Source organism: Doryrhamphus excisus, chromosome 3 (genome assembly GCF_030265055.1).
Source record: "Doryrhamphus excisus isolate RoL2022-K1 chromosome 3, RoL_Dexc_1.0, whole genome shotgun sequence".
NCBI lineage: Eukaryota > Metazoa > Chordata > Actinopteri > Syngnathiformes > Syngnathidae > Doryrhamphus > Doryrhamphus excisus.
In genome coordinates, this window is record NC_080468.1 from 27201941 (window position 1) to 27340645 (window position 138705).

Sequence of the window (138705 nt, forward strand, 5' to 3'; positions counted from 1 at the left end):
ACACACCAATGGAATTCAGTGTATTACAAACACATATCACCAATAACAGGGGAGTCCGAATTGGTTCGTAAATAGGAGACTTGATTGACAACTGGATATGTGTGTGAACTGAAGAAAAGCAAAAAGGTTCAGAAAGGGGAGACAGAGCGTTCAACAATTGGCCAGTCCAAGCCGCTCAACTAGTGCAACCATAATAATGGTATCCTTGATGGTATCCTTGATGGTACGTATCCTTGATAACATGCAGGTTTTATGACTATTTCTAGTTCTTGTATGACTGTATTTTATGTTCATGTGTTCCGTGTACATTCATTCATTTTCTACCGCTTTTCCTCACGAGGGTCGCAGCAGTCTTCGGGCGAGAGGCGGGATACGCCCTGGACTGGTTGCCAGCCAATCACAGGGCACATATAGACAAACAACCATTCACACTCACATTCATACCTATGGACAATTTGGAGTCATGCATGTTTTTGGAATGTGGGGAGAACATGCAACCTCCACACAGAGATGGCAGAGGGTGGAATTGAACTCTGGTCTCCTAGCTGTGAGGTCTGCGCGCTAACCACTTGACCACCGTGCAGCCCCTTCCGTGTACATTCATTCATTCATTCATTCATTTTCTACCGCTTTTCCTCACAAGGGTCGCGGGGGGTGCTGGAGCCTATCCCAGCTGTCTTTGGGCAAGAGGCGGGGTACACCCTGGACTGGTCCCTTCCGTGTACAGTGTGTCTTAATTTAGATATACTTTACTTCCACCATTCCACTAAAATGGGCTTCCAGTGTGCCAGAGGAGGCATGTCTGTGTGTAGAAAGAAAACAGAAAGAAGGGCATCTAATGAGAGTGGAACTGTTGATAGTAATAACACTAGCAGTATTGTCATTTATATAGTTTACATGGAGTGTGTTCTTTAAAAAAATATAACAGTATGTAATGTAGGTTTGGTTGCAAAATGTAGAATATGAAAATACAGTTGTAAGTAAGAATGTTTTGTTTCCCTGGGTATGTGTGTGGGGAATATATGATCTAAATCAGGGGTCTCAAACTCAATTTGCTTGTGGGCCACTGGAGCTAGGGTCTGGGTGAGACTGGGCCGCATCAGGTTTTCCCAAAAAAAAACCAAAAAACGCATTTATCAAAAACAAAAAAATTTAAAAAACTTCGCTTTGGTTCCAATTTTCTACAAGAAAAGCGCTGATAAAACATTCCACTGTTCTCAAATATCTTGCTTTTTATTTTTCTACACAAAATAAGATGAAAAATAAATAAACAAATCAAGAATAAAGAAAATCAATCAATCAGTAATAAATAAATATAATAATAATAATAAAACGGCAAATAATAAAAACTTAAGAAACCACATATAGTTGGTGGGTAGACAAATTATTTTTTTCAGATTAAAATGAACAAAGCATTATTAGAGCCCTGTAGACATGACAAAACACGACTATAGTCACATTTATACTCTTTTTATTTACAACATATTGCGCAACTGCAGGGTCTTGAGACACATGCTAACTCGCAAACTAGAGAGCTCGCGACCTAAACGGTAGCCTTCAAGTTATTACCTTTAAACTTAAATAGCCAAAAACTTACCACTTCCACACGGATAGGGAGGATAACTATTAACAGTTATTTAACCTTTAACATGAACATTAATCAAACGTAATAATTTTTTCTGGGTACATGATACCATACAGCATCCATATCAAACTTGCGCGGGCCGCACTAACATTAAACTTTCATATCAAGGCGGGGGCCACAAACTAGTGTCCGGCGGGCTACATTTGGCCCGCGGGCCGCGTGTTTGAGACCCCTGATCTAAATAGATAAATTAAGAATTTAATTCCTTCCCAGAAAGCCTCCTGAAGGAGTTTTATGTTGACGTGTAAAAAAAAAGACATTCTAATGCAGTCTATAATGACACTTCACTAGTTTATGACACTTCACTGGCCACACAGAGGATATGAATAAAAACACACCCCCTTTTTCTTCTTCAAGCCCACAGAAAACATGCTGGGAGGAGAAGAGAAGAAGGAGAAGGATACACGAAGAAGAAGAAGAGAGAGAGGGAGGAAGCTGAGAAAGTTGTGGAGTCAATGAAGGGGTCGAGCAGATGGGACATGGGAGGAAGGAAGGAAAGGATCTCTCCTTAGGGCTCAAGTGCGCGATTAAAGGACACTGCGCAAATAAACAACGCGGGTCAAGCCCCCTACCCCCGCAATAAAACTTGGAACTTCCATGCGCGCCGCCGCCGTGTGGCGTGGACGAGCCGGAGCAGCCGAGTGTCGTCCTTCAGCGACTGGGTCCTTCTCGTCAATGTTTCTCCAAACTATCTCCGAGTAACTTGTGCTGGAAGACTTGTCAACACCCACGCCGCCACTGCCACCACTATACCGCCACCTCTGAGGCTTCTTCCCGGAAGAGAGCAGCAGCCGGTGGGTCACAGGCGGAGGAGGAAGCGAAGACCGAAGCGGTAGTTCTTCCCGAGGAGAGCCGCACGCCTTAACCGGGGTCGAGGCGTCGGCACCCGGGTAGAGTCTCCCGCGATGGCCGGGGCCAAACCGGGAGTCCACGCGTTGCAGCTCAAACCTTTGTCCGTCCATGAGGCGCTCAAAAAGGGGGGGAAGTTCATCAAATGGGACGAGGTGAGCTTTATCTTTGTTTGTGTGTGTGTGTACTGCATACATGAGTTGTTTGGAAGTACATACTGTACAATCAGATCCTCCATTGGTTGTCATGGGGTGATGGTGACACCGCAGGTCACTTCAAGGCTTGACCCCCCACCCATGACAGGTTCGTGTTTAAAGTGCAGGTGTGCTCCAAGCTCCACTATTTGCAACTGTGTATGTTCTAATCAGTTCCACTCCTAGAAAGTTCCCCTACAGTCGCCAGCAGGCAGGCAGGCAAGCAGAGCTTGAATGTGTGTGTTGTCTTCCATTCTCGTCAAGCCGGTTCTACTCGGGCTCATGTTCCCTCCACAAGTTCACCCACCACCCACTGCTTCTTCTTCTTCTTCTTCTTCTGCTTTTACCAACAACTGATGTGTAAGCTCTGACCGCAACGTCAATGAGGTCATGCACTGATTTGATTGACAGGCATTAATCAAAATATGTTTGGGGTGTGTTGTATCAAAGCGAGAACTGGTTCTTCACACTCTGGCAGAAAACATACACATTGAGCATTGTTATCTTCCTATAGGTCTCCTTTTGGATACAACCCAGCTCAGCATTGTTGTGTGGCAACGCTGGCATGTGCTTACTTGTGTGTATGTGTGCATGTGTGTGTGTGTGTGTGTGTAGAGGTCATTCTGCAGGGAGACTTCTACGTGGACGTCTAAAGTGTGTATGAGGCTGTCAATGATTAACTGGGCTGCTGATCAAACTACAAGCCCTAACCGTCTTTGGTTTGCAACAGGAATGCATGCAAGGTGTATGTGTGTGTAAACCTAGACAACACATTATACGTATAAAGACATTACAACATGCTAAAATGTTTATTTTCACTCTTATTGATTCAGAAGTGCTACATAGGATGGGGGTTGTTATGGTGATCAGCAAAGTTCATTGTAATCAGGACCTTTGACTGTTTTCCATTTACGATTTCCACAGGAAGTGCGCCGTGTGAAGCCGGTTTGGGACTTTTTTAAATGTTGTGTTGTCAAAAACAAACACACAATCCTTCCTTATTTACAGACGTCATATGATGCTTGTTTGCATCCGCTCGCAGCACAAACGGCCCTCTCCGAATGTGTGAAGGCATGTTGTGCGTCCGCGGACATGGAGTTCATTCATCAGCCTGTCGAAGCACACGCAGCGACAATGAGCCAACGTGGCCTCAGAAGAAACCTCTTGTCACGCAAGCCGACAACTGCCATGTCTTTTTGATTTCCTCCCTCTTGCACACACTTAACGCTCTCTGTCCACTCCTCCATGGGAATTCCCAGCATAAGCTGGCTATTAAGCGTGCAAAGATACACAAAAACACACACGTTCTTCCTCTCCTGTCCCTTTTTGTTCACACACCAAATCAACCTGGCGAGGTCAATCGTGGCGAGTCAATCCACTTCCCCCTCGGTGAAAAACATTCAAGCGAATTTTGGGGCTGAGATGGCTGCCATTGACGTGCCATTGCGACATCAGAATTTGAAGTGGTTCATGCCTCGCTAAGATATTAACATGAAACCTCTGGGGGCTTCTTGATGGACATCTTTATACCCTGGGAACGTAGGAATTTTCCAAAATAACTCTAAAGAAATTATCATGGCCTCAATGATGAACGACATGTTTTAAGACAAAGCTGTTGTTTTCTTACTAAATAGTCCACTTTCTTGCAGTCCTCTATTATCAGGCACTGAACATTTAATAATAACGGATGACAGCTTGAAGACGCAGAAGTGTGTTAAGTGGGATTCAATGTTAATGCACAGACTATTTTTTTTTGCAGAAACCTGTTTATGGCTTTTTAAATCAGTTTTTAACATTACTAGAGCCCTGTAGACATGAAATAACACCCCTATAGTCACTTTTACATAACATTGTGCAGGTAATGGGATCACTGCAGGACATAAGACGGCTACTGCTAGCATAGAAAGCTAGCAAGCTAGCTAATGAGCTAACTAGTTATTTGTTTGTTTCTTTCAGCTTTTTCCTGATTATGGAGCCGCCACAGTGAATCTTTTGATGTATGTGCCCTTCCTGATGAATACCAATGATGCTTACTAGTGGAGATTCGAACCTGGGGCATTTGCTCCAGAAAGCTAACCACTACGCCACAGCGGCTCAGCAAGCTAACTAGTTAGCCTATCCAATTTAAGACCTAAAAGAAGTGTTTCAAACGCAGTGGAGAAATAGGACAAAGAAGCCAAAAATGTACCATTTCCACACAGAATGAGAGGGGAACCTTTTTTCATTTGATCTCAGCATTGGCATGTCCGTCTTAGCCATGACATGTCGGCTTGGCTCACCACGCGGTGTGAAAGGTCATGGCGATATATTGGAATTGCATGGGTGACTACATTTTCCTTAATCACAAACACAGACATTCGTTTGTTGAAGATTTAGTAGCAGTGTATGCTAGGCTGGCATCCCATTAGAAAAGTTAGCCAGGCTACATCCGTCTCTCAATTACTGGGCAAACTTGACCATTCATGTATTGCATCAATAAATATTAGGATTTGTGCATTTAATTAACAGACATTTTTTTCACTAACCCAATAAGCAACACTATGCTGATAAGATAAATATAAAAGGGGAAAAACTGTGATTCCAAAAAAATAAAAATGGAATTAGTAGAAATAATAAAATGGATTTAATAGGGCCCTAAGGTGATGTAATCTTAACATCATGTCTCATAACATTACTGATGCCAAGTGACCAGAATACTACATATAACTTGTCTTTCAATATTTTGACACTTCTTGCTTCCACTAGAAGTTCATTTAAAGTGCAGTCCTTCTTTGGCTCCAAACCAAAAATGATAAAAACAGTACCACCGGCCAGCACATTTTACCAATGGCGGTTTAAAAGAACAGATTGAACAAATAAATGTCTGTATTTACCGCAATTCAGAAATTGTCCCGTGGGCCAAATAAGATGATCGATGTTCATGGCCGGTCTGGTAGTCACGTAAATGTTTGCTGCGTGTGCATATACACAAAAGCATCCCCAGAGATGTGTGTGATTTGTGTGACATGGGGAAGAGCAGGAAGAGTGTGGCTTCATAATGATGGGAGCACATTTGAAAGTTACCTAACCAATACACAGATTTAAACATGTAATTTCTATTTTTTTTTAATTGTCTTATTGATGCCATTTTCTAGAGTTTTGCTGAATATACAGTTGACAGTAAAAAATGCAGCATATTCCTTAAGGATCCCAGCAAAGTAAGGACACTCAAATATAAAGTTCCCAACGGCACTTGTTTACAAGAAAATCCCATTTTGACCCTCCTTCCCTCCAATCGTCTCATCACACCGTCATTCCTTCATGCTTCTTTTCTCTCCATTCTTTCATACCTCATATTTTCTCCTCTCTTCCTCCTCGCTTTTTCCGCGTCGTACGTGCCTCCTTGTTGTTGCGATGTGGTTCAAATCTGTCTGCGTCACAACAGGAGCTGTGTTTCTAAATGGCTGTGGGCAGTGGTGTCCAATGTCTGGCCTGAGGGCCATTTGCGGCCCACAGCTGGTTTCTATTTAAACATTTATTTGTGGCTTTTCCACAAATGGGATCTAGGATATTGTCAGTTCAACTGTTATCATAATAATACAAATAATACAAATAAGACATATTAGCTTTTTTATTTGAGCTATTTAACTAGTTAGTATGTCCTGGACTGCTTTGGGTTAATTTTTGTTAATTTTTCAAAAGTTTAGACACAGCTGGCTTCGGGAATTGTACTGTTGGGCACCTCAAATGACACACACACACACACAATGTGGTTGGGAGGAGTAGGAATCAAATCAAATAACTTCCTGCTCCAGCTTGTTGTAAAGTTCCAAGCAAAACATCTTCTGTCTCTCTTGGTCTCTCTCTCTCTCTTTCCCTCCCACAGTTTGGTGCCGCCGCCTCCGCTACTGCTCCACCCTCTTTAGCTCGGTCGCAATTCAATTGAGATGAATTCCATCTTGGATTCAGTTAAAATTCCTCCCGAGCGTCCAATTAAGCCAACACCATGCAACTTGGCTGTCTTTCTCCACGCTACACGCAGCCTCCATTTGGCAACATAGTGAGCGCCACGCTTTTTAGGTTTAGTTTAACTCAACTTTATTGTAAAACAGCCAGAAATTGCACCTCCTCATCTTCTACAGAACATTTTTGCTGTTGTCTTCAGTGTAGCTTCATATTTTGGTGAGAATGTGAGGACTCACTCTGTTGCATGTCTGTCTGCATGTTGGAACTTGTCATTTTATAACCTCTCTTCATCCACGTTGTTAACCTTTGCTTCCGCCAGTGTGCACAAATTACCCTTTTCTTTCTCTGCACGGTGTTTTATGAGCCCATGGCGCTGATTAAGTCCTTAATTTACCACTGCTCTACCGAGAAAGATGGCAGATCGGGAGCACAACTGAGTCACTCGTACCCGAGAGCTCGGGATGTTCTGACATCGTGCTGACAAACACGCCTGACGTCCTCACAGAAGGGTGAGAAACAGGGCAGAGATTGCTTGAAGGATGGAGAGAGAGAGGTGGAAGGTCAATCACAGCCACATGCAAAGTGTGTGAAGACATCTGAACGTCTATGTGCTAAAGTCTAAAGCGGCGACGGCCAAATGTTTTCCGCCGCATACATCACGATTCAAGGAGGCGGTGTCCACTTATCGTTCACAAAATAAATAATGAACCAGCAAAAAAAAAAAGTTAGTCAAAGACCATTTGAAGGTATATTAATAACACTCAGGGGCTCCGTGTTGCACATTCTGTTCACAACATGGACTGGAACACAAATTGTGTTGAGGAAGTCGTCTAGGAAGAGAGGATAAGTGGTGCTCATTAGCAGAAGGATGCCTGAAGCACCAGAGAGGGGTTCAACTCGTGTGTGTGTGTGTGTGTGTGACATTACGGTCAGGTAATGAGTGTGTGTGTCAGAAGGTCAGGGCAGGAGAAGTGGTCCCGGCCATCAATTAGGGAGTTGAAAAAGTCGTTGGGGGGGGAAAGAAACGGCTGATTGACACAGAGGGAGGCAACCTCCAAAGGTGCTTAATTAAGGAGTGGGTCCAATTTTAGACCCACGACCCACACACGGGACTGAAAGTAAACATTTCAGCTGTGGCCAACACGCCTCCACTTTTCTTAAAGGAAAATTGTACCCTTCATCACATTCCTTATGTGAAACATGAACAGATATTTCTTTCTCTCTTCTGTGCGCTCTCGAGAAAGAGAAAACATGTTAGCATGAGGAGCTAACAATTCATGAAACAAACTCTAACCCTCTAACAAACCTCAAACAACATTTTATGTGTCTATATAGATGATTTGATCATGCCTTAACAGGTACATTCATGATAAAGCTTTGGTACTCCAGCAAACCACAGTGAGAGCCATTATCCACAAATGGCGAAAACATGGCCATTCCTGGTGAACCTTCCCAGGAGTGGCCAGCCAATCAAAATGACCCCAAGAGCACAGAAATAACTCATCCAAAAGGTCACATAAGACCCCACAACATCCAAAGAACTGCAGGTTCTGCCCCGTTCTGCCCCTAACTGCATCAGTTAAGTCAGTCTTCATGACTCCATCATAAGGAAGACACTGGGCAAAAACGGCTCCAAGACCAAAGCCACTGCTGAACAAAAAGAACATTAAGGCTCGTCTCAATTTTGCCAGAAAAAATCTTGATGAACACCAAGACCTTTGGGAAAATACTGACAAGACAAAAGTTATATATGACGTAAAAGTAACGACAAATTTCAGAAAAAGAACATCATACCAACAGTAAAATATGGTGGTGGTAGTGTGATGGTCTGGGGCTGTTTTGCTGCTTCAGGACCTTGAAGACTTTCTGTGATCAATGGAACCATGAATTCTGTTGTCTACCAAAAAGGAGAATGCCCGGCCCATCAAACGTGGGTTCTGCAGCAGGACAATGATCCAAAACACACTAGCAAGTCCACCTCTGAATGACTGAAGAAAAACCAAATGAAGACTTTGGAGTTGCTGTCCTGACCAGAATCCTATTGAGATACTGTGGCATGACCTTAAAAGGGTGCTTCATGCTGGAAAAGTCTCCAATGTGGCTGAATGACAACAATTCTGCAAAGATGAGTGGGCCAAAACTTCTCCACAGCGCTGTAAGAGACTCATTGCAAGTTATCGCTTGATTGCAGTTGCTGCTAGTTACTTGGTTTAGGGGGCAGTCACTTTTTCACACAGGAACATGTAGGTTTGGATTGCATTTTAAAATGCATTTTAAACTATCATTTAAAATGCATTTTGTGACTAATATTTACATTTGTTTGATGATTTCGAACAAGTGCAAAACTCCAAAGAAAATGCACTTTTTCTTTAAGGTTGAGTGGCCTTTCATTCAATTAAGTCAAACAGAAGTAGTTAGAGGTCACATGTCCCGATAGAGCAAATTCCCCTGGGTGAATGTTTGACTGTGTTTGCGTGTTCTGTCCATCCCTGTGGAATTCCCGCCCATAGTCGGCCGACACGCTTTCTAATGGAAATTACAATGTGGATTCAGAGTTTCAGTTGTAAGTAAACACGGGTCACATGTTTGTTTTATAGCGTCCAGTAGATGTTCCATGTTAAGTTATATCATCGTATCATTGGTTGCTATACAATGTTGGCATTAGAAGTGGCATCAGCAGCACAACACCTTATTGGTGTCTTAATAATAATACCCCCTTTTCTCTTTCTACTGTCTTCATTGACATCTCTCCGTCTTCTAAATCTCCTCCTCTTCTGCTGTTCTCTGTCAGCTGAGCGTGGAGCCTAAACTCAAGGTATGTTTTAAATGAAATAAGGTGTGTCGGTGTTATGTGCACAGAATGGGCCACAGTAAGTGGTGTCGTTTTTGTGTGCAAAAAAATAGTTTCCCAGCTGCTGGTACTGCTGTGATTAGCTCTTCCACTGTGTTTTTGTATGCTAAGATGTGCTAAACGGAAGGCACTCATGGCAAATTTAGTATACAAGCAATGTTATATACAGTAGACCCCTGCTTATTCGTGGTTCGCCATTCCCAACCCTGCAACTCATATAGGACAATGGACAACTTCATGGTAGTAACACCTTTCTTTTGCACTGCACTACCTGAGCTGTGGCTGATCACATGAGGTGTTCGAGTATATTATGTAAATCTCAGTGTTAGGCGCTAATGTAGTCACGCTGTTTTTCATTTTTATTAACGTATGCCCTGCTGTAATCTGCATAGCCCTGTATTGCTACACCACTCTGTGTATATTAGATGTGTTTTTCACCATTTATTGGGGATCTTGGAATGTAACCCCAGGAATAACGGGGATCTACTGCATAAATGTCTTATGGTCACCAAATTGCTTCCTGGGATTTTTGAGTTGTTATTTAATGTTGGGAAATATTTTGTGTGTTTGTCTTCATTGGTCTGGAATGGTTTTGGTTATCTGCTGGGCTGAACGATGATGTCAGTCATCCGTCAGTAAATAAACAGCATTAGGATATCTGGATACTTTGTCTGCTGGGTATCCAGTGTGATTGCCGGCTGTTATGGAGCCTGTGTGTGTGTGTGACGCCACAAAATGATCATACTAATGACATGTTAATGCAAGATTATCTTCTGTCATGGTGAGATCATTGAGAAAAATGATGCATGATGTATCGATTTGAATACCAATGTGCATTTGGTATTATTTCCAATGAATTTACATTACATTACATTTCCAATGTAAATGGTAGCCTAATTATGTTTAGTAAGCAACTTAAGTGCTGCTTTTGTCCCCCAACACAGTATCCTATGGCACAGCATCATAAATAAATGGTCATATTTTATTGTCCATAATCTTCAGTGGTGGTTGGTCATTATTTGTGTTTTATTTCTGTCACCATCCAGGAGCCCAACAGCGGGTCCCCCACCCTGGTAACCCTGAAAGTGGACCCAGATGGATTCTTTCTGTACTGGACAGGAGGCGCCAACCTGGTGAGAAACACACACACACTTACATGATCGAATGACCACAATAGGGTTTTAACGCACACACACACATATGTTGCACATCACGGCTTTCTTCCATGTTGTGTCCCTCGTTCCTCATCCTTTTTAGTCCATCATGGCGCTTGGACCTTCCTGCCCACCACTGCTTAAAGCCATTACTGCGGCCATATTAGATTGTACGTTGGGGGCATTTAGCGGATGTAATTAGCTGGTGGCAACAGGGGAGGAGATAGCAGGATGTGGGTTGGGGGGAAATGGAGAGTGTAGTCAGGAATATCAAATTCTCACTCATCATCCAGAACTATGGCTTAACCCTCCATGGCCATGATTTCCAACTGATAAGACATTTCAATTAACTACATCAGTCCCTGCTTTTCCTTCTTCATACACACCAAACCTCCAGTCATTTCTGGACGACTAATTATTCCTAAGGTATGTTCATCCAACAGAACCAGAACTTTAACTTTGTGTGTGTGTGCGTGTGTGTGTTGAGATAATAGGCCATCCATGGCCCGAGGTGCAGCCATGACACTATTTAGCAAAGATAACGTATTTCAATCTTTCTCTCTTCATGCTGGCTTTCTGTAGTTTGACAAAGATGGAGGTGAGGGCATGATGTGTCAGGCTTCTGTATCAGGACATGCAAATGTCTCTTTATTCCCTGGAAGTCCAAACTTCCCTGTGCTTCCCTGGAAATGCCAGGCATGCCGCAATATTTGTTTTGCCATCACTTCCTGCTTGTTGTCATTACAAATGGCACTACAGCCACTCGTCGCATGCCTTAAGGGTGGTGGGGGTTGTTTCGGGGGTCCAAAGTACAGCCCAGCAAGGCCGCGGCTAATTATTTTATTGGCCCTTGGCATATTTTGATGACAAGGCAAAGCCAGACCATAACTCTAGTTTCTTGGTGGTGAGTACCTTTACATTTGGGTTGACACCCGTGACAAATTTTAAGATGTCAATGTTTTCAGTTGTTCCTCTACGTAGCTTTGCTTGTTTCTTTCGGCTTTTTCTTGATTATGGAGTTGCCACAGCGGATCTTTTTGATCCGCATAGTGATTTTTGGCTTGAGCCTTTTAAATTCCGGATGCCCTCCCTCACGAATGCAGAGGATGCTTACTGGTCGAGATTCAGACTTGAGGCGTCTGCTCCAAAGTCCAGAACACTAACCTCCATCCTATATGTAGCTTAACATGTATTAGGGCTGGGCGATATATCGATATTTTTAGAATATCGATGTTTACCTTAAGCACGATATCAAAACCAACCAGTGTATCTCCCTTATCTGTGCATGCAGGAGGAGGGAGGGGGGCATGCCCATATAAGGAAGTCACAGTGAGCTGGTGTTGGGGAAAAAAAACTTTCTAAAACTTCCCAAAAGAAAATCCCAAACTTCTTTCAGGTCTCACTTCCAAATTTGCAAACCTTTTTTTTATTCATTCATTCATTCATTTTCTACCGCTTATCCTCACGAGGGTCACGGAGGTGCTGGAACCTATCCCAGCTTTCTTCGGGCGAGAGGCGGGGTACACCCTGGACTGGTGGCCAGCCAATCACAGGGCACATATAAACAAACAACCATTCACACTCACATTCATACCTATGGACAAGTCGCTAATTAACCTAGCATGTTTTTGGAATGTGGGAGGAAACCGGAGTACCCCGAGAAAGCCCACGCATGCATGGGGAGAACGTGCAAGCTCCACACAGAGATGGTCAAGGGTGGAATCGAACCCGGGTCTCCTAGCTGTGTGGCCTGCGTGATAACCATTTGGTCGCCATGCAGCCATGTGCAAACCCCATTATCTGAAACTTTGGCATCATTTAACACGAGAATACTGCTGGATATTTTAAAAATATCAGTATATCGCCCAGCCCTAGGTACCAAATGTACCAAGGTGGTACCCAGCATCCTTTCATTCTGCTTTACGTAAATTATCCAGTACAATTATTCCCGCCTTGATGCTTTTCTTTCAGACTGTTATTTCAGCTACATTCAAGCCTTTAATTTGGCTTTGTGGCCCCCCAGGAGAATTTTGAGGGCAGAGCGGAGTGGCAGGAAAGGGGACACAGCAACACACATATCCAGCTATTATTAATGAGAGCAGCCTTACACAGATGACAAGGGTATTTGGATGGGAACCCATTTCTCGGAATAGCGGGACCCAAAATATTTGATCTCCAGTGTCCTATCTAGTCCTTATGAATGTCACAGATGATAGCGGGTTTTGTTTCGCCAGTCAATTATTATTACTTCCTCATTGAGGTGTGGGAGGAAGTAATATGCGTTAAATCCATTTCCAGGTTGTGATGCCACAGTCTGGCGTGGGATTTTGCAGATGCCTTTTATGGTTTTGAACGCTCCATGAAAGCCTTTCAAGTTATTCTGAAGGGGATTATTCTAACAGTTATCTTGGGATGATTTGAACATTGCCTTGTCCATCCGTCATCATTCACATCGTTGAAATGTGCAGTCTGGATTATCTCTTTCCTCTCCTCCGTCTGCTTTATGTCTTCTTTTTTTAATTCCTCCATATTTTCCTCCCCAACCTTTCCCCCCCCCTTCTGTCCGTCTTTGCCTGTGGTGATAAGACGCGGCCGACACACATGCGCACAGTGGTTTGGCAGTGAAAAAGAAGAGAGGCACACCCCGCCTGCACTGTTTTTTTTTCCTTCTTTCCTTTTTCACTTGGAACTGCAGCCTCACTGCTGGTTTATACTCGACTTAGCCCGGTTGCTTTGCACAGGCTTTGAATTTAGTCAAAATATTTAAAAGTAGCGACAGCTGGATTCACTTACATCACATACAGGATGGGGCTGAGCGTTGCCTTCACGTGCTGCACACTATTCTTTATTTTATGTATCACCTCAGAGAGATTTCCTGCCTCTTTGCTAATGTATGCAGTTAGGCTGTCCCAGCAATAGAACTTTGTTTAACTGCTGAAATGTGGAGTGAATGACTACGGTTGAAAGTTAGTCAAGCTCCAACAGCATACATTGGCACCCTCAGGCTAATGCGTGTCTCCTCTGTCCCGTGTGCTAATGCCCCCCCACCCCCACCCCCACCCCTTATACTGGAGTGTACATTATAGCTGGTGTGTCTTTTATGGTCTTTGCTGCCTCCTTTTGCTGCATTTAAATTTGCATAAATTCAACTCGGATCTGTGACAGCTGGACAGCTGGAATCTGTCTCGCACATAAACACATGCACTCATACACACACACACACACAGAGAGAGAGAAAGGGAAAAGTTGTTCCTCTAGCATAAACTGCAGGATGACATTTCCTCCCTCTTTGCCCTGCGTCCTCCTTTTTTTTCTTCTGACATTTTTATTACTTTTATTTCCCTCTATCGTCTTCCGTACTCCCATATTTACACCCCCCCCCCTCCCCGGCCCCACTACCATTTCTTGCAACAACACTCTTCTTAATCTCGCTCATTTTCTCTACGCCATGGGAAAATGGGCAGGATGTTGCACAGACGGGGTCAATGATGGGGGTGGCTATCCTTCCCAGATTCCCTCATTCTTCACCCCCCTCCTTCCTACAAGCTGTAATGGACATGTCAATATCACCTGAGTCCCCCCCAGGGATGTAATTGCCTCACCACAGACCGCCAATTCAACCCCTAATTGGGTCTTGACACACCAACGCTAAACAAACAATAGAAAGTGTTAGCCAACTTACCCAACTTGATGAGTACAGTACAACAGGGCTGCAGCTATTGAATATTTTAGTATTCAACTGAAAATTCCTTCGATTAATCGAGTAATTGGACTAAACATAATCTTTTTGGTTGTTTTGTGTTGAAGAGTCATAAGGACAAGCGGACAAGCTGGACCGAATCACCAATGCCAAGGGGTCCTTTGTTTGGGAATGCCACTCCTCTTAGTGGTACAATACGGGCAAACAGAGTTGTTTGTGTAATATTCTGATTTGTTTAAGTATGCCGTACAGGAGGCCGTAGTATTTGGTGTCATCCAAGATGGCCGAATAAACAAGCAGGTTTGAGTTGGGTGTCGTCTAGCTAAAACTCAACTCTGAACCCCTGATGTTGATTTGGTAATATGAGTGTAAAGGTGACTATATGGTTGTTATTTAATGCCCAGAGGGGTCTAATAATGTTAAAACCCATATTTAGAAGGCCATAAACATGTTTCCTATGCGCTACCTATAAAAATAAGTTCCTTTTTAATAAGAAAGAATCCTATTTCACGCAAATTCACTTGGCGAGGCATGAGGGATTGCTGTATTCAGTGCAATACATTACATACATTACAGCAAAGCATAAAATACAGTGGTTTGTTACATACGATAGTGTACAATAATCTAAATATGGGGCAACAATTTGGCAAAATTTTTATACGAAAATCAAGGTTGTATTGTATTCATTCATTCATTCATTCATTTTCTACCGCTTATCCTCACGAGGGTCACGGGGTGCTGGAGCCTATCCCACTCAGCTGTCTTTGGGCGAGAGGCAGGGTACACCCTGGACTGGTGGCCAGCCAATCACAGGCCACATATAGACAAACAACCATTCACACTCACATTCATACCTATGGACAATTTTGAGTCGCCAATTAACCTAGCATGTTTTTGGAATGTGGGAGGAAACTGGCGTACCCGGAGAAAACCCACGCATGCACGGGGAGAACATGCAAACTCCACACAGAGATGGCCGAGGGTGGAATTTAACCCGCATCTCCTAGCTGTGAGGTTGTATTGTATTTAAGGATTTAAAGATAGAGTACAGTTTTGTGCGTTTAGAGTGTGTGTATTCACCCCGGAATACACAGAAACTGAAAATTACAACAATAAAAGCACAACTCGTGCAGTCCGTGACCCAAAGTGTGTGGCTATGTTTGTAGCATTTTAGCGAGCGTGTATTTAACATAAGCCAGCTGGATCGTTTGTTGGCAGGTACAAGTAGCGATCTAATAGAGATTACCTCCCTGGCTCAAGTCAGACAGCCACAGGGAATTAACTTGGAACAAGGGCTTTGCATAACACACACTTTTGCTGGAGGTACTTTCTGCACACACACACACTCACTCACACACACACGCACACACACACACGGCGTGAGTGGTTTGGTAGGGGGAAGTTGAGTGTGTCATTTGATAATGTGACAGCTTCCTCCCCTCTTTCGCTTGGTCACTTGCACTATTCCATGTTGACATTATCTGTGGGTGCACATGGACTCAGTTCCAATGAAGAACTGAGGAAGTGCTCCGCTTCAAATCTATGGCCTACAATAGTTACTGAATGAATGAAGCTACCCTTTTACTACACGTAGCATCAACGGCACAAGTACGTTGCAAAAATATCCCTGTACATATGAAAAGTTTGTGTTATGATCGTTGAGTGATGCCATAATGAAATCATGAGTTCACTTTTACCTACAAGGTAGCACAATATTTCAAAACCTCAGAAAAATGAATTGCAAATCATGGCCAATCCCGAATGTGAAGCACATTCTGTTCATTAATTATCATTTAATGAAGCTATTCAGTTGTTAGTACCATGGTTCAAAGGGTTTATGGTAGAGAAGAATCATCCATCCATCCATCCATCCATGCATCCATCCGTCCATCCATCCATCCATGCATGCATCCATCCATGCATCCTTCGATGTGTCCATACATCCATGCGTTCATGCATCCATCCATGTATCCATCCGTCCATGCATCTATCCGTCCATCCATCCATGCGTCCATCCATGCATCAATCCATCCATGCATGCACGCATCCATCCATCCATCCATGCATTCATCGATCCGTCTATGCATCCATCCATGCATCCATCTGTCCGTCCATTGGTCCAGCCATGCATCCATACATCCATCCATCCAGCCATACGTCAATGCATCCATCTGTCCATCCATCAATGCATCCATCCATCCATCCTTCCATCCATGCATCCATCCATCCGTCCTTCCATCCATGGATCCATCCATCTGTCCATGCATCCATCAATCCGTCCATGCGTCCATGCATCCATCTGTCCATCTATCCATGCATCCATCCATCCATCCATCCATCTGTCCATGCATCCATTGATACGTCCATGATCCATCTGTCCATCCATCCATGCATCTGTCCATCCATCCATGCACCCGTCCATCCATAATGCATCCATCCATTTCTTGGTGCTCATTTCATGCCAATTACGACAACGCCCACTTTTAGTGTTGGTGCCAGTGTTATTAGCAGTTAATAATTTCAGCCTCAGGGCTAAGCCATGCTTATTTTTCAGCCTTTGATACACAGCTCAACAATCCGTTTTGAAGTTGAACGTCGTTTCACAGCCTAAGTTTGTATTTTTAATGTTTTGTCTTGTCTGTGTGTGTGTGTGCGTGTGTGCAAGCGAGCATGTGTGTGTATGTCAGGCCTTGAGGCAGCTGCATAAACGTGAGTTAGCGCCACAAGTGTGTCTCCACATGTTTGTGTTTGGCAGAATTGTTCACGAGCGCTGTAACTGGTTTTGATATGTGTGAGCTCGTCTGTGTATGCTTCATTCCTGCCTGGATTTATTTGCATTTAATTGGACTGCTTTATTTATATATTTACTACAGAACCTTGGTTAGCATCATTCATCTGTCCCAGAAGGTCTGATTAAACCTAAGCTCACCGAATCCATTTTTCACATTAGAAATACTTTGCCTTCTCAAAAGCCAAAAACCTTAACACAAAACACATTTTCGCTGCCGATATTTTCTTACTTGATTAATCTGAAGCCTTCTGTTTCGATTACTCGGGTAACTAGTTAGGCCCGAGACCAGGGCCTTTACTGAAAATCAAAGGATATGATTGTGCTTCCACAGCCTGTCTTTGGGAACGTCTTCAATGAAGATAAAAGTAACCTTAAATGTTCATTTTAATTTGTCATTTCTGTCCATTTAAAATGGTTTTATGACTATAACCATAAAAAACATTGACGCGGGACTCAGCTTCTGGCCATCGTGACAAGCTAATTGGATGCTAACAAGGACATTGGACTCTGTTGGACACATGTAGTTTATTAACAAAACAACAAGAGGCGTGACATATTGTGCGCTAACCAGAAAATGTACGCAAACTGAGGCAAAATTATGGCATAAATTTCCAAAAAGCACTCTAACCAAGGTTCCGCTCCACTGTGTGTGTGTGTGTGTGTGTGCACGCGCGTGTACATATCATGATCATCCAAGATAGACATGTTTGGTGTGGTGCTCTTTAAAAAAATCCGCCCATGCAGACAAGTCACAGGAAAGGAGAGGCGCTCCTTTGATTGTTTTCTTGGCCTTTTATATTCCTCGCTCATGTTGGTTAATGTGAGGATCGTGAATAGAGGACAGTAGCAGGGAGGGGAAGTGTAAAAGTCAGTCAAAGAAATGCAGGAAGGACATGACAAAGTTGTCTGACAGCCTAATCAAAGAGCCGTGACTCCTAATGTCTAGTACAGTGGGGCAAAAAAGTATTTAGTCAGCCACCAATTGTGCAAGTTCTCCCACTTAAAAAGATGAGAGAGGCCTGTAATTTTCATCATAGGTACGCTTCAACTATGAGAGACAAAATGAGAAAAAAAAATCCAGATAATCACATTGTTTGATTTTTAAAGAATTTATTTGCAAATCATGGTGGAAAATAAGTATTTGGTCACCTACAAACAAGCAAGATTTGTGGCTCTCACAGACCTGTAAGTTCTTCTTTAAGAAGCTCCTCTGTCCTCCACTCGTTACCTGTATTGATGGCACCTGTTTGAACTGGTTATCAGTATAAAAGACACCTGTCCACAACCTCAGACAGTCACACTCCAAACTCCACTATGGCCAAGACCAAAGAGCTGTCAAAGGACATCAGAAACAAAATTGTAGACCTGCACCAGGCTGGGAAGACTGAATCTGCAATAGTTAAGCAGCTTGGTGTGAAGAAATCAACTGTGGGAGCAATTGTGAGAAAATGGAAGACCTACAAGACCACCGATAATCTCCCTCGATCTGGGGCTCCACGCAAGATCTCACCCCGTGGGGTCAAAATGATAACAAGAACGGTGAGCAAAAATCCCAGAACCACACGGGGGGACCTAGTGAAAGACCTGCAGAGAGCTGGGACCATATTAACGAAGGCTACCATAAGTAACACACTCCGCCGCCAGGGACTCAAATCCTGCAGTGCCAGACGTGTCCCCCTGCTGAAGCCAGTACATGTCCAAGCCCGTCTGAAGTTTGCTAGAGAGCATTTGGATGATCCAGAAGAGGATTGGGAGAATGTAATATGGTCAGATGAAACCAAAATAGAACTTTTTGGTATCAACTCAACTCGTCGTGTTTGGAGGAGAAAGAATGCTGAGTTGCATCCAAACAACACCACACCTACTGTGAAGCATGGGGGTGGAAACATCATGCTCTGGGGCTGTTTTTCTGCAAAGGGACCAGGACAACTGATCCGTGTAAATGGGAGAATGAATGGGGCCATGTATCGTGAGATTCTGAATGAAAACCTTCTTCCATCAGCAAGGGCACTGAAGATGAAACGTGGCTGGGTCTTTCAGCATGACAACGATCCCAAACACACCGCCCGGGCAACGAAGGAGTGGCTTCATAAGAAGCATTTCAAGGTCCTGGAGTGGCCTAGCCAGTCTCCAGATCTCAACCCCATAGAAAATCTTTGGAGGGAGTTGAAAATCCGTGTTGCCCAGCGACAGCCCCTAAACATCACTGCTCTAGAGGCGATCTGCATGGAGGAATGGGCCAAAATACCTACAACAGTGTGTGAAAATCTTGTGAAGAGTTACAGAAAACGTTTGATCTCTGTCATTGCCAACAAAGGGTATATCACAAAGTATTGAGATGAACTTTTGTTTTTGACCAAATACTTATTTTCCACCATGATTTGCAAATAAATTCTTTAAAAATCAAACAATATGATTATCTGGATTTTTTTTTCTCATTTTGTCTCTCATAGTTGAAGCGTACCTATGATGAAAATTACAGGCCTCTCTCATCTTTTTAAGTGGGAGAACTTGCACAATTGGTGGCTGACTAAATACTTTTTTGCCCCACTGTAGCTAAATATAGATTGACCTTACTGGCTCTTTTGACCTTAGGATTGCAATCGCCAAGGGATGCCAGTCGAGGATAATTGGACAGAGGCTGTTATTTTAGTCACTACGTGTAATAACTTTTTTTTGGGGTTATGTTTGTTTGGCACCATGGGTGAGGTACTTGTCAAGCATGTGAAAAACTACTTAAAAAATCAAAAGGTAGTCTCATATTGACTGGCTCTGACTACTTTCAAGTCACTCTGGTACACTGTTTTGTCAAAGATTTCACTGCGTCAGCACAGAGCAATGGCTTCCAGGAAATGTTTGAGGGAAGAGGTAAGCATCAGGCAGAAGTGGTTGGAGTTTCAGATTCCATGTGAAGAGAAAAATATGGGACTGTTATGTGAGCATGTGCGAAGCTGGATAATTCGGCAAACTGTTACTGAAGTCCGAAGCGCGAGCTGTAAGTAACAATTTAATTTCAGTGTCCTAACTGTGTTTATTTTTTGAAAGTAAATGGTTGTTTATGTAGCATTATAGAGTGTGCATACAGGAAGTGGCGTACAAATTACATTTGCACCAATAGCCTTTTCCACCACTAAACATGGGTAGTCCCAAAACAAACCTATGTTACCTACTGACCTACATCAAGTAGCTTTCCAAAGGGTTTATTCAATTGTTATCAACTCAATACCGACAATATTAGAAAGTGGAGTTCGGCAGTAGCCCAGAAGTCCTCGGGAGCGCTTGGGAGTGTGACCAATCACAGTGGAGTGGGTGTGCCTGGAAACGGGCTGTGGGTGGAATGAGTTAAACAGACCATTCTGGAAATCCAAGGTTTTTCAAGGGTTATTGTGTGGAGCTGCTCTAGCCACAGCCAAGACTGTTAGCCACATGGCTATGTTAGCTGTTGTTTGATGTGAGCTGCTGTGTGCCTCCAAAATGTCTTAGCAGTTAGGTTTCACACAGTGGGCATGATTGTTTTTGGTTTAAGGAAATGTGGGAGGACGACCATGGCCGTTAGTTAGGGTAAGACATCAGCTACATCAGTAGGTTCTCTACAGCCACAGCTATCACTCCCAAGTTGTTGTTTTTTTAGCTCAACAATGAAAATGTGACCATGGTGCTTAAAAAGTGTTTCCACATGATCTCAGAAGGAGTGTACACATGTGACATACTTTTGGGTGCGCTGTGGGGAATGTCTGAACAACAAAACTTCACTTCAACTTCCTGAGGTGTGCAGAAGCAGCTAATTGCTAATTTTAGCGCTTTATCACCAGATAACTTGTGGAAAACTGTCTACCATTTGGCGTTATGAGTCCTAAGTGATAAACAGCGGGGGATGTGTTGGGGATTAACACTGACAGATGAGTGGAGCACTACAGCTGCGATGACTAGCCGCGTATTACACTTACACACACACACACACACCATTTGAGCAGAAGGCCGGAATATGTCAGGAATGTACTCACAGACACGGCCTACTGCCGCAGCAAGGACGCGCGGCGTCGCGTCGATATGCTGCTTATGACTTTGCACACTGACACATTAGTGCTCTTTGATTCAGTCTTGAAGATACACCCCCCACCCCCCACAGACACACACACACACACCATCTTGCTCAACAAGTCAGGATGTTTCACAAGTTTCAACCTGCATGCATGGTGATTTATAGACTTTGCCGCTAGTGTGTGTCAGTTTGAAGGACTGGTGACAAAATGTTAACTGTCACACACACACACACACACACACACACGGGCGGCAGACGAAGTTGTAATCTCAGTTCTTGCGGTCTCCAAGGAGTCACCATGGCGATGGCAGAATGAAACCACGGCCGGTGGGAGAGGAGGAAGTTGCTCGTGTATGCATGTGTGTGCGTGTGTCCTACAGACCCAGAAGCGCTTTATTCCCCCTGGGACCAAAATGATTCTCCACTGGCCAATGAGAGCCGAATCCAATTTGTCGATTCCTTTTCACCGTTTTTTTAATGTATTTTTACATGTGGCCAATCACGGGGGAGCAGCAAGGACAATAAAGAAGGCTTCAACAAAACCAGATAAATAACAGGAAGCGAGATACATGTCTTTTTTTTCACCAGTGTTCCTTAAATGGAGTAAGAAAAACACAAAGTGGATGCAGGTAAAGTCAGAACCGTACGGGATTGAGAGCAGCGCTAAACAAATATTTACAGTACGCCCTCCTGCATGTTTATGACTGACTTTATGGTCGTACTCCCCCCGAACATCTTCCTCCGTCACTGCTTCTTGTCCTCTTCTGGACCACACTAGATTATGACCGGCATCAGCTGTCACCTGGTGTTAACAATGGTGTTGTACATGGGACACCACAAGAGTGTGTTCACGTGTCTTGTATTTAATGTCTCGGGAAGTCATGATTTATTAGGAAGGTGAGCAGACAAATCCAGTATTCCATTTTGGTTCTTTCAGCAGCTTCTTGCTAGGGATGATCTGATAAGGGTTTATGCTGCCAATTGCAATTCATGAGTGATTTGGATTATTTATGTTCATGAAACAACCACACACAAATAGTGTTTTGAGGACAAGACATAATTTGTATAATGACAACAAAAAGTTATGACATACTCCATGAATGTGATATCCATGGGACAAAAATGAGCTCTCAACTAACCGACAGTCAATAAATTGATTAATGGAACCATAAATAAAAACATAGTCGGCCTCGATCAATTGACGTGCATGTGGGTTTCTTTTCCTCTCGCTTGACAACACAGGCTGGATGACAAGAGGCTTCACTCTGCAGCTTTCTGGGTGCATGGGTTCTCGATTGGAATGAATTGAGAGTGAACCCTCTTCTCTACCAGGTGGAGGCGGGACTGCTAGTGAGTTCCTACCAAGGAGGTTATACAACAGGAGAGCTGGCTCGGCATCCGCTTCTCTATTATGCCCTGGGCGGGTTTTCTGAATCTAGAAAATTTGCATTGAAAACATGCCCTGGGCACACCGCTCAGCCATTAATTGCTCCAATTAGACAGTAGATGCCAGATGCTAGTATACAGTAGATGCCAGATATCAATGATGTATGGCGTCTACGGCTGAGTTACAGACACTATCAACACTGTCTTGAGTAATTTACCCTCACACTAAGTGACCTTTTCCTTGGCCCTCCCTTGACCCCTGTGACTCTTGCTCCCCAGTTAAACAGCCTCTCTGTTCCTGCTCCTGACCCCTTCACCGTTGTGGCCCTGCCCATTTAAAGATACCATGTGCAAAGTCACAACCTCAAAGTATTATTTACCTTGTGGTATTACAGTCTCATTTTTTATAGTTATTATTCAGCTACTTGCTTTAATAGGACTTTCTTCATATGGTAGCACCGGTGCCAGGAAGCGTACCTACCAACATTGCTGCAACATTCTGGCAAATGTAGCTCATGTCCCCTGCTGTAAAATAAATCTCTCCCTTTCCAAGGAGGTGGAGATCCTGGACATCAGCACTATCAGGGACACCAGAAGGGGAAAGTACGCCAAGCAACCAAAGGTACATTGAGAAAGAGTGTGTGTGTGTGTGTGTGTGTGTGTGTGTGAAGAAGCTGTCACCTCCTGCTGCTGATGACTCGATGTCACCAAAACGTGTATGAGTGCGCCATGTGCGCATTTCTTCCCTCAGCTGATGTTGCAAACGGTGACACGGTGCTAATGAGCCGACCGACAGATGGACGTGCTGAAAGGAAGTGACACAAGCGTGATGGAGTCATAGCCCGACAATGATCGATGTTGAGCATATAAACTAGAGAAAGGCGCCAACAGCTAACCGTTTTCATAAAGTGGAGAAAACAAATGTAGTGGCTGAACATGTTATTCATATTTAGTGGAAGGCAAAAGTATGTGTTTTGTGTCAGGACCCCAAGTTACGAGAGCTGCTTGGCTTCGGCAAGGGCGACAACGTAGAAGGGAAGCTGGTCACCATCGTCCATGGCAACGACCTGGTCAACATCTCCTTCCTCAACTTCCAGGCCATGCAGGAAGACATTGCCAAGGTATCCATGGCGACCCCTCCCCAGTGCCCATCATTTATCTGTCAGTCCTTCCTCTCCACCCTTCCTTGCTCCATCCTCCTAGCCTCAACTGTCATAACATTAGGAACACACATGTGATGTCCAACACAAGATAAAGTGGCCTGACTTTCCCTTGTTTTCAGATTTGGACAGATGAGTTGTTCACCTTGGCCACAAATATACTTTCCCAGAATGCATCTCGCAACACCTTCCTCTTCAAAGCGTAAGAGCTTCTACGTCATCTTTCCATTCTGGTTGTGTCCCAGTTTGTTTACAAGCTTTTCTATCTTTCTCAGGTACACTAAATTAAAGCTGCAGGTCAACCAAGAGGGAAAAATCCCTGTGAAGAAGTGAGAGATGCACACCGACACGTCATTAAAGTTGAATCTGAAATATCAGGCTGATGTTGAATTGTCATCTGATGCAGTATCCTGAAGATGTTTTCAGACAAGAAGCGAGTGGACACCACTCTGGAGCAGTGTGGCGTCGTCAATAACAAGGTAATTATGTACAACTGGTATACTCACGCTAGGTCATTTGTACCGCTGGATGTACTTCAAGTATACTGTGGTACAGTAAATAGGGTAGTCATACAGGACTTGCTGTCAACAATTACATACTATAATGTCAAAAAAGATCATTTGCAGTTTTTCGCCTTATGGTGGACAAAGTGAATCTACTGATGGATCTCCATATGCTCATACGTGTTTGACTTTTGACATCTGTGCTCACCATTATGCAACACAGGTACAGCACAATGAAAAATATGCTGGCAAGGTTTATGGTTTTGCCAGAAGAGTGACTGATTCATTTCTAGCCTTGTTTGGAGTCATTCTGATGAGGGCTTTTGTAGCATGTAGCTGGCATGGATTAAATGACACTTTGTATTCTGCTGTGTTATATCTCTGACATTGTGTAATATTTTTAATATTATTACATTATTTGGAGTTGTTTGGTGTTATGATTTTGTGGAAGGACACAATTAATTTTTGCAAATGCTGTGAGTTTGACTTTTGGATCATTTTGGGTCTTTGTATTTTACTTCTATGTAGTATGAATTGTCTTGGTTGTCATTATGGAGCAATCACATATCACAGCAATCAGACAAGACTCCACTATGTGGCAAAATCATGCTTTGCTTGAAAGTAAGTACACCCTAAGACACATAGCAGTAGTCAAAAAGCATGAAGTAGTAAATGGCTTACAAAACAGCAATTGATGATTTATTAAAAGACATAACCTGATCATTTTTTTAAATAAAAAAAAGCTGTTATATCATGAAATAGTCTTGCAGGCATTTGCATTTTAGGATACTGCACTTGTGGTTTGTTGGCTCACACTGTGTTTCTTTTGTCCCGATTAAACACCCTTATCTTCCCCCAAGATCGATATGAAGTCACAAGACTTGAAGCACAAGAGGCCTGCTTGTACAAACGCCAGTGTCAGCACTTCTGTGTGCGTGGTTGAGCTCTTGCACCTCCTGCTGGTTGCATAGAACAGAGTCAGCCTTTGTTTCGCAGCAGCACTAAGAAGGTTTTATGGAGTTTATGTGTTCAGATTGAATACTTGGACCGTTTCTTCCCGCTCTGCAGTCAGAGGGCGTCAAGCCAGATGATTTCACATGGGAGGCCTTCCAGAAGTTTCTCGATAGTCTCTGTCTGCGTTCCGAGATCCAAAGTATCTTTGAGGAGAGGTAAGCAACACACAGTTGGCCCTCAGGCAGTAACCTTCACAGCTCTCCTGAACCCTGCTTTTCTCTCCTGCTTCAGCGGCTCCAAGGGGAAGCCCTTCATTTCCCTGGACCAGCTGACCGACTTTCTCAACCGCCGGCAGCGCGACTCCCGTCTGAACGAGGTGCTCTACCCACCGCTCAAAAGAGAGCAAGTGCGGCAGATCATGGAGAAGTATGAGACCAACATCAGCCAGCTGGAGAGAGGTCAGTTTGAGGGGTGGGCCGTGCCCATTTAAAGATCTTCAGGAACATCTGTGCCTCGCCTGCAGACCAGATCAGTTTGCTGGCCTTCACGAGGTATCTGGGAGGAGAGGAGAACAGCATTGTTCCTCCAGAGAGGCTGGACGTCATCGATGACATGAATCAACCACTGTCACACTACTTTATCAACTCCTCGCACAATACGTACCTCACAGGTAGACCGCCATATGTTCTGTATCATCAGAGCTTTCTGTTTGGAGCTGTCGTCACTCCACCTCGTCTCTTCTTTTCCAGTGGGTCAGCTGACCGGTCTGTCCTCCGTGGAGATGTACAGGCAGGTGCTGCTCACCGGCTGCCGCTGTGTGGAACTGGACTGTTGGAAGGGTCGACCCCAGGACGAGGAACCCTACATCACCCACGGCTTCACCATGACCACTGAAATACCTTTCAAGGTGCATCCATAATCCTTATGTGAGACATGAACATGTCTTTTCTGGGGGTTTTAATGACTATAAAACAGATAAAAAGAGACTGCAGGTAATGGGATACACAATGCAGCTGACAAAGTCTATTAACTCATCTGCTACCAAAGACGTATTTCTTTTTTTCAAACTGACCGCTTTTATACATCATGTACTTTTTTTTTAGCGAGACGTGATAATGCAAAGGTACAAATTGTGTTTAGTGCAGTTTTATGCTGAAAAAAAAAACATCCACAAGGTGGCATCACATTCACATTTACCTCTCCACGCCCAAGAAGCTCTAAATGACTGCTCCCAAGCACACGAGATGTAGCGAGACCAGAACGCGTCCACAAATTAGCCACATGAAAATGAAAAAGTCACGGAAATGACGGTATTTATTTATTTTAGATTGTTAACCGCTGGCAGAAAGATTTGCATACAGTGTACAAAAGTTTATTGTCATTGTAGTCAAGACAAACACACAGTAGAAAATATATGAAAACAGAAGACTCAAAATTAAATACAGTATTGTATTAAAATAATATTTACTCTAACATAATGATTAATTTCTATGTATTTTAATGTGTTTTAAAATAAAATCAAATCACATTGAGTTTGCAATTTCAATTAAATGTTTTTTGACTAAGGCGACCGAGTGGTTAACACACAGGCCTCACAGCTAGGAGACCCAAGTTCAATTCCACCCTCTGTGTGGAGTTTGCATGTTCTCCATGTTCTATGAATGTGAGTGTGAATGGTTGTTTGTCCATATGTGCCCTGTGATTGGCTGGCGACCAGTCCAGGGTGTACCCCGCCTCTCGCTCGAAGACAGCTGGGATAGGCTCCAGCACCTCCGCGACCGAATGAATGAAAGTTTTATGACTATTGCCCTGTGTTTTAGGTATTTTCATGTACATTTCATGAAGGAAAGGTGCATTAAAACTTTAATAATAATCCTTTCTGAATGTTCCTAAATAGGCTTTATTACTCACAAACATTTAGAATTTAAAACCAGTATCATAAATGTTAGTGTGAGAGGTCTCACTCGCATACATTTTGTATTTGCTGAACATTTGTGGGTCAGTGTAAGAGCTAATATGCTAATAATGAAAAAATAGTAATACAAAAATATGCTTGCTGACTGTATTATTGTTAACTATAGGCCCATAGTTCCAAAATTGGTATCCTGTTACTTAAAATTTGATGTAATTATCGTTGTAGTTGTGAGTTAACTATGACCAAAATGCAATTAATCGATTGACAACCCTAAAAATAATGGATGAAAATGATGGTTGGTTAAAAATCCTGCTGTATGTATGTATGTACTATGTATGAGTGTATGTACGTATGCAATGTATGTCGCCGACTGGCTTCCTGACGTAAGCGGTTGCTCCTGCTGTACTGCAGGAAGTGATTGAAGCCATAGCAGAGAGCGCTTTCAAGACCTCACCCTACCCAGTTATCCTGTCCTTTGAAAACCACGTAGATTCGTAAGTTGCACTTCTTGCAGTGATATAGTTAACTTGCCCCCTTGGGGTATTAAATCTGTTCTTTATTGTCGTTTGTCAGGGCCAAGCAGCAAGCCAAGATGGCGGAGTACTGTAGGACCATATTTGGAGATGCCTTGCTCATTGATCCACTGGAGAAATGTCCCGTAAGAACGACCCGCTGTCTGTGATGTTGTGTATTATGTGTTAACCTGTGTTGTATCTTCATACTCTTTGTATGCGTGACAAAGGTGCGGCCAATGAGTAGAGTACCTTTGTGTCTTATCCTTCACGACAGCTGTACCCAGGCCAGGCGCTGCCGTCGCCGCAGGACATGCTGGGGAAGATTCTGATCAAAAACAAGAAGAAGCACTACCACCACCGGGCCTCCAGCGGCAGCAGCATACGGCGCCGCGAGCTGGAGGAGCAGTCTTCACCCAACGCTGGTATGCAAAGACAAGGCTTGATTTTTTTTTTTTAGTGCTGAGCATCCATAGCTGATTGTGTGGACTGGTAAGAGAAGACATACTCAGACCTTATTGGGTGGTTTGTGTGTGTAGACTGCCCTCTGTTGGACAGCGATGGAGGCCAAATCCTCTCCAATGCTGAGGAGAAGCTCGCTGAGAGGATCATTAAAGACTCAGATCCTCGCAAGTCCATTGGTAGAGCCAATCAGATATCACCATATTAAAGTGTGGGGCATAGTACGTGTCATATCAGGCCTTTATCTCCATCCTTGCAGGAGGTGAAGGGGAGAGCGAGGAGGATGAAGAAGACGAACCAGTGACAGAGCTGAAGAAGCCCAACTCGGATGAGGTAGGAGGACTCATCTGAGTTTTGGATTGACGGGTTGATCACATGTTTTTCTGCGTTAGGGTACAGCCAGCAGCGAAGTCAACGCCACAGAGGAGATGTCCACGCTCGTCAACTACATCGAGCCTGTCAAATTCAAAAGCTTTGAGCTCGCCACCAGTACGTGAGATGGAGATACTCAGCATTATTTTATTTTGTAAAAATGTATTTTTCTTGTACACCAGAGAGGAAGAAGTTCTTTGAGATGTCATCGTTTGTGGAAACCAAAGGCATGGACACTTTAAAGACCTCCCCCATAGAGTTTGTGGAGTATCCTTGGAAGCTTGCCTTTAAATTCAGGTGACTCTAATCGGACATTACATCTAAAGCTGGGGTGTCCAAAGTGTGGCCCTGGGGCCATTTTCGGCTTGCATCTCGTTTTTTATCGGCTCCAACCTTCCCCCATCATGAGTCCTTCATGAGTCCATATTGGCCGACATTGGACGGGTTTTACTGCACTTTATGTGCGTCCCTCAGGCCCCGATCTACAGGAAGTGTCTTTCCTTTTCAGCTTCCACTGATAAAACGTCCTACAAGATTTTGTAGCATTTCTGTAGCATTTGGTGTGTAAATATACTGCACATATTTGTGTTGTTTTGGGCGTTCAAAGCTTAACAGCACTGCTCCAGGTACAACAAGAACCAACTGAGCCGAATCTACCCGAAAGGAACGAGGGTGGACAGCTCCAACTACATGCCACAGCTCTTCTGGAATGTCGGCTGCCAGATGGTGGCGCTGAACTTCCAGACCCTTGGTGAGTCCGTGACTGGAGAGGAATGTTAACAAACATGGCCTTCACAAACTCGGTCTTCATTCCTCTGTTGGCTCCCTCGTAGATCTGCCCATGCAGCTCAACATGGGCGTGTTTGAGTACAACGGCCACAGCGGCTACATGCTAAAGCCCGAGTTCATGAGGAGGACGGACAAACACTTTGACCCTTTCACTGAGAATATAGTGGATGGAATAGTTGCCAACACAGTCAAGGTTAAGGTAAGGATGAAAGTGGCATGCGGATTCATTCAAGTTAAACATGATGGTCTGACACCCACCAGGTGATCTCAGGACAGTTCTTGAGCGATAAAAAGGTTGGCGTGTACGTGGAAGTGGACATATTTGGACTTCCTACAGATACAAAACGTAAATACAAGACCAAAACCTCCAACGGGAACTCGCTGGATCCCATTTGGGACGATGACGCCTTTGTCTTTAATAAGGTGCCCTGATCTCCTTCCTATGCCGTTCTTAAGTAGTGCTGCCTCCTCAAATTGGAGATCTCTATCCTCAGGTGGTACTCCCGACGCTGGCCTCTTTGAGGATTGCCGTGTTTGAGGAGAATGGCAAGTTCATCGGCCACCGCATCCTCCCCGTGTCGGCCATTAGACCAGGTTGGTGTTTGCAACCTGAGAACACGCTTGCGTTAAAGTTGAGGATTCCGTCATTTGTGATGATTTTTTTTTTGTATTTTTAGGTTACCACTACATCAACCTCAAGAATGAGCTGAACCAACCTCTACTGCTGCCCTCTCTGCTGGTCTACACGGAGGCTCAGGATTACATCCCTAATGAACACCAAGGTGAAAAAGGCCCCTCAACACGGCCTAAAGATCTTATGGGCTGGTGTTCACCTGGCTTCATTGTCTGTGTTTCAACAGAGTATGCTGAGGCCCTGACCAACCCCATCAAACATGTCAGCCAGCTGGACAAGAGGGAGACACAACTGGCTGTGCTGCTTGAGGAGAACTATGAGGTGCTGACTCATTCATTTCTTACCAAGTCAAAGGGCTTACATATACGTCTCTTGCCTCCTCTCAGCATCTCCCCAACCAGCCCAAAGATGGTGAAGCCAAGGGAGAGTGTGAGGTCATCCAAGGGCGTCATACGTCCCCTTTCCTCCCCCCTTGCCGACCGGACGAATGCCCCGACATCATCAACCTGCCTTCACCAGGTAGACCCTAAATGACTAACTATATTTTACTGTTTTACGTTTTTAGAATATAGTATGTTTTTTTTTTATTTTAAACATCAGAAAAAATGGAAAAAAGAAATCTGAAATATTGATACTATTAGCACTAATAATAATAATATGCTTTGTCACCAGTGACATAAAGCTATCATGCCGGCTGTAAAGTAGACTAAACTTGATATTTGAATCAATGCTCACCACATTTTGTCCTCGCCTATCTGTGTCAATGTGTGTCTCTAAAAAGTGCTACTGTGCACTTTATCCACTTCTTACATCTCCACTGTACCTCTGCACTTGTCCAACATAATAGATGTCATACAACAACATATATCAACGTATAACAACCTATAACATATAACATATGTCAACAAATAACAACGTATGTCAACATATAACAAAGTAAATCAACATATAACAATGTATAATAACGTATATCAACATATAACAACGTATGTCAACGTATAACAACGTATGTCAACGTATAACAACGTATGTCAACGTATAACAACGTATGTCAACATATAACAACATATGTCAACGTATAACAACGTATGTCAACGTATAACAACGTATGTCAACATATAACAACATATAACAACATATAACAACGTATGTCAACATATAACAACGTATGTCAACGTATGTCAACATATAACAACGTATGTCAACATATAACAACGTATGTCAACATATAACAACGTATGTCAACATATAACAACGTATATCAACGTATATCAACGCATAACAACGTATATCAACGCATAACAACGTATATCAACGCATAACAACGCATAACAACGTATATCAACGTACATATATCAAAGTATAACAACGTATATCAACATATAGCAACGTATATCAACGTACATATATCAACGTATAACAACACATAACAACATATATCAACATATAACAACGTAACTAGCGTGGGTCACTATAATGTCCATGAGGCAGGAGGTTTTTTTTTTCTTCACGACATGAACTATGACTAGCCGCACAGTGTACTAGTGGTTAGCATGTTGGCTGTACAGTTTCAGGGTTCAAACCTCTGATTGGACATCTCTTTGTTGCGTTTGCATGTCAAAATATGCTCATTAGGTTCATTTTTCAATTTTTTTGTAACACCATCAATGTGATCCAGACTTCCTTATATTGCCTGCACTCAGTAAATACAGGCCTATGTAACTGGAAGTCCTCGGGAGCGCTTGGGCGTGTGACCAGTCACAGCGGATTGGCGTATTGAAATTAAAAAGACTGTTTGGGTCGGATGCAGGAAGTCCATGGAAACACTGCAGAAAAAGGTGCAGAATCTGGAAGATCTAGAAAGCTTTCTGTGTCGGTTAGCGTGTTAGCTACTGGATAGCAGTCCACAACTCAATACAAAGGGCCAAAAATGAGCATAATATGTCCCCGTTAACATAAACTATTGAGTTATTCAGATAACTATAGCCTAAACAACATAACACAACTACCTTACTTACCAGCTTAATTGGAATACAGGAGTACGGGTGTGATAGGAGTAGTAGCTACTGGCGCAGGTACAATACATTTCTCATGGGCTCCTGCTTTTTTGTGTGTTATTTTTCCATCATTCATTTCACGCATCTGCTTCTTCCTCATTTCTTTGTGCATGTGTGCGTGCAGCGCAAAACCAAAAGGAAGACCTCATCGCCGTAGTCCTGGCAGGTAACATCATCATCAACACATTACATTTGTGCACCTGTGTCCCCTTCAGTTGGACGTTGTAGTCATTGTCGTCATTCTTCTTCTTCTCTTTGCTAAATGCACTGTATGTCCCCAACTCTTCATGTACGTCTTCATGTTTATCTCTCTCTTGCTCTCTCAGACGTGCAGGTGCAGCCCATAGAGGAGCTGAGGCAGCAAAAAAGCTACCTGAAACTCATTAAGAAACAAAGCAAAGAGCTGAAAGAGTTACAGAAGAAGCACCTGAAGAAGGTACGCTCATGTTATTCCTGCAGAAACTCTCTTTAGCAATACTGTATGTTGATTATTCATTCATTTTTTACCGCTTATCCACACGAGGGAGGCTATCCCAGCTGTCTTATAGGCGAGAGGCGGGGTACACCCTGGACCGGTGGCCAGCCAATCACAGGGCACATATAGACAAACAACCATTCACACTCACATTCATACCTATGGACAATTTGGAGTCGACAATTAACCTAGCATGTTTTTGGCATGCACGGGAGAACATGAAAACTCCACACAGAGATGGCCGAGGGTGGAATTGAACTCGGGTCTCCCAGCTGTGAGGCCTGCGTGCTAACTACTCATCCACCATGTAGTCTATGTTGAGTATTGTGAATGTAACTTGCAGTTGTCGTGTGTGTGTGTGTCTGTGTTAGGTGTGGAATCTCAGTAAGGAGCAGAAGACTCGGAGTACTCAGATGGAGTCTGACCTTCAAAGAAGGCGCAGTCAGATGGAGAAACACCTCAAGCGGAGTATCAAAAAGAAGTAAGGGTTAGGTATTGTGTGTACGCAGCCCACCAAGAGCAGTAGATTATTCCTTGTTTGTCCTTTCAGCGAGCCTCCAGAGCCGGTGCAGCAAGAACTGACCGCTTTGGATCAGGAGCTTGAGAAAAAGACGTTGCAGCTGAGGGAATGGCAGATGCAAGAACTTCTGAAGCTCCGGCAGCAGCTGTACGTGCTGGAGAGGGAGAAGCAGCAAATACATCTGCAGGAGGTGAGCGGGACAACCCCCACGTGTATATTTTGTGGTTAGCCCCGTCACTCACACACTTCTGATGTTCATGTGTGCAGTCCTTCCAGAGGTTGAAGGAGACGGCCCATGAATGCCAAGCAACTCAGCTCAAGAAGCTCAAGGAGATATGCGAGAGGTGTGCACTCCTTCAGGGAGGGGGGGGGGGGGGATTTGTCGCACCATTCATTCGTTGATTATTCTACCTGCAGGGAGAAGAAGGAGCTCCAGAAGATCCTGGACAGGAAGCGGCAGAATAGCATCAGCGAGGCCAAGAGCCGAGACAAAGACAAGGCTGAGACGTAATAGCAATCTTTTTTTTTTTAATTGATCTCTTTATTGTTATGTTTTTCATCTTCTATTTCCTTGTATGTGCAGAGAACTCAATGACATCAACAGGAAACACATTCAGGACTCTGTCAGCTTAATCCGCAAGGTAAACACTGTAGGCCAGGGGTCTCAAACTCAATTTACCTGGGGGCCACTGGAGCTAGGGTCTGGGCAAGGCTGGGCCGCATCAGCTTTTCCAAAAAAAACAGAAAAATATACAAACTTTTTCAGTGCTTTGGTTCCGATTTTCTAAAAGAAAAGCTCTGATAAAACATTCCACTGTTCTCAAATATCTTAATTTTTATTTTTCTGCACAAAATAAGATGAAAAAATAAATAAACAAATCAAGAATAAAGAAAATCAATCAATCAGTAATAAATAAATATAATAATAATAATAATAAAACAACTAAAATACACAAACACAAATAAAATATTTTTTTCAGATTAAAATGAACAAAGCATTATTAGAGCCCTGTAGACATGACAAAACACGACTATAGTCACATTTATACTTTTTTTATTTACAACATATTGCGCAACTGCAGGGTCTTGAGACACATGCTAACTCGCAAACTAGAGAGCTAGCGACCTAAACGGTAGCCTTCAAGTTATTACCTTTAAACTTAAATAGCCAAAAACTTACCACTTCCACACGGATAGGGAGGATAACTATTAACAGTTATTTAACCTTTAACATGAACATTAATCAAACGTAATAATTTTTTCTGGGTACATGATATCATACAGCATCCATATCAAACTTGCGCGGGCCGCACTAACATTAAACTTTCATATCGAGGCGGGGGCCTCAAACTAGTGTCCTGCGGGCCACATTTGGCCCGCGGGCCGCGTGTTTGAGACCCCTGCTGTAGGCCGTACTTCATGCCCTGGACCAGAGTCTGAATACGCACTTAGGGCCCTACTCTGACAAATCTTAGTCCTGCTTATTTCATCCTTCTGGTGTCCCCCCTCCAGCTGGAGGAGGCTCAGACCAGGAGGCAGGACAAGCTGATGCTGAGGCAACGTGAGGTCCTCCAACACATTGATGACGAGCTGCCTTTGGTGAGTGGTGACATCATGGACCACAAACCAGAAGATGCGTTTTTTTTCACTTTATTTATTTTTTTGTCTGGCGGTGCAGCGGCAGGCTCAGCTGGAAAGCAACCTGGATGAAGAGTTCCGTCGCCTGCCAGAGGAGATCCGCGAACACCTGCAACTGGAGCTTCAAAACAAAGGTCTCCGCAATAACGGCCTGCGCTCGCCCATGACTGGCAACAGCAGCCCGGGTTCAGGCTCGGGCCCGCCTTCCAATTGCTCCACGCCTACCTACCCCTCCACACCCAATCACAGCTCGTGGAACCGGAGCTTGGACAATAGCACGGCCTCACTGGCCGAGTCCACGTCCTCGTCCACGACCCCCGTCTTGTCCGAGGCCGAGATGTCCTTCAGCTGAAGTTTTTATTTGTACAAATGCTTTCTAATGGGGTCTATAATGATTACAATGTGGGTTAGTAATAATGATATACTGTAGATTCTTTACTAATTTTATTCCTTTTTTAAATGTTTGTTACTGCCTACAGAGCTATATTATTTTTCAATTTTTTGTTTTTGTCTGTCGACATATCAGAATTGTTAGCAATAGCCAAAAAATGCTCTTTTAACGTTTTATATTTTCTTTTCTTTATTTTTGTCTACATCAAATCCTTTCAAAGTCAAACATTCACTTTTTCCCCCAAGCCTTTTTACATTTAAAAAGTCTCATGACACTACCAACAAATATGTTGTACAAAGTATTAGCTACAAAGGTTAATTGTGTACCTGCTGCCATCTAGTGGACGAGCATAGAGTTGTTCTGCCAGCCACCATGCATCACTGGCATATAGTAAACACACGAAGAGACATTACTTTTAGGAAATCAGTTATCTTAGGCTTCGGACCGTTTAAGTGAAATTAGATCAGTTATACTGCAGCGCAGTGGTTAGGAATCATTGCACTCTGCTTAATGCTTTTTTTCTGGTACTTTTGTGGAGTTCGTTCTCTCTATCCAAACAACAAGCAACACGGTGAGCAGGTTATAAAGCAATGGAAGGACACTAGTACTATTTTAGCTGTAATGGCAGTAGTTGACCAGCAGATGGTGCCAAAGCCTTGAGTTCTTTTCCCCATTTGAAATTGTGTAGACTACCCCACCATCACCCACCCCCACACATTTCCTAAGTCAAATTATGTTGCACAAGACTAATGGTACTTTTAACTTATCGATGTTAACTTTTTGGGCCTTTTCTAACAATGTATTCCTGAATATGTCCTTGTATTTTTTTTGTTTTCTGTGGAATTTGGGGGTTGAAATGATGGCACTCGTTATTGATGTAAATGTTATTGCTTGATGTGAATTTGACTACTGACCAGAGGTGCTGGTGCAAAAGGAAGGCGTCATCGATGAAGCCTCCTCCATCCATGAGCAATGGCTGCCTGCCTGTCTGTCTGAATGCCCCCCCCCCCAAACTATTGCCTATTTAAATGACATTTTATCAACGTCTGCCTTGTCTGTGGGTGTTTGTAGTCAGCAGTTTGAATTCCTTCTTCTTGCTGAAAAACCTATACCACTGAAATAGCACCTGAATAAAATTGGTCTTTACATTAGATTTTTATGATAAATAGCCTATTGTAACTTGCACAGTGTTCTCTGTTTGTTTGTTTCTCTGCTTTTTGTCGTCACCTCTTCAGTGGTGAGATATGGGTGAACAGTGGGCGGGATTTTAGAGAGGATGCAGACAAGTGTTTTCAGTGTGGAAACATGAAGCTTCTAGTAAGCTGCCTGCTTCTGGCCTCCCACTGTGCCCCTGCGTCATGGGGTAAGTACTGTGAATATTAACATCCTGATCCGGGAACCCGGCAAAAGCCATCATCACTATCAAATTACCCGACTCTCTACTTTGACTCCCTACAGATTCCACCATTCACGTGACCCAGAGTGCTGACATATGCGTCACGGAGGGCAAGGAGGTCAACATCAGCTGCTGCTGGACAGGAAACTTCTTCAGAGTTACAGTCAAGTGGTTGAAGAACACGACTACTGTTAAGGTCTCCAATCCCGTCACAAAGGATGCCAAGATGTGCGACAGCCTGACGTTTCCAAACATCACATTGGAGAAGTCTGGTGAATATGTCTGCCAGGTCAATGCGGAAATACCTGTGCTTGCTAAGGGGAGTGGGAACGGTACGGTTGTTACGGTAACACTCCAAGGGTCAAAGAGCAATGTAAAACAAGGTAAGTGTCGCCTAGTCACTCTCTCATTGACTGTTTTTTCTACTACATAAATACATACAGTATATTATATGATTATTCCAGGTAATCCCTGGTTGATTTCTTTGGCTTCTGTGGCTTTATTACTCCTCATCGTGCTTGTTGTCCTCTGCAAACTGAGGCGAAGGCAAGGTAATAAGAGACTGCTGTTTTTGCATTCATATACTTATAGGTTATCACAGAGGTAGGGAACCTATGGCTCGGGAGCCAGGTAGGGCTCTTTTGATGACTGTATCTGGCTCTCAAGCATTTCTTACCACAATAAAAATGCATTTTTGCTAACATTTTAAGGTAAACCATCACAGAAATGTTAAAAATAATATTCAAAATCAACAACTTTCTTGTGCATTTTAATCCATCCATCTATTTTCTACTGCAATACGGCTGACCATATCTATCGTTCCTGATGATATTTTCCAGGTCAAACACCAAAACTCGATTATTACTGGGTAATGCGGTAGTCTACCTCGGTCATTGAGATGTCAACATGTAAATATAAACTTTTCTCCTTTAGTCAAATAGTCACCTAGCTAAAGCTGCAGAACGAAGCCTTCTGGCAAAGATGGCCAAAAGAATGAAATATACTGAGTACGGTGCAAAACCATGCAGCAGCAGAAGTTGCATTAATGGCAGCAACACTGCGCTGCTCACGAAAGTGTGCTGGCCACACCCCATTGGCGTGGGGTAGTGTGCCTGGTCTACGTAATTAGAGCCCGTTATATCTAAAACTGTTGGTCTTACATTAAAATGCACACATTTTATTGCATTCAATGTTTAAAAAAATGTATATGGCTCTCACAGATACACATTTTAAAATATCTGGCCTTCATGGCTCTCGTAGCCAAAAAGGTTCCCGACCCCTGGGTTATCACATGGTTTGTCTGGTATCATGCCAGGTATCATGACCAAAGGTCGATACCAGACAAACCATGTAATGATCTTATTATCACATACTATTTAATCATGAGCTTATTATCACGTACTATTTAATATTTACTATTATACTAATATTTACTATACTATTTACTATTTAACCGCTGACATGTTGACAGAGCACAGATGGGGGCTGATACTGGACATGGTTAAACTCTATATTTTATCAGTATCACTGCCCTGGGCTTTGACACAGTATCATTTCGGCCTTTTCCCGTATCATTCATGGGCGGTTTCTAGGGTACAGGGCCAATTAATACTGTAGTATGTGATAAATTATGTCATATACTCTGTACTGCCATTCAAGTGTGTGTGTGTGTGTGTGTGTGTGTGTGTGTGTGAAGCCACCAGGGTGATCTACGAGGAACCCCATTTGGACTCATACACTCCCGACATGGACAAACGCAACAGCGGCTCGTCCAGCAGCTCATCCCAATGGGTGAGTCCACTCAGATGTACCACAGGGTACCTCAAATTTCACTTGAGATTTGCAACAGGCCTGCTTCCTGTTGTAAACTCTGGCCCATGAAGCATTTGAAACTGAAAAGATGCCTTCTGTATAGCAGTAATATTATTATTTTATTTAAAAACATAACCATTTTAGAAATAAAACCTATTATTTTATTGGAGAAATAATATACTGTTAGAGCTGCATGGTGGAAAAGGGGTTAGCACGCAGGCCTCACAGCTAGGAGAACCGAGTTCAATTCCACCCTCGGCCATCTCTGTGTCGAAAATTAGGTTGACAATTTACGAGAAGAAAGTTGAAATACTTGTAAAACACTGCTCTAAATTTAATGGAATGAAGTCAAAATATTAAGAGAAAAAAGATGGATAGTAAGGAGAGAGAAAGAGTTGTCTGCTCATAATATTTTTCAGAAAAAAAATGATGTCCTCCTAGCAGCATAAAGGTGAAATGTTAAAGAAAAAGAGTTCTGGTATGATGAGAATAAAGTCCAAATATTATGGGAATGAAATTACAATAGGGGCTGCACGGTGGACGAGAGGTTTGCACGTAAGCAAGGAAAATCGTCTAAACATCAGTTTTACCATTTTTAAAGCCCTGTAGACATGACATAACACCCCTATAGTCACCTTTTACACTTCATTCATTTTCTACTGATTATCCTCACGAGGGTCGCGGGGGTGCTGGAGCCTATCCCAGCTGTCTTCGGGCGAGAGGCGGGGTACACCCTGGACTGGTGGCCAGCCAATCACAGGGCACATATAAACAAACAACCATTCACACTCACATTCATACCTATGAGTCGCCAATTAAGTTAAATTAACATGTCATGAGTACTCAGAGAAAATGGGTGGGATTGAACTCGGGTCTCCCAGCTGTGAGGCCTGTGCGCTAACCACTTGTACACTTACACTTACACTTGTATTACCCAATATAGTAGACATAATAGAAAATAAGCCATCTTAGACATAAATAAGATAAGATAGACCCCCATGTTAGAATTGACAGCGCACTTCCTGGTGCTTCCGGACACATAGAGACCAGTGTAGAACTCTATTCTACAACTGCTGTTTGTGGTTTAGAAGGGACTCACAATGCACTGCAATCGCTTTATTAACAAAAAAAAAATGCTGTGAATATTCACAAAGGAGCTGCTGTCAGCAACTCTCTACGCCAGGGGTCTCAAACTCAATTTACTTGGGGGCCACTGGAGCTAGGGTCTGGGCAAGGCTGGGCCGCATCAGGTCTTCCAAAAAAAAAACCGCATTTATTAAAAACAGAAAAATATACAAACTTTTTCAGTGCTTTGGTTTCGATTTTCTACAATAAAAGCTCTGATAAAACATTCCACTGTTCTCAAATATCTTAATTTTTATTTTTCTGCACAAAATAAGATGAAAAATAAATAAACAAATCAAGAATAAAGAAAATCAATCAATCAGCAATAAATATAATAATAATAATAAAACGGCAAATAATAAAAACTTAAGAAACCACATATAGTTGGTGGGTAGACAAATTATTTTTTTCAGATTAAAATGAACAAAGCATCATTAGAGCCCTGTAGACATGACAAAACACGACTATAGTCACATTTATACTCTTTTTATTTACAACATATTGCGCAACTGCAGGGTCTTGAGACACATGCTAACTCGCAAACTAGAGAGCTAGCGACCTAAACGGTAGCCTTCAAGTTATTTCCTTTAAACTTAAATAGCCAAAAACTTACCACTTCCACACGGATAGGGAGGATAACTATTAACAGTTATTTAACCTTTAACATGAACATTAATCAAACGTAATAATTTTTTCTGGGTACATGATACCATACAGCATCCATATCAAACTTGCGCGGGCCGCACTAACATTAAACTTTCATATCAAGGCGGGGGCCTCAAACTAGTGTCCTGCGGGCCACGTGTTTGAGACCCCTGCTCTACGCTGCTAACCTGCTACTAGCACACAGCTAACAGCCAATTCCAGCAACCTGAAAGAACAGGAGTTACTGATGCTGTTTATCATGGATCTGGATGCCTTTTATGTATATTTGAGTGTCACGAGCGGGCTTCACCCCCTCGTGACAGCTCTTTTAGTTTCCTTCTTTGCTTCTGTTCCGGTTTCCATGCCCTTATTTTAGTAACCACTTCCTTTGTTGTTCTCTTCCGTTTTCCTTACCCCTGCTCGTTTCACACACCTGCTTCTAATTTCATAATCCCTATTTAGTTCAGGTGCGTGCTCTTTCTGTTGTGGCTTCATTGCGAATTGTTTTTGCTTTGTAGTGGCTGTTGTGTTTTCCTGCTGCTGCCATTTTTGCATTAAACTACCTTTTATTTGCACTTTTGGTCCTGCTCTCTGCATCCTGGGGTCGTCCCGCAACACCGCCAAGCGCGATCGTGACATTGAGTTCATTTAGCCAGTATTATTATGCGTAGAAAAGCTTCTTTTTGTGCTATTTGCATGACTGTGCATTTTTTTAAATTACCGGACCATATTGTGCAGTGTTCAAACTGCAATATAGTGATGGACGACTGAACTCTCACCTGACAGTTCATCTTTTGTGTGTGTCGTGTTGTGTTAGCATCCATACCTTACTCATTGTAACAACATGACTCATTTCTTGTATCTTGTTTGTTTTAGTGTCAGGTGGACGTGTACGAATCCATTGAATACTTTGAGCACATGGAGATGAAGCAAAGTGGGTGAGCATAAGCTCAGAAGACAATGATCATTTGTTTGGTTAACCTTTAATGTATGTATGATATAATCTTACAGAAATGTTGCGTCATAAAGTGTAGATATCATTTCATGACTTATTCTGTCTCACTGTGTGGAAACTGCGTTAAAACCGCTGAGTGACAGGTCATTGACAGGAAGTGGAAACTTCATCTGCGTTTCTCTTTAGTGTGGTTTTAAGTACAGAGAGTCCACCAGCACTGATGGAAAGAGTCGTATGACGCCTTATTATTATGGTAAAGAAAGTTGCAGCTTTAGTGCAAATAAAATATGAAAAGCCTGTTGTGCTTTATTATGTACGTGCCGAACCTGTTGTTAGTCATGCAATATTTGCACAAATGCGACACAAAGCAGTCAAAAAAGAAAAACCACTCCTTGAAGCAAGCAGAATAAACAATATCACGCATTGTCGTTGTGATGCACCTCCTATGGCAAATATTTCAATCAAAACAACCTCACTATACACAACCGCCCACCGTAAGAAAGGCTTTGTTTACGAGCTATAAATGCAGCACCGCCGCCAACCCTTCAGTACACATCCCTTGTGAGCCTTTGTCAGCAAGCAGAGATGGGCGACTTGAGAACAGCAATGACTCTTCTGATGCAGACCTTCACCAAGTACGCCGGTGCTGAAGGGGACAAGTGCAAGCTGAGCAAGGCCGAGGTCAAGACTTTGCTGGAGAAGGAGTTCGATTTCAAGGTATCTTTGGAGAACTTTTCTTGTTGGTATTTTTTGTTCTTTGTAACGTCCACGGGACACCCCTATATGAACATTGAATTGTATTATTTAACACTAAAAACGGGAACGGAGGTCTCGTGGTTAGGGCGCGGACCTCACAGCTAGGAGGACCGGGGTTCGATTCCACCCTCGGCCATCTCTGTGTGGAGTTTGCATGTTCTCCGGGTACTCCGGTTTCCTCCCACATTCCAAAAACATGCTAGGTTAATTGGCGACTCCAAATTGTCAATAGGTATGAATGTGAGTGTGAATGGTTGTTTGTCTATATGTGCCCTGTGATTGGCTGGCGACCAGTCCAGGGTGTACCCCGCCTCTCGCCCGAAGACAGCTGGGATAGGCTCCAGCACCCCCCGTGACCCACGTGAGGAAAAAGCGGTAGAAAATGAAATAAATGAATGAACACTAAAAACGCTGCCAATATAGCTTAAAATTCATGTCCTACGTTGTTGCTTGCGTTTCACGTGTGTGCAGTGTGCAAAGAACCAAGGCGAACTGAACGAGTTCCTGAAAGGTCTGGACTTTAACGGAGACTCGCAGATCGACTTCAAGGAGTTCATGACCATCGTGGTGGCCCTCACCTGTCTCTGCCACGGCTGCTGACCTGGGAAGCGAGAGGCACCAGCGCGACTGCCTGTTGAAACCGTGAATAAAAACACGATCAACACTTGAACATGGATGTCATGTCTTGGTTTGATGGTCACACCAGATGTTGACTATGTTTGACAGTAGGGATCTTGTAGTTGGAGTTGCATTTAGGACTGTTCCTGGGGACTAAACATACAAACTTGTTCATTGGGGTGTTCATTGCGATTGGAAGTTTTTCATGCTTGTGTCTGCGGAAGTGGACAGAGCGACGCGAGGCTTAACAGTGGTTACTTGTTGCACAATCGAACAAACATGACACAAACTTTCCTTATGTCTTATTTTTTTCATGTTTGTCACACTAAAATGTTTCAGATCATCAAAAAAATGTAAATATTAGTCAATGACAACACAACTGAACACAAAATAGAGTTTTTAAGTGAAACTTTTTATTATTAAGGAAGAAAAAAATCCAAACCTACATGGCCCCGTAGAAAAGGTGATTGCTCCCCTGCTAAAACATAACATAAGTGACATCTATCAGCTTGGAAAAGGTTACAAAGCAATTTCTAAAGCATTGGGACTCTAGCGAACCACAGTGAGAGCCATTCCCCACAAAGGGTGAAACTAGAATAGTGGTGAACCTTCCCAGGAGGGGCCAGCCATACAAAATGACCCCAAGACTACAGCGATGGCTCATACAAAAGGTCACAAAAGACCCCACAACAACATCCAAAGGACTGTAGGCCTAACTTGCTTCAGTTAAGGTCAGTTTCAGGACTCCACCATAAGAAAGACACCGGGCGAAAACGGCCTGCATGGTAGAGTTCCAAGACCAAAACCACTGCTGAAGAAAAATAATTCAGTTGAACTTTTTGGAAGGTGTGTACGTATATCGATATCTGGTAGTAATAAAAGAACATCATAGTCAAATATGGTGGGGGTAGTATAATGGTCTGGGGGCTGTTTTGTTGCTTCAGGACCTGGAAGACCATGAATTCTGCTGCCTACCAAAAAATCCTGAAGGAGAATGTTGGGTAATGTTGTCAAACTCCTGCCGTCAACTAGTAGAAATGCTTTTGCTGCCCTCTAGCGGCAAATACTGGCAAATACAGTTTACACTCAACGTAACTGATACCTATTGAAAATGAAAACAGTATAAAAACACATAAAGGTAATGGTATAATTGAATTTAATTTACACCGGCATACATATCATAGTACAAATCACAGTTCTACGTCCAAAAAGGAGTAGGAAGACATTAAATGTATTTAATCGTACCAATTGTAATACACTCACTGCATTCCAAATGTACTCTTTGCCCGTTTTAAATACATAGGAAAATGATAATGTGCTAAAATAGGAGTCACTGTAAATAAATTAGAAAACAACCATGATAATAATAAATATTGATGAAAACGTTAATAGTTGACATAAAACTTTATGAAGTAAAACGAACTGTCAAACTCAGCTAGTCAGGTGTCCCAAACACGCGGCCCGCGGGCCTAAAGTGGGACGCAAGACACTAGTTTGAGGCCCCCGCCTTGATATGAAAGTTTAATGTTAGTGCGGCCCGCGCAAGTTTGATATGGATGCTGTATGGTATCATGTACCCAGAAAAAATTATTACGTTTGATTAATGTTCATGTTAAAGGTTAAATAACTGTTAATAGTTATCCTCCTGATCCATGTGGAAGTGGTAAGTTATCGGCTATTTAAGTTTAAAGGAAATAACTTGAAGGCTACCATTTAGGTCGCTAGCTCTCTAGTTTGCAAGTTAGCATGTGTCTCAAGACCCTGCAGTTGCGCAATATGTTGTAAATAAAAAAAAGTATAAATGTGACTATAGTCGTGTTTTGTCATGTCTACAGGGCTCTAATAATGCTTTGTTCATTTTAATCTGAAATAAATAATTTGTCTACCCACCAACTATATGTGGTTTCTTAAGTTTTTATTATTATATTTATTTATTACTGATTGATTGATTCTCTTTATTCTTGATTTGTTTCTTTATTTTTCATCTTATTTTGTGTAGAAAAATAAAAATGAAGATATTTGAGAACAGTGGAATGTTTTATCAGAGCTTTTATTGTAGAAAATTGGAACCAAAGCACTGAAAAAGTTAGTATATTTTTCTGTTTTTAATAAATGCGTTTGTTTTTTTGGGGGGGGAAACCTGATGCGGCCCAGCCTTGCCCAGACCCTAGCTTTAGTGGCCCCCAGGTAAATTGAGTTTGAGACCCCTGCAGCTAGTAGTATTGCTGCTGCCAAGTGGCCAATGGTGGTAAATACACCGTTTACACTGTAGAGTTAGTTAAAGATTGACAGCATCACTCAACATGCTTCACCCTAAACGACGTATGACCTTCCTCTGGCTGGCCATTAATCGGCTTGCCAGGTCATGAAGCTTACTCATTCCTCCCTCTTTCTTTCAGTGTGTGTGTGTGTGTGTGTGTGTGTGTGTGTGTGTGCAGGGCATTACACAAGCTTATGGGAATTAGAAGAGGATGTAGAACTGGAGTCAGGACATACAGGTGGGATTGTAAAAGGAGGTTATACTTGTAATAAATGCAAAGCAATGCCCTTGTGATCAATTAGTCAAATAGCTGGGTGTCCTTCCTTTGGAGTCATTAGCAAAAAAAAAAAAAAAAGGTGTGCTTGTTTTGCGCCTTCAAACCTGTCTGATCAGCTGACGGCACGATGTGTACATTCCTCTGGAGCTGCTGTTGCAGGTTATTTCGGTCCTACCTACACTGTAAACACACCTGTATTCTTGGCGTTTAAATCACGTTTTGGGCGGCTTGTGCAACGGGACTGGGCGGTGAAGACTAAAAAAAGAAGGCGTGCAAAAGTCTGAGTGCACAAAGGCCCCACTCATAGCACGGGACCATGTCACCTTTGACCTACATAACACAGCAGGATCACGGAAGGTTTCAGATAGGCTCCCATTGACACCATGCATGTGGAAAAAAGGTCCAAGAGTGATTACATCGTATGTGATGGCTGCACACACAAGACAGGTGACCACGGTCTCGCTAAAGCGAGCACTGAAAGCGAGCGAGCGCCTGTAATGTGCTGATAAGACCATGTGATGCAATCCACCCCCCCAACCGTGACATCATTATAGGCCATGAAGGGCTTTCTATTCATCCACAGGCATGGAGGGAATCACATGACGAGGAGACTTTGAGCCTTCTTTATCATCTGGAGAAGTCAGCCTCAAGTCTTTCTGGTGATCAACATGACATGATCTCATCAGTTAAAATTTATTTGCATGTTTGGCATGGGGGGGGGGTGCTTTGTTCCACTGAAAATCAACAGAAATGATTGATCAGTGATTGATTACTCAGTAGCTCAGACTGTTTGCAGCAGCGGAGCAAATACTGGAGTAGCACTGAGAAACAAATACAGTAAATGCATGCCTACACTAATCCTGCTCCATCTTGATGTGGACAATTTTTTTAATTGTGGTTGTTTGTTACAGTGGTAAACAAAGCAAAGTGATTGTTATGGTTTAAAGCAGGGGTCTCAAACTCAATTTACTTGGGAGCCACTGGAGCTCGGGTCTGGGTGAGACTGGGCCGTATCAGATTCATTCATTCATTCATTTTCTACCGCTTTTTCCTCACGAGGGTGGCGGAGGGTGCTGGAGCCTATCCCAGCTGTCTTCGGGCGAGAGGCGGGGTACACCCTGGACTGGTCGCCAGCCAATCACAGGGCACATATAGACAAACAACCATTCACACTCGCATTCATACCTATGGACAATTTGGAGTGGCCAATTAACCTAGCATGTTTTTGGAATGTGGGAGGAAACCGGAGTACCCGGAGAAAACCCACGCATGCACGGGGAGAACATGCAAACTCCACACAGAGATGGCCGAGGGCGGGGACCGAACCCTGGTCTCCTAGCTGTGAGGTCTGCGCACTAACCACCAGACCGCCGTGCCGCCCCCGTATCAGATTTTCAAAAAAAAAAAAAAAAAAACGCATTTATTAAAAACAAGAAAAATATACAAACTTTTTCAGTGCTTTGGTTCCAATTTTCTACAATAAAAGCTCTGATAAAACATTCCACTGTTCTCAAATATCTGACTTTTTATTTTTCTACACAAAATAAGATGAAAAATAAATAAACAAATCAAGAATAAAGAAAATCAATCAATCAGTAATAAATAAATATAATAATAATAATAAAACGGCAAATAATAAAAACTTAAGAACCACATATAGTTGGTGGGTAGACAAATTATTTATTTCAGATTAAAATTAACAACTGCAGGGTCTTGAGACACATGCTAACTCGCAAACTAGAGAGCTAGCGACCTAAACGGTAGCTTTCAAGTTATTTCCTTTAAACTTAAATAGCCGATAACTTACCACTTCCACACGGATCAGGAGGATAACTATTAACAGTTATTTAACCTTTAACATGAACATTAATCAAACGTAATAATTTTTTCTGGGTACATGATACCATACAGCATCCATATCAAACTTGCGCGGGCCGCACTAACATTAAACTTTCATATCAAGGCGGGGGCCTCAAACTAGTGTCCTGCGGGCCACATTTGGCCCGTGGGCCGCGTGTTTGAGAACCCTGGTTTACAGGTTTTAGCCAGTCCAGGGGGTAGCCCGCCTCTCGCCCTATAGGTCAGCTGGGATTGGGTCCAGCACAGCCTCTCGACCGTAATGAGGATAAGCGGCATAGAAAATAGATGGATGGCACGTGGAGGTCACATGAGGGCAAACAGGTTTGGTGTGGAGTAAAATATGTCATCTGTTTCATGTTATCTGTTACATCAGAGAGGCACCTTGAGAACGATGAACCTGCCTCACCTCTCTGAACTTGACAGCTCGGCTGGAGTAACACAATAACCTTTAAGACTGGGGTGGGCAAACTTTCTGACTCGTCGGGTTAAAGATTCGCCTGTATCAAGCGGAACGACATACCTGCTCGCTCACGGTGCAACAAAACAACAACACAACACGTCCACAGCAAATCAACAAGAGCTAATCGAGCAGGTCGCCAATAATGGTCTATAATTTAATAACCTGAGTCAACCCACATCACGCATACAAAATGAAATACTCATTTTTGGGCAAGCTGACATGCAGCCAGGGAGTAAAACCTTCAAGAGGCCTGTCAGCTGACTCCTCTGAGAGGATTACCGGGTGTCCTTTCACCGTGCCATCTGCGACTTTCCTTTAATTAACATTGACCAATAAGAAAGTTGCAAAGCAGATTGAGATGTTGTTCAGTGAACGTGCTTCATTTCGAAACCAGTGACAATAATAAACACTGTTAAAAATAGTACATGTGATGGTTTTTTTTGTGGTGTGTATATTGATTGTGAGAGCCCGTGTTTCCTCATCAATCATCTGTGTGTGTCTGTGTTGTAGAGGATCAATAACATGTTTGACCTTTGGCTGCAGAGCCCCGGATGCAGATAGAGATCAGACATAAGTCAATATTTGTTACTGTGGTAAGTAGCCCCAGGGGACCTTGGCTTTGTGATCGTTTTTACAGACGGAATAATTAAAACACGTCACACTGCAACACCACCTCACATTTATTGTCTTAATTCTACAATAATACTGTACATTTTGTTTTAAATACGATTACCTGCACTGACACAAGAATAAACACTGTAAATAGTTGAAATAGTTGCATGATAATGAAATGGAAAACAACATTTTTGTCATTTTTGTTTATATATATATATATATTTCTTTTAAATATTGTCTGACTGAATGTGCTATTTACATGAGTGCGGCCCGCGCAAGTTTGATATGGATGCTGTATGATATCATGTACCCAGAAAAAATTATTACGTTTGATTAATGTTCATGTTAAAGGTTAAATAACTGTTAATAGTTATCCTCCCTATCGGTGTGGAAGTGGTAAGTTTTTGGCTATTTAAGTTTAAAGGAAATAACTTGAAGGCTACCGTTTAGGTCGCTAGCTCTCTAGTTTGCGAGTTAGCATGTGTCTCAAGACCCTGCAGTTGCGCAATATGTTGCAAATAAAAAAAGTATAAATGTGACTATAGTCGTGTTTTGTCATGTCTACAGGGCTCTAATAATGCTTTGTTAATCTGAAAAAAATAATTTGTCTACCCACCACCAGTTTTTATTATTTGCCGTTTTATTATTATTATTATTCTATTTATTTATTATTGATTGATTGATTTTTGTTATTCTTTATTTGTTTATTTATTTTTCATCTTATTTTGTGCAGAAAAATAAAGATATTTGAGAACAGTGGAATGTTTTATCAGAGCTTTTATTGTAGAAAATCGGACCCAAAGCACTGAAAAAGTTTGTATATTTTTCTGTTTTTAATAAATGCATTTTTTTTTTTGAAAACCTGATGCGGCCCAGCCTTGCCCAGACCCTACACAGAAAAAAATGCTTGAACCAATCTAAAAAATGAAATATAGAATTGAAAACATAACATATTATTATCGTCGTTGTTATTTCAGAGATAACATTGGACCTGCTGATGTTGACGTACTATTTGGGCTTCTGATGCAATACCCCGGCGGAAGGACCAAGTATCTTGTGACAGGACGGCGGAGGTTTGCCTCGTTGCCTAGTTACCAACTCAGGAGGCGGTGCATGAAGTGCCGTCCGCTCCGTGAAACTGGCTTCCGGTGTCAGCCATTGTGGCTCTTGGTGTGGCGCTCTACAAACGGGGCCATAGTCTGACTTGAGCCCGAATGTCGCCATTTTCCCTGTTGACTCTCGAGCGACACTGGAGGTGAAAACAGCGCCATTTCTGTCGGCGTCCATGATACGCTATGCTACCGCAGCGGATTCCAGAGCTCCAGCTCGGAACGGCAGCGGGAGAGAACTAGCCGCTCCCCTTTTCGGTGGTCTTCTTCTCTTCAGCTCACAGCAGGTACGTGGACCGGTTTGTCGTTTTTTGGTGTTCTTGTGTCTTTATTATGCATTATTCGCGCTGTTCGCTTTACTGTGTGACGACATGGCGCACATTCTGAAGGGACAGCAACTGTCAGTCCTCCGCGGTAGCCTCGGCAGCTGCTCCTCCTCCCTCTTCGGTCGCAACAACGACCCTGCTCCGAAGCATAGCGCCGATGTCCCGCTTGGATCGCACCACCGTCATTTCGGATGCTATGTTACCCGCTTCCAAGGATCGACTTGGCCTAATGTCAGCAGGTCGCCGCTTGCTAGCTTGACTCTTAAGACCGGGAGCTCGAATGTCACCGCGTTCAAAATCAAGCGTCTACCAACACAACTGAAAGCTTGTCCAGACATGGACACCGGTGTCGTCAAACCGAAAGTATCCATATGTCTGAATACACATTGTGACGCTTCTGTTGCTCAAAAACAAATCGCTTAAACGCACGAGATATGCTAGCTTAATGTGCAACACTGTTAGCATTTAAGCTAACGTTAAAGGTCGGTGGTCCAGCTATATTGTGGCGACAGAGTTAGCTAATGTCATTACTACTTGGAGCAGTTATGTAAACTTGAAATGTGCTTATAACTAATGTGCCGAATTAGGTTTATAGGATGGGCATGTGTGGACCGAGCAGGTAGGATCTGAGTGTGCACGATAATACACGCCAAGCACAGACTTTCACAAGTCGGTCAGCCATATTTCATCGATTAGGGCAGCTTAGCTAACTTTACAATGGCTGTCAGTTCTTCAGAGAATGACTGTTATATGTGTTGCGCCGTGGAAACATCAAGGAACACACAGTTAAGCTCGTTATCTTGCCCTTTTGACGTCTCCTAATGGGTCACCCCTTGACTGACGGCTAACTCGGCCAATCAGAGCGGCGCCTCCATTTGGTCCTACAAAACATATGCGCGTGACAGGAAGTGTTTGACTGCCACTTTATCCACATACGAGGTTTGATTGTTGTGTTGTCATGGATATATTGTTGTCTACACCTCAAGTAGTGTCACTGCTCTTTACTGGTTGTTTAGAAAGAAGAATCACCGTTGTCACGCACAATAGTTCCTCTCTTGTGTTTGACATTCATAGTTTGAGGAACCCAAAACATGTGCATGCCATGTTTAGAGTTGCAGACAGTAAACGTTAGCATGAATGCTGTGACTGTGTTATCCCGATCATCATTACAGATGTCATATTTCTAGCGAATTGTTATTTAGTTTCCATGCATGTTGATGCCGCCAGGCATTTCTTTTAAATGATAAAGAGGGCTAGGAGTTGGCTTCCACGGGTGCAATTCTGTTTTCATTTCTGAAACGAAGCCAAATAGTCAGACACATTGACGCATGTTTGCTCGCTCTCTTCCAGGTGCTGCTGCAGAAGTAATCACCTCAACATGGGCGCCCCTGTGTGACGCAAACACTCCTTGTGTTTTGCTGAGCAGCTGAGATCGATCAGCAACATAAGCCATGCCTGACGAATAAAATCAGCCTTTTTTTTGCTTAAAGCAAGAAAAAAAATCCCACATGCCTCCTCACGTAGAGCCCATTCAGTGCATCCTATCGGATTGATCGCCTGCCCCCCCCTCCCCAACCCACCCTTACTGAGGTTCCAGGTTCTGCCTCCCACTCTGCACTCCACCTGACAGCAACAAATCATCACTATGCCGATCCACCTGAGAATGGCCAACACCTGAGGTCTCATGCGTCCAGTGAGCACCGATTCAGACGGTCCCGCTCCTCCCGAGAACCTCTCTTGCCCCTACCCACTTGTAGGCCCCCTGCCTGCCTCAGAGATGTCACTCCTCCAGTCGCTGGGTCCAGTACAAAGCTGGCTGGGCCAGGAGCTTGAGAAGTGCGGGATTGATGCTATGATTTACACCCGCTACGTCCTCAGCCTTCTCCTGCACGACAGTTATGACTATGACCTGCAGGAGCAGGTGAGCCTTCGCCATATCATCTTCGTTTTATGTGATGTGTTTGTGATTTTCTAAATAATGTCAAACCGTCTTCTTCAACAGGAGAATGACATCTTCTTGGGCTGGGAAAAGGGGGCTGGGAAAAAGTGGGGCAAGAGTAAGAAGAAGGGAGGGACCGACCTGAGTCTCGAGGAAATGAAGAAACAAGCAGCAGTGCAATGTCTTCGTTCTGCATCAGATGAAGTAAGCGCTACTCAGCCTGGTCATAATTGATGTTGTGTGTTGTAAGCAGATATATTTTTAAATAATAATTTGGGTCAGAGAATGTAGAGTTTTTGCATGAGGGAATGTGATCATCAATGATTATTAATAGAACCGGTGAGCAAAAACATATCTTGAATACTTGAGAAATTGAGCAAATGTAATTTCATGCTAAGATATGCTGATTTTCTGTGCAGCAGTAGTAAGGGATGTGTCCTGGGAGTTCATAATGGCACCATGCAAGACTGGGGGGGGGGGGTCTTTGCAAAGAGAGTCCTCTGAGGACTGAACTCTGCTGTCTATTTTTTAACCAGCACATGCTACATAGGATTGCAGCAGGATCGTTGGGCTGTCAGCTGACCAGCATTAGCACAATGATGTAAGACAAAACAAGGAGCAGGAGAACACTTTACCTTTTCAGAAAGAGGAGAATGGCCAGGAATTAGGAACCATGTTGCTGATTAGCTATTAATGACTTTTTTTTTTTTTTTTACATTTTAACAATATTTGCTTGTTTCATTTAGTTTATTTTTAAGCCTAACTAATGTTGTTCAGTCGGCATACTCTTAAAGCTGCAAGTCATGTTGCATGTTTTAGCGCTGGTGGGGGTGTTGGGTGGACTGTTTGATAGAGTTAAAAATATGTAATTTTCTAACTAAATATCACAACTAAATATAGAACAGCCACGGTCAAGCGTGCCCACATTTATTAATTAAACTTCTTGTCTTCGTTGGACTCCACTAAAGTCAACACGCAGCATTAACCCTTGTATTTCCTCAATCCAGAAATAGCAAAGTATTTTGTTATGTTTATGGTGTCCATATATTCAGGCTCTCTGGTTCCTTTGCAGAACTCTGGGATTGAAAGCCTGGTTGAAGAGCTCTGCTCCAAACTTAAGGACATTCAAAACAAACAGAAAGGTTTTTGTCTGATTCTGCTGACTATCACATTTGTATCTATTGTAATATAAAATTGACATCGGCGTCATTCCAATATGTTGTGTTCTACAGAGGAAAAACAGATCCAAAAGAAGTCTGATGGTGCTCTATCTCCAGAGCGAGTTGAGTCCCCCTCTTCAAAGGACCAGGTGGAAATGTAAGCATGGCTCGTGTGTATCGGTAATAGTTTCATTTTTAAAAAATCTGCTACGGCTGTATTTGAATTTCCCTCTCTATTGTGTGTCCGGTCTCAGGTATTATGAAGCCTTCCCTCCTTTGTCAGAGAAACCTGTTTGTCTCCAAGAGATCATGACTGTGTGGAATAAAGCCAAGGCCTGTGCACACTCAAGTTCATCATCCTCGGCAGCCCCACAGACCAGTACAGACACCTCTTCCCCAAAAGATTGCAACAGCGAGTGTGAGACCGTGAAGGAGCGGAACCCAGAATCATGTACCATCACCAGTGTGAGCAACGAGAGAGGCCAGCAGCGACGAAACAAGAAGGAGAAAGAAAATCGATACCATTGCGGCGCAGCAGCAGAAGAGAAAAGCACAGTCCACTCCAAGAGACAAACACGACACAGGTCTGAGGGTAAATACCGAGCCCGGTCCTGGTCTTCTGGCTCTAGTGAGGAGGGCTCGAGCTCAAGTGGGAACCAAGGAGGCTCAAAGTCATTCAGAAGCAAGGCGGTTAGGGTAAGGCACAAATCAAGAGAGGTTGGGAAGAATAAGAGACAACGCAATAGTGGACAGCTGAAGCTGCAGCTGAAGGCTATTGACAAAGAGGAACGACGAAATGCAGGAGGGGGCAGTGCCACTGGAGGCACTTGCAAGGCACCACAGCTTTACAAGAAGAGCAAGAGATCCCTCAAGGAGATTTATAAAGATCCAGGCTGGGTGCAAGCGAATGAGATTGGCCTTGATGCCAGAAACGCAAAGGAGTACATGGAGGAGCCCCTCTGGTATACTGAGCCCATCACAGACTATTTTGTACCTTTTAGCAGCAGACAAAGCAAGCTGGAAACAAAGTATCGAAGCAAAGTAGGCTCTCCTGAAGACTTCAGTTTGTCAGCTGACATGGCTATGCTGCCAGAGAGGATCCAGGGAATCTGCATTGCCAGTGAGGGCTACCAGAGAACATACCTTGCTGCAGGCTCATTTGTTGACGGGCGCTTTGTGGAAGCGCCTGGCGAAGCGGAGGACGAAACTGCTGAGCTCATTGGGACCTCAAGCTGCCTTCAGCCAGAGGATGGTGGAGATTTAGATGACAAGCATCTGCCAGAATTCACCGACTTCTATGAAGTCGATATTTATCAATCCATATTGGATACTAGTGCCTCAGACTCTTTACAAGAGAGTCGGATTCTAAGCATGATTCGACAAAAGAGCAAAGAGCAAAGAGACGACGAGGCAGAAACTTGCTTAGTGTTAGACGGCCTTGAGCAGCAAGGGAAAAGTGCAATAAGGGCAGACTTGGAGGAAGCTTCTGGATCTGTTGGGTTCCTAATGGAGGAACTAGACAATATGGCTCAAGTCTGGGGATGTTACTCTCCATCTACGTCAGAAGATATAGATGGAGAAAGCTTCATGGGCGACTCCCCCGTTCGGCTCTCCCCCCTCCTTGATAGTGTTTCCTTTACCTTGAGTAATCTGTCTGGAAGTCTGGTGGATCCACAAGTTCCTGAAGCCCCCAGGGAGCCATCTTCTTGCTTCTCACTTTTTGAGCTACAATACGACAGCCCGGCTTTTCCTCTTCCCCGCGATTCGCTCTCCGTCGCTGATGAAAACAAAGCAGATTCTAGTATTTGTCTCGACCCGCATGCTAATAAACAGTCTCGTTTGCTAATTTGGACCAAAAATAGTGCCTTTGATGAAACGGAACACTGCTCAAACCTTTCAACGCGAACATGCAGTCCATGGTCGCATTCTGAAGAGACCCGTTCGGATACAGAACACGGGAATATTCCCACAGAGGAGTCGGCTCAGATTGGCACGGAAGAAATGAATTCTATCATCCCTCCTCTTTCTGGCACATATCTTGAGGAAGAAATCTTGGATTTCTTGCAAGAAGACTCTGGGGTCAAATGTGACGAGGTCGCTGCATCCAGTCAGACTTACACCAAAAAATCCAAATTGGAGTCCGTTTGTGGAATAGCATTGGAAGAGGATGACAGTAAACAATACAGTTCTAGTGTTTTCTCAGATGACACAAACCAACAGAGGGGTGAGTACAGCTCAGGAATAATCAAAGACATTTGGTCAGCAGTCGGGGAGGGCAAATTGGTGGTGTCAAGGCAAGGTGGAGAGAAACCAATTGAGAAGGTATTTCCTGAAGACTCAGGAGGTGGTTACTGTGGCAGCTGTCTGGAGGTGCAGGCCAAACGAGTTCCGCTTAGGGGACCTCAGAAAAAAGCAGTGCAGCGCTCCGAGTATCACCTCTGGGAGGGCAAGAACGAAGAGCAGGACTTGGCCAAAAATAAACCATCCAAGTTGGATGGTGCCGGGGATTACATGACTCCGTCCAGACCCTGGGACTTGAGATCGGATAAAGACAGTACGTCTTTCATCATTGGTGGGGTATATGGAGAGTTCAAGAATTGGGCCGTCGTGCCACCAAACGAATCTCAACACAGCTTGCTACAGTCTACTGCTGCATCTGCCTCTACTTCTGAAATGCTCACCATCACCGGCACCGATGTGTTCATGAACACGAGCAGCTGCTTCACTCCAGGACACAGGCGCCTGTGGAGGCCTCTTGTGTCCTTCGGCCAAAGCGACCACACAATCACAGGGAGCAGAGATGCGTTGAATAAGGGATTTTCTTTCATCTTCCGCGAAGATTTGCTGGGATCTTATGGAGGCTTGCGTGGTGAGGAGCAAGGTTTGGAATACCCTTTTGCATCCTTCCACCTGAACAATCACTTCTCTCAAGTTCTCCACGTGGAGTGTTCCTTCGAGCCTGAGGACATGGCTTCCTTCAGTCCTGGCTTCAAGCCCAAATCTATTCTTTGCTCCGACTCTGAGAGCGAAGCCTTCCGCCCGCAAATTTATGGCATCAACCAAACTCAGTACAGGGCCATTCGCATTTCCCCCAGGACTCACTTCCGGCCAATATCGGCCTCCGAGCTGTCTCCTGGTGGAGTGAGCGATTCAGAGGTGGAGTCTGACAAAGAGGAGGCGAGTTTTCCCGTCCTGGCACCAGTGGATGTCTTCGATGATCCTCAGGCAGATCTCAAACCTCTAGAGGAGGATGCAGAATGTGAAGGCCCTTATTATGGGAAGTCTGAACTGGAATCTGGTAAATTCCTACCCAGATTAAAGAAGTCTGGCATGGAGAAGAGTGCCCAGACCTCTCTGGATTCACAGGAGGGTTCCAGTGCTCTCCTACCGGTTTCTGAGCAAGAGAGATGTTTGGACTGCCAAACAGCAGCAGCTGCTGTATCAACTGCAGGTGGACAAATGGACATCTCGGCTGGCACCTTTCAAAAAGAGGAATCACCGGGGGAAAAACAGACCTACTTATGTGCGACAGCAGGTCAAATCCCCAAATATGGGATTGCCTATGACTTTGGTGGGGATGTACCAGAGGTGAGTTTCCTCTTACGCTGCCAATATGATGCAATGCTAATTTGTGACACAAGCGTTGAGCATTGCCTAACCATAATTGTCAACTTTGTCTGTGTAGTTCCCTTTGTTAAACATAAGTGGACAGGGAGGAAGTGGCAACCAGGAAGATGACTGCTGGTGGCAAAACACGCTCTGTTCCCCCCTTTTCCCTGGATCTCAGTGTACAGGTACATAGAAATAGTCCCTTCCCATATCGTGACTTGAGGAAACTAGAGCAAGAGTACCAACTAATGCGATTTTTTTTTCCCCCCTCTAGGGAGCAGCAACATTTGAATTGTCTACTTCGCAGAGGACTTGATGTTGGCGAGAGGAAAGGTTGCTGGACTGTGGTGACTGGACCTCTTCCAGCATTTATTCAAGGTTATCTCTGAGCCAGAAAACAGAACGTAGGCTGATTTGCTTGAGCTTGCCCTCAGCTGCCCCCCCCCATACACGCATACACGCATAACTGCTGGTTTTTATTTACTAACATAAAGCTTGTGTTATCAACAATCAGATTGACGGAAAAGTGAGTTAAAATAAGAAAAACGCTCAAAATAGAGATGTTGCGTGTTTGAGATGCCATATGCAGATGTTCCTTTTTAGAATCAGTGATTCAACTTTCAGCTATTAGGCATCCATTGGGTCCTTTCAGGTGTGCCCCCACCATCAAGCTTTAGAATACTGGATAGTGTCTGATGGTTGTGCATGTGCGTCTGTCCGGCCAGTCTCACTCCTTTTTTTTCTGGCTAAAAGCCTATTTGCTGTGTGAAATGAAACGCAATTACATCCTCATCTACATCCTCTCTTGACAAGACCACACTGTGGATGTTGCAATTTTTTTTTTTATAGTTGCGCAAAAAATGTGATATCATAATTTACAGTTTGTTGTTTGGATGACTTTCTGAGAGCAAAGTAGAGAATGTGTGCGCTTTTCTTTAAGATATCCATTAACTTCCCAGTGTATGGAAAAAAGTTCTAAATCAGTCAGATTTTTTTCAGAGTTTTTGACAACCTAGTAGTAGATTAAGGAATGGTTTGTGAAGCTATAACTATTCAGAAAAAAACCTAAAAAAAATACAGGAAGTCATTATCTTACAGCTATCTACTAAAATGCAAGGGTCTAAAATAATTCGGAGAAGAAAAAAACTTACAAAAAAAAAACACTTCTGCAGACACCCTTTGCAGCTTAATGCAACATTTATTTGATCTTTTTTTCCTTTTTATGGTACACAACATTGGTGCTACAACTGTTCCAACAAGTTCCATGATGTGGCTGTGATAAATAAATGGAATAGCTTAGTTGTTGTTTTTTTGTTTCTAGTCCAGACAGTCACAATCCGTCAGCCTTTTTTTTTATTTGTAAAAAAAAAAAAAAAAACAATGTAAAAAGAAAAAAGATTTTGCCTAATTACTGTTGAAATGTGGTTTTGTTTGAAATTTGGAAGCTGTCAGGCCTGTAACAGATGCAGCAGGAATATTATAATGTCATACACCTTTTCAGGTCATTGATTCAAAGCAAAAAGGACAAACTACTTCATTTTTTTCTCTGTGTGTTGCAACAAAATCAATATATCAAAATGTGGACATGGTTAAAAAGCAAAAAAAAAAACAATAATGCCATAAGTACACTACAAGGTACAGTTGTTTTTCCATGTACGGTGTGTTTTTTATTTTATTGTATTGGGTTCGGCATATATCTTGTTGAAATGTTGAGTAATGTGTAATCTCTGGTTCACTTAAAATGTGAATGTGTACACATGCATACATTCTCAGAAAACAAAACATGTTTTGATATAGCGTAAACTAATTGGACTCGATTACGCTTTATGGTTCAACAAATCTACAGGGTAACTACTTTTCCTGTTTTCAATTGTATAATCCCGCCTAGCTTTCCCATATTCTGTCCTGGGTGAAATGGAAGTAGGATGGGTTATTTTCCCGATATTGCCATTGCTTCTCAAGCACAAAGTTCCATCCTTTCGCCATTGCTTGGAAATGTGTGTTTTAATATACGTAGCAGGTTTAAAAAAAAAAAAAAAAAGGCTTCCTCATTTGGAAATGTAAAGATCTGAAAGCATGGGGTTTGTTTGCCTCGCTAAATAGCTGAGAAAAAATTAAGAAAGGTACGCTTTCTTCAGGGTCTCGCCACCTTTCTTTCATTCACCAGACGCTCAGGAATTTTTTGATATAAGCATACTTTTCATAAACATCTACCGTGTGGCAGTGCATTTCATTTTTGATTGTAGACCACACATTGACATTATTTCCAAGCAAACCATAGAGATGGTTATTTTTATTTAGAGCTATATAGTTTAGAAAGGGGGGGAGGGAGGGAGAGATTAAGCCATTGTAGACTGCATAAGCAATGTGGGGGCTTTTCAAGAGGCCTCAAGAGTCCTATGCAATACCTTGGCGCTTGTAAACCTTCAAGAATATGTGGAGAATAGTCACTCATTTCCAATTTTGCCTGTTTGTTTTTGACAAAAAGGATGCTTGATTCCCCTTAAAAAAATGCAGCATGCAAATTAATGTCCCAGTCAAACTTTTCTTTTTTTGGATTTGACAATATCAGTAGTGCTTAATCACTGATTAAAAGTTAAGACTTGGTTAAAGCATCGCGGTTGAAAGACGTTAAGCAGTGGTTCTCAACTGGTGTGGCTGTGGGACCCACCATCACCTTTCGATGATAAGCAGGGACCCAAAGTTGCATTCACAGACATCAGATTATTATTATTCCCACGCAAAGACCCACCAGTTGAGAATCATTGACCTAAAGGACACCTTTTAGAAGTGTTTCTAGGAGGATACACGAGTTTGTCAGTGAGTGTGTTTGAAATAAAAGAAAAAGTATGACTCATAAAGCACTTAGTTTGGAGTTGAGAGGAATACATCACACTTTTTCCTCCATCAGTTCAAATTCATCAGTTTTTGTATGCTGCATTGGCCAACAAAAGTTGTGTGTGATGAGAAAATGCAGTCAGTGAGGGTCTTTGTTTTTGGAACAACACTGGTGTGTCGGTTGGAGTTTGGATTGCACTGTGGTTCAAAGAACATAACCCAGCACTGAAAAGTTGACTTTTCCTTGTCAGTTCTTTCATTCCTTCCTTCCTTCACCGGCCTTCACCTCTTCTTTGTCTCAAAGTTAGCTGTGTTGTTCTGATTTCATGTACACCCTGAGTAAATGATTTTTCTTTCATTGTGGATTTCATTAACATCTAATAAAAGGGTCAACCAAACATCAGCTGTCAATTTGATTTCATTATTTACTCAGAGTGCATGGATCATATAATATTTCATTTGTGATAACGGGACAAAGATTTTTGGCAAAAAGATAAAACTTTCATCAACACACTTAAAGACTGAGGTTTCTGCAGTTAAGTTGCAGATTAGAGTGTAATCAACATTAAATGAAATATATTCTTGTAATATGTCTCTAATAATTAATGTAATCAACTTTTCAAAGATATTCAAATGTAATTGCATGAACCTATACAGTTGTACAGAGCAAATAAACACAGTGAAACAAGCATAACTATCATACTGACATTCAGATCCTTTGGCTTTTTGCTTACATGGGAATGGGAATGGGATTGGGAATGGCCTTTATTGTCATTATACAATATGTACAATGAGATTGGAGAGCTTCTCCTTTCAGTGCAGTAGTCAAGTAAAAAAAAAAGTATATAAAAGTAGAGTAAAAAGACAATTTAACAAGATATATACAAAATATCCAAAATATACACATAGTATTGCACAGGGGCATATGCAGGAGCAGATATATTAATTTTAGTGATAAGTGGGTCATAGTGCAAATAAAGCCCTCCTGTGTCATGGGACTTATTACTTAAAGAATTTTTGGTCCGCCCACCCCCTGGCACCAACCTTACAACAATAGATGGCAGGATGGTTACTTAGTAAATGTGTTTTATTTAGTGTAAATTGCATGTACTGTACATTGTCAGTATTATGCTATCATTTTTATACCGCGTAAATAACGTTACATTTGTCTTTCAATTGAGTTGGAAGGCAAGTGGAATAATAAATACGTTTTTAAGGGCTCAAATTGTTATTTCGTGGCATGTTATATTCCTTTTTAACAGCACAATATAGTAGTCGGTGTGGTCGATTGGTTCTGCCTTGGGCTGTGGACAGGTGAATCCATCCGGCATCGACACTCGGAGATCGATTACACCCCTGTGCAAGTTTATTTTTTAAAATGGCGGCGGAAACATCCACACAGGTACAAGACGTCAACTAAGCCGACTAAACTTGTTCGCCGAGGAATTGTTTGTGTTGCTGTAGTGCAAATAGTAAAATGATGTTAGACAAAGATCTTGAACCTGCTTCGTGTACAATTTGAGGAAGCGGTAGTGCACTTGTTTAGCCGGCGAGTACGCTTCGAAGTGGCGTTCGGTCGCTTGATGTCAAATGACCTCACCGCGGTCATGTTTGTGCACACCGAGCTGCGTTAAGGAGGTAGTGGATAGTGGTGCCGCATCATCATGGACCGCCCCGGCACACCAACACCGGCCGGCCACCTGTAGCAGCGAGCGGGCGCCATGGCGAACCAGACACACGGCGAGCAGAGCCGAGCACAGAGCCCCTGTGGTAGGTTCATTCATTTGTGGCACTACACTTCCCATTTTTTTTTCACTTTTTAAAACTTTTAAACATTTAAAGTCTAATTTTTAACAACTACATTATGACTAATATGATGCTAAACCTGCTATTGTGTACCAGTCCAAACATTTTGGGGTGTCCGAAGTCCGGCCCGAGGGCTGTAAAGTGTTTTATGAAGGAAATATACTAGTAGACCTTCCACTCATTTGTCAAAGCGGTCCCCAACCTTTCTGAGCACATCTGTGCCAAACCCCTGATGGAGGAAGATATTTGACTGGGTTCAAACAGGCTCCTCTGCTTGTTCAGTGTAACTGTAGTCCTGTACCAAAAGGACCGGACCAAACGGGGACCGAGACCACCTGAGATTGATCCACCTGGCAGCAGATTCTAGTCCTGAGTGAGGCAAGTGTGAACAGAACGCACACACTGCATGAACGTTCCCAAACACCTGATATGTACCTAATACTAAGTCTTTCAAAAATAACTAACTGGTAACTAATTTATTTAATGAATTACATATAATTTTTTTACCATTACAGGTGAACGTTTTTTCATGTGGACATATGTTTTTTGCATTCAGTATGCGACCCCCAGTGGAAAAAGTTTGGGCATCCATGACATAACTGGATAAAGAAATAGATAAGACAAAGGCAGTGAGCTGGCATTGTTCAGCTACAAGCTGGAACTGTCAATGAGGAACTTTAAAAAAGGGGACCTATTATGCTTTTTCCACAATTCTGATTTATAAATTTAGTTGAAATGTTGTATTTTTGTGTTAAACTGAAAGAAGTTTGGGATGGCTCAAAACGCTTTGTTTCAGAGGGCGTTGTAAAACTGTACTTTTGTAATGTCACACATAGACAGGCTTTCTTATATGGGCGTGGTCTGTAGGCCAGATACGCTCTCTGCCCTCCCCCAAGCTCTTCTTCTGTGTTTACATTGTTGACAATGGCTCACACAAAGTGTTTCTTCGTAAGGGAAAGCTATATTTGTTTATAATTCTTAACGACACATCATGCACAAGTGGTTGGAGTTCCTGATTCCCTACTAGCAAAAGAAAAATATTCGGGTCTGCTAACGGCATTTCACACTGGACTGTTTTGTGAACATGGGCCAGTATGCAACTGGACTAGCCGACAAACTGCCTTTCCAACGTTACTTGGTCGTGTGGAAGAGTCAGAAGAGCAAGCAGTAAGTAACAATTTGTCAGTGTCCTGTTTATTTTGTGTAAGTCATGGAGCAAAAGCCATCAATCAGTGGGTCTACCTGAGTTTTTAAAACCCTGGTAGTACTACAAAAAACAATGCTGTAGAAAACGCTAAAATCCAGAAGCTACTTACCATTTGAGAGACGTCATGAAGTAACCTCTTGAGAAATTTTGGACTATACAGTCTCTACGTCCGGATCAGATTCAGAATCCAAAACTTATGGCTGTATGTTAAAAGTGGACATTTAAAAAGATATAATGCGGTTTATTATCAACTCCTTTACCGTTTATTAAATCCGATGAAGTTGGGTGTGCAGCTAGCGGCACAACACCGGAAGTCCTCCCAAGCACTTGGGAGTGTGACCAACCACAGCAGAGTGGGCGTGCCTGGAGGCGGGCCCTGGGTGGAATACAACAGACTGTTTTCACAGGAAGCACTTAATCCAAAGAAATGCAGCTGGGATAGGTGCATTCTGGAAGATCTAGAAAGCTTTCTGTGCTGGTTACCATGTGTAGCTGCTCTATAGGAATCCACAACTCAATACAAAGGGATGAAAAATGTGCATAATAAGTCCCTTTTAAATCACAAAAAATTAGGGATGTAAAATATATATTTTTCAAGCAGATAGCTTCCCCCTTATTTTTCAACTGTAGTTTAGATACATATGGAGGTAAGAACGACTCAGACAAAGTTGGATTGACAAAAATTCGCCTTTAATAAATATCATGATCACTACTGTTAAAAAAACATTTGGAAAAAGTAGTGGCGGCTCAGAAGTGCAAACTGGGGCTCCCAAAAGCCTATATCTTCATTGATAAACGGCTGGTCATCTAGCAACATCATTTCCATGATGAAATCAGATGGCTATCACTCTCTGGTCGGCTCTTTTACACTATGGTGATAGAAACAAGCCCTGGGCATTGTAGCAGTGATGGCATGAATGAAAAGGTTTCTTCTGTTGAAGCTTGACATTTTTTCTTTCCTCATCGTGGAAGGTTTGTTGATAATTTGGTCAAATGTCTTCCTCTGAAACCCCACTTCAATTGACACCATGTTTGTTTACAAGTGAGCACAGGGGAAGAGGGGAAGTTTGCAGCACATTACAGAAAAGGAACGCTTGATTTGCTCATGCTGACCCACCTCCAGCAGAGTACCGGTAGTCTTGGAGCTATTTTTTAATCTTATTGGATTTACCGGTATGATGTCAAAAGTCCTCATACCGGGCCCTAGTGAAAATAACAATCATTCATACTGTTCTGTTAGTGTTGTACTTACCTGCATTGTTTCATGCTCCTACAAAGAAAAACGAGTTCAGCGAATGATGGAAATGAGATAATGTCACATCCTGCCCCGCCCTTTGGGGGACCCCACCACCACAAATAGCCTGCTGACCCACGGGAAACACTGTAGAAGGCTACCGGAAGAAGTGTGGCAATTGCAGTTAATTTACAGTTTAATGCCTTGTTTTTGTTTTAATGTTTCAAACTGCTTACTCTCAAAAGTCGTCCTTCTACCACAATGGCAACTGTAGACCCAAAACAGAAGACTCCCTATATCTAAGATGTCGAACAGATGACATTAATGCACATCTTTAATTTTTTTCACCAAATGTATATTCAAAGTTGGTAAAGCCTATTACAAAAAGTTTTAAGTTGTTATTGTGCAGATACACTTTTTAATGCATGTTGCCTTTGGCATATTGGATTGGCTTTAGCCTTTAAAAAAATCCCAAAAATAAAAGTGACCCCTGAAGGTATTTGTGATTTTGTCCAAGGTGCGTCTGCAGGAGCCGTTGTGGAGAATGGGTCTGTTATGAAAGGCTCCAACGTCTCCAGTGACCGTCATGATCATTCCAAGCAGCACGTCCCTGAACCCAGCACTGTCCTCCAGAGTGAATCTATTCTTCGATGTGCACCATACCCACTCTCAACCTCCATGTTCCATGTCACCTCCCAGAAACCCAATCCCAACATGACCCAGGATAGCCACAGTGTAACCTCCCAGGACTCTGGAATCCCAACACTGGAGCTCACTGGGGTAGACTCTCCTGCCACCCTAACATTGAACGACGACAGCAGCACCATGCCCAAGTCCTCCAACTTTCCACGTAACAGCTTTGGATCCACCCGCTTCTTCAGCCCGGGCGTCAGGCTGTCCACCACCACGGGCCACCGAGCTTTGAACCGCAGCGACAACAACTCCATGTGCAGCACATCCAGCATGAGCACAGAGTTCTCCTTGTCCAATGAGGACATCCTGGACTTTACCATAACCTCCGACTCCAGCGCCATTGTCACCTTGGGGACGGACAACGGCAGCATGCCTCATTTCTCTAACGTCGTGCTGACTTCGTCACCGGGATGCTCCAAGGACTATAGAGTTCCGGGTATACCAATCCGGGATTTGGGTGTCCCGAGACAGGAAGAGGATGGCAAGCAAAAGAAACTTGGATCTCTCGTCAGCTTGTTCAACAGGTAAGTTTGGTATCAACCTGCCTTTATTCTAATTAACACTCCCTGTTCATACAGTCTTGACAGTTGGGATAGGCTCCAGCACGCCCATGACCTTAATGAGGATAAGTGGTAGAAAATGAATGAATGTTTTTAAGTGAAACACTAAGTGAACACTTCATAGTAGGCATCTCGACAGAGACATGGCAGGAGCCAAGTAGGTGAAGGCATACGACAGTGACTGGTGGAGGGAGCGAGGACCGAGCCGCCAACCTTACAGGTTCTGGACGACCTGTTTGCTTCCTGAACCAGGCCGCCCCAAAATAATACCTAATACTTGTGTAAAGTAGTATAGCTGTATCCTGAATATAGTTGTCAGATCTTGAATTAAGCCTAAATCCATCTTATATGCAAAGATGGGCTTGCCAAATATCATAACCAGAAATGCTAACTTAAAGGGGAACTGCACTTTTAGACAATAAAGTAAATGAGTAAATAGCCTTTGTAGTCATGCTAACTGCTAAGTGAGCTTGAATGTAAAGTAACAGGAAAAAAAGTGCTTAGTACACATTAACCCACGTAGCCTGCATTATCATCATCATCATCATCAGCAGCAGTTACAAGTATATCTGGCAACTTTTCTCGTGAGACAAGTCCTATGTGGTCAGTGCAGGATCTTCCACAGTGCTGGATATTCAATATCTTGGTCACCATGTGCTTGACAGTGGTGGTGTTCAATAGTTTTTTTTCTTCAAAATTTTTCAACAACACTGGCAGCTCTAGTGGTATGACTTACAGATGGGGGTGGTCCCTCTCCGAGGATTCCTTTAGGACCCACCCTCCTATGACCTTGCTGTACCTCACTGTAGAAGGCAGCAATCAGTCACTGACTGCAGTCGTGGCTCCAACTGAGCAAAAAGTGCAGAGTCATCTGCATGGAGAAGCTCTTTGGCGCAAACTGTTCTTGTTTTTGATACGGCCTGAAGGCAACGTAGGTTAAAAGGCCAGCCAGAGTACACTACTTTCCCGTTGCCCAGTTCCAGAACAGAAGTGAATACACAGAGAATACGTAGTTTTGGGTGTAACATAGGCCTGGGCCTACATAGGTCTGATTTTAGTTTTCTACCATTTGCACTCTGGAGACCCATTGGCCACAAAGGCATGATAGGACTCCTTCTGCAGCCTGATGGCAGTCCTCACTGCTGAGAAGTCTATATGAAGGAGTAATATAGTGTAAAGAGAGGGGTGGAGCTGTCAAATGATCACCACCTGGTGGTGAGTTGGCTCCGATGGCGGTCCCAAAAGCATTTAACAATTAAATATCCATATAAGTACTTTTACATCAAATTTGTGGTGTTTTTGTGAGACACATACTGCAATGTATACAGTAGCTTTGTCCACGCTATCAAACACTGTATTGTGTTGTTTTTTTTTTTTTAAACTTGCGTTGTTAACAGGAGCCGTATTTGCCTGCACAGCCACATTATAATATGTCATACATATGTTGTATCATGTGTCATACAAAATGCTGTGGTTTTCCACTTCCAAGATCATCCATTGTTGAATATGTGAAGTGATGGCCTGCCACACACTTTATGACCCTGCATTACCGGTAATAATTTCATGTTTACATTTCCGACTTAATGCCAGTGTACAGGCAAAAAAAGATGTAATACAGTGTTTTTAGACTGATTGGCGTGTGAAATGCCCTGAAGTTTCAACCTCAAGGCATCTGTCTTCCTATTTGGCTCGCTGTATTCCCATTCCCTTGACCACAGAGTGCTGCGGCATAAGAAAAAAATCCCAAGCGGATTCTATCTGTTGCACCGTACGGGCTTGGTAGCTGGAACTGCACCACGCAGAGCTAATATGAGCCTGCAATAGAAATTTCAATCTTGCATCTGAGCTGTTCAGGATTCAGTGTAAGCCTGGGCTAACTTTCAGCAAACTTCACCCCCCGAGTCGACCGTGACGGTCGCTCGGTCGACGTGCTTTGTTTTGTTTTTCTTGTTCTGTAACTTCCACCCAATTTTCTGCCACTTTGGCAAGGAGCACCTCCTGGATGACAAGTTCAACGGTGACTCGAGTCGTTAAGGTGCAATGTTTATAGGGGCTATATTTTAATGTTGGTACAAAACTGTCATAGAGTGTATCAGTAATCTATTGTAAGTCTAAATATCACAATCACAATTTATATCTGTTAGCAAGAGAACAGCTGAGAGTAAGTTGCAGTGCATGTTCATGCAATCTATCCCTGTAAGTTGTGGCACTGTTTGAAGCTGGAGATAATGAAAAATGTACAATAATTTGGAGGAGGGACTTGGCGCTGAGAAAGGGCATACCTTAGTTGTGCTATCTAGCCACTGCAGTCAGGACAGCACCTTACACTGACGGCATGTTGCAGCCGGTTGCAACTTGTCACTCTCAATTTTTCCGGGATACAGCTAGGTTACATCATCAGGATGCATTGTTGTGATAGGGCGATACAACTAAAATCTCCATTGTAGGCCAAATTTCTATTGTTTCTATTGAATTTTGTTTATATTGCACATTCCTACAGGTGACAGAAATTACTGTAATCTAATAATATATGTTATTTCTAATGAACATATTTTATTTTTATTATATGCAGAGGGCCAGTAAAAACATGCTTTGGCCCAGAAGTGGCTCTGGGCCACATTTTAGACACCCCTGGTTGGTTGATTGTAAACATGCACTTAAGTGACCACATGACTCAGCAGCCAGGTCATGTGTTAATCCTTCGTGCTCTAGCCTAATTACTATCATCCATTCCTTTTACACACGTGTACACAGGAGTGGTTGCGTTACTTATTGATTCTAAAGACAACAATTGAACCCTTTCAGGCAGTGGGTATCCATAAAGGTGTTTCTTTTTCCTAGTGTGTGCGGTGTACCTAAACAGCACACACACTGCATTGTGCTGTTATCACACACTCACATTGCAAAGTTACACATTCCATCCCTTGCACTTCAGACTTCTCCACCCCTTCTAGTTGAGTTGTCACTTAAGAGGGTGGAGCAGCGAGGAGCTGGAGTGTTTTCTCCCTGCACACAGTGCAAAGTATGGGATGTGCACCTGACTGAAGGATTGCTCTCTGTTGGTTCCCTGCTAAGTTTTGTGAAGCGCTTTCAAGCATCATGGCGGCCCCATCACTTCTTCTGTACATCGACAGGTAGGAGGAAAAGTTAGTGCTTTGTGTCAAGCCCACAGTTTTTTGGGTTTTTTTGCATGAATGGATGCTGCTGTGATTTAATCATCAGTTGATTAAGCGGGTGTTTGGTTCGAAAACACACAGCGTGTGTCTTGATTTAATGTGGCAGCCTCAAGCAGCGCTTTGTTGTGGGAGCGCACCTTGGCTCCTCCCACTCTTTTTTTTTGTTTTGTTGTTGAGCACAAATCCGTGCCACACAGCACACCATAGCTGGACGTTTTTGCTGTTCCACCTGAGTGGTCAACCTTTCAGGCTCAATGCAGCTGTGCATCCTCTTTTGTCAACATTTGCTCTTCGGCATACATGAAAGCACACCATATCACAGTGGAAGACTTATGACATGTACTAAAAGGCTGGTGTTTTTTTTTTTTTTTTTTTACTCCTGCACTTTGCTCCTGTCCTCATGTGTCATGCCATTCACAGGTGAAGTGAATTTAACCCCACCCAGTTTAAGATGTTACTAATCTGCACATTTGGACTTTAAAGATATTGCTGTGCGTTGAATTGATTTGCATACAACAACAGCACCTCTTGTATGTTGCATCATCTCCTCCCGAATTTAGTGGAAGGTCGTAGTGCAAATCAGTGATATTAAGGTTAATGTGTCATACTAACATAGCGTTATACATGTGGAGGGCTAGCTTTCTCTTAATTATGTGTTGCAGTTTATTATCATAGTAACTGACTTAATACAGGGTTTATCTCCAAATATGCAAAACCACAGCACTGTGGTTTAAGCAGATGGAAAATGAACAATAATAAATAGTAATACATTTTACTTCACAAATCAGTAGCTGCTCAATTCTAGCAGACAGTACTGTGTAATGGAACAAGGAAGTGTGTGTCTCACTCACTCAACGTAGTGGAGAGTAATGTGTTCCACTACAGAAGGTGGCTTTATTTGACTTTGAACACTGTAAAAACTCAATATCTTATCAATAATACTTATTTCTCCTCAGCCTGTCCATGTTTAGGATTTATGCACAACCATAAAGTAGTATGTAATTTAGTCTCAGTAATGTCTTAGTAAAGTAATTATTATTTATCACCTTTTTCAGTAAATACTTCCATTCTGGGGTGGATTGTAATAGCTTCGGTGCTGACTGGACCGGTGTAAAAAAAAAAAAAATGTGGGTAAATGAATGCAACTCAGATACCAGCATCAAATGCTTGAAGGTGATACTGTGCAAGTCAAATCTTGTCGGAAATGTAACATCCTGAGAGACGGGCGCAGAGGCTGCTTTTGTCATGTCATGTTTCGTTGTCTGCTTACTTTTGCTTTCAAAGAGGTTGCCTTCCAACCCAAAGTGCATACAACTGAGAAATAATGTAATGACAAACTCAACAGTGAATATCACAGATCATGAGCCTGGTTTCACTTAGTAAGGGGTTAGATTTTACAGTATATAAGTATATATAGTATATTTCGAGGTTTACAAAGCCCTTTACAGTGAAGTGAACCCATTATTCATTCACTCCTGAGTCAGACTGAGATGGTGGTAAGGTATATCTGTAGCACAGCCGCTGATGGAAACACCTCTCAGACCACCACCAAACATTCATACACCATAATGCGCAGCACTGGAGGCAAGGTAATTTAATTGTCTTGCCCAGGGACACAACAGTGGCTGGGTAGAGAGGGCGAGGATCAAACCGCCAAAATTCAAGTTTCTGTACAACATGCTCCACCTCCTGAGCCACTGCAGCTTAACACAAATGTGTGAATTCTGCACTTCCAATGGGAGTTGTGTGACTGAGTCATCATGCTGCGCCAACATTTTCCACGGACATGAAGTTGGGGATTTTTGAGAGTTAAGTCATAGTCAACAATCTTAGGTTTGCTTCTTCCTCATGATTACCTCTGTGGAATGTGCATGCCCTGCCTCTGCAAGAAACTGCATGGATGACTTCAAATGACACTTGACAATATATACACTGTATACATTCCAGCTTTATATCCATGGAAGAGCTAATAAGTGGTCTCCTTTCAGTTCTTTATTACTGCATCATCCTTTGACCTTTGTGAAAGAGCACATGCTGTCACATGATATCTAAAGTCAAACCCTCCAGTGTGCACGTTTGGGTCCCATTTGCCGAGATAGCTAATGTTATTTCTGTGGCATAAAGCAAAGGGTGATTAATGCATATTAATGGCCAACATGTTGGAGTGAGTCCTACAAGAAGTTGGCGGCCAAAGCCAGATCTTCTCTTTTCACTTGGTGTCATTTTTATTTTAGATTATTTTGATGGTCAAGCAAACGTGATGACTTTGGACGCCATGTTGGCCCATGTAGTTCTTGCATGTGAAACATTTTGCGAGGTAGGTTTGTGGCAACCGATGTAGTGTAGGATTGAGCTGAATGGAGAACCTGATGTACTGTACCTCAAACATCAATTTATTTCGCCTCACTTCTCTGTTTCAGGAGTCTATTTGCCAGGAAAGTGAAGGACAGTCATTCAGCAGAGCAGCAGGATGCTGGATGGAAGCTGTTTGGGAAGGTGCCACCACGCGAGGCCCCCATCAAAGACCCTAAAAGGATACAGAAGGTAGTGTTGCAACATTTCCTGTAGTAGTTTTAATTATACTCATGCATGGCCCTTCAGTAATGTATCTTTTAATACATCAGTCTTTACAAGCTTATTGTGGTGCAACACACTGATGCAGTAAATGAATTACTCCTCAAAAGAGATAACTTCTGATGTTATGTAAGGCAGCTGGGACTTTAAACCACCACAACAAGCACTAGCAATTAATTGGTGTTGTCACAGTGAAGACCCCGCATTTATGACGTCAGTCATTGAAAGCCTTTTGTTACCTTGTCAGCTGTAAGTAAACCCCCAATTTACAGCCTCCTAATTTACAGTCTCCTGGCCAAAGACAGCCCAGCCCAACTAGTGGTTCAGCTAAGACGACATGTGACCTTTTAAAATGAACCCAATGCATGTGCCTTACTTCCTGTGCACCTGATCCATGGCTGTAACCTCATATCAGACCCAAGGAATCAGATAACAAGGCTCACATTTCAAGCCTTTTGTCTTCCCGCTGGTTTGAAGGTGGAGTTGTAAAACCTGAATGAGCATGTTTGCACTTCAGCAACCTTTCAATGTTGACGATCAAGCTCTCAACTATCCTCTCAATGCCTTTTTTCCCCACTTTTAGTGTCAGTAATGTGTTCAGTCATGTGATGTCGTGTTTACATCAGCAGCTGCTGACTGGATTAAGGCTGAAACATAATCCATTGCTCTGGACTCGATTAGAATGGCTGTCAGGGCACAGCAGAGCCCAGAGCTTGTTTGAGTGCAGCAGCTAATGACACACACACACACACACACACACACACTGTACTCGCTCCATATCTGATGCAGAGCAGCTCTGTTAAGCATCCCCCTTTGAGAGAGAGAGGACGGTGGAAGGGAGGAACAGACAGGGGGGGCACCATGCTGCTGCGTCTCTTCCGAGGTGGGGTGTGTTACTCTGGAAGCAGCTTGACCACCCCTCCCTCCTTTTCCTCGTCCTGTGGGTGCTGTTGCCAGGAGTGAGCCCCCTCCACGGGATCAGCAATGACGTTCAGCTAGGTGGTGATAAGGAACACCTCCCCTCCTCCTCCTCCTCCTCGAGGACTGTCCTTGTGTGCTGTGCTGAACTGCAGCGTTCATGGTGAGTTAGCATTGTGCATAAGGGACGTTTGCTGTTGGACTCTTTAGGTGTCGGAATCAGAGGGCATTGCCAGTTAACCCAGTTGGAAGACGTGCGAAAGGATGGCTCCCACGTTATATAAAAGACCCTTAGTAGAGCTCCAGGAGTCCGTGCTATATGCTGCTTGGCACTGCAAGCAGATGCACAGCAAAACATCTTTTAATAACTATATTCCACTTATATCACTTTTTGGGTAAAACTAATTGTGAACAAGTGGTTAATTATATCCTGGTTGTATCTTGTCATCTTCCTAGATACGCAGGTTTTTCTGCAGTGCAAGGTGGGAAAAACATTCACTGCACAATAAGTTTTCTTATAAAACACATGTTGATACCCAGACGTGGTAAGTTTTTTATTCTCAAAATTGTCATGTTTCTTGTGGCTGTAAACAACATTGTATATAGCACCACTGTTATGATTGCTTTGTTTTGTTTGGAATGTTGATGTACCGTAAATGCTACAATTAACGCATCTCCATTAACTACAGAGTTTCCTAGAGTGGATATGTGGTTTACGAATCATTGGCATTGATAGTGGTCTCTGTTGAAGAGATTAAGCTAAAATGTCACAGCCCTCTATTCAATTTATGACGAGCATGTGACCTGGATGGCCACAGTGTGATGGCTACTTTATATCACCAAGTAGCACCATGGAGGTGTTTACATGCGTGTTTAAAAGCTAGTTTTATGGCAGTTCATGCAATTTTTGTAGTACTACATGAATTCATCTGTGCTATTGAAGCTGTGTGGAGCAGTGTGTGCATAACTGCTATTACAACATTGGTTCTGTTGCTGTGTTGTCCCATATACTTGATGACTTTGAAGAACACCAAGACCAGTGTGCAATTGTGCACGTGTGCAGCTTAGAGGGAATATTGGCTCTCATATTTGTACTCTGGTGTGCTGCCTTTTCCTCTCAAGTGGAAAAAGTAATCAGCAATCCAATAAGCTTTATTATCCATCCCTCCCGGCAAATGAAACCCATCACTGCTAGGGGTCGATGGTGAGCATGCACACTCAGTGTGCAGCTGCATGCTGAACACTCTGTCTGCATTATTCACTCACACACACACACACACGCACACAGGGACATGTGTGATCATATTGCATGACCTATTTACAGTGGCTCTTAACTTCTAAGACGATGCATTTTTAACTTTTAAACTCTTATTTGTGAAGTCAGCTGCCACACTCTTGACCGACACTCGAGATGTTGGAGCGATCATTAGAGAGCAGCTGGCAAATGAGCAGAGAGGGCATAGTTGTCTTTACCAACTGCCCGTCGATCCATCTGAAAGAGGTTGTTGTGTTCATTAGTGCAGTAAGATGTCCACAGCTTTGTGACAAATTGTGTATTGTTGCATTGTCAGGAATATGAAACAAAGACTGGCAGAGCTGGACCCGGCAATGTGACGTCTCCCAGGCAGAATGTAAGGAAAAACCTGGACTTTGAGCCACTCTCCACCACCGCTCTCATACTGGAGGACAGACCTGCGTATGTAAACACAATGTTTGTCTTGATACGCTAGCGTTTTTTTTTTTTTTTTTACCCCCTTCTAGAAGTGATAAAGGTACATCTGTAGCCTTATCTCAACATTCTCCTCATTCTTTCTTATTTATATTTTGTCCTCTTTACGTATGTCTACGTATGTACTGAAAGCATGCAGGCCAGATCAATCAAATTTTGATAGAAAATGTGTAGATGAAATGTTACTACAGTACAAGTACAATTGCTGGTCTAAAAATATAAGTAAAACGTAGCTCAAGTAAAGTTGTTTTGGACATAAGCAAGCTGAGATCATAGCAGACCAGGGTTTTTGTCAGCCATTATTTTTAGTTTTATTATGGTTGGGCAACAAGAAAGCATTTGTGCTCATGCATTTCAGCCATGCACAGTGTGCAACGGCACTTGCTGTTTGAAAATTAATCATTAAAAGTATATCGGTATTAAAAAATACTGAAAAACAAAGGTGTATGTAGTATTCTGTCGTCCACTAGGTGTCAGTAATGTTTAGCTCAACTAGTACAGTCACACAAATGTTCATTGTTATGGTCTGTCTTTGAAGTAGGGCTGTCAACAATTTAAGTATTTGATCGTGATTAATCACATTTTGTCCATAGTTAACTCACAATTAATTGTAGATAGAAATACGTTTTTATCTATAATAAACTAGGGGAAATCTCTTTGTGGTAAACATTTTGATGTGCAACTACAACGATAATTACATAAAATTTTATGTAAAAGATTATCAATTTCTGACCTATGTTCATAGTTTATATAACTGTTATTTATTGCCATGATGTTATCCACTTATCAATTCAGCTCTGACATGTAATTCGATGTGAGAATGCTTCCAATATTTACTGCTAACTCTTTTTTTTATCATCTGCATCGGTGTTAGCATGATAATTATCAGCAGGTCACTCGCATTAGCATTAGCACTGCCATGCACCAGTGTCTGTTTGTTGAATTAGTGCATTTCTTATTATATTATATGAAAACTTGACCAGTGCAGCAACACAAGTATTATTTAACTTAACCTTCACGTGTGTGCAGGTTCCATGTCAGGTGTTTGTATGCTTTTTGTTTGGGTAAAAACCTGAAGCAAAACTGGTCTCTTAAATGTGGCCAGGGGTTGGCGTTTCCTTCAAGTTCAGTTTCTGCTGAATTCGACAGGGTTTTGTTTTCAGCTGGGTTTGTGTTGTAACACTGTCCACATCTGTGTTTTAGAAAAGATGTTTTGTATTTTATTTTTTTACTCAGCGGATGTGATTTTGAATGTTGTGATAACTAAGTACAATAGTGTATACAAAACATACTAACGTTTTTTTTTTTAAAGAATGTTATTATATACTATGTTATTACAGTAATGTGAGTACATCATTCTTGATGTTCTACCTTTGCGGCTCACCCACTGACTCACAGCATGTGCAAATGCCTTGCAGTAATCTTCCAGCTAAGCCGGCCGAGGAGGCAGAGAAACACAGACAACAATATGAAGAGATGGTGGCCCAGGCCAAGAAGAGAGGTAGATGAAGCCTTGTCATACTGTCGAAACCACATTGCTTTTATTTTATTGTTTTTAATTGATGAAATCAGAGTTAAAGGAGGCCCAGAAGAGGAGGAAGCAGCTGGAGGACCGCTGTAAGCTGGAGGAGAGCATCGGCTCGGCAGCTCAGACGTGGAACCAGGAGATCTTGCCCAACTGGAGTGCCATGTTAGTCCTCTGATATTGCTTGGATCGTTCCACAGTCAAATGAGAACAAATTGCATGAATGTATGTATGTTGCAGGTGCACATCTCGGCGAGTGAGGGACCTCTGGTGGCAGGGCATCCCCCCCAGTGTCAGAGGCAAAGTGTGGAGCTTGGCTGTGGGCAACGATCTCAATATCACACATGGTACCTGATACTCTGTGTGGGGGTGCGTGTGTGCCTGTCAGGGCTACTTGCAATAATCTCTCTGCAAGCTGACTGCTGGCATGCTGTGAAACACTCAGCAATTTTGGAATGGAGTATGCTCCTCTGCATCATCAAATGCACACACAGCACATTCCTTAACTGGTTTTAAACTTCTACATTTGTGTGGAGCTGTGAAACCTGTCATAGTAACACTGAGTTGTGTCAGAAAATGTCTCAATAGAGCCATCATGGTCTCCATCTTTAATTTGCCCCTGTAGAGCTCTATAACATCTGCCTGGCACGGGCGAAAGAGAAATGGACGGCGCCGGTGAGCACTCCAGAAGCTGAAAGTGAAGGTAGAGTATACCACCAGACACCTTAAGAGTGTTAAGGTGGATTGCGTCTCACGTTTTTGTGCTTCCTCTTGTAGACCAGGGCTCGTCCAATCGGGAGTCGAGCTTGGAGCTGATCAAGCTGGACATCTCCAGAACATTCCCCCAACTGTGCATCTTCCAGCAGGTCAGTGTGGACGTACCACATATATTGTATGAACACATCACTTCCTGGTCTGCTATTTCTGACCTAAATCTGTGTAATTGTTTTGTCATCAAGGGGGGGCCCTATCATGACGTGCTGCACAGCATTCTTGGAGCATACACCTGCTACCGGCCTGATGTCGGCTATGTAAGTCACAAGCTAATACAGCGAAAACCTGCTTATGTCTCTATGTAATCTAGCATTCATTTTTCCAGGCACTAAATTCGTCAGATTACTGAAATAATACTCCATTTATTTACACTTCAGCGTGGTATCATGGTATGGTAACATATTGGTAACATATTGCGCAACTGCAGGGTCTTGAGACACATGCTAACTCGCAAACTAGAGAGCTAGCGACCTAAACGGTAGCCTTCAAGTTATTTCCTTTAAACTTAAATAGCCAAAAACTTACCACTTCCGCACGGATAGGGAGGATAACTATTAATTAACTGTATTATTACAGTTATTTAACCTTTAACATGAACATTAATCAAACGTAATAATTTTTTCTGGGTACATGATACCATACAGCATCCATATCAAACTTGCGCGGGACGCACTAACATTAAACTTTCATATCAAGGCGGGGGCCTCAAACTAGTGTCCTGCGGGCCACATATGGCCCACGTTGTAGAGTGTTTAAAAGTGAGTACACCCCTCGGGTTTCCGCAAATATTTCCGATATCTTTTCACATGACAACTAGCTGTGGAGCTATTGAAGCTATATGACTACTTTACATTATATCAGTGTCACTTGTCCTGTGAAAGGATGTCAAATATTAGCAGAAATGTCAGTGGTGTACTCATCTTTGTTGAAAGTTGAAAGGAGTTCATCAGCGGTTTGGAACCTCCCACACAACACTCAATATAGCGTGACATTGTCTAAAGTTAGCAGTTAGCGTCGCTGTGGTTGGAACAATATCTTTAGGTGATGAATTTCCACTACATGACACTCGTGAAAGCCTCAGTGATATTTTGACGCTGAACATATTTGGAATAAAACTGTATGTGTGTGTGTGTGTGTGTGTAGGTACAAGGAATGTCGTTCATCGCAGCAGTGCTCATCCTGAATCTGGACACAGCCGACGCCTTCATAGCATTTGCCAACCTGCTCAACAAACCGTGTCAGATGGCCTTCTTCAGAGTGGACCACAGCCTTGTCAGTATATAATAATCCTCAGATAATCATGGTTATTAAGATATGCCTTTATTCGTCCCTCAGTGGGGAAATTTGTATTGCACAGCAGAAAAGGTACAGAGTCAGTTAAGCAGTACAAAATACACAATATAGAAACATAAACAATATAAACAACCCAAGTATTAACAAAATCAACAGTTTTATAACAGAGTTATATACAATACAGTATGTAGATAATATGAAACGAGATGAGATATATGACCAGTCTATACACTGAGATCTTGTTAGAGAGTTAATATGAGGCATTATGGAAATACTTCACATAGAACTTAGTATATTGCATTTAAAGCCCTTAATATTGCACATGGCGGTTGATCAGATATTGCACAGTGAATGGGGCCTGGAGTAACTATACTGACTATAAAAGCAAGTATTACACAGATGTCCATAGTGGTGTAGAAGTCTATTGGGAGCAGTGCTGGTTGTACAGCCTGACAGCTGCAGGAAGAAAGGACCTGCGGGGTGAAGCAGTCTATCGCTGAGTAGCCTTGATGCTGGAAGTGTTTACGTTCAGTTCAGGAGCTTTAGTGTGAATATTATCTGTTCATCCACACACCAAGAAGCCTCTGTAAATATACACCGAGTCTCTTCACTTGTGAAGTGTAATAGATGCAATATGTCACATACAGCACAGCAACATTAAATGGATAGTTTGGACTTTTTGACATTCCCATCAGCAGTGTAGTCTATCTACGGTGACTCCATGGATTGGAATGTGCAGACAGCCTTTCAGATAGAACTGGTTGCTTGTAGACTCTATGTTCTGGAATGGAATGGAATGGCCTTTATTGTCATTATACAAGATGTACAACGAAATTGGAGAGCTTCTCCTTTCAGTGCATTCATTCATTCATTCATTCATTTTCTACCGCTTTTTCCTCACGAGGGTCGCGGGGGGTGCTCGAGCCTATCCCAGCTGTCTTTGGGCGAGAGGCGGGGTACACCCTGGACTGGTCGCCAGCCAATCACAGGGCACATATAGACAAACAACCATTCACACTCACATTCATACCTATGGACAATTTGGAGTGGCCAATTAACCTAGCATGTTTTTGGAATGTGGGAGGAAACCGGAGTACCCGGAGAAAACCCACGCATGCACGGGGAGAACATGCAAACTCCACACAGAGATGCCCGAGGGTGGAATTGAACCCTGGTCTCCTAGCTGTGAGGTCCCTTTCAGTGCAGTAGTCAAGTTTAAAAAACAAAAAAAAGTATATAAAGTAGAGTAAAAAAAAGACAATTTAACAAGATATCCAAAATATACACATAGTATTGCACAGGAGCATATGTAGGAGCAGATATATTAATTTTAGTGCAATAATCAATGGGTCATAGTGCAAATAATGACTTGTGTATACAGATGAGTAAAGTCACATATGAGTGTATTGATATAATACTCTTATGTTGCATACATTTCCTATTTTGATGCAATATTGTATATTGGAAACTATAGCCAATCTGCACTTCTAACTTACTTTTCATTTATTAGTGACCGAAATCACAAATAATTTCACTACTATAAGCAATTAGAAATGTTATAACATTGTCCTGCATGTTGTCAAATATTGCATAGAAGTGTGTGTGTGTGTGTGTGTGTATCACAAGTATGCTCTCCTGTGGTTGCAGATGTTGACATACTTTGCTGCATTCGAAGTGTTCTTTGAAGAAAACCTACCAAAGCTCTTTGCACATTTCAAGAACAACAACCTGACTCCCGATATTTATTTGATCGACTGGTGAGTCCCTTTTCTTTCTTTCCGTCGTTACCCAAGTGTGTTAGCTTTGCTTTTATATTAGCAGTAATGTTTGTTTTCGTGGACTAAACATGGCTTCTGCCGTCAGGCGTCTCTGAGAAAACAGGAAATGGGTGTTTTGCGGGGGCGGGTGAGGGTTTTGACGGTGGTGGGCTCTCGCTTTGAAAATTCCTCGATTTCCGTTTTCAATCGCTCCGACAAAGCTTGTGGTGTGTTTTCAGTTCCTCTCCCTCTGCTTTAATGTTCTCACAGCATGATTCCATCCTAGAGCCTCGCTTTTCAAAATAAAAGCCGGCAAAGTGATTGGTTGGGGTTTCAGTTAACAGAACATGTGACATAATGTATATCCTTTCTTTCTTCCTTCATTACTTCCTTCCTTCCTTGCCAGGATCTTCACACTGTACAGTAAGTCTCTGCCACTGGACCTGGCGTGTCGCGTGTGGGACGTCTTCTGCAGAGACGGCGAGGAGTTCCTGTTCCGCACGGCACTGGGCCTCCTGCGCCTCTTCCAGGACGTGCTGACCGGCATGGACTTCATCCACATGGCCCAGTTCCTCACCCGCCTGCCCGACCTCATCCCCGCCGAGCAGCTTTTCCAGCACATAGCCGCCGTCCACATGACCAGTCGCAACAGGAAGTGGCCGCTGGTAGGTGGACGGGCTGACCTTTTTTTTTAAATCATGTGAACTTGTTAGAGCTCTGCTTTGTTCCTTTTAGGTTCTACAGACGTTACAGAAGGATCCAGAGCGAGGAAGCCCGGTGTTGAAGCGCTGACGTTGAAGACCGTCATGAAGAAGGAGGATCCCAGCCACCGACACCTGAGAGGACTTTGGGATCCACAGGTGCTGCTATGAAAGACGCTGGGATCAGAAGCAGGACCCAACAGGGGACCAGTGAGTAACAAAGCAGCAGGGGTGCCTTATTGAACACACTCCCACCCAAAATGGGACCAGAGGAACCAGAGGAACCAGACATCACAACCACTTTGGCTCTTTGGACTCCAGGCACTGGACCACTTTTTCTCTTTACTTTTTTTAAGGTGACTCCCTGAAAGCACTTTGAAGGAGTGACGTTGTTGATGTTACATGTCTCCAGAAAAAAAAGGTCATCAGCTGCCTTTGTTTTGAGCTACATTTCATCGTCTTTTAATTGTGTATTTATTCACAGGGGAAGCAAATCAATGTTGTTGTTTTAAAAAGGCTTTTATTTCCCGTCTGTCCATTGAAACCTGTGTTCATCATGCTAAGCTATATTGCACTATTCCTGGCGGACTACACGCCGTCTCCTTTGCTGTATCGTGGACTTTGTTGTCCGTTTTTTAACACATGCTCGCTGATTGGGCGTCCTATCGCTGTTGTTCATCCTTGTTGTCAATTAGGTGACATGTTGTGGGTTACAAACACAGGAAACTTGTTTTAGTGATGCCAGTAAGTTGTTGCAAAGCAAGGCAGCGTGCTTTCACCACCACCCCCACCGCCCCAAAGCGTGGTAATACACCACAGAACTGCAATAACACACATCATCACCTTCTGTTTTAGAGATTGATTTGTGTATGTGTGTCCAGTGGCTTTTCCACTTTTGTTACTTTTGTCACCCAAACTAATAATCATTAAAATCTGATTGCACTCTTGCTGCATAGTGTAGATTTTTTTTTTTTTTTTTGGTTTGGGGGTGTTTTTTTGGAAGTGCTGCTAGTGGGGAGGGCCACCTTGTCTCATTCCAACTGAAAATGTTCCTTAAACCAAATAAAAGATGCAAATACTCATATTGTATGCATGGTTTCACACTTACTGCAATGTAGAAATATTGAGTTGACATAACCACACTTCATTTCCTCTCCTGCTTCTCAAAGCAGAGTGGAAAGTTTGATGTCGTCCTCCTTCCACCACAAGCATATATATATATATAAGTGTGGTAGTCAGAAGCCCCCAGACCATCTGCATCTTCAGAGGATCTTCAGAGAGAGCCACCATGAGGAGCATGGCCATCTTTGTGCTTTGTGTGCTGGCTGCCGCTATGCTCTCATCAGTCTGCTGCAACAGTGAGACCTCCATTATCTCCACCACGTCACCTGAGATGATATTTGCCTTTGGTATTCATATTGTCGCTCTTTTGTCCATCAGATTCCAGCGGTCCTGACGACTGCTGCTTCAAGCACTACCCAATAAAACTCAACCAAAGATTCATTCAGTCATATTACATGACTGACAGCAGATGCCCCATCATGGGAGTCATGTAAGTTTATTATACCGTCATATCGTCATCATGCTTTCTATCAGCACTTTTTATGATCACTTTGCATCTTCTCAATGTTTCCCTTCAGTCTGGTGACTAAAAAAAAGCATCATATCTGCGCCAACCCCAATCTCCCCTGGGTGGAGAGAATCATGAAAACTTTGGATGAATCCACCCTGTGAAGTGGCCGCTGCTTCTTCTGCTTCTTCTTCTCTAATTCTTCACTTTATTAGAGTTTATTAGTAGGTTTGTCCAGTGTAGCCATGTTGGAATTAAATAGTGTCATGGAGTTTTTACCTCTATTACTCTGAATAAACAAACTTCATTTCTGCTGTATGTGTATTCTTTATTTAGCATTTTGGTGACATCAGTTTCATTAAGTATATAAAAAAAAGCTAATTAAACTTTAAAAGTTTTAACAAAGTAAAAAAAAAAACAATTGCGGTAATAATATAAACATAAATACAATAATTTTCATTTCCATTTTTAATACCGCTTGGGTCACATATATAGACTATATGTATACTGTACACCACCAGTCAAATGTGTGGACACACTTCCTAATCAGGAGTGAGTTTTTGACTGATATTGTATATATTCCCAAACATATAATTTTATTTTTACATGGCTCAAGTTTATATTATATAGAATTTATTTATGTTTTGCTAGAATTGTGTTCAAAATGTGTCATGTCATACTTGCTTAATGTAGAATGCTGCCATCTGCTGTCTAACAAACAAAACAGCATGTTGCTCATCTTCCACTTTGTATTCTATGTAAAGTACAGTAATAAGAATGATCTAATCCATCTATCCTTTTTTCTATCATTAAAGTCACGGGAGTATGCCAGAGCCTATCCCACCTGACTGAGGCGAGGTACACCCTGTACTGGTCCCCAGCCAATCATAGAACACATATCCAGTAATATTATCACTGTTATCCAATAATATGAATGGTTAGACACAATATTATGAATGACAAATTCTTATATAAAGTGTTTGTTGGGTTGCATTGTGTAGAGCAGGGGTCTGAAACACGCGGCCGCCGGGCCATATCTGGCCTGCAGGACACTAGTTTGAGGCCCCCGCCTTGATATGAAAGTTTAATGTTAGATATGGATGCTGTATGGTATCATGTACCCAGAAAAAAATATTACGTTTGATTAATGTTCATGTTAAAGGTTAAATAACTGTTAATAGTTATCCTCCCTATCCGTGTGGAAGTGGTAAGTTTTTGGCTATTTAAGTTTAAAGGAAATAACAAGAAACACTTCCTGTTTTTCACTATTAATCCTTGCTAAATTGTTAACTCGGCTGTCTTGTATGTATGAGATGTGTTATGAAGCCTAATAGGTAGAATTGCAAGGTTTATAGTACAGTATATATACTGTACTATAAACCTTGCAAGGTTTATTGCAAGAATTGCAAGGTTTATAGTACAGTATAAATACTGTATATACAGTATATATACTGTACTATAAACTGTACTATAAACTGTACTATACTGTATATACAGTATATACAGTATATATACTGTACTATAAACCTGCAAGAATTGTACTATAAACCTTGCAATTCTTGCAATAAACCTTGCAAGGTTTATAGTACAGTATATATACTGTACTATAAACCTTGCAATTCTTGCAATAAACCTTGCAAGGTTTATAGTACAGTATATATACTGTACTAAAACCCTGCAATTCTTGCAATAAACCTTGCAAGGTTTATAGTACAGTATATGTACATATATACTGTACTATAAACCCTGCAATTCTTGCAATAAACCTTGCAAGGTTTATAGTACAGTATATATACTGTACTATAAACCTTGCAAGGTTTATTGCAAGAATTGCAATAAATACTGTACTATAAACCTTGCAAGGTTTATAGTACAGTATATATACTGTACTATAAACCTTGCAAGGTTTATTGCAAGAATTGCAGGGTTTGTAGTACAGTATATATACTGTACTATAAACCTTGCAATTCTGCGTATACGCTACGTTCCAATAATGCCTCACACTGCCACTTCCGTGTTACTAGTATCGTGTTATCTCTTATCTATCTTATTTATAGATAAAGAATATATGCAGTTATTGTCAGGAAAGTGTCGGTTTAATGCTTCCAAGTTTCACTAAAGTTTGACAAAACTGCTTCTTAGCTTTTTGTAGAAACTATTTCTTCCCGACGACTTTTCAGCTTGTCCAGTTTGTCCTGCAGCCGTGTGGAGTCGCCCACAGTGACCCCAAAGTCCCACAGCAGCAGGCGGTGTCCCAGCAGTCCGCCGCTGTGCTTCAGCTCCGTGTTGTCTTTCTGCAGGCGGCTGCAGGCCCGCTTGGTTCTGGTCAGGAGGTCCCTCTTGGCTGCCAGCATGGCGTCCAGTTGGGCTAGCTGCTCCCGCTTTCTCTGAACCTCCATGCGACTCCAGTGCAGCTTCTCCTTCATGTTGGACAGCAGCTAAGAGAGAACGAGTCAGTGCATAAAGAGTGACACGCATTGTAAGACTCGGGGTCCTACCTCCAAGGTGCACTTCATCTTCTTGTGGAGCTTCAAGGCTTCTTGGTTCTTTTGCTCCAAGACTTTCCTCTGCTGCATCCTGTCGGCCAGTAGCTGCTCAAACTGGAGCTGAAGATCATCCTTGGCCTGCTCTTCCTCTTCATTACGGAGATCTGACTCCAGACGCTCCACGCTGCTCTTCAAGGTGGCGTGCTTCACACGCAGACTCCTCAGTTCTTCACGGTGGACGCACTCGGACGCTAACACGGCTTCCACTTTGGCCTGTGCCGCCTCTCGGCTCAAATGACGACTCAGCAGTGGCACTGCCAGCTTCTTCTTCTGCGCCAACAACGCTTGCCACTCATCCTGTACCTGCAACATACAGTCAATGAAGGTTCCTCACCATCCACAGTCATGACCTTATGGTCTTCACCTTGTCTAGTTCCTCTTGGATCTGCAGCCTCAGCTCGTCCTCTTCTTGCTGTGCCCTCTCCTCCTGAGCGGCGTGCTGCCTCCTCCAGTCCGCCAGGAAGTTAAGGCACTTGTCGTAGTCCTGTGTGGACACCACCCCGTCCACCTCGAGGTCTTTCTCAGGGGTCTTCTGGCTGAAGTAGAAGGCTAGCTTGGCCTGCAGATCCACATTGAGCCGTCTTACTTTGCCCTCCTCTTCCTGGAGCTGTTGGAGGCCATCCATCTTGGTAGGTTTACTGGTGTCTTCAGCATCCTCCATCTCTCTCTCCTCTTGATCAATCCTTGAATGTTTCTCACTGGTGTCGCCCTTGTCACGTGTCCGAACAACATCACAACCACCAGATGGTTCAGTTGTGTCCTGCTGGTCTAGTTCTTCTAGTTCTTGACTTTCTCCATTGTGGTCTTCATGCTGCATTTCTGACTCCTCCAGAAGCAGTTTAAAAATAATAATTAGTGAAACTAATATTAAGTTAGAAGACTGTTAGACTCCCGGTTGAGTGAGTTGTGGTTTGTTTCGGTTGTCATAGAAACTGAGCTCATGAATATAAGCACAACAAGCAGACCAGTGCTTAGTGGCTGTAATGTCACATATTCACCACCAGAGAGCGCGTTTTTACCATATGGTTAACTTGGGGTTTACGACTCCTAGTCATAGAAAGCTGTAATAGCGAAAAATTGCCACAGGAGGGCACTGTTGTTTATAAGTATAATAATAATAATTCTATCCGGGGCGAGCTGCAGTCTCCCAGCGCCTTATATTGTATGTCCTTAGTGTTTTTTGGGATTGAACCTTTATGAGCTGCAGTCAGCAGATTCAAGTCTGCGACAGACCGATAGCGATGACCTGCAGGCCGATAAACATCGTGGAAGATATGTCATCTTGCCCTCTGTGGAATTGGCTTTTGTGACATGATCTTTTTTTCACAGTTAATTCATACTGTCTGTCAAACATTTGCAGCATTTCCTGAAATGCTGGCTATTCAACAACGTTAAAGAGCAGCATTTCTTTGGCGATGACTTTCAGTGAATGCACACCATTTTGCACTGTTGCATTCAGTTTTTGTTCCAGATGAGAACATTTGAGTGCCCCCCCACACACACAATTTCAACTACCTTGCATTGCTCCTCACGAGGCTTCGCTCTTGCTGTGTGTGTATGCTAGCAACCCTGCCTCCGCTTCCCCAGCAGAGACAAAAGCGACTATGCATGGCTGACAAGAGGTCTCACTCTGTTCGTGGTTGTTCTATGAAGTGTCTAAGCTCACACTAGAGCACAGAGTGAACCTTCTTCCTGCCTGTTTGGAGGCGAGAAAAGAGAAAAACAGACACGCACATGGCAATGTATGGCCGATCATTTTATAACAGATCATAATTCATCTCTCAATTTTTTTCATCTCTTGACTGCACTACTTTCGTCGAATGTACTTGCATGTACTTTATTGTACTTTATTGTACACTTTATTGTACTTTATTGTACACTTTCCACTAGGTGTTTTACTTCATCGTGATTATTGAATTATTATTGAATTATGATAATTAGTTACTTTTATTTGATTATTTAATCACCATTTATCACATTGTTTATTATAATGTAGTTAATTCATGTAGTTAATTGCTTTAAATAATCACGTCATGGTGTGTGTTGGTTTATGGTTGGTTTTTATTTTCAACTGTTTTTTTTTAAATTATTAATATAAAAAACAAAAATACACTAATAACCAGAATCCATGTTGGGAAAAAACCTTCACACCAATCCCAATTGTGTGTGTGTGTACTTAAGTTGAGCCTAAACACACACACACACACACACACACACAGACTAGTAAGTGTGTATTTAAGATTCAGACAGTAGACTGGTCTAGACTTTCAGAGCTTTAAACTTGATCAGCGCTCGCTAAAAGCGACACAGAACCCGAGATGTAGTCGGGACGGGCGGCCTTTAAAAAGACACACAGGCTCATGTTGGAGCTTAGGGAACACTGTGGAGGTCATTGATGCCTCCTGTGGGGGGGGGTCAGCTCGCTCCATGTGGGGCACAGCGGACCAGCCCAGATATGTTGTGTCTGCATGGATGATGACGATGATGATGATGATGACACAGCTCCAATAAGGAACGTCACATGTTTGCACGACTCAGCTTGTCCCAAAAAGGAGTAGAAAGAAGCAGAGCTTATTTCATCCATGGCTCAGCAATGCCTGATAGTCTTTTGGAAAGGAAAGGCTAAAGAATATGTCATCAGGACTAAATACTGACAGAAACATCATACCCAATATATCATGGATATATGTCATAGATACCTTACTCAGTAATAGTATTAATACTATGAATCTATTCAGGATAAATTATATACAGTATATATATATATATATATATATATATATATATATATATATATATATATATATATATATATATAGACACTGGTATTCATGAAATAATATTATATTCAGGATCAATTATATCAGCTATGTCAGCTTCACAATAAATGATATCAGACACTGTGGTAATCATAAGAAATGAGTTGATTTAGGATAAATGATATTCCATGGAAGACTGTGATATTCAATAAACAAGAATTAAGTCATAAAATCAGGATAAATTATAAGAGACACTGTGGTATTTATGAAATGATAATGAACTAATTGAGGATAAATGATATCAGACAATGGTATTCATTAAAAAGTGATAAATTAACTAAGGACAAATTATATCAGATACCAAGGTATTCATTCAATAATACAAAATACATCAATTCTGGATAAATGATATCAGACACTGGTATTCATTCAATAATGATGCAGGAATTAAGGATAAAGGATATCAAACAATGTGATATGTGCAAAATGATAAAGAAATTCATTCAGGGTAAATGATATCAGACACTGGTATTCATTCAATAATAATAAATCAATGAATTCAGGATGTACAATATGATATCAGACACTGTGGTGTGTATGAAATGATAATAAAGAAATTAATTCAGGATAAATGATATCAGACACTGGTATTCATTCATTCATTCATTTTCTACCGCTTTTTCCTCACGAGGGTCGCGGGGGTGCTGGAGCCTATCCCAGCTGTCTTCAGGCGAGAGGCGGGGTACACACTGGACTGGTGGCCAGCCAATCACAGGGCACATATAGACAAACAACCATTCACACTCACATTCATACCTATGGACAATTTGGAGTCGCCAATTAACCTAGCATGTTTTTGGAATGTGGGAGGAAACCGGAGTACCCGGAGAAAACCCACGCATGCACGGGGAGAACATGCAAACTCCACACAGAGATGGCCGAGGGTGGAGGTATTCATTCAATAATGATAAATAATTAATTCAGGATCAATGGTATCAGACACTGTGGTATTTTCATTCAATAATAGAAAATACATCAATCCTGGATAAATGATATCAAACACTGTGGTATTCATGAAATGCTAAAGAAGTGAATTCAGGATAAATAATATCAGATGCTGGTATTCATTCCATAATGATAAATTAATTAAGGATAAAAGATACCAGACAATGTGATATGTACAAAATGGTATAGAAATGAATTCAGGATAAATGATATCAGATACTGGTATTCAATCAATAATAATAAATGAATGAATTCAGGATATACAATATGATATCAGACACTGTGGTATTCATGAAATAATACAAAATAAATGAATGGCAGGTGAATGATATCAGGCACTGTGTTGTTCCTTGTAAACAGAACATGTTGAAGAATTCTATATATATATATATATATATATATATATATATATATATATATATATATATATATATATACATACATGAATCCAATATGAAGCAGTTTGATGTTAGAGGAGTTCTTCACTCAACCCGTGGTTAGTTTTACTCCACATCCTGATATGATCAGAGTTTGTTGTGCCGTGCGGAATATTTGGAATTTCATTATTCCCTAGAGGTGGTATTTCTCCTCTCTTGTTGAATATTATCACAAAGCAGGTTGTTGTTCGCTTTGAAATGCGACTTTTATTGACAATATGTGTTGTCTTCACTGCCCTGCAGGATTTTGCAGCACTTTTAGTGAAATGTACGGTAATTAGCAAATGCTAACACCAGTGGACAGTGTTAAGGGATGAATGCATGGTGCTAACTGACAAGGGTGTGTGTGTGTTTGTGTGTGTGTGTGTGTGCACTACCTGCAGTGAATCTTCCAGCCATATGACACACAGACAGTGACCGTGAGACCACCCACATTTTTAGACCACCATCAGAGAGGGTGCTGGCAAAATTATATATATAATATAATAATATATATATATATATATCATCATCCCACCTTAAATTATTCAATTATTATTCAGGCATTCTCAGTATGTTCTTTTATTGAACTTTTATTTGATTTGATGCTCAAACCCCCAAATAAAAATTTTAGAATTTAGTGACAAAATCATTTTGGAATAATATTATTATCAGAATGAAATTTTTACATTTGTAAGAAGTCCAAACTTACAGATGTAAGAGTTCAAGGGTCACCTCCCCGAGCCTGAAATCTGATTGGTTTCGGTTCAAACCCAACTAGAAGGAGTTCATCACAACACACACACACACACACACACACACTTGGGCCACAGATGGAGTCTCTTTTTCAAGCACACCACCTGGACACGATGGGTTAGTGTTACCCCCAAAAGGCCCGCACCCCCCTTTTACGCTTTTGATGGTTGATCCCGGCCCCCTTTCTCCCGAACCTCAAGTCAATGCATGTGCTCATAAATCAATTCCAAGGTTACAAAAAAGTGATCACTGTTCACCATAACGTGAATATTTGCTGCATATTTATTATTATTAATCCTGCGGCCATGTTGTGGCGATGGACGCCTGTGTGTGTGTGTGTGTCATGGCGTGGCCGGCCGTGTTGTGCTTGATTAGTCCTAATCTGAGGGGGAGTTGGGTTGCCGTGTCGGCGGCGTGTCCGCATGGAAGGCATGCAGGCAGCGGATCACACAGCTTGACCCGCAGCCTCTCAGGTTAACAGAAGCCGTGTGTGTGTGTGTGTGTGTGTGTGTGTGTTGCTCAAACTTTGATAATGAAACACCAAATAGAAGAAATAGGGCTGAGTGATGCCGTTTGAGTATCCATTACTTTAATATACAGTATATAATACACATATATGTTTAAAAAATACCAGACCGTCCACATAAAAATACATACCAGTACAGCAGGTGGAATGTTTCCAATATTGTAATTTATGACATTTATTCTACACCAGGGGTCTCAAACTCAATTTACCTGGGGGCCACTGGAGCTAGGGTCTGGGCAAGGCTGGGCCGCATTTATTAAAAACAGAAAAATGAATAAACTTTGCTTTGGTTTCGATTTTCTACAATAAAAGCTCTGATAAAACATTCCACTGTTCTCAAATATCTTAATTTTTATTTTTCTACACAAAATAAGAAAAATAAATAAACAAATCAAGAATAAAGAAAATCAATCAATCAGTAATAAATAAATAATAATAATAAAACGGCAAATAATAAACTTAAGAAACCACATATACGTAGTTGGTGGGTAGACAAATTATTTTTTTCAGATTAAAATGAACAAAGCATTATTAGAGCCCTGTAGACATGACAAAACACGACTATAGTCACTTTTATACTTTTTACTTTATTTACAACATATTGCGCAACTGCAGGGTCTTGAGACACATGCTAACTCGCAAACTAGAGAGCTAGCGACCTAAACGGTAGCCTCCAAGTTATTTCCTTTAAACTTAAATAGCCAAAAACTTACCACTTCCACACAGATAGGGAGGATAACTATTAACAGTTATTTAACCTTTAACATGAACATTAATCAAACGTAATAATTTTTTCTGGGTACATGATACCATACAGCATCCATATCAAACTTGCGCGGGACGCACTAACATTAAGCTTTCATATCAAGGCGGGGGTCTCAAACTAGTGTCTAGGGCCGCATGTTTGAGACCCCTGTTCTACACTATGGCTTTCTACAGCTTGTGTGATTTCATGTAAGTGTGACATCCAGGGGCGTATTTAGTCATTTGGAGGCCTTTTGCTTGTGTTTACCTAATGGTAAGCCCACCACTGGAGACACAGAATGACATACCCAAGCTCACCAGGAAATGATCAGACTTTTACAACAAAGTATCATTATGTTTCCTGAAGAATGATAGCATGTGTGTACTTCATATAGAGATAAAATGAATCGACATAAATGGGACTAAGAAGTATTGGAAAACAGAAATGAAAGTGAATTCTTTTTCAAATGAAGTATGCTCCGGCCTTCTGGTTAAATGGTCGTTATTCCTGCAGGAAGGCGTGTGAACAACATGGCCGCGCACGGCCGCGCCAGCGAGGCTTAAGTTGTCTGTTAGTGTCTGTGTAAGTGTGTGTGCTTGGGGAGTTTGGGGGGGATCAAACGCTCATGTCGTCAGGCGCGGCGAGAGGAGACGACCACTGACAGGTGCTTCCTGCGGGGCGCAGGATGGCAGGTGCACGCACACACGCACGCACACACACACACACACACACTCAAGGGCAGATAGTTGGCCTGTCAGACATGCTTGTGACCCGTTTGCACTCTTTGTTGCTTCCTGCCACGGACACGGCAGCCAATCAGCAGCTGCCTCTTCCAAAACATGGCCGCCCTGCAAATAGGAAGGCTCCCATCTGTCTTCGTGTAACCCCCCCAAACGCACACACACGTAAATGCGGCATTTCCCCAGAGCTATGACGCCGTAGCTCCCAAATGGAAGCAGTAGTCAAGACGACAGGTTGCGCATCCAAATATGGTCATAAGGAAATTGTTGACTTAGCACATATATTGTCATGTAAAATGGACTAAAGACAATAAAATTCATTGTTACTGTTCTTTTTTATTGTAACACAAGGTGGAAAATTTACATTTGTGTAAATGTACACTGTGTGTGTGTGTGTGTGTGTGTGTGTGTGTGTGTTTGTGTGACGTTCACAATAAATAGGAAAGATATAATTCTATTATAACAACAACTTTATGACAAGGACTGAAAGGCACTTTGGTGCGACAAAAGGAGGCAAAGCGTGTAAAAAAAACACACAAAAAAACAAAATGGCCACCAATTTTCATGTTCATGTGTGACCTTGTGTCGTAACCACAAGGTCAGGTGGCGACAAGGTCGTGACCTCGTTGTCCGAGCTTCCAGCGTCCGTGTGGGCCAGCAGGTGTGGGGGGATGTACCCCGTCTGCGGATCAGGGTCCTTCCTGTGGGGGTGGGAGGGTTTACTGGGGCAGCGCCCTCTCTTGTCCTGCCCCCGAAAGCCCCTCAGCTTGGGGCTCCAGTGTTCCCGCCACTGGAGGGCCAGCGTGGAGCGATCGGCCACCAGGCGCCTCTCCTCAGGGGCCCATCCCCTCTCGCCCTCGTCTGCGCCGATCAGCAGAAAGGTCCGGCCAACGTGCAGGGTGGGGCAGCCGCAGGAGAGGTCCCGGTCAGGGACCCACAGGGACTGGGGTCCCCTGCGGATGCGGGATGTGGACCCCGTGCGGAAGACGGTTTGAACGGAGATGGAGAACTGCCACCAGGGACCTGAGCGCTCCATTGCTCGCACCTGCACCTTCAGGACTGACACACAGGAAGTGAGTTTTTCCACAGGAAGGACAGCAAAAGCTGTTTTCAAAATGACACCCACCATAATCCTTCAGGCAGTACGTGTCTAGGTTCATCCTCACTTTGCCCTGCGATGGCTGGCAGTGGGACACACACTCCTCATCTGTGCGCACAACATGAACACACTCTCAGTCCAAGATGGCTGCCACTTAATAGCCGATTATTTTTTAGTGTATTTGATTAAATTACACTTTTTTCTGTCATTTCTCCATATAAGTAAGAAGAAAATGTAGTATAATTTCTACAGTAAGCAAGTTAGTGCCTGATTGTTGAATTAGTGCTCACCGACGCCATACTGAGACTGGAACATTGGTGTTGGGGCGACTTCTTGGATGCCTGCAATCAAACACAGGCATGTGATGAGCTCCAGTGTGCGTGTGTGTGTGTGTGTGTGTGTGTGTGTGTGGTCTTTTTACAACCACCAGCACACACACAAATGTTGACTAAATGATTAAGACCAGAGCAGTGCTACTTTTATGGTTTGGTCCCAAACGATGTGCAGGCGAGAGAAGCTTCTTGTAAAAAAGTGTGCGAAAGTGCAGACATGTATCAACACAACCAAGCAAGTGACATCCTACACCCATCTTCCATCTTCGGTGCCCGTCTCCCTTCAAATGTCCACTTCAGGTCCAATTGCACAAATTAGACATCGCTTGGCACGTGAGGCTTTAATGCCGGACATGACAAGTGATGTCGGTGCAGCGCTAACAGGTGCTATACATAGCCTGAGACGCTCCAGGCACTAAAAACAAACACGCTTTTCTTTCACTCAGCTCTTTTGCTGTCAGAGTTATGAGTCTGGGCTAGTTTTGAGCCCTACAACAGGTGCTAAGATCAAACCTGGACAAGCATGCAGCATCTCGGAGGTGCCGACGACTTACGGACACAGGGGCGCAGAGGCGACGTGCCTTGCTTATAGCCCGGGGCGCAGCGGTTGCACCTGAGGCCCGTCACCCCTTGTCGGCACAGGCACTGACCCGACGTGTGGTTGCACCAGCGGCCCACCGCCCCCAAAGGATGGCACTGGCATGCTGCAGTAAAAGAACAGGGATGAGAAGAGTTAGCGTACACATATGCATCAGGTAGGCTTTTAAACTGACAATTAGGACATGACGGTTAAAGGTCACAGGGTCACGGAGCATACCAATTGGTGGTAATGTCGGGGATGCACGTGGAAGCTTGTTGTTTTACCCTGACAGGAATAGCTGTGTGCTATCACGGCATAAGCAGCCCATAAACACATGCCAGCGTCAACACTTAGACATGGCCGCTCCACGCAAAAGCCATCTCTGCACTTTGATGAGTTTGATGATGCAGAAAAATGCAGGAAATGTGAGTTATTAAAGATACATGCCCCTTTGCCCTTGGACACCGTGACCTTGGCCACCCACTAAGACACACACACACACACACAGATGTCGTGACTGACGCTGGCAAGCCTTGCGGTGGTGCAGCGGCTTGCTAAGGTCCCTGGTGTATCCATTCTGGCAGTACTGGCAGTGGCGCCCGGCGGTGTGGTGGCGACACTTGAGGCAGACGCCCCCGCTACGGCGTCCGGACTGCTGGAAGACCTCCATGCTGAATCGACACTTGCTGGAGTGGCCGTTACACTCACAGGCTGGAAAACAGTAGAAACCTTCATTTATATTTGTCATGTTACTCCATCCTAATGGTACCACTTCCACAAAAGCTTGTGGCTGTAGGCGACCTCCTGGTGTGGTTTTTGATTAAGGACACAACATGGCAGTAACCGCATTTGTTAAAGCTGTTACTGCTGTTGCAACATTGGTTCTGTTGCTTCTCATGCACGCCATCATTATTCAAGTAAAAAAAAACCTATATATATCAGAGGTCTCAAACATGCGGCCCGCAGGCCAAATGTGGTCCGCAGGACACTAGTTTTAGGCCCCCGCCTTGACATGAAAGTTTAATGTTAGTGCAGCCCGCGCAAGTTTGATATGGATGCTGTATGGTATCATGTACCCAGAAAAAATTATTACGTTTGATTAATGTTCATGTTAAAGGTTAAATAACTGTTAATAGTTATCCTCCCTATCCGTGTGGAAGTGGTAAGTTTTTGGCTATTTAAGTTTAAAGGAAATAACTTGAAGGCTACCGTTTAGGTCGCTAGCTCTCTAGTTTGCGAGTTAGCATGTGTCTCAAGACCCTGCAGTTGCGCAATATGTTGTAAATAAAAAGAGTATAAATGTGACTATAGTCGTGTTTTGTCATGTCTACAGGGCTCTAATAATGCTTTGTTCATTTTAATCTGAAAAAAAATAATTTGTCTACCCACCAACTATATGTGGTTTCTTATTATTCTCTATTATTTGCCGTTTTATTATTATTATTATTATATTTATTTATTTATTACTGATTGATTGATTTTCTTTATTCTTGATTTGTTTATTTATTTTTCATTTTATTTTGTGTAGAAAAATAAAAAGTAAGATATTTGAGAACAGTGGAATGTTTTATCAGAGCTTTTCTTGTAGAAAATTGGAACCAAAGCGCAGTTTTTAAAAATTTTGTGTTTTTAATAAATGCGTTTTTTTTGTTTTTTTTGGAAAACCTGATGCGGCCCAGTCTCACCCAGACTCGAGCTCCAGTGGCCCCCAAGTAAATTGAGTTTGAGACCCCTGATATATATATGTATATATATGTAATGTATATATAATGTATATATACAACACATTAGGGCACTACTGACAAATGGTCCAAGACCATGCGGTCAAAGAGAATGACCTTTCTCTTTCCACTTTTTCATGCACTCCAAATCATTGTTCAAGTTTACTGTAAACATGGACTCACCCACACAAGGGTTGGGCTGCGAGGGTGTGGCTCGATGCCAGGGTCTGTCAAAGTAGAAATCCTCGCACACGTCGCAATCTGGGCCCGCCGTGTGATGCTCGCACACGCACAAGGCCTGCCCGGCATCGTCACGGCGACACTTAGAAGCGTGCCCGTTGCACTTGCACCTGCCGCCCACCTGCAGGTCCGACAGGGCCAGAGGCGTGGGGGCGGCCGGGGTGGAAGGCACCACCATCAGATGCCTGGAAGTTTGCCGGGCGCTCTGGTGGTTATTTCTGCGCTTCCTGAGTTCTTTGCCCCCAGTGTGGCGGCCCTCCAGGGTCCAGTTGCAGTCGCCTTTGGGGCAAAGCAGCCAGTGGTCTCGCTCCATCTTGCGGCCAAACTTTCCGGCTCTCACGGACTTCTTTGAGGACATATCTGAACTGAAAATGTCCCCGCTGTCCTTGCTGGTGGCATTGAGTCCATCTTTATCTTGATGTGAGTTCTTCTGATGACCCCTCCTTTGAGGTTTGTCTGTTTTCTTCTGCGTGATCACGTCTGAGTTTTTTGTAGCAAAAAATGGTAGAGTGTTTTCGGATCCTAATCTCCACCTTGGGTGGTCCGTCCCGTGTCCTTCATCCATCCACCCGTCTTTTGTCCTTTGGTGGAAGACCACACGGATGTCAGTGGCTGTCACCCAGTCCTGCAAGGTGGGACTATAGTCGAAATCAGGAGCGGATGGACGTCCATCGAGAGCTGAGAAAGCCAGCACCATGCCGCCTCGCTGTCTTTGCAATGGCCTCGGATCTGAGCACAGTGGTTCGGTTTCCTGGTGCCGGGTTTGAGCCATCGTTTGGGAGGGAAGCCCAAAATCCCCAAAGCAGTCACTAGAGTAGTGCTGCATGGGCCTCCAAGTGCGCCCGAAGTCCATGGACTTGAGTATGGAGATGGAGATGGGGTCCGATGGCTCGCCATGATGGCAGAACTGCAGACTGATGTAGGTGATTTCAAAGCGCCGCCCCAGGGGCACGGTGAGGACCCAGTCCCCACTCCTCGGTCCCCCTAGAGCGTGCCAGCAGGTGAGGTTGTGTGGATTGTGAAGGTCGGTCAAGGCGCTGACGTTGCCGTCGAAATCCGAGCCTTGGAGTGAGCGACTGGCGTTGACGGCCACCCCGTAGGCGCCGTTGATGAACTCGGATAGACAGTGGCGAGGACGACCGTCCAGGTGGTAACAGGGGTCGTGAGGCGAGGTCCAGCTCAGCGGGACGTAGGACAGGGGTGAGAAAAGCAGAGGCTGAGGTAGGGAGTGAAGGAAGAGAAGGAAAACCAGGAAGGGAGGAGTGGGAGGGGGAAGGGAGAATAACATCATGTCATCCAGCCTGTGGAGGACAATACAGATTGTTTACACTTTAGTCTGTGCTGGAACAAAAACATTCCACTTTAAAGGGGACCTTTTATGCTCGTTCCACTTTTCTGACCTATAAATAATTAAGAATGTTGTATTCTCATGTTAAACCATACCAAAATTTCAGTTAATGAGGTTTGCACATTCGGAAATGAGCCCTGAAAAATGAAAAAATGTAAATGGATTTGACAGTACTCCCCACCCGGTGTGTGTACACCTAAAATCCATTCCAGAACGATTAACTAAAAAGGGTTTTTTCATATCTTTGGATCAAGACCACAAGCATAGACAATCCCACTTCATCCTCAAACATCGATTGTGTTTGTCCCCGGCGTGAACAAATCCCTTCCTGCTCGTGATAAGCGTCATTTATCCAACTGTCAACATTTCAAACCCCTCAAGAGGTTGGTTTTGGAATGCCGACAAAACAAACGCCGACTTTCTTTCTTCATGATTTTCCGAGCTCCCTGCTCATCCGTCACCTGCCGCCTTCACTCTCCTTCTTGGGAATGCCGCCGTGAGATTGATGGCGCTCTAACAAGCGTCTGACACTGACAGCAAAGAGGACCCCCGACCGCAGAGAGCCTGCCCGACCTCGTCATCCCCGCTCAATTAGCAAGCGAAATATGAGGCCTCCTGAGGGAGCCCAGCAAGTGGAAACCTAATCGGGACAAAAGGGAAGATCAGGTGTTCCTGTTAGACTTTGTGACAAGGAAGCAGTCCCTCGGGATTGGGTCTGGGTTCAAGCAAAAGTTTACAGCATTCCAATGACGTACACTTCTTCTGCTGCTTTGTCACATGACTAATTAAACACAGGCCGCGGTGATGAATGGGCTCAGTCATCTTATTCAAGCACATCGTGGCAACATAACATCAACATCTGCGCCTGGGCGGGGTGATCTTCTGATGCAACTATGTGAGGCTGGCACAAACAACAACCTGGAGGCATGTTGACACCATCCTGATCACATTAAACAATGGCTGTAATGTTCTAATACGCCACCCAGGGCCACATACTGACCAATGAAAGGATGCATAGACACCTTGCTGTTGTGTCAAGTAACACATGAAAATGTGCTAAGATGTTATTCATTCATTCATTCATTTTCTACCACTTATCCTGGAGCCTATCCCAGCTGTCTTGGGGCAAGAGGCGGGGTACACCCTGGACTGGTGGCCAGCCAATCACAGGGCACATATACACAAACAGCCATTGCTAAGACGTTATGTATAGTAATATTTCAAGAAGAAAGTCCAAGTATAAAGAACTTCCATTCTTGCTTTTTTCCCCCCCATTGTTTACATTTCCAAATATTTCAACTTTCTTCTTGAATAATCTCCATAAATGTTATTTTCCTAATATTATGACTGTGATAATATTTTTACTTTATTCCCAACTGTAGTTTCTCATATTACTTGTTGTTTTTTTACATATTTTTTACTAAATATTTCTACTACTAAACTACTAAAATCTTCATAATGTTACCAATTTATTTTGTTAATATTTTGACTTTATTTTTGTAGAATTACAAAATTACAGCTGTTATTTTAACCTAATTTCTCCAAGATTACAACTGTTTATTTGTCATAATATTTTTTTAAAGTAATGTCTTTATTATTTAATATTATTTAATAATTATGCTTCTAAAATCCTATTATTTTTCCTCATATTATTATTATTATTATTATTATTATTATTATTTTGTTAAAATATCCATCCATTTTGTAGTTTTATTATTATTATTATTATATTTATTTATTACTGATTGATTGATTTTCTTTATTCTTGATTTGTTTATTTATTTTTCATCTTATTTTGTGCAGAAAAATAAAAATTAAGATATTTGAGAACAGTGGAATGTTTTATCAGAGCTTTTATTGTAGAAAATCGAAACCAAAGTACTGAAAAAGTTTGTATATTTTTCTGTTTTTAATAAATCCATTCATTCATTCATTTTCTACTGCTTTTTCCTCACAAGGGTCGCGGGGGCGCTGGAGCCTATCCTAGCTGTCTTCGGGCGAGAGGCGGGGTGTTTTTAATAAATATGTTTTTTTTTTTTGAAAACCTGATGCGGCCCAGCCTTGCCCAGACCCTAGCTCCAGTGGCCCCCAGGTAAATTGAGTTTGAGACCCCTGATTTAGATGCATGTAGAATTGTTTTATGCATGTGTTTGAGTCAACTGCTGATGACATCATAAACAAGCTGATTACCGGTTACGGTTGGTTGCCGTTTTGCTCACCTTGCTAATATGCTAACAAGGAGTGACGTTTCTTTTTTTTTTTTTAATTAAGTTGGACTCATATAGTCTGTTAAAGGAAAACTGCACTTTTTGGGGAAATTTGCCCATCATTGACAATCGTTATGTAAAACATGAACACACATTTCCTTCCCTTTTCTGTACATCATAACAAGAGAAAATATGTTAACATGAGCTAGCTAACAATGGGAGGTACACTACCTATTTCAACGGCAAAGCCCTCTAAAAGAAACCTCTAAGAATGTTTTATTGTTTGATATACATGCTATGATCACACATTAACAAGTATGTTGATGATAATATGTAATACTTAATTATTTAAAACATTACCGAAACTGCTTTTAGCGCATTGATTTCACTTACATCGACGGCACTTACAATGTCCACTCTCATTGGGATGGCTGTGTCTTCCAGCACAACATGTGTGCTCCAGTCTTCAGGTAAAAAAAATCTGGACAGCAAACGAGCATCTGGTTGAAACTTTACAGCAAAATTGAGAGATATGTATCTGAGACGAGCAGCTAGCTAGGTTTCATGTTAGCCATGTGTGTGTTTTCCGTTGCTATACTAACAATATTGCTGTAGCTTGGTTAATATACAAGTCAGTTATGTAAATGATACTGTTGGCATAAAAAAATTGTTAGAGCTTTAGCATGAAAATAGGTACTACATTGTTAGCTAGCTCATATTAACTTGTTTTCACAGGAAAGGGAAAGAAGTGTGTGTTTATGTTTCACATAAGGATTGTGAATGATGGGAACATTTTTTTCCCTTTAACAACACAACAAGACATGCGCCATATCATTAACCGGAGAATAGAAAACCAAAAAACATGCTAACCGGGGCTAATGCTACCTGAAGTTCCATTTGTAATTGTTCCTCCAGAAACACAACTATTAGCCCGTATTGCCCATACTGCACTACCACCACACGTGTGTGTGTGTGTGTGTCCCCTTGTTTTGCTGTAATAATCTAATCTTAGTGTATAGGGAAGCAGTGCAAAGTGGATTAGCACCCGCCTGTATCTTTAGCCGCCCTTCATGGTGAGCACCTCCAACAAAAAGGGGGTCACCAAGCGGCTCCGCCTGCTTGGTTTTGTGAAGACGAAAACACATGTCACACATTTGATATTTAAAAGCAAGCTTCCTGTCAATCCTACCCCCCCCCCCCCCCTTCTCATACAAGTTGGCAGAGATCTTCCCATGGAGGCTTCACATGTTGATATTAAAAAACAGATGGGAATGAAATCATTGTGATTGCCTTTTCACGCCAAAACACCAGCCATGATGGGAGGTGTGTGTGTGTGTGTGTGTGTGTGAGTGAATGAAATCCACATGGTGCCTACAGGATCCATCATGATGCACGAACACACACACAGCCAGGGCTCCAGCTACTTTTTCTTGAAATAATAATAAAAAAAAAACTTTGGCGGCGTGTGCCTCCGCCATAAAAAACAGATTTCTGCCCCTTCCCCTGTAGAACTTTATGAAAAAAAAACGGCCTTGAACTATTCTGACAAGGGAAAATAAAAACAAGTTATTCGCATGAGCTAATGCAAACAGCATTATTTATTTTCTGGGCTAATCACATGAAAGAAGTCACGTCAAGTGCAGCTGTATTTCCTCACGCAGGGTTCCGTCTAAATAACCTTGAAGTTATCCACCTGCGACGCCTCATTAAGCGTCAATGTGTCATTTAGTCGGCTTTATTTTGGCGCCAGCATGAGACGCCCGTGCCGCTTTAATTGCAGCAATTATTTGGCGCTAATTGCGCAACTTGAAGGATAATGTTTGCATTATAATTTTGTTAAATTAATGAAATGCGTATTCAGATGAATACAATTATGATTTTTTAATAATGCTTGAATTTAGGAACATTTTGCTAAACGACCAAAGCTTAAAAAATAACTATATAACACGACTATTCTAACAAAAGTGACTTTGAGACAGTCACTAGCTATTAATTGTCCATTAGTTGATTTTTTTGTCACTTTTGGTGGCCCAAAACTAAGCGAGAAACCAAAACAAGACCAACACATCCATATAGAAGACAAGCCTGCATGGGTGCTCACCATGTGTGTCCTCAGAGAAGCTCCTTCTCCTGCGCGTCCACCAGCTTGTCCTCCCTCGTACAAGCCTCGTACAGCCTCGGAGCGTCTGGCGGCCTGAGGAAGACGTGGAGAAGCGGAGTGGGGTGGAGTGGGGTGGGGGTTGGGAGGGGGGGTGGAGATAACGGGAACCTTTTGGGAGGTGGTCTCCACACAACAAAAGAACCCAGCCAAAGAACGCATCTCTGCTCACACGTGGTCCACCTGCAGTCCAATAGGTTGGTCCTTTTATGCATTTAATATGGATTTTTATACACGCATTTATAATGGATTTGTATTTGCTACACTAATGGTAGTAGGGTGATGCGTTCAAGGTTGTTTTACTTCCTTAGAAGAATTGGTCATCGAAAAGCAGTATGATCCTTGTCATTTCTACTTTTACCATGCAATACTACAGTTTTTGGTGCATATCAATATTTTTTACTATTTCACATTGTGTTGTATACTGAGACCACAATAGTATAATAGTATTTTACTGACCTAATGATACCTTCTTTATTATTTTATGTTTTCCTAACTGACTTACCTGTAAGTTTAGTTTAAAAATTGTTTTGAATTTCCTATTTATGAATATGAATAATATAAATTATAAATGTTGTTTCTGCATGTGAGAGCACTTTTATCATTATTTTCCTTAATGTGACTGTGTGAATAATTGCAATAGTTTGTAAATATATATGAAATGATAATATATATATAAATATACAACATATATGTATGATACGTGTATATATTTAGGTGGTGTCCAAAGTGTAACCTGGGGGTCATTTGCGGCCTGCTGCTGTTTGTTTTTTTCTTTTTTCCAATTTGACCTGTGGCACATTCTAAAAATAAAATTTGACAAGAAAAAAAAACAGTAAAAAGAGAAAGAAAAAGGTCATAATTTTACAAGATAAACCTGAGTTAAAATATTAAAGAAGAAAGACATCATTTTTAAAAAAGTTGTAAAATGATGAGAAACAAACAAGTTGACATTTTTTGGAAAATATGAGAATAATTCAAAATATTATGGGAATAAAGTCATAATTACAAAAAGAACGCTCAGAAATAATAAGATAAGAAATAGTTAAAAAGTTGAGAAAAACATCAGTCTAAAATGAATATTTTAGGAGAATAAAGAAGTCATATGACGAGGAAAAATAATGTCATTTTAGGAGCACACACTTGAAATATTAAAGAAAGAATGTTATTTTTTTAAAACGACGTAATACTGAAGGTGAAGGACAGTCTTGTTGTTTGCTCCACTTATGTTCCAATTATCCCTGAGTGGAATTGCAAGCTAAGTGGCTGCACTGGATGGTTGTCAGATGTGAAGCAAAGCTGATACAGATGGAAATGTAAGGTGGAGGGTTGGATGGGAAGGCTTGATTGGAGAGGAGGGAAAGTTTCCCAGAGAAAGCCATAAAACTGATGGATGGCTCCCCTGGAGGAATGTTTCCCCAGGTGTGCTCCACGCATGTCTGCCAGTTGCAGTGCGCTGAACACATGCTATGTTTGGACGCCGGACAAGTGCAATGAAGCAAATAAAGCAAATTGAGGGGCGGAATGGCACGCTTTGTCGTCAAAGTGCACTTTTGGCAAAGGCAAACAGTCACAGTTCAAGAGGTTTGCATGGGAAGGAAGCGGAGGTCAAATCAAACCATGCAGTCCTTCAAGCTTTCTTAGGCTTTGGGCCTGTCAGGAACAACTTACAGCAGGTGCTGAGTGATATAAAAAAAGAGTAAAAACCACATTAAAGATGCTAAAACCAATATGCTATGAGCTGTCTGAACTACTTTAGCTTTGAGTTATAGATGTCAAATGTTTTATTTTCAGAATATGCCAAGGGCCGCTCAAGATAAGCTGCTGGCCGAACATGACCCCCAGGTTGTGTTTTGGACACCTTTGTTTCACGTGTAGCAAGTTTTACTCAGAATGAATCAAAAAATGTATCGTGTTTCCTTGTCTAGATTGTTTTCACATTCAATTTATATAAACTCCAATGAAGTGTACTTTTGCTTAGTAGTGCCCTCTTGCGGCTGCTCGCGGCATCAGTTCAGTGCTGAACGCAGTCAAATAAAATTGCAATCATTCTGTTCAAAGTACTTTTATACTGTTTTTCAGCAATTTCTTTCTGTATTATTACACCATACTGTTTATTTTTAACTACTTATAAATGTAGCACTTTGAGATTGTGCTTCAAATGTAAATAAAGGAGGTAAATGTAAATAAAATGCATCAGTATTATTAAAGTGCTTTGTTTACCTGAGTCGTACTGCTAATTGTCCAAGCTTGGTTCATCCCAAAATGAGAAATAAAACTGCCAGGAGAAAAATGAGTAAAAAATGTTATTTAAGATGTAAAAACTGTACATATTGCATTTGTGTGTATGAAGTAGATACAAGCTGCATCGCTTCACCTTTGAGACAGTGAATCAGAAAGCAGGAGAAATAGTTGAGAGGACACATCATCCTACCAAAGGCTAATCAAGCGTAACCGCCAGCTCGGCCAGGAGGCCTCAGGAGGCGGAGCTTGCCCGAAACACATGTCCAGATGTGATTTCAACACGGTTTCGTTGTTGCGCGGGTCAAAGTTCGCCAGCGTCGTGCATCTTTCTACCGTCGCTGGCCACTTCCTCCGCTCCTTTCCACACCTCCTGGAGACATTCTTGACCAGAGAAGACAAACACATGAGCGGTGATGGATACCACGGAATAATTCGAGGTGTGTCCCGACCTCTTTCGGACGCTCCCAGGACATGACTCCTGCACAGGAAGTCCTCTAGTTCATGGTCTTGATGGTGGAAGTACCAGTCCTCCACCACTTCCTCGTACTGCTCCAACATGGTCTCACACTGCAGCAGACACACACACACACATAGCTGCCAAAGTCATTCTACTAATTAATATCTTAACGGCTACCTGCTTTTTCATGTCAGTCACTTCCAGCGAGGGCTCATCCCACAGCTCGTACGGCAGACCCAGATCCACTTTGACCCCCTTGTGGACCAAATTCTTCAGAGTCGTCATGGTCTGGCTGGAGCCCTGCAGCATAAGACCCAGCAGCGTCTCATTAACACACACCAGAGCAGGGTAAAAACCAGCTGCAGGTGAGAAATGATAGCATAGGAGACCTTGGCATAGCGGAGGCTGCCTGGCCGCTCTGCGTGGACGCTATACTGCAGGATGCGCTCACATATGTTGTCTACAGCCTCCATTAGGCGTGTTTCCCTGAAACGGCACTTCAATGTCATGTGACTGTAATAGACATTTGTAGCCTGCTATCAAGGGTTAGTAAACATAATGCTGTGTTGGGTCTGCTGAGGGGGTGCCATCCTTGGGTCCCTTCGACCCGGCCGGCTGGGGGTTCCTCCCTTTAATGTGGGGGTCCCCCGATGGCACGGCCTGCGGCTCCACCCAGTGTGGACGGCCCCAAAGGTGGCGTTTCCTTGATCCTCAGTGCCATGTCATGCCATGTCTCCCTACTGTGTGTGATTGTGTGTGATTGTGTGTGTGTGTGTGTAGTATAGAGGGTGGGAGGAAGGGGCTTTCTTAGTATTTGTTTTTCCTTTTAATTGTGGTAATTGTTTTTTAATTCTGTAAAGCACTTTGTGTCGCATGTTTTTGCAGGAAAAGTGCTATACAAATAAAGTTGATTTGATTTGATAAAATACACACATCCTGAAAATGTTAGAACCATGACACAAATGATCAATGACCAATGGCAGAGGTGATTAAAGTGTGGTCATGTTCTGGAACAACAGCGCCTCCGTGTGGTGTACTTGTCATTTTCACCTTCTTGTGAAAAGTTTCATATTAGGGTTTAGCATGTGAAGCATGAGCTTCACTTAATATTGTATACTAAAAGAAAATACTAAAAAAGACTGTAGTGTATTAATGTAGTGGTGTAGACATGCACGCCATCATGCTAAGAGGTGTTGCTAATCATTTGCTGGGCTTATTTATCCACTTACGAGGTATTGTACTTGATTTTTCTTCTTCGCATGCCAGTGTCCAGCACATCTCCAACCTCCAGGACCTCTTTGGAGCGGCCGCTTCTCTGCAGGGCATCCCGGAGCTCCACAGTCAGAAATTTACACACTGACACAGACAAAATAAGCTATTAAAAATCTACTTCAAACTGTTAATTTTGTAGCTAATATTGTAGCACCAACACTGCCACTCAGCGGCTGGTAGCTAAACATAAACTACTTTGCTTTCATCTTACCTTCACATTTATTCGGCAATCTGGAGTCATCGTCCGCTTCAACAAAAGCGTAGAAATAAAACACAGCCAAAATAATACGTTTCATTGTGGCTGTTAATGAAAACAAAGGACAAAAACTGGTGGACTAATTCTTCTACAGCCACATAGGCAGCCGGGAACGAACGCGCATGCGTGGTGGGTCATGGAGACGAGTAGACGCTTTGTCTGCCAGGTAAAGCTAGTCGATTGACGAAAATTCAAACTTTACTACTATACTGTATTTAGGGGGATAGCAATTTTATATCTCCTTTTAGTGTAAAACAACCACATTTTAACTACGTATTTGTGAATTAATCATAATCATAATTTAATTGAATGAAAAACAAAACAATTTCCATTTTATCTTGAGACATTAAAGTAGTCCACCATTTGTGTCCTGGGAAACAAATATAAATGGTATAGTTTATCATGCATGGAAGGTTACATTAAAAGTACATTATATGTTTACACATTTCAACACAGCCAAAAAGGAGTAGGAAGATGTTCTAAATAAATAAATAAATTCTTTTTTTTAGGAATACATTACAGTTCTGTTAAAAAACAGTAGCTGGGGTGTAATTTAACAGATTTTCTGTAGTATTAATAGTAATGTACTGTATTTAAAAAAACACTATAATACTGTTGAAATCCTGCTGTAAATTTACATCAATTGTTCACAGTGAGTGTTTCAAATGTAGTTCTCTCTTGGAGAAAAATACAGTATGACATTTTTGGGTGATAAGTTATTGTTGGATTTTGATGTTTTTTGAACTAAATAGGTTTAAGGATCATCTATTTTTATCAAACAATCTTTGTAATATGGCATTTTTTAAAATTAGCTCCTGTGTGCTTTCCCCAGAACAAAAGGCAGTAGTATCGTCTACAAACAATACCAACTTTAAGTCTTTTGTCACTTTACAGATGTCATTTATAGACAAGTTGAACAGTTTTGGTCCCAGTATAGACCCCTGGGGCACTCCAAATATAAGTAATATTTATAATATTCTCCTAGTTTTACATCTTTACTGTTGGCAAGGTGGAAGGCAGCTGCTTTGAAAGCAAAACAATGAAAAAACTGGCCTGACTATTCCCTCTGATTCTTTTGACTTCTTAGACGATGCTTCTGATTTGTGACATGAAGACCAAACATTTTCATTTACGTTCCTTGCTTCCTCCAGGCACCTATGATCATCTTCCACCCAACCAGTAACCTGGTTAATGAAATCTTGAAATGAATTTGCCTTTCATTTAAACCAATCTTGATTCTATTTTAGGTGACTAATTCTATAATATTGTTTTCTGCCCTGTAAATACTTTAATGACAAAGTGATAATTTGCTCGATACCTGGCGATGAAGCAGTTAAGATAAGCGCCTCTTTGCTTTCTCATGTGTCAGTTGCAGCACACGGCATGGAAATGGATACCAGGGAGTGGCGGGATGCGTAGACTGCAAGGCAGAGAGCAAAAAAGACAAAACAGAAGAGATATTGCGTACAATGTTAACACCAGTTCCTGTGAGGGATGAGAGGGATGAAACCAGCACAGACTTTAATTAGAACCGCAGAAGCAGCAGTAAGTGATATGCAGACACACACACACACACACACACACACACACACTCCTAAAAAGTCAGCATTAAGTGTTCACACACAGGTGAGTGCTCATCTTGCGTGACTGAAACTCAAGTGTTTCTTATGTAAGTGTGACTGTGTTTTTGTTGTAATATGTCACCTGGTGTAGTGTCTGTATATATTGTGTGTGTGTGTGTGCAGACAGATAGAATTACACTGCGGCGTCTCCATGCACATGGACACAAACATCACAGCGCCTGCTCACCATGCTCACATAAAACAGATACTCACTAACGCCTTCCTTTTAGCATTGTTGTCCCGGTGCAGGTAAAGATGAATACTTGGCGTACCAAAAAAGAAGAAAGTGTCACTCCAAGGATGAGAGATGTTTCTTCTTTGTGAGTAAGCACACCCTGATCCTGGACCAGCTGACAACCGAAGGTAAAGCTCAGATAATTTAGAAGGAAAACATGAGCATTTCCTATTTATTTCTCTTCTGGTGTTGTTTTATACAATTCAGACAAATTCCTTGTCTAGTATGTCAGAGCAAGTGACTGACTTCCAAGGTCAGAGCTTCCACAAGCTCCGCCGCGCCTGCCTGCGACGCGGCGCCCTCTTCAAGGACCCCGTTTTCCCCGCCACCGCCCAGTCGCTCTTCTACAAGAGGGCACCCCCGCCAGGTGTAACCTGGAAGAGGCCTCAGGTAAGGATCTTGGCTGACTTTTTGAGCATTACCTGGATGTCAATTCTGCATGCGTCCATCTCAGGAGATCTGCAAGGACCCGCGTCTGTTTGTGGACGGCATCAGCACCCGTGACCTGCACCAAGGCAGCCTGGGTAACTGCTGGATGGTAGCAGCCATTTCCTGTTTGGCGTCTGAGCCCACACTGTGGAAAAAGGTAGCTTCAGGGTGAGCTGCCCCTGATTAAAGTCCTCCTCAAAGTGACAAGTTCTCCATCTCCTGCCAAGGTCATCCCGGACCACACGGACCAGGAGTGGAACCCCAAGTGTCAAAACCTGTATGCAGGGATCTTCCATTTCCGCTTCTGGCGTTTTGGCCGCTGGTTGGATGTAGTCGTGGATGATCGGCTGCCTGTCAGTGAGGACGGCACGCTTCTCTTCTGTCGCTCGGCCACACCTAGAGAGTTTTGGAGTGCCCTGCTAGAAAAGGCCTACGCCAAGTTAGTCTTTGTGGTGTGATCTCTATGGAGATCATCTGTCCTTCTGTTTCACGGTTGGCATCCTTGCAGGCTTAACGGCTGCTATGAGGCCTTGGAGGGAGGAAACACAGCAGAGGCTCTTATTGACTTCACTGGGGGGGTTTCAGAGCCGATCAGCCTGGATCGAGAGGCCCTCATCGGGCACAGCGACCAAAGGAAGGCTCTCTTCCAGATGCTGGCCAGGGCCTACGAACACAAAGCCCTCATTACATGTTCTATACGGGTATGTCCGTGCTCTGACCAATCATGTATATTGTCATATTTCAGCTAAATTGTTGTTGTCAGCCAGCTGAAGGTGAGACAGTGGAGTCCGTGCTGGACTGTGGTCTTGTGCGAGGACACGCCTATGGAGTGACGGCGGTGAGGAAAGTGTGGCTGGGGGAGAAGCTACAGAAGGCCAGCGGAGCATCCCGACTCTTCTTGGCGCGCATGAGAAACCCGTGGGGAACCACCGACTGGACGGGTGCTTGGAGTCAGCGGTGAGAGGAATCTCGACTGCAGGGAATTACAGCTTTGCTGATGTTAAGATTAGATTAGATTAGATTAGATTAGATTAGATTAGATTAGATTAGATTAGATTAGATTAGATTAGATTCAACTTTATTGTTATTGCTCATGTCACTGGTACAGGGCAACAAAATGCAGTTAGCATCCAACCAGAAGTGCAGTTTTATAAGTACCTTAGTAGTAAGTAAATGTAGAAAAATGGACAGATCTACAAACTATAACATGCTATGACTACAATACAGTGAGGATATGTACAGGGATATAAATGACTATAATATGGCTATTGCAGATTATACAGATTATAAACAGTATGCACAGTATAGATGTGACAATGCATAATAACAGTAATATGTACAGTATTGCAATGAAGTGACTATGCTACAGTGTGGATATATACAGGGATATAAGTGACTAGAGTATGGCTATTGCAGATTATATAAATAAAAAATTAAATGGACAGTTTACAGTTTTTCTTCCTTCCATTTACAACCTTGGGCAGTAGACAGCTGCTCTGTGGATTAGAAACAAAACAATATGTAAAAAAAACCTGGATCGCTGCTAATTCCTGCATATTCACTTCATTTTTTTCCGTTTAGGGGAAAACCCCAGAAGAAAAGAGAAAACTAATCTCTTTCCAATATCCTAAAATCAGTCATAATTCATAAATAGTACATGATAAAAAAAAGGTAGGTCATATTTCAAAAGACAACCCCTTCAGTACCAGCCATTTTACATGAGTTTGACTGTGCTCTATGGTTATATACGTAAACATGGAACCTAGACTCACATCTTTCATCAGAAAAGTTTTTACCTTTTTTGGTTCTTTAGTAATCAGTAGTAGAACATAGGTACGTTTCAGGAAAATATCTGTTGCCGACTACAAACGGGAGAAAATGAGCTTTGTGTGAAAGGACACATTTCAAACATATGTTTGATTGATGTTTGCGATCCCCATATCAGTTATAGCTGTCTGTCTCTCTTTTGCACGTCTTAGCACTATGGGGAGCAGAGCTTTCAGCCGCTCTGCTCCCCAACTCTGGAACTCATTGCCACCAGACCTCCGTAACTCTGCCACCCTTCCCATTTTCAAGTCTAAACTCAAAACCCATCTGTTCAAACTTGCCTATTCCCTTTAACAGCATCACATGGTCCCCCCTCTCCCTATTTATTGTTTGCTCTTATTTATTGTTTGTTGTCTTTTATCTTGTATTTTATATTGGTGTTTTTATCTTCTTTACAGCGACCTTGGGTGTCCTGAAAGGCGCTTTTAAATAAAATGTATTATTATTATTTAATTGTCATTGTTCGGGAGTAGTGACTACGCAGAACACAGTCCAGGCTTTAGAGTTTTAAAAATAGGCATTGTTATGGATGTGTGCATTATTTGCGGATTTCCGCTATTCACAGAGCGTTTCTGAGCGTTACATTGGAGAATAGCTGCTATCTACTGTACAGTATTGCATTTTTGTCCATTTCCTTTTGCATTGACATGGCTATTCTTGCAGGTCGCAGCAGTGGCAGCAGATGAGCCGTGCAGAAAGGGAGAAGATGGGGCTTGTGGTTCGGGACGTTGGGGAGTTCTGGTAATTTGTTATGGTTTACTTTACTTGTGTGTAGACTATAGGCAAATGATTAAAATATAATGTAAATATGAGTGTGTGGAGTTCACCTATTTGTTCACTTAACGTTATACAGTAGTTATATGTATCTTCTCCTTTCTTCAGGATGGACTTTGAGGACTTCTGCCGTTACTTCACGGATGTGGTCGTGTGCCGCCTGGTTGAGAGGGCCTTCCTGTGGCCTAGTTCCCACTGGAGAGAAGTGCGCTGCTATGGCGAGTGGTCCCCAGCGCCGTCCTCGGCTCACTGGCATCCATCAGCTGCCTGCATGCTGAGCTGGAGGAAGGACAACCAGGTTGGGGAGCTTCGTGGGAGAGAAAAGCTCCCCAAAAAAGTGTCAAAGAATGACGATGGCGATGACGGGGAGGAACTAAATGGAGGCTGGGAGGTCCACTTAGACAAGAGGAGCCGGTGTGGAGGATGCATCAACCACAAGGAGACTTTCCTGCACAATCCACAGGTAAACGAACAAGGAATATTCAGAAATGTGGCATAAGCTTGAAGGTATTCCCTCCTCTAGTTCATGTTTGAGGTGCGAAACCACGAGGAGGAGGTGCTCATGTGTCTGCAGCAGGAGGATCAGAGGATACGCAGGAAGGATGGAGGAGGTGAAAACCTGCCGATTGGATTTGAGGTCTTAAAGGTGAGAAGCGGTGAGAACGACCACAACCACCAGAGACCTTTCATTGACTTTTCCCTGCTCAGGTGGAAGTGAACCGCTGCAGCCGAGTGCAGCGTGTGGTGGAGCAGGCGGCCAGCTCCATCTACATGGACTCTCGCAGCATCACATTGAAGGTCACTCTGGCGCAGGGCCGCTACGTGGTGCTGCCCACCACCTTCCTGCCGGGTGCCACCGGACGCTTCGTTGTTCGTCTCTTTTCTCATACCCATATACAGCTCAGGTGTGGACACATGTTTCCCAATTTCAGTATTTTTCTTTTTCTGTTTGTGTGGGATCCTATATGCTCTTCATGGGACCCTCATCTGTCAAAAGTTGGGACCATAATGGATTCACACACTCTAAAAAGTAATTCAGAGTATCTGTTGACACCACTTGATTTAATACATAAATGCAATGTAAAAAAATGTAATTAATTGATTTAGATAAACTTTCCAAGTTTCTAACTTTATTTTTTAAGTTATGTTCAAATATTACATGACCTTGGGCGGCATGGCGATCGAGTGGTTAGCACGCAGACCTCACAGCTAGGAGACCAGGGTTCAATTCCACCCTCGGCCATCTCTGTGTGGAGTTTGCATGTTCTCCCCGTGCATGCGTGGGTTTTCTCCGGGTACTCCGGTTTCCTCCCACATTCCAAAAACATGCTAGGTTAATTGGCCACTCCAAATTGTCCATAAGTATGAATGTGAGTGTGAATGGTTGTTTGTCTATATGTGCCCTGTGATTGGCTGGCGACCAGTCCAGGGTGTAGCCCGCCTCTCGCCCGAAGACAGCTGGGATAGGCTCCAGCACCCCCGCGACCCTCGTGAGGAAAAAGCGGTAGAAAATGAATGAATGAATTACATGAACTTAATTTAGCACGTCATATACACTCAAATTTTATTGTTGGTAAACTTAAAACAAAATTCAAGTTGCTTACTAAATGACTTAATAAAATTAGCTTGGCAACAAAATTTCTCTCAACATTTTCTCAACAACAAATTAAACTACTTTGAATAAAATGATTAAGTCAGTTCACTTAACATATTTTTTCGAGTTACTTGTCCCTATGACAACAATTATTCAGTAAGCATTACTTAAAATAAGCTTTGAGTGAAGAGGAAAAGCTAATTCGTGCAATGCAATATTGTTCGTTGGTTCAAAGAATTTTCAAATTAAGTTGTCATAACTAAGAAAGACTAATGGAAATTGTTGCATTGATTTTTTTTGTTGAGACTAAACATTTATTTTTTGAGTGCACATTTAGTGGCACATAGAACATTATTAAAAAGCCACCATGTTTTTTTTGTGTGTGTTTATTTAGGGAACTTAAGGACGACTTACCGTCTCCCTCCTTGTTCCAGTGTCTTTCGCCTCAGCCCACCGTGGTGACCACAGTCCACCTCCTGAGGGCGACAGGGCTCTGCCCCCCTAAACAGACAGGTGGCTCCACTGTGCTTTTCAAAATAAGCATGTGAGATTTTTAACTTCCATACATCTTTGCAGCTCCAGATATTTATGCCATCATTCGATGTGAGAGGGCCACCATCAGGACACGGGTGTTCAAGGCTGAAGGAAACCCGGAATTCAACCTGAGGAGCATCTTTTACAGGAGATACCCTGATGCTCACATCTCAGTCGAGGTTGGACGCATTCCTGTGACCTCTCACACACAAGCTTGTTACAATGTGTGTGTATGTTGTGTGCAGCTGTGGAGCAGAGGACTGCTGTGGGACTCCATCCTGGGCCGGGCCAGACTCCACCCAGCAGAGACTGAGATGAGACAAGACCATGTGATGGAGTTACGAGGTGGCCGGTCGGGCTCACTACGCCGTCGCATCTATGTTGAGACATCCTCCAGCGTCTGCTTGACAGAACTGTAACACAGCAGAGTGTTTCCATGTCACAATATTTCAAATATGCCAAATTTCATCAATTGGGCTTTTTTTTACATCTGCCATTTATTGGTGTTGTTTAATTATAGGCTAATTAGTTTATGATTAAACAGCAAACAAGCAGACTCACAAATAAAACACCTTTTTGACCATCAAATATGTTTCTGTGTGTCTTTCAGTTTAATGCAATTTGCATTTTAGAGTTCCTCATGAAAATATTAACAAAAAAACAAGCATGCTGATGCTTCCAGCTGTACAAATTTTTAATTTTCATATTTTAGCCCAAAGGAAAATTGTACTACTCAACGCTTGCTCTTCTACAGCTCAGAACACATTTGAGGTTCTCATCTCAGCCTCATTTTTAGCAGAAATGCCCTAATGTAAGGAAAATAGTGTTATTCTGAAAGACGAGGAGCTGGTTTGTCTTATTGGGCTTGAAGTTTCTCGCTCCTACACAAAGGAAGTGTTTGGACATTAGTGATTATTTACTTTTTAACTTAAACAAAGTAATTTATTCTGTGTGTGAATACGTAATCATTCAAATAATTCGAGTAAACAAGTTTTTTTTTTTTTTACAATTGACAAAATGATTCAATGAATTGCAATTAATGTGAGTGTAAAAATGTGAATTGTTATTTTCACGATTGATCATCAGGAGTTCCTGCCCGCGCTCGTGCGTGCTGACGTCATCACCTGCCTGCCACGCCTGGTGAAGTGAGGTCCCACGCCAAAAGTCTGCAGGAGGTCGATGAGAGCTCGAGCTCAGGTAAGAGCAAACCCACCGACGTGCGAACCGAATGTCTGCGTGTTTACGTTAGAACCCGGAAGTTGGTGCTGTTGTTTACGTGTGACGTAGTACTGACATTTTCATCACTGTTTTTCCTCATAACAATTATGGTGGACGACCTGCTTTCTTTTCATTCACTTTTCATCCTTTTTAAAAAACGTTTTTAACTAAATAAATGTATCCTGTTGTATAGCACATTGCTTATTTAGTTGCTACTTTAGTTTAAAGCTGTTTACCTGGCGCAGAAAGAGCACACTACATGAATAACAATAATATATATAATACTTAAGAATATAAAATAGCACTTGAAATAATGTCATCAAAGTATATGATGTGATGAAATACAAGCGTAAACCTTCCCACCGCAGTGCACCTGTAGATTACTATTATTATTATTATTAACATGGAGCCTTGACGCTCCTGAACGCCTCACACTAGGATCCATACCTGTATTGTAAGACAAACTGGATTTGCTGGGAATGCCGTCCAACCGCTTCCATTTGTGCAAATCACTGCGCTGCCGCCATGCCTGCTTTCCTTAAGCCAGGGGTGTCCAAACATGTTCCACTATGTACAGTAACCCCCCAAACCTGGGGGGCATTCATGGGACAACACTGAAGAAATGACAGGCAACCGGTTTAATGTCCAAGTGTTTAACAGACATAAATAAAAACGTACCTTTTTTGGGCCTTTTCTGGGGCATCTACCCCTGGGATAGGCTCTGACGTTAATGACGACAAGCATGGCTCTACTGTACTGTAGTGTTTTATGTTGTAGGTGCAGTCATCACCATGTCCAACACAGGCCCCATGCGCTTCATCCGCAATGCTCCCCAACCGTCGACGCCCGTCCTAGGTGAGACCCCTTAATTGGTGCCCAATTACAAACAAAGCTCACATCAGAGTGATGAACATCTCATTTATGCCGCAGTGGCCGTAAAGGTGCTGTTTTGCATCATCCCCATCGCTCAGATCAGCATCGGTGAGTCACGCTGCCAAGCCTCATTTCCCTCGAAACGCACCTCCATGAAGTGTTATGATGCTGCCGACAGGTGCGGCACACCTAGACGACTGCCCCCGCCAACACCTCATCCCCATCTACCTGATCGTGGTGGGTGTCTTCTTCACAATGCTTGTGCTGCTTATATGCCTGCCCTGTGCACGGCAACCCGAAGACGGGCCCCCGAACCCTCTCTACCGGTTCTGCCTGGGATGGAACTCGCTGACAGCGTTGTTCCTCATCTCCTGGTTCATCGCTGGTGAGTGACTCACTGTCAGGACCTTCTTGACATCTTCCAAGGCGTACTTGACATCTGTCTTCTTCAGGTAATGTATGGATCTACTCCATTTATGAGCCCGACTACTACAAGAACGTGACAAGTCTGGAGTCATACTGTGACAAGACACTCTACCTGTTTGCCTTCTGGACCACCACGCTAGTCTACATCCTGGTGGGTCTAGTAGTGGTCATCGGCTTCCTCGTGCTGCTGTTTCTTTACCTGTGCGGCCAGGCGGACCCTGATGACTATATCTAGAGGAGCTTTCAGCTAAGATGGAGCATGCTGATAAAGCATCATGACATCATGGTTGCTATATAAACTCCTTGAAATAAGCTTTGTGGAGCAGTAACAATATGGAACACTAGCGGCAGCCCTTTGTTAGCTGCAGTGGTGTAAAACGGGTTTGACCCCTTCCTGATTTCTTTTTTAATTTAAATATTAGTCTCTAAAGCCATTTCTAAAGCTTTGGGACTCCAGCAAACCACAGTGAGAGCAAATGGGGAAAACATGGAGCAGTGGTGTACCTTACCAGGAATTACCTTCAGAGCGCAACGACAACTCATTCAAGAGGTCACAAAAGACCCCACAACAGGAAAGCGTCGAAATAATGGGTCATAAAGCCATTTCTAAAGCTTTGGGACTCCAGCAAACCACAGTGAGAGCAAATGGGGAAAACATGGAGCAGTGGTGAACCTTACCAGGAATTACCTTCAGAGCGCAACGACAACTCATTCAAGGTCACAAAGGTCACAAAAGACCCCACAACAGGAAATGGTCGAAATAATGTCAGGTCATGCTAAGATGCAACACAGGTGGAGTTGTTCAAACATATACCAAAAAGATATTTGTTATTTTTGGCATTTTAAATAACTATAGCACATTTGTATTATTGTCCTTTGGCACATTCTAAAAAGACAATTACACAAAAAGACTATCATAATATGCTGTGCCCCCAATAACGTGTGGAGACATTTCATGACCCCTATGTGAGTGATGGTCTCACCTTGGCCACCCCAGTGGAAAATGTCTTGCTCTGCCACTGCCTATAACAAAAGCTGTTCTGGTCTTGCAGTAGCGCTTACAGGCCACTAGATGCCCCTCTATCCCATTTAAAGTACAGTATGCTGCTCATCACCAAACACATCACATACAGTTCTTTATTGATTGTACATTATTTTTTCCAGTCACAGAATAAACATAATTTACATAGAAAATAAAAAAATACACTCACAATGTATGCTTTATTATTATTTCTTGAAGGTATAGAAACAAGCATCTTGCTGGATAGTATATTATATCATGTTATATTGGCTGTTTGGAGCTGTCCCAGTGATGTCAGCATGCTTTGCGTGACAGGGTGGCGAGCGCTTTGGCGTGTACGGGCTTGTAGAGGAGGGTGAAGCTGGATGGGGTCAGGGCGCCTTTGCCCTGTGCGTCCACCTTTCCCATCAGCACGTAGTTTTGACCTGAGGACGACACGGATGGCTAAATATTAGGGGTGCACTGACTGCAATTTTCTGGCTGTTCACCGATCAGTCTGGCAGAAGAGAACAGTGTCTGACTTTCAGACCTTTGTGGAGGTAGATAAGACTGATATCAGTACACTGGCCAAAATCGGCACCAGCTAGCCAAACAAAGCTTTAATCCGTTTCAGAAGGTCTAACACTAACCAAAACAGACGCTATCCGAATCAATTATTCCCATATGAACTAATGTAAATCCAATTAATCCGTTCCAGAAAGCCAAAATGTCAACACAATACATGTTTTTATACTTTTACAATTAGTTTTGCTTGCAGAAAAATATTCAGAATGCCTATAAATACATAGAAATGATGACAAATAAACATTTTTGTTTACTTTTACCCTCAAAGAAGAACTGAATCTTGATGTGACTGTTCCCAAAGACGATGTGGTAGCAAGATCAAGCACACTGCCATGAGTTATTTCTTGAATTCAATCAGTGTTTCTCTACTCAATAACTCAACATAGAGACAAAGAAAGTTGCCATAGCAGCATTTAATAATGAAGGCGGGAAACACTGTTGCACTCAACAAAACGGGGAGATGTTGTACATATGTGTGATGTTTCACCTACACATCGTGTCTTTGGGAACAGCCATGTCTTCAATGAAGGTAACTGTAACTGTTTTTTATGCATTTAGAATTGTTATATAAAACTATAAAAACATGTTTTGTGTTACTATTTTTGGGATGAAATCAAAGACGAGTTATGTACTTTAGTTGACTTTCGTGTCCAGTTGCCATTTTGTTAGCAACGATGTTTTAAAAAAGGACTGCAAAAAAGTAAGGATAATTCACAATGCCGCCTACAGAGAACATACTAACTAATACTAACTTATTTCTAAAATCACAAATACTTAAACTTGCTGATATAGTTAATTTTCAAACAGCTAAAATAATGCATAAGGCTAAAAATAATCAATTACCTAAAAATGTCATCCAATACTTCTCTACAAGAGAGGAGAAATATGATCTCAGGGAAGAACTAAATGTGAAACACTTATATGCTAGGACTACGTTAAAAAGCCATAGCATTTCAGTATGTGGAATCAAACTATGGAATGGATTGAGTAAGGAAATCAAACAATGCACAACGATGAGCCAATTCAAGAAACAATACAAGCAGTTGATGTTTGCTAAATACAAGGATGAAGAGTCTTGAACCAGTCATGATGTGCTATACATATCACTATATTGACACTTACTATGGTACACATTATGTCATTGGATGGTCATATCACCGTACGAGGTGCATTATTAAAAAAAACAAACAAAAAAAAAACCTCAAACTGTATTATGGAAAGCAGGAAGTGAACAAATGTAACAGTTACTGATTGTAAAAGTACCAGATGGAGGGGTAGGATTTAATAAGCTTTGCCTCTTCCTACTCCTTTTGGACATGTGGAACTGTGAACTGATTATGTGATGCACTCAATTGTAATCTGATGCATGTTCAAATGAAATAAAACCATTACCATTACCATAAAAACATAGGTTGATGCTAATCGAAAAACCGGGGCGGATGCTAACCCAGTTTCCAACTTATGTCCTACTACTCAACAAATAAGGGAAGACAACGCTTGTTGTCGTACCTTTGGTCAGCCCTGGGCATCTCTTGCAGGTTGAGGTCAGTTTGACGGTGGCGGCTGGGCCTGGTTTGGTGATGTTCAGTTTTCCAGTCTTATACGCCTTGATGACAGCCACCTCCACTGTGGCGGAACCTCTTAAACCGGGGGTTATGGCTGTAATCTTTCCTGTAATAACTATGAAGGAGAATACAACAACCGTCGGTATGGCAGTTAGTTAGGATTATGGGTTATTTGCTTTACACATGCGCAACAAGTTAGGAACAAGTTAAGGAACACAATGTTCAAAAGGGAATAGGAAGAAGCTGAGCTAAGCTGACAATGAAAATACTGTATACAGTCGTTTCTTGTTCATGGCGGTTAATTGGTCATAAACCCGACTACGAAGTAAGATTCAACATTAATAATAACAGTAATATTAATATTACATATTAACTCACTAGCAAGATCTCAGTGTATAGACTGGTCATATATCTCATCTCGTTTCATATTATCTACATACTGTATTGTATATAACTCTGGGAAAAACTGTTGATTTTGTTAATACTTGGGTTGTTTATATTGTTTATTTTTCTATATTGTGTATTTTGTACTGCTTAACTGATTCTGTACTCTTGCTGCTGTGCAATGCAAATTTCCCCACTGAGGGACGAATAAAGGCATATCTCATCTTATCTTATAAATAAATATTTTTTGTATTTAGAGCATAGAAAACCTGTTTATGACCATCAGAATAGAATTTTTAACATTAGAGCCCCGTAGACATGAAATACATAACCCCCGTATTCACTTTTACACTTGTATTACTCAATTTAGTAAACATAATAACAGACAATATTAAACAAATAGCATGGAGAGCATACTTCCTGGTGGCTATTGTCATCAATGTAACGTTACTGACACCTAGCAACCATTGTAGAGTACTACACAACACAGGAGCTGCTGTCAGCCACTCTCTACCCTCTTAACCTGCTGCTAGCACTCAGCTAACAGTCAACTATATTAGCTTCACTTCCTGAGCCCCGCTTCTTAGAGGCGTACACAATAAGTCACAGACAATAGTATCACATTATATAATAATATCACGTCTTTTGAATGCCTTATATTTGTATTTTCTTTCATTTTTCCATTTGTATGTGTAGAAATTGCTTAATTTTTTGTTTAAGTTTGCTTAAATATGCATTTTGGTTTCCTAATAATGGACCATATTCAACCACGAAATAGCAACCATTTATTGATGAGACAACCATGTAGTGAGGGACGACTCTAGAATTACTCAGCATATCTACATGGGCCAATTTTTTGTATTTTTTATGATGTGGCACTGAATGGGAGAAGTTTGGACACCCCTGATGGGAACATGTTCATTGTCAGGGTTCAAAGTGACTCACCAAAGTCGTTGGGACAGAAACTGGACTGCAGCGTTCCCGTCCTCTTGCAGGGTTGCGTGCACGCGGGGTTCAGCGGCAAAGCTGCAAATAAAACCCCAAAATTAACACTCATGCCAACAACTGACGGAGAAGTTTGGTTGAACTCACGTTTCTTGATGACAGCGGGCTTCTTGATGACGCCTGGTTTAGGCGACACTTTGGATTTGATGGTTGGTTTGGCTTTGATTTTATATGTGGGTTTGGTTGGTTTGATGACTGGTTTGATGGATGGTTTGGGACTGGGTTTTGTCTTGGGTGTGGGTTTGCGTGTCGGTTTGACGCTGGGCTTGATAAGTTTGGGCTTGGCCGTCGGTTTAGCTGCAGGTTTGGGAGAAGGCTTCTTCACTGGTGCTTTTGGCGTGGGTTTGGTGGGCTTGGTGGGTTTGGTGGGTTTGGAGGGCTTGGTGGTAGGTTTGCGCGGCGGAGGCTTCAACGGGATCTTCACCACAGGTTTTTTTGCTGCTGGTTTCGGAGTGACTTTAGGCTGAACGGCAGGCTTTGGTTTGGGTGTCGTTTTGACGGGCTTGGTCGGCCTCACGGCGGGTTTACGTGTCGTGGTGGGGGTCTCGGATCGGTGGATGAAGTCGCCCCCGGCGGTGGGAGTCCGGGAGCCGCGGGGCACGCTGTTATAGTGCGCCATAAAGCCATCTGATGTCACGCTGAGGTCGGAAACAAACTGGACCAGGAGCTGATTCCCATTGGTCACCACAGTCCTAAGGAAGACATTTAGAGATGATTGCTTGTTTTAAGACACATTGATCCCACGCTATCATCTCACCCTGGTGTCCTGTCACCACAGAACTTCCCGATCCTCCTTGAGTCATCCCTCTCTCCGCCGTTGAAGAGCGCTACGTAGTCATAGCGACAGTATGTGTCTGGTTCTAGGTCCAGCTTCTCAAATTTCAGCTCAATCGCCTGCAGCGAAGATGGAACAGAAAATTCATTCATTCATTCATTTTCTACCGCTTTTCCCTCACGAGGGTCGCGGGGATGCTGGAGCCTATCCCAGCTGTCTTGGGGCGAGAGGCGGGGTACACCCTGGACTGGTCGCCAGCTAATCACAGGGCACATATAGACAAACAACCATTCACACTCACATTCATACCTATGGACAATTTGGAGTCGCCAATTAACCTAGCATGTTTTTGGAATGTGGGAGGAAACCGGAGTACCCGGAGAAAACCCACGCATGCACGGGGAGAACATGCAAACTCCACACAGAGATGGCCGAGGGTGGAATTGAACCCTGGTCTCCTAGCTGTGAGGTCTGCGCGCTAACCACTTGACCGCCGTGCCGCCCCGGAACAAAAAATGTGATATGCAAAAAAATTGTATTTTCTAATCTCTACTGAGCACATATTTTACATTCGAGCTTAGTTGTATACCTCCTGGATCTAGTGGAAGAACATTTAACTGCCCTGCCTGTCAATATACATTGCTGGCAGAGATAGATGAACTAGCTAGTATTTAGTATAGCTGTGTATATATATATATATATATATAGCTAGTATTTGGAGCAAATTATTATTTTCTCACCAGTCAGTGAAATTGGGGAATTTCCTGCGGCACACTAATATGCCACAGCGCAGTGTTTGGGAATCACCAGTGATGGGAATAAACTTTTTTCAGTAACGGGTAATCTAACTAATTACTTTTACTGTCAGCATAACGCCGTTACCATTTTCGACACCCCATTACTGCACGTTACTGAAGCCGCCTAAAAATATATCACCGACTTCATTACTAATTTGCAGCGCAAGTGACAGTGTTGCAGGGTGACAAGGGAGGGGGTGAGATAACCACATAAGCAAACTATGGAACTCTCTCCCCTCCCAAGTAAAAAAGGCCCCCAACATTGAAAGCTTTAAGTCTCGTCTTAAAACCCACTTTTATTCTCTGGCTTTTAACTCGGAGTGAGTCGTATAGTCCTGTGTCTTTTAGTTCTTCTTTTTTATTGTAATTGGTTTTATTTTTTATATACTTTTATTGCTTTGTTTCTTGTTTTTAATATTTTAATATCTATTTTACTATTTTATTTCTTAAATGATCTTTTAGTTTTGGATTATTACTTTTTATTTTTACTAGTCTGTGCAGCACTTTGGAAACTCTGTTTATAAAATGTGCTATATAAATAAAGTGGATTGGATTGGAAAGCAGGAAGTGAACAAATGTAACAGTTACTGATTGTAAAAGTACCAGATGGAGGGGTAGGATTTGCTAAGGTTTAGTAAGATTGCGTTTTCAGCCAATCAGAGAACTTGGGTGGGCGGGGGTTTAGAGCACGTCTAAAGTACGATAGCATAGTGGGAGATGGCGAGTGAGGAGGACTCTAGGGAGAAGACAAGGGGGAGGGGGGGAATAGTTACTTTTACTGGTAAATAGTTACTTTTGTAGTGGAGTAACTCATTTAGTAACTCAGTTACCTTTTTTTTAAGTACCCAGTAACTATAACTAATTACTTTTTTAAAGTAACCCAACACTTGGAGTCATTGCAGTAAATAATAAAATGATCAATTTCTTTCCTGTAACACAGAGAAGCGCATTTACCGGCACCCTCGGCCTTGCTTCCTTATTTCTCAATCTCTTGGCAGACACGAGCCTGCACTCATAATGATCTCTTTCAGGACATTAAATGGCCGCCTCTCGGAAGGTATGTTCATGCCTACTCCAAAAGAACTCTAATTTTTAGCTTGTATAAGTAGCTTCATGGCTGTGTCTGCTCACATTGCCTGGCTCCACCGAGATGTACCAGGAACAGCTGATGCCTGCTGGGTAGTTGGAGTTGGGCCAATTGGGTGTCTGGACAGAACCCTGGGATTTGGTCAAGCGTCCTCCGCAAAACTGGTTCTCTGCAGAAAGACGGCACAAATACCTGTAAGCAAAAACTGTCAATAAAATTGGTACTGGTACTTGACATGGTACTGTACCTTCAACGTGAGGCTTCCCGGCCCTGAAGTACGCAAGAAAACCTCTTCCCGCTGTAGCCTCATCTGACACCATGTCAAGCATCATGGTGTTAGAGGTGGAGATGAGCGCTCCGGGCCGGAACGTGCCGCAGAAGCGACCCAGCTTCTGCACCAAGCGTGTGTGTCCGTTGTAGATGTCCAGGTAGTCATAGCGACAGGTGGGCTCAGCCTCCAAGTCAAAGAGGCGGAAGGACAGCATGACCACATGACCTTCTGGAACCTTGATGGACCAAGAAAAGATGTACAAAATTAACTTTGATGATACTAGGAAGATAATAGGAAGATCCGGGTACTCCGGTTTCCTCCCACATTCCAAAAACATGCTAGGTTAATTGGCCACTCCAAATTGTCCATAGGTATGAATGTGAGTGTGAATGGTTGTTTGTCTATATGTGCCCTGTGATTGGCTCCAGCATACCTAGTGAGGATAAGCGGCATAGAAAATGGATGGATAAAAAAAAAATGTATAGTAGTTGGTATAACATCAATTGTAAAAACAAGATACTAGTGTGGCCATGGGGGGGCTGCGCCTTGCTTTTATTACCCCCCCCCCGCATATTAAAAACATATAATGGATTAATTATATACAGAGATATGACATATATTAGATACTGTACTGTGTCACATATAATACAAATCTATTGTGTTTTGTTTTGTTTACATAGCTTATATCTTAGCATATGTAATGGTAATGGTAATGGTAATGGTAATGGTTTTATTTCATTTGAACATGCATCAGATTACAATTGAGTGCATCACATAATCAGTTCACAGTTCCACATGTCCAAAGGGAGTAGGAAGAAGCAAAGCTTATTAAATCCTACCCCTCCATCTGGTACTTTTACAATCAGTAACTGTTACATTTGTTCACTTCCTGCTTTCCATCATACAGTTTAAGGTGTTTTTTTTTGTTTGTTTGTTTTTTAATAATGCACTTAGTACCAAAGTACGAGGTGATATGACCATCCAATGACATAATGGGTACCATAGTAAGTGTCAATATAGTGATAAATATAGCACATCATGACTGGTTCAAGACTCTTCATCCTTGTATTTAGCAAACATCAACTGCTTGTATTGTTTCTTGAATTGGCTCATCGTTGTGCATTGTTTGATTTCCTTACTCAATCCATTCCATAGTTTGATTCCACATACTGAAATGCTATGGCTTTTTAACGTAGTCCTAGCATATAAGTGTTTCATATTTAGTTCTTCCCTGAGATCATATTTCTCCTCTCTTGTAGAGAAGTATTGGATGACATTTTTAGGTAATTTGTTATTTTTAGCCTTATGCATTATTTTAGCTGTTTGAAAATTAACTATATCAGCAAGTTTACGTATTTGTGATTTTAGAAATAAGGAGATGTTCTCTGTAGGCAGCATTGTGAATTATCCTTTTATTATTTTATTATTCACCCATGTGAATTATCCTGACCTTTTTTGCAGTACATTTAGTGAGTGAAGATTGCTTTTATAGTTATTACCCCATATTTCCACACAATAAGTAAGATATGGTAGAACCAGAGAGCAATAAAGAGTGTGTAGTGATTTCTGATTGAGAACAAGTTTTGCTTTGTTCAATACTGAAATATTTCTGGCCACCTTATGTTGTATATTTGTAATATGAGGTTTCCAGCTCATATTTTCATCTATTGTGATCCCCAGAAATGTATTTTCGTTCACCCACACTGGATGGGTGTTGACCTACACTGGATTGATTTTAACATACACAATATATTACAACAAGAGAAATCAAAAAGAAACTGAGCCAAAATGTAACTCACCGTGATGTACCAGGTGCATTTAGTGTTGCTTTTGTACGGACTGGGGAAGCCCTCGCTGGCCACGATGCCAGAATCCTCCACCAAATGACCTCCACATTTGAAGACGGGCCTGGCGGAAACATTTGCACAGCCGCAGTCAAACGCATTGCAGGCCACATCAAATACAGAGCGTTTAGAGGCAGGGCGCCTGCAAACGTTTACATGCACTGTAGCTGCAAACCACGGTGGCACAGTCTGCTTCTGTTCCCTGTGCAGGAATTTAGCCCCTTTCCTAGTTTGATATTTTCATAGCAAAACGACTGCAGCTACACTTTACAGAAAAGCCACTGAAAGATGCTCATTGACTCCCAGACCTGCCTCTTGAATTGGTTTTAATTTTACGCACATGCTGTTATTGTTACTCACATTTATTTGCTCTGCTGTGCTGGTTTTGTTGCCTTTGAAGTCCTCCTTTCACACTCGATCCAAATATTGATAGCAATGATATCAATAGTCGTATCAGTGTCGGGTGGATATTAGTGTGATGAGATCGCTATTTGTGATTCTCTCTATGTTTATTTTGTCAACATTTTGCTACATTTGTGTTACTGCTCGTAGTGCTGGGCAGTCAGGGCCAGCAATGCATTCTCTGCTGACCTAAAAACTACCAAACTACTGTACGTTGTGTGAATAGTGTCTCTTGGCTGCCCTGCTTCCAGTACGTGTACATTTCACATCATTTTTCGGTCCTATTTCAGCTTCAGAACTGCAGTAGCAAACTAATCTGCCCAGGGCCTTCAGAATCAGGAGTGCTGGCAGATGTCATGTAAACTGTGTAAGCAAAGGGTTTGTTTCTTTAACCAGTCAGATTCCAGATTCGTCTCACAGCCAGTGAGGTGGCTCACAGTATAATCAGCATTTTCCCGTCCTCTGATTGGCTGATCAGAGTAAGCTAAGTTACGGAAAAAGAGAAGTTTACATCCTTGTTGAGTCGATGTATTTTTATTTAAAAGTTTTATGTTTTATAGCTGCATGGCGGACGAGTGATTAGCGCACAGGCCTCACAGCTAGGAGACCCAAGTTCAATTCCACCCTCGGCCATCTCTGTGTGGAGTTTGCATGTTCTCCCCGTGCATGCGTGGGTTTTCTCCGGGTACTCCGGTTTCCTCCCACATTCCAAAAACATGCTAGGTTAATTGGCAACTCCAAATTGTCCATAGGTATGAATGTGAGTGTGAATGGTTGTTTGTCTATATGTGCCCTGTGATTGGCTGGCGACCAGTCCAGGGTGTACCCCGCCTCTCGCCCGAAGACAGCTGGGATAGGCTCCAGCACCCCCCGCGACCCTCGTGAGGAAAAGCGGTAGAAAATGAATGAATGTTTTGTCATAGCTGAACGGTGAAAAAGTGGTTAGCGCACAGGCCTCACAGCTCGGAGACCCGAGTTCAATTCCACCTCTCTGTGTGGAGTTTGCATGTTCTCCCCGCGCATGTGTGGGTTTGCTCTCGCATTCCAAAAACATGCTAGGTTAATTGGCGACTCCAAATTGTCCATAGGTATGAATGTGAGTGTGAATGGTTGTTTATCTATATGCGCCCTGTGATTGGCTGGCCAACAGTCCCCCCGCCTGTACCCCGCCTCTCACCCGAAGACGGTAGAAAATGAATGAATGAATGAAAATGTTTTGTCATGTTATCAGACCAATACTGACTTGGAAGAGCTCCAGATGACGTTGTAGTGTAAAGGTTTGCATTTGTCTGAACCCTTCATCACTGAGCCATTCCATTTACATTTGGCTGAGCACCAACATTTACAGACACTGGTAATCCTGGTTAGTTACTAATGCTCTAAGTAACTAGCAGAAATGTATTTAAAGGGTTAATTGGGTATCTTGCTTGATTAAGAGGGTTGTCACTAGGCCTGTTGACAATATTAAAGTAATGAATTAATCACACAGTAAATTAAAGTAAACTGGATAATTTTGCCTTGTGAATATGTGTCTGTTTTCCTCAAGAGGCAGGAAAAGGAATCACTCTGCGCATTGGTTGCACTAACTTGGCCCGTTTTTCAAAATTAAACAACGGCATAACGGAATGAGCCCTTATCACAGCCATACAGTATCTTTGTCTTAGTGGGTGGAGGCGGGGCCTGTTGCATACAGTGTAGAAGAGTGTAATGTAGGAGAAAGTAAATTGACATCTGGCTTATTTTGGTCATCACTGTAGTCCTGCACGGTGCCTTGCATGATGTCATGAGGCATTGGACACGCGGCTTCACGTTTACAAAGCGGATCTTCGCTGCAAATTCTATGTGTGGCTACACTTGAGACTGGGTGCTTTGAGTTGATGTGGTAGGCTAAACTATGAAAACTCCTACAGAGAATATCAGTCTACCTTTATTGATGGGTCATATCATTAGAACGATAGAGAGATATATACTTTGTTAATCTCCAACACCGCTCACGTGCTCCCCCATTTTCACTTCCATTTTCCTTCTGTTACTCACTGCTCCTCACCTTGCCCTCCCTACTACAATTGATGCTCAATAACTGACCATTGTTTTTCACCTCCAACAACCAGGCAACATTTTTCTTTTACTTCATTCAAAAACTTCATTCAAAAAAAAAAACAAGCGTTCATTGAAATAAATCATGCAATTTGGAGTAAATAAACGATAAAGCAGCATATTACTAAAGTAATGTTGTTGTAATGTACTGCAAAAGCTTCAGGTGAAAAATATCACACATTTAGTTTACAGTAAAATGCCTTTCTTTGTTTTTTTACAAGATAAGCCAACCACATTACTGCAGCCTTCAATTTATTTTAACACAACCCACAGAGCGAAAATGCACACACACACATACACACACACACTCAGAGTTGACCTGCATAGATGTGGGTTTGAAAGCCAAGCTGCCACATAAGCACATGCAGGATGTGTAGAAAAAAAAAAGCGTCTCAGTCACATGGGACGGACATGTGTGGACCTCACCTGGTATAGTTGGTCTGACTCTGGGCCACCGTCCATCCCAGTGCAAAACTCACAAGAAGACACCCCACGATCAATGCTCTGCCCTCCATCCCGCCTGTCTGCTGAGATTTGGGAAGACGGTGGCGAGGAGAGGAAGAAAGCGGGAGGGACGAGGGGAAGAGGGCGGAGAGGAAGAGGAGGATGTTGGCGCGTCATGTACAGTATACACTGCAGCTGTGATGGTGCATATGGGGAAAAAAAAGGTCCTCAGGTGTGTGTGTACTGGTGGACAGAGTGCCACTGTTGGATGAGTGTGTGTGTGTGTGTGTGTGTGTATGTGTGTGTGTTTAGGATTGCTACTTTACCACAACTACAAACCAGGCTTTCATTAGCTGGCTGTTCAGCATCTATAAGGTGCTGTGAAACATTCAGGCCTTTACCAGTCAGGGACTGAGGCCCCCCAGTGGCTGTCAATGCTGAGGATGAACGCAGACACTAATGTGTAAGGTCCAAGTTTGCTCTTTTTTGCTACTCGCACTTGTGTTTTACTGACTTTGCTGTCATGGTGCAATGGACTTTGCTGCTTCGACCAAACAGGGCATTCCTTTTGTCTTTTTTAAGCTGCGGTGACCTCTCTGCTAGAAACCACAGTGGAATGGACGGTTTGCAGCGAGCACAGCAGTGGCCCTAGACACTTGTTTGTATCTGCACCATACCGAAAAAATAGCCTGCAAGATAACTTAAGTGTGGTACAGCTAAAAAAAGACAAAGAAGGCAAACATGCATCATGTTTAAAGTCCTTTCAAATAACTTTAATGACATTTTTTTATACAAAGAATTTGACAAAAATATTAAACATTTGCAGACACCACCGACGCCGCGAAGCAGGATATCACATAACCACGACAGCGCCACAGGGAGGGGACAGAGCGGGAAAAGCGAATCTCAAAGAACCACCTCACCACCGTGACGGAATCGAATGCTCTCTCTTTAACTGTGCCATCCTTGCATGTATAAAACTATAAACATATATATATATTTTTTTTTACAAAATAAAGTTAGCCTGGTCTTTCACAGTACATTTTTAGCGTGTTGATGTCAGGGTGAAGAACAAGCAGGACACTGTGGTGAAGCACATCCATCATTTTTTGGGAGGTACGCTGTCCTCCCTTGTTGTCCTCAAATAAATACAAGCCAAGAGCGAAGGAAGAGGATAAAAAAAAATGGTGTGAACATCCTGCATTGTCGATGGCGTCAATGTTAGTGATGTAACATAGCAGCTGTCCTATCAGCATGCACCATCCCAGGATGTGTAGTGATATCACTGGATGTGCACTTTGGGAAGGTGCACATTATAAGTGTTTTTTTAGTTTTAACCCTTTGGCCGCTGACTTTGTGACTCAGTCAGGCTGAGTGTTGTCCTCCACTGGCTCATCTGCTGTCACTGTTTGGTTGCTCTCTTGTGTTTTGCCCCCTTCCTCGTTCTTCTCCTCCTCCACCTCTGGCTCCTCTTCCTCCTCCTCCTCCTCTTCAGGGTGATGTCCCTCCATGGCCGCCTTTGATGTGCTTTTCTTAACCTTCGTGGTGCCTTCTTCTTGAGTTTTGAGCACAGCGCACAGCTCCATCTCATGGAGCTCCACATCGAAGGGAGGAGCGGGATGCGCCGATGTAGGAGACCTGCAGCCGGTGCAGCCCTAAAAGATGGAAGAAAAAAAGGCGTGTCATTTGAGCTTGGCCAGGCCTCTTAAAGGTCATGTGGGGTGTAGCTCACTCACAGAGATGTTGACAGCTCGAGGCAGACGACCTGTGCGCACCCACGGGTGCACCTGGCTGAGCTCTGTCTTCTGTTCCTCTGTGAAACGAGGTTGGTGCTTCTGCATGTTCCTCAAGGCCTCGCGATCCTCACGCAGCACCGTGTCCACATCTCTGTAACGCAAGGAACCGATTGGAGCTTCATCCTTACATACGACCAGAGCGAACGCTCGGTGATATACCTGATGGGCAGCTGGTAGGTCATCATGATCTTGTCATCTGTGTTGGCCATCAGCAGCCAAATGGGGTCCTGCAGGACACACTTGATGAACTGCTCTTCGCCGCCATCGCCTCCAGTGCTTCCGCTGCCACCACTTGCCGGCTGCTTGCGGGCATTGTCGTTCTCTAATGAGTCGATGCTGCCAAAATACTTGCTGGTGTGGCTTCCCTGACTGCTGCCTGCATGGACACCAAATTGAAAGTTAGGAAGTTGGGAAAAGTGTGAAAAGAAGCAATGGTATTGGTAATCCACTAACTGGTGCCGCTGGTTCCAGAGGAGCAGCAGCCGTTTGACCCAGAGCCAGACCCTGAAGACCCTGATCCAGAGGCAGCTGAGCCGGTACCCGAGCGGGAGTCTTCCTGCAGCAGCAAGTCCAGCAGGTCGCTGGAAGTCGACATGGCGTCGTTGTTGGACTCGTTAGCTTCCCCCTACAATGGAAACCAGTGACTGTGAATGTTTGTCATTCGGTTAAATGTTTATTGAGTCGTCATCTGTGTACTTACGTTCTCATTCTCCTTGCTGTTGTCATCAGAGCTCCTCTTGCTGGCTGAGGTCTGCCCTGCGGCCGTGCCCGCCTGCACAGAGGGCGTGGCTTGCTGAGCGGCCGCCAATGCAGTGGCAACCTCTAACCGATTGCTAGGCGACTCTTCCAGCTGCAACAAGTTGAGTGGAGAGGAGCACCGAGACTGGAAGAGCGGGGACTCTGCGCCATCGCGGTCTGCAGGCGTCTGCGTGTAGGACTGGGGGGTGCTGCTACGTGACTGCGCTCCTGTGCCGGGAATGGACACCGGGTTTGACATGACTGAGGGGACCGGAACTGGGGCGGCGCCGGGATAGTTAAAGTTTTGATTGAGGAATGGTACGGGGGCGGTGCCCTGCTGAGGCATGGGAGCGCCCATCTGAGGGAACATATAGCTAGGGAGAACAAATGCCATCATGGGGGGCACCATCTGGGTAGGGGGGAAACGTGATGCATCTGGTAAGGGCTGAGTGAGCGGTGGGTAGACCGGGTAGATCGGAAGCATGCCGGGTGCAAATGGGCCGGGGGGAATGCTGGGCTGAGAGCAAACAGATGGCCAAGAAGAGGAGTTAGTCGGAGCTCCAAGGGGCATGTTTAGGGGCCCAGGTGCCGTGTTGCTTCTGTAGTCTCGGTGCATCCTACTTGGACCCACGGAGCTGTGCTGATCAGAGGACTCCTGGTGCTTGAGTCGCTTACCGCCACGGCCGCGTCTGTGACTGGAGCCTCCCCCTGCAGCCGGGTAGTCACGAGAGCAACGCACCCCTGATTGACACAAAATGAGTTGGAATTAGTGACACGTTATTTTCACTAGAAGAGATGAGTGACATGAGTGGGCTACCTCGTGACAGAGGGTTGGGGGCGGTGGTGTGGCAGCGCACAGTTGAAGAAGCCGTCTGATCGAAGACACGCAGCTTACTGAGATCCTTGAATCGATCAAGGAAGGCCTGCTCCTCCTGCTGGGTGTGCGCCGAAAGCACCTCCTTTGTCAGACCCAAGCGGCTGCCCCCGCCTGCTGTCCCTGTGCTGCCCCCACCACGGCGGCTGTCCCTGTCTGGCGGAGCCGGCTGTGTGGCTTGAAGGGGCAGGGCTGCGGGGGGTGGGGGAGGAGGAGGAGTGATGGGAGGGGCACCACTACAGGGGGGAGTTGGGGCGGGGTTTGGAGGAGCATGTGTGGGAGTGGTAGGGGCCTCCTCCATCACAATATCTGCCAGGCCACAAGACAACAAAAATCAGCTACACTTGATTCAAATTAATTTCAGACTTTATTTGATGACTCCCACCTGACTCGGGGGGCTTTTTGTCCCCAACGTGTACGATGGTGCTGCTGAAGCTGCACTGGGATGTGATGGAGGCCACGCTCTCCGCCTTCATGGCCAGCGTCAGCGGGGGCAGAGGTGGGGGTTCGCCGACCAGGCTCACCGACGCTCCTGAAAGAGTAAGTGACAGATGTGAGATAAATGACTTCCCCGCAGGTCAAACTGATGTCATTTGAATTCAACAATGCCAACCTTTAGCGTTTCCGCCGACTTCTTGTTGCTGTTTGTCTTCATCAGATGCAGAAGAGGCCGTACAGGAGGAGGAGCCACACTTCCTTTTGACCGTATTAGGAATGTTACAGCTCTCCAAGTACCTGGAGATGGAGTCAACATTGTTACCACATGAGTCAAAGGATGGGCACACACTAAAGCTAGAGACCGGGAGCCTCTTTAGCACCTTATGATGCTGTCCAGACAGTTGATCTGCTGGTAGGAGTACCCGGGTGGGGGCTCTTTTTGCACAAGCGGTGCAGGTACCGGGTCTTTGAGCGGTTTGGTCACGTCAGGAATGAGCCCACGAACTGGATCACCGCTGCTGACTCTGAGGCTGCTTGTGTTGGCTAAAACAAAACAAAAAAAAACAAAAACAAATCAACCTGTGGCTCACATTTCCTATCATTTTGTCTTTCACATTTAATTACCTGTGTTTGCATTTTTTCTGGGTGGTGGCCTATTACGAGACTCGATGAAAACCTGCTGGCCGTTAGTCTTGACCATGTGAACATCTTTGCAGATCTGCTGGAAGGTCATCTGGAACAACCAGCGCACAAAAAAACATTGTTAGCTCATTATGATATACAATATGCTGTAGCACAAAGGCATAATAATGGCACAATAATGACAGTGACACCCTAGCATGCAACCATTCAGACTCACAGGCTTGTGTAAAGCAACTGCTGCCGCAGCGTCGTCCATGGCAGGGCCATTGCTATCACTGGAGGAGGCGGCCGAGGCACTGAGGTGCTGCGGGTATGAGCGCCGCGAGCCCCGGGACCCACTAGACCCCAGCGAGCTGTAACCCTGAGACGTAACGCCGCTGTGCACCGGCTGCACCAGAAGGCGGTGGATCCGCTCGCTGAGTTGCACGACGTCAGGCGTGGTGACGCGGGGCTCGCATTCCAATGGTGTAAACACATCCTCATTGAGCGGGCTCCTGGAAGAGAGTGGTAGGTTGTCATTCATTGTGCAGCGTGGCACATGAAACGCTGTCAGGCTGGAAGGGAGCACACTTACGTTCTGACTTTGTGGCGCCCTACGACGAAGGCCACCTTGCGGCTCCAAGGGTTGACAAATGAAGACCAGCTGGTGTCGATGGTTAAGTATTCCCCATTGCGGGCGCACATCCTCAGTGGCGCGTACTCAAACGGCTGCCCAGCAAACTGAAAGACTGGAGGGTGCGCCGACAACAAAGACAATAAACATACATGCAAATTTAAAATTTAATAAAAAATGAATTTAGACTCACTCTTCTCATGTATGGCCACCATGGTGGGCCTATCCTCAGGGTGGATGTAGAGCAAAGTCGGTGTTCCCACCAAATCCTGCGGCAGATAGCCTAATAATGGCACGGCCCTGCATGCAAATCAGATTAACTGTCATCCATCGGTATGTTACAAATAGAATTACTGTAGAACATCACTACAGTGGAACCCGTTTTAGTCAACATCCTTTGGACACACATTATTCATTATTATCATAATTGTAGTTAGAATGTTGTATTCTCATGGTAAATGTTTCAGATTATGAGGTTTGCGCTTTTGGAAGTGAGCCCTGAAAGAAGTTTTGGATGGCTCTGAATGCTTGGTTTCAGAGGGCGTTGTAAAACTGTTCTATTGTCATGTCACAGAGGAGCGGGCTTCCTTATGGGCGTGGCTGTAGGTGAAATATGCTCCCCCAAGCTCTGCTTCCCCCACCCTTCCCCAACCACTGCTTCTCTGTTTACGAAACAAGCTCAGGTGGAATTTATTGTAGTTGGTGATTCCCAGCAAGACAAAAATATCCGTCAACGGCATTTCACACGGGACTTTTTGTGAACATGAAATATCCGCCAAACTGTTGCTGAAGCCAGAAGCGGCGTGCTCTCAATGGAAAGGTGCATTAATGTCAGACACGCTGTGCGTCCATGGAGGTGGAGAGAACCACAGTACTCACAGTCTGGAACACGGTAGTCCCACATAAAAATTGCAAAGTGCAAATCAAGCATTTATAAAAAATAAGTTTTTGTCAACTGAAACATACATGTGATGTTTAATTTTAATATGCAAATTTGTTTGAATATTTTTACATTTTTGCTTGCTGTGTCACGGTTTTGCTACCCATTTTCAGGAGAATGACCTGGTCATGATAGTTGAGAAACTGACCTCTCATCCACTTCCTGGAAGAGGCAGCTGGGAGTGTGACTAGTGGTGAAGATTCTCTTGTCTGGGGGGATGCGAGGTGCTGGTGGGAGAGCATAACAGAGAGAGGGGGAGAAGTTTCAGACACTAGTAAATATCAGGTTTTATACATATACATAAATGCACCAGATGAATGGACAGCTGTGTGTAGGAACATATTGACTGTGAGACCTGGGTTGCATGAGAGGAGCATGTCAAGTCATTTCCACTCCCATGAACCCCATTAATCTAGAACTGTGAGTGCTGGATTAGTGCTATTCGTTGTCAACACCTCACAGTCACAATAAAACACGGTCAAGAGTGTTGTTTAGCACACCTTCATTTCTTCTACAAACAACGATTAGTGCTCAGTGACTGTTCCAAACAGACTTGTGTGTTTGTAAATGATAAGGTCATTACTACCTTCGTATCCAGAGTGGACCCTCTCTGCAATGAGCAGGCAACAGGGCTGCGGCTCTGCAGTATCCGAGTCCCTAATGGTGAGCTGGTAGGGCGTCAGGCGAAATGGATAATAGCGCATCTCGCTGCCATGCGTCCGGTTGGCGCTGATTCTACAAAACATGGACTTCTCCTGAGTGCAGTCCACAGCAGGAGAGGCTGAGTGGAGCAAAGAGAGGGTCAAACCAAACTGTTCAAACAAGTGATCATGTCCCTAATTGTTCCTGACAGGGGCAGTAGGTCATGGTACTGTTGCGTTTCAGCTCACCAGATCCAATGCAGGAGGCCCACAGGGGTAGGCGGCAAGGTGCTGTACCACTGTAGAAAGTGCTGACGTCTTGTGGAGCCAAAAGCTCGGAAAACATCATGCCCTGGAGACACTCGGGTTTGCAGCGCAGCACAGATGATCCCTGGGGTGACACATACACGACCTTCCCCGATAGGAAGGACACTGCCATTGAGAAGGTGTCCTGGGAGGAGAGTAGCAGAATGAATGAGTACACACTTGACTCCTCTTCTGTACTGTGGATGAGATGAAGAAAGAGGAAAAAACGAGGTACAAACATACTGTGTTCTTGAGGGTGTATTCTGAAGTGATGTTGTCAAGCTCCTCGATTGTAAAGGCAGACAAGTCCAGGCTGCAACCATGACACTCCTCCACACTCCACTGGTGGTAGTACTCCTTGTTGGCTGCATACATGCACATAGGACATGCTTTACATCAGCATTGGCAAGAGAGGTGAAGGTAAAAGGAAGCTTGGAGAATCTGAATCTCACCTCGGACTTGTCTGACACACTGCAGAGCATATTTGAGTGCATTAAGAGTGCTGGAGTGGCCCTTAGACTTGCGCTCGGCTGGCATGCGCAGCTTCAATTCCTTGATGGCCTTCATGAGCTCCTTCTGGGTCTGGACCCTCGCCGACTGGTTGCTACTACAGCCAGAGGTGGAGGGCGGGTCGTGCTCGGAGCTGGTGGACAGCAGGCTGTATGCCAGGGAGCCGCTGGGGGGTGACAGGCTCTGCGAGTTGGAGCTGCGTAAGGGGGGCAGCAGTTAAAATCAAACTTCAGAGCTGAAAGTGTGACTTGTGCTTAGTTTTGAGCGTACCTTTTGTGGCTCTCCGTCGTTTCCAGCATCATGCCGGAGTCCTTGCCATTCGACGAGCTGTGAGAGCTACGGGTGGACTGGCGCCCGCGTGAGCCGCTCTCCCTTTCCGTGCCGCCCTCGCTCTCCCTCTCGCCAGAGTCGTTACCACTGGAGAGCCCATCCATGTCGTCTGAGTTGTTCCCCCTACGGTCTCTGGATGAGGACCCTCCGCTGGCATATGAGCCATCCCCGGCGCTGTTTTCCTGCTCTGGAGCAGGGACATCTGCTTTGGTGCTTTTTGCAGCGTTTAACCCTTTGGACTCAGGCTGCTGGTCATCGTCTTTTTCAGCAGCCCTTGACACTCGCCCCCGGGTGTTGCTGCTGGCCACTGATTGAGAGATGTCATAACTCATACTAGAGTAGGATGAGGCTGGCACCACTTGATGAAGGTGTCAGCCGAAGAATAAGTGGAACGGCTTCAACTTAGGTGGGACTACTGTGTGCATACATGTGAATCATGGTGATGGCTGCCTGTATTTATAACTATGGGGAGAAAATCATGGTTTCTTCAGTAAAAATTGGGATGGGAAAGTGTCACTCAAATGAGATGAATTTCTGTTGGTGAGATAGCCTTGGCACAAGCATTCAGACAGATGGGAGGAGAGAGACCGGGTGTGAAAAACTATCTGGTTTGTTCTCGCCTCCTGAGATGTGTTGCTGGCAGTGTGAAGGCCACCTAAGATGAGAGAAAAACAGAGAATTGGAGAAAGAATGAAAAGACTAAGTGGGGAGATGATTAAGAAAAGATTAGCAATGTCTGGTGTCTTCCAAGGACCCCAGCGATGAAAATAAAGTGTTTATCATCAGATGCTGTGGCTGTGATATAATCACACAGTGTTGCAGTGAGCAAGCTTCTTTTGTACTGCTTTAATTAAAAAAGCCCGAGAGAACACAAGGCTCTTATTTCAAAGTAGCAAATACGTATGCATGCATCCCAATATAGAATAGGTGGACATGTGAATTAAATCGGGCATTTGTCAGTCGTCATAGCTCAGTCCACTTTAACCCAGAGGACAATCAAAACACGCAGGGGGAGAGATCATCTGTAGTAGATAATCTGCAGGAGCGCTAATAAACTGGTTTGTTTCTGAATAGTATCCACAGGTATATATCTGGACAGCACCTACGCAAGTGAAAGTCTAGTGCTATTTATTTCCTCGTTAAGGGAAACGCCTCATAATCCTATAAAGCCTACAGACGCAACTGGAAGACGACAGAGTGATCGTCACTCCTTCCAAATGTATGCACTCACACGGGCCAACAACTCAAGCTTTAGGTACACAATTTGGTCAGTTCAGTTTGACCTACGACCCCGCACTGACGGACCAGACACACGCACGCTTCCTGTTGTGACGCAACGACCCGTTTTGGCTGACTTGACAGGTTTCAGAGCGCTCATTAGACCTGACAAGAGGATGACAAGCTCTGGTGACAAATGTACCTCACACCACCAAAATAACTTCCCCATAAGATGAAGATGCGGCTAAGAGAAACACATTCACCATTGCTGAAGGTTCCTGTCGCCAATGCTAATGATCATTCTGCTTGGTCAGATGCATGATGCACACGCCACAGTGCATGCTCTACAGTTGGACTGGTCAGAGCAAAACAGAAATTACGGCCAGGAAATATTCAAGCAGGGTGTTAGTGGGCGTTGAGGCCAGCTGTCATCCATGCGGACTTCCCGAGGCCAAGGCGGACCCCAATCCCTGAACGCCGGGCAATCGGATTGGGTTAGGCTCATCCAGGCCTTCACTGAGCAAGAGCATAGGTGCATGAACAGCTGGGTCGACCAAAAGACAGTGAGGAAAAAATGACACCCACCCACTAAAATTATTCACCGGAAATACACCTTATAAGGCTTACACATGTCCTATACTGTAACATGAGAACAGTTTATTATTTTGGATCCAGACAAGTGGTGTAGAATTGCACTGCATCATAGAGTGATGATATTGATGACCTGATATTTAACTACACAACGTGACAAACAATTATAAGTTCAAGTAGCTCTGATGCCAGTCAGTAGCTGGTGCTAGCCTAACCCTAACTAGAGTACAAGGATCAGTACACAATTCCTGGACATTGCTCTTACAAGGCCAGTATACGGCTACTATTGCCTGACATGTCAGCACCAATAAATACAGTTACACTGCACATTTTGGAGTGGCCTTTTATTGTGGCCAACTTAAGATACACTACTAGAAAAACTGGTAATCTGTTGTGTGAGCAGCATGAGCTGTAGTTGCTGAGACACAAATAAGGATGAGGATTTAAATAAGATTCTTATTCTCTGATTCTTCAGACTCATTTCCAGACATATTGAATTGCACAAACATGTAACATACTTTAATGTATCTTTGTTAAGCACGTAAGATGAATGGAAATAAAGTACACAACAACAGTTAAGTCTCAATGGGAATTATGGTAAATAGATAGCAATGTAGAAATGCTCATTTGTTGGCATTAAACTTTGGGATAATGCTAAATTAACTGGACCTTCGTCTTTTCATCCCACTGACATGGTTTTCCTTGCCGAGTGAGCGTGTCAAAATTTACACACACTCACCGTGTCTATATCACCGATGTGGCACAAGCACATGCAAAGAACACATGACACTTGTGCGGAGAACACAACATGACACTTGACTAGTGACATACTTCCTGCTGCAGTGTACAGATGTGAGGCTGCATGAGGATGCGGCTTGGCTCCGTGTACGTACATGTGAGCTCGGCAAATATATATTTCATCCTGCACAGTTTTCTATCAATGTGTATCTTTTAACGCGGCACCTCCATGACACCCACTGGTTGATAATCTAACACTCGCCCGGCAAATGAAGCTCTTTTTCCTTCGTACACTTGGCACGTGTGCATGGATGTGTTGACCGCAAGGCATCAACGGTCCCTGATTGGCTCCAACGCCGGGCCAATAGGAGAGCACGCCGCGCGCCGCCTGCCTGTCATTGGTTCCTCTCGTCACCGCCCCCACGTTTGTCTAGCCGAGGCCATACGTCAGCTGATCCCAGGTCAGTGTCTGACAGGGATATGCTCGTGTCTCTTTATGATCATTTCATACATTACGTCACAATAAAACCAGGTATTTGAGTCTTATGTGTCGAAGTTAAAACAACGCTTACATTGATGATGACATTCTTAATTTTGAGTCCTGCGACTTTTCAGCCATAGTAGTAATATAGGTACTGATAGTTCCGATTTATGTATATTTAATTACATTTACGATCATTGTGACAGCCCGGTGTTCACAAGCATCCAAGCAAACCTGACTTTGAAACATTTTAAATAGCAGAACGGGCCTCATTCATCAAAAATAATTGGGCTTTAAGCAGTCTTTAGTTTTTGCATTCATGAGTGGCCTGGATGGAGGGCCGTGTCTTGCAACAGGCGAACTGGCCGACTGCCTAGGTCTCCCAAGCCAACAGGGGGCCCCAAAGCTACATGTTCAGCCTGATCTGAGGAGAAAGTCCTGTCTCCACTTGTAGCTAGCTACAGTACCTCGTACGTTTACTAAGTATCCCTTGAATGCTTTATCCTCCAAAAAGTCCAAGGAGGCAAAAGCAATCCAACGTAGAGCAACACATGCCAGCGAAATTGAAGAAATAATAGGCAGTTGCCAGCGTTAAACAGACCGTAAAGTTGACACAGCAGGGCGGAATAGAGGAAATGGGCATGACAAAATAAAAGTCTACGCAGGAAGTTATTTCGCTTTTGTGTGATTGTTTAATTACTTTATCATCCCTTATTTCTGATTATTTGTGTTACTATTTCAAATAATATTTGAACAACTGTCAAAATGAATAAAGGTGATATATATTTGTATATGGGCGGGGTACGCCCCGGAATGAGGGCTCAACTTTTCATTGGAACTGCAGCCTCTTTTGCTCATGAGGTGTAATAAATTGTGGCATCTTGGTGGACCAGATAAGTAAGGGTTAGAAATTTATTCAGCATAATATTGACAAAATAGAGGCCACTCAAAAGCAGGTTGCCTGGACGGTTGGATGGTATAATAATAAAGAAATCAGACCAACTCCATAGAAACTATTGTATGAATCATTTGCTCACTTGAAAAAAGAACATTGGATCACTTTAGTGTGACATAGCGTGTGCAGCTACAGAACTTAACACACTGTATACTGTAAATAAAGAAGGAAAGTGTGTCTAACCACCACACTCACAACGCTGTCACAAACCTTTGCACAATTTGGCACATTACCAGTTTCCAAAAGTAAAAAAATCATTGCTCTTGGGGAGCAACAAACAATTTTGTGATTACACAAATGTTAAAAACAAACAAGTGATGTCATCCTTGATGGAGTAGTTTTATTTTAGGATGTTAAATACTGCTTACACGTACATATAGTTGGTAGCCAATAAGCAAAGTAGTGCGTTCTGTTTTTAATCACGGTTCGTGTGGTGCCTTTGGGAATATCGGTTTGTAGGTTGCAATGGGCCTCAAGTGACTCCGTATCAACTCAATGTACACTTGTCACCATCAACAAGACACTAACATCAACCTGTGTATCGTTGTGTTAATAGATTCACCATTTGGTGGTTGTTTTTGTAGCTACTGGAAGTGGAAGCAACCAGTGTCTGGCAGGTTAGTACACAAAACATGGTAGATTATAACAAAAAAAAACGTGTGTAAACATTTAACGGGTGTATGCATATTGCAACAACACAGCATTGTTGGCATGCAATTTGTAAACACAGCACATTCATATTCACCCAACAGATACAAATACCTCTACGAATTCACACGTGTAATAACTCTGTAATTATTCTGAATAAACAATGTCTTGATACGTAATAGACTATAGAGATATATTGTAAACATAACAACCTATTTGAATTGAATACCGCCTGTATAATGGTGCGCTTTTTTGTACCATGCTAGCATGCTAGCTATAAGTCACAAAGAAGAGTATATAACTTAAAAACAAACAACGTACCTTTTATTTTGCCCTTGTATGAGATCAGTGAAGTTAGTATTACACGTCGAGGTGTCCAGAAATCTCAACCCTGAGTCATTTATTCCAATCGCATTGACTAAGACTTGAGAGCAGTGTCTTCTCACTCGACATTTTTCGATTGCCACCCCCCCAAGACACTAGACAGGGGAGTGCACACGCAGGGACACACGTGCTGGTACATGGGCTGTGGAGCCAGACTCTCTCATTGGTGGGCATGACACCGTAAGCTACGCCCACAACAGCCACCAAGCCCGTTCTATTGGATGAGTGGGGCGGGGCCCGCAGCACGGGGCTCGCTGATCACGTTGCACACTGCCTGCTCCTGAGTTCATTTCCAAACAGTGAGGACACGTGAAGGGGTGGAGCCGTGTCGCCCCGATTGCTTGCTATGCACCGTAATACCTAAAATAAGACATAAACAATTTGGGCAAATGACAACAACGCGCGCTTTCTGTTAACACCACATTTCCTGCCACATTGTCTAGTTTGCTTA

At 43.0% G+C, this 138705-nt stretch overlaps 13 protein-coding genes across 24 annotated transcripts; 8 read left to right on the forward strand and 5 right to left on the reverse strand.

Annotated features, from left to right (window-relative positions):
* The first annotated feature begins 2002 nt into the window (after window positions 1-2002).
* plcb3 (phospholipase C, beta 3 (phosphatidylinositol-specific)) lies at window positions 2003-35986 on the forward strand. Its single transcript, XM_058068934.1, has 34 exons — window positions 2003-2649; window positions 10531-10617; window positions 23111-23179; window positions 23541-23678; window positions 23840-23919; window positions 23993-24046; window positions 24124-24196; window positions 25289-25389; window positions 25466-25632; window positions 25698-25844; window positions 25924-26081; window positions 27501-27583; window positions 27663-27747; window positions 27879-28026; window positions 28141-28242; window positions 28323-28396; window positions 28456-28552; window positions 28618-28702; window positions 29062-29186; window positions 29269-29423; window positions 29486-29647; window positions 29719-29818; window positions 29902-30006; window positions 30085-30179; window positions 30245-30377; window positions 32040-32081; window positions 32242-32351; window positions 32762-32871; window positions 32941-33100; window positions 33178-33254; window positions 33328-33417; window positions 33494-33551; window positions 34423-34509; window positions 34589-35986. Exons 1-34 carry the CDS (start codon window positions 2551-2553, stop codon window positions 34898-34900), a joined length of 3768 nt encoding a protein of 1255 aa, XP_057924917.1. The 5' UTR covers window positions 2003-2550; the 3' UTR covers window positions 34901-35986.
* Window positions 35987-36115: 129 nt separating this feature from the next.
* LOC131126436 (uncharacterized) lies at window positions 36116-41262 on the forward strand. 3 transcript variants are annotated; one of them, XM_058068967.1, is made up of 5 exons: window positions 36116-36302; window positions 36398-36718; window positions 36800-36886; window positions 38032-38126; window positions 40794-41262. In XM_058068967.1, exons 1-5 carry the CDS (start codon window positions 36245-36247, stop codon window positions 40857-40859), a joined length of 627 nt encoding a protein of 208 aa, XP_057924950.1. In that variant the 5' UTR covers window positions 36116-36244; the 3' UTR covers window positions 40860-41262. The 3 variants fall into 3 exon arrangements, with proteins under 3 accessions (XP_057924950.1, XP_057924949.1, XP_057924951.1); XM_058068966.1 differs by lacking the exon at window positions 40794-41262 and having other exon boundaries at window positions 38032-38232; XM_058068968.1 differs by lacking the exons at window positions 36800-36886; window positions 40794-41262 and having other exon boundaries at window positions 38032-38232.
* A 149-nt stretch (window positions 41263-41411) lies between these two features.
* On the forward strand, window positions 41412-42298 carry LOC131126443 (ictacalcin-like). Its single transcript, XM_058068976.1, has 2 exons — window positions 41412-41589; window positions 42100-42298. Exons 1-2 carry the CDS (start codon window positions 41458-41460, stop codon window positions 42226-42228), a joined length of 261 nt encoding a protein of 86 aa, XP_057924959.1. The 5' UTR covers window positions 41412-41457; the 3' UTR covers window positions 42229-42298.
* Window positions 42299-48890: 6592 nt separating this feature from the next.
* On the forward strand, window positions 48891-59097 carry kiaa0232 (KIAA0232 ortholog). The gene is made up of 8 exons (XM_058068933.1): window positions 48891-49114; window positions 50504-51074; window positions 51156-51296; window positions 52165-52234; window positions 52325-52409; window positions 52507-55840; window positions 55938-56046; window positions 56136-59097. Exons 2-8 carry the CDS (start codon window positions 50838-50840, stop codon window positions 56150-56152), a joined length of 3993 nt encoding a protein of 1330 aa, XP_057924916.1. The 5' UTR covers window positions 48891-49114; window positions 50504-50837; the 3' UTR covers window positions 56153-59097.
* Window positions 59098-60042: 945 nt separating this feature from the next.
* Window positions 60043-79699, forward strand: tbc1d14 (TBC1 domain family, member 14). Of its 8 annotated transcripts, none has more exons than XM_058068944.1 (15): window positions 60324-60469; window positions 60788-60883; window positions 63464-64163; window positions 69796-69919; window positions 72439-72563; window positions 74015-74097; window positions 74169-74286; window positions 74362-74468; window positions 74747-74824; window positions 74899-74987; window positions 75081-75152; window positions 76039-76167; window positions 77836-77945; window positions 78352-78610; window positions 78681-79699. In XM_058068944.1, exons 3-15 carry the CDS (start codon window positions 63502-63504, stop codon window positions 78735-78737), a joined length of 2013 nt encoding a protein of 670 aa, XP_057924927.1. In that variant the 5' UTR covers window positions 60324-60469; window positions 60788-60883; window positions 63464-63501; the 3' UTR covers window positions 78738-79699. The 8 variants fall into 8 exon arrangements, with proteins under 8 accessions (XP_057924925.1, XP_057924926.1, XP_057924927.1 ...); XM_058068946.1 differs by having other exon boundaries at window positions 63476-64163; XM_058068948.1 differs by having other exon boundaries at window positions 63646-64163.
* Window positions 79700-79832: 133 nt separating this feature from the next.
* Window positions 79833-80524, forward strand: LOC131126442 (C-C motif chemokine 4 homolog). Its single transcript, XM_058068975.1, has 3 exons — window positions 79833-80004; window positions 80087-80198; window positions 80287-80524. Exons 1-3 carry the CDS (start codon window positions 79935-79937, stop codon window positions 80378-80380), a joined length of 276 nt encoding a protein of 91 aa, XP_057924958.1. The 5' UTR covers window positions 79833-79934; the 3' UTR covers window positions 80381-80524.
* Window positions 80525-82354: 1830 nt separating this feature from the next.
* On the reverse strand, window positions 82355-83579 carry ccdc96 (coiled-coil domain containing 96). Its single transcript, XM_058065935.1, has 3 exons — window positions 83127-83579; window positions 82715-83065; window positions 82355-82654 (listed from the first exon to the last, which is right to left on the reverse strand). Exons 1-3 carry the CDS (start codon window positions 83577-83579, stop codon window positions 82355-82357), a joined length of 1104 nt encoding a protein of 367 aa, XP_057921918.1.
* Window positions 83580-90128: 6549 nt separating this feature from the next.
* On the reverse strand, window positions 90129-101646 carry ntn5 (netrin 5). Its single transcript, XM_058068941.1, has 8 exons — window positions 101618-101646; window positions 99338-99430; window positions 93625-94982; window positions 92243-92431; window positions 91695-91844; window positions 91099-91149; window positions 90836-90916; window positions 90129-90768 (listed from the first exon to the last, which is right to left on the reverse strand). The coding sequence occupies exons 3-8, from the start codon at window positions 94970-94972 to the stop codon at window positions 90278-90280; spliced, it is 2310 nt and encodes a 769-aa protein (XP_057924924.1). The 5' UTR covers window positions 94973-94982; window positions 99338-99430; window positions 101618-101646; the 3' UTR covers window positions 90129-90277.
* A 36-nt stretch (window positions 101647-101682) lies between these two features.
* On the reverse strand, window positions 101683-103736 carry cnpy4 (canopy FGF signaling regulator 4). The gene is made up of 6 exons (XM_058068969.1): window positions 103579-103736; window positions 103325-103451; window positions 102485-102581; window positions 102273-102395; window positions 102088-102205; window positions 101683-102019 (listed from the first exon to the last, which is right to left on the reverse strand). Exons 1-6 carry the CDS (start codon window positions 103661-103663, stop codon window positions 101940-101942), a joined length of 630 nt encoding a protein of 209 aa, XP_057924952.1. The 5' UTR covers window positions 103664-103736; the 3' UTR covers window positions 101683-101939.
* A 1268-nt stretch (window positions 103737-105004) lies between these two features.
* Window positions 105005-111057, forward strand: LOC131126444 (calpain-5-like). Its single transcript, XM_058068977.1, has 14 exons — window positions 105005-105168; window positions 105476-105608; window positions 105705-105870; window positions 105935-106066; window positions 106137-106348; window positions 106418-106610; window positions 106673-106866; window positions 108400-108477; window positions 108619-108973; window positions 109034-109156; window positions 109219-109415; window positions 110499-110617; window positions 110681-110817; window positions 110884-111057. The coding sequence occupies exons 3-14, from the start codon at window positions 105706-105708 to the stop codon at window positions 111055-111057; spliced, it is 2079 nt and encodes a 692-aa protein (XP_057924960.1). The 5' UTR covers window positions 105005-105168; window positions 105476-105608; window position 105705.
* Window positions 111058-111778: 721 nt separating this feature from the next.
* Window positions 111779-115798, forward strand: LOC131126439 (transmembrane protein 272-like). 3 transcript variants are annotated; one of them, XR_009129156.1, is made up of 6 exons: window positions 111779-111835; window positions 112634-112711; window positions 112787-112837; window positions 112908-113114; window positions 113182-113705; window positions 113882-115798. XR_009129156.1 is itself a non-coding variant. In XM_058068970.1 (5 exons), the coding sequence occupies exons 2-5, from the start codon at window positions 112648-112650 to the stop codon at window positions 113388-113390; spliced, it is 531 nt and encodes a 176-aa protein (XP_057924953.1). In that variant the 5' UTR covers window positions 111779-111835; window positions 112634-112647; the 3' UTR covers window positions 113391-115798. The 3 variants fall into 3 exon arrangements, 2 of the variants coding, with proteins under 2 accessions (XP_057924953.1, XP_057924954.1); XM_058068970.1 differs by having other exon boundaries at window positions 113182-115798; XM_058068971.1 differs by having other exon boundaries at window positions 111784-111835; window positions 112619-112711; window positions 113182-115798.
* Window positions 114298-125627, reverse strand: pcolceb (procollagen C-endopeptidase enhancer b). The gene is made up of 9 exons (XM_058068958.1): window positions 125394-125627; window positions 122424-122532; window positions 120601-120859; window positions 120398-120522; window positions 118452-118588; window positions 117782-118386; window positions 117635-117715; window positions 116250-116420; window positions 114298-114601 (listed from the first exon to the last, which is right to left on the reverse strand). The coding sequence occupies exons 1-9, from the start codon at window positions 125480-125482 to the stop codon at window positions 114471-114473; spliced, it is 1707 nt and encodes a 568-aa protein (XP_057924941.1). The 5' UTR covers window positions 125483-125627; the 3' UTR covers window positions 114298-114470.
* Window positions 125628-126157: 530 nt separating this feature from the next.
* per1b (period circadian clock 1b) lies at window positions 126158-138368 on the reverse strand. The gene is made up of 20 exons (XM_058068932.1): window positions 138192-138368; window positions 133180-133894; window positions 132852-133105; window positions 132643-132764; window positions 132343-132544; window positions 132039-132233; window positions 131601-131679; window positions 130706-130812; window positions 130474-130627; window positions 130117-130393; window positions 129882-129990; window positions 129638-129800; window positions 129433-129554; window positions 129205-129351; window positions 128763-129128; window positions 127908-128686; window positions 127661-127832; window positions 127367-127583; window positions 127148-127298; window positions 126158-127066 (listed from the first exon to the last, which is right to left on the reverse strand). Exons 2-20 carry the CDS (start codon window positions 133569-133571, stop codon window positions 126773-126775), a joined length of 4302 nt encoding a protein of 1433 aa, XP_057924915.1. The 5' UTR covers window positions 133572-133894; window positions 138192-138368; the 3' UTR covers window positions 126158-126772.
* Between the last annotated feature and the right edge of the window lie 337 nt (window positions 138369-138705).

Excerpts from the sequence above, each read along its gene's own strand:
- plcb3 (XM_058068934.1), top strand. The coding sequence starts at position 2,551 with ATGGCCGGGGCCAAACCGGGAGTCCACGCGTTGCAGCTCAAACCTTTG. Across the intron at positions 27,584-27,662 it reads TTTGAAAACCACGTAGATTC|GGCCAAGCAGCAAGCCAAGA; the intron begins GTAAGTTGCACT and ends GTCGTTTGTCAG. Across the intron at positions 28,027-28,140 it reads GCAGTCTTCACCCAACGCTG|ACTGCCCTCTGTTGGACAGC; the intron begins GTATGCAAAGAC and ends TTGTGTGTGTAG.
- LOC131126436 (XM_058068966.1), top strand. The coding sequence starts at position 36,245 with ATGAAGCTTCTAGTAAGCTGCCTGCTTCTGGCCTCCCACTGTGCCCCT. Across the intron at positions 36,303-36,397 it reads CTGTGCCCCTGCGTCATGGG|ATTCCACCATTCACGTGACC; the intron begins GTAAGTACTGTG and ends GACTCCCTACAG. Across the intron at positions 36,887-38,031 it reads CAAACTGAGGCGAAGGCAAG|CCACCAGGGTGATCTACGAG; the intron begins GTAATAAGAGAC and ends GTGTGTGTGAAG.
- LOC131126443 (XM_058068976.1), top strand. The coding sequence starts at position 41,458 with ATGGGCGACTTGAGAACAGCAATGACTCTTCTGATGCAGACCTTCACC. Across the intron at positions 41,590-42,099 it reads AGAAGGAGTTCGATTTCAAG|TGTGCAAAGAACCAAGGCGA; the intron begins GTATCTTTGGAG and ends ACGTGTGTGCAG.
- kiaa0232 (XM_058068933.1), top strand. The coding sequence starts at position 50,838 with ATGCGTCCAGTGAGCACCGATTCAGACGGTCCCGCTCCTCCCGAGAAC. Across the intron at positions 51,297-52,164 it reads TTCGTTCTGCATCAGATGAA|AACTCTGGGATTGAAAGCCT; the intron begins GTAAGCGCTACT and ends GTTCCTTTGCAG. Across the intron at positions 55,841-55,937 it reads TTGGTGGGGATGTACCAGAG|TTCCCTTTGTTAAACATAAG; the intron begins GTGAGTTTCCTC and ends TTGTCTGTGTAG.
- tbc1d14 (XM_058068942.1), top strand. The coding sequence starts at position 60,421 with ATGGCGAACCAGACACACGGCGAGCAGAGCCGAGCACAGAGCCCCTGT. Across the intron at positions 60,470-63,463 it reads CCGAGCACAGAGCCCCTGTG|GTGCGTCTGCAGGAGCCGTT; the intron begins GTAGGTTCATTC and ends ATTTTGTCCAAG. Across the intron at positions 74,287-74,361 it reads TTGCCCAACTGGAGTGCCAT|GTGCACATCTCGGCGAGTGA; the intron begins GTTAGTCCTCTG and ends TGTATGTTGCAG.
- LOC131126442 (XM_058068975.1), top strand. The coding sequence starts at position 79,935 with ATGAGGAGCATGGCCATCTTTGTGCTTTGTGTGCTGGCTGCCGCTATG. Across the intron at positions 80,005-80,086 it reads CTCATCAGTCTGCTGCAACA|ATTCCAGCGGTCCTGACGAC; the intron begins GTGAGACCTCCA and ends TTTGTCCATCAG. Across the intron at positions 80,199-80,286 it reads TGCCCCATCATGGGAGTCAT|TCTGGTGACTAAAAAAAAGC; the intron begins GTAAGTTTATTA and ends GTTTCCCTTCAG.
- ccdc96 (XM_058065935.1), bottom strand. The coding sequence starts at position 83,579 with ATGCAGCATGAAGACCACAATGGAGAAAGTCAAGAACTAGAAGAACTA. Across the intron at positions 83,066-83,126 it reads TCCAAGAGGAACTAGACAAG|GTACAGGATGAGTGGCAAGC; the intron begins GTGAAGACCATA and ends TGTATGTTGCAG. Across the intron at positions 82,655-82,714 it reads AGATGAAGTGCACCTTGGAG|CTGCTGTCCAACATGAAGGA; the intron begins GTAGGACCCCGA and ends GTTCTCTCTTAG.
- ntn5 (XM_058068941.1), bottom strand. The coding sequence starts at position 94,972 with ATGATGTTATTCTCCCTTCCCCCTCCCACTCCTCCCTTCCTGGTTTTC. Across the intron at positions 91,845-92,242 it reads CCACCGCAAGGCTTGCCAGC|CATGCCAGTGCCATCCTTTG; the intron begins GTCAGTCACGAC and ends CTTTTACTGCAG. Across the intron at positions 90,917-91,098 it reads CCAGTCTCAGTATGGCGTCG|ATGAGGAGTGTGTGTCCCAC; the intron begins GTGAGCACTAAT and ends TTGTGCGCACAG.
- cnpy4 (XM_058068969.1), bottom strand. The coding sequence starts at position 103,663 with ATGAAACGTATTATTTTGGCTGTGTTTTATTTCTACGCTTTTGTTGAA. Across the intron at positions 102,582-103,324 it reads AAAATCAAGTACAATACCTC|GGAAACACGCCTAATGGAGG; the intron begins GTAAGTGGATAA and ends GTGCCGTTTCAG. Across the intron at positions 102,206-102,272 it reads TGACTGACATGAAAAAGCAG|TGTGAGACCATGTTGGAGCA; the intron begins GTAGCCGTTAAG and ends TGTCTGCTGCAG.
- LOC131126444 (XM_058068977.1), top strand. The coding sequence starts at position 105,706 with ATGTCAGAGCAAGTGACTGACTTCCAAGGTCAGAGCTTCCACAAGCTC. Across the intron at positions 106,867-108,399 it reads ACGGGTGCTTGGAGTCAGCG|GTCGCAGCAGTGGCAGCAGA; the intron begins GTGAGAGGAATC and ends CTATTCTTGCAG. Across the intron at positions 110,618-110,680 it reads CTGCCCCCCTAAACAGACAG|CTCCAGATATTTATGCCATC; the intron begins GTGGCTCCACTG and ends ACATCTTTGCAG.
- LOC131126439 (XM_058068970.1), top strand. The coding sequence starts at position 112,648 with ATGTCCAACACAGGCCCCATGCGCTTCATCCGCAATGCTCCCCAACCG. Across the intron at positions 112,712-112,786 it reads ACCGTCGACGCCCGTCCTAG|TGGCCGTAAAGGTGCTGTTT; the intron begins GTGAGACCCCTT and ends TTTATGCCGCAG. Across the intron at positions 113,115-113,181 it reads CATCTCCTGGTTCATCGCTG|GTAATGTATGGATCTACTCC; the intron begins GTGAGTGACTCA and ends TGTCTTCTTCAG.
- pcolceb (XM_058068958.1), bottom strand. The coding sequence starts at position 125,482 with ATGGAGGGCAGAGCATTGATCGTGGGGTGTCTTCTTGTGAGTTTTGCA. Across the intron at positions 120,523-120,600 it reads CGGGAAGCCTCACGTTGAAG|AGAACCAGTTTTGCGGAGGA; the intron begins GTACAGTACCAT and ends GTCTTTCTGCAG. Across the intron at positions 117,716-117,781 it reads GCCCGCTGTCATCAAGAAAC|CTTTGCCGCTGAACCCCGCG; the intron begins GTGAGTTCAACC and ends TTTTATTTGCAG.
- per1b (XM_058068932.1), bottom strand. The coding sequence starts at position 133,571 with ATGAGTTATGACATCTCTCAATCAGTGGCCAGCAGCAACACCCGGGGG. Across the intron at positions 131,680-132,038 it reads GGTCCACTCTGGATACGAAG|CACCTCGCATCCCCCCAGAC; the intron begins GTAGTAATGACC and ends CTCTCCCACCAG. Across the intron at positions 127,299-127,366 it reads ACCTACCAGCTGCCCATCAG|AGATGTGGACACGGTGCTGC; the intron begins GTATATCACCGA and ends CTTGCGTTACAG.